The sequence below is a fragment of the Clavelina lepadiformis genome, chromosome 7 (assembly GCF_947623445.1).
Source record: "Clavelina lepadiformis chromosome 7, kaClaLepa1.1, whole genome shotgun sequence".
NCBI lineage: Eukaryota > Metazoa > Chordata > Ascidiacea > Aplousobranchia > Clavelinidae > Clavelina > Clavelina lepadiformis.
In genome coordinates, this window is record NC_135246.1 from 11,684,242 (window position 1) to 11,792,452 (window position 108,211).

Genomic DNA, 108,211 nt, shown 5'->3' on the forward strand with positions numbered 1-108,211 from the left:
AGAGAGTCGTGTGGCAAACAATTAGGCCGCACAATTATCTCAAACCCAAAATTTGTTTAGAACAGTATAATTTGGTTTGTTGGAACCTTTTACTATTACCTCACGTTTTCGTGTGTGTCCTTGTAAACTTGGTGGAAGCTTCATTACTGTAGTTCAGTTTTTATTAGAAAGTATTAAAATAAAGACGCATTTATAACCTTGGGCTTGTGCTATCGGTTTGTGTATATCGCACCTTTGCCATAGAAGTTTAAGCGGTTATCTTATAATTATTTCATTGTTGGAAAGGACATTTCGCCTCTCGAAAAGTCTGAACATTCAGTTATGTATAGTTATCATTCAATATAACTTGTGCGCCACATACAGTAGGCCAGGCATGCACAACTCAAAACAGTACACGGGCCGTTTTAGCTAAAAAAAAATTTTCGCGGGCCGCGTGCTAACGTTGTTGTAACTAACGTGTAGCCTACTTTATATAATGTGACCGATTAACCGTTGAATAAGAGATATCGTTGAGAAGATGGTTACTGTCAAGAGACGGTTGCCTCTCGCACTACAGTATCTAGTTGTTTTTAACGCTTAGCGGCGGTAAAGCATCGGATTCGTTGATTATCTAACTGTAACCGTGGAGAAAATGCCTGAATGAGCGAAATCACGGAATATCTCGTGGGCCGCATGCGGCCCGCGGGCCGTATGTTGTGCATGCCTGCAGTAGGCTATATATATATCCTTCCCTTAAGCAGAGATGGAAAGACTCGAATCTTTCCATCTTTACATTTCTGAGTCTAACTCGAGTCAGGTTTTTGGAAAAACTTGACTTGTGTTTTGGTGCTTAAAAGACTATAGACTTGATTCATGTTAACATGGAAATCTCGGTTGATATGATTCGAGCCACAAACCAAATTATGTCAAATCATTATGGAATCGTTTTTTATATTTTTGAGATAATTTATTCAAAATCTACTATGCAACACATTATATTGAAGGTGCAAAAGCAATTGGCTGCAAACACAGTTGGCTCAGCAATTTGTTTATGTTTGTCTAATCAAGCGTGTTTAACCTTTGTCCTACTGCATGGGTACAATTGTAACCTTTCCAATTTTAGATTAAGGCAGTCTTTTTTCTAGAAACCTGAGGGACCTGAGATTTCCTGACATCTCTACATCTTTGTGTTAGATTATGCAGAGTAAATTTCGGCAAAAAATCTTTACACGTTACCGAGATAGAGGATCGAGTTGTTTTTACACCCTTAAGAGGCGGCATGGGTACAATTGTACCCTTACACATTTTGTATCGAAATGACGCCGGAATACATAACACAAAGACAATTTTTCGAATGTTGAGTGAAAAAGATTACAGAAATGATTTATTTGGTACAGAAATATGAAAGAAAACTTAATCGAGGTGGTTTTAGTCCGTTTCACAAGTAATGCACTTTGTTTTTGTTACTGAGTGTTCGTCGCAAACAGGCTGAACGCAAACCACGCAGCTTTTCCTGGTCTTTCGTCGTTTTCGTTTCTGGTGACTGCCACATAGCAATTTCCAACAATCGTTGTAGCTCCATTACTTCCATGGGGTTCTTTGGAGTTAGTTGCTGGAGTTAGTTCGCCTTCTGGCGGTGTCGCAGTGTGCCGTTCTAAAACCATTTCCACTGCAGCTCGAAGGAAACGGTTTCTCATCACCATCCGGTTGGCGGAGCGAGCTTCCCCTGAAGGCATACATAGCTGTTTCGCAAGATCTTTCAGAAACTCTCTCCGTTGGTCCTTTTCTAGAACTCTTGGTTGTGATCCCTGTAGATGATAAACGACGCTAAGCCAGTGAAGTCGATCATAAAAACGCCAATGGCCAACGCAATGTCCGTCGTTTACACTTCACTCACCCAGCATTTTGTCCATCGTGTCCAACCCACCTTTGGTTTTGACATAAGACTTGATTATCTAGGGTTTGCTTGATTGCGTCGCTTCGTCTTCTCCAGTCATGTGCATGGATGATAGAAGAGCACAACCGATTTTTTTTTCTTTGGCACATATGAACAGACTCTTGCATCTTGATGGTAGACGAAATTGGTCGAGTAAACAGCCCTTTTCTTGGCAGGCTGCATGTTGCTAGGCAAAAGCCTTTTGTTTTTTCTGACTGTTCCAACTAAAGTCATGTCCCATGTGATCATTACATAGCTAGCTGTGCCTGTAAAGAAAGTATCGGTGGTGACATTTCTTCCAGAGCCTTTATACAAACAAGCCAGGTTCGGAACTGCTCGCTCACCAATATTTACTTGTCTGGGACCATCTACTATTTCTACTGGTTTACCAGTATAAATCTGACCATGTAGCGGGTGGGAGTTTGATGCATCATGAGCCCAGAAATCCTTGATGCCATATTTAGCCGGTTTTGATGGTATATAATTATATACTGTGTAAATTTAGTATGTCCTCGATATGGAAACAATTGTTCATCTATGGTGATGCATTCATGTGGTTTGTAGGCTCTCTCCAAATTTTTATTCAGCATGAGCCAAATATCTCGTATTGGTGCAGCTTTATCTTTTTACACATGCTCTGCACAGGTATTTTCGTTGTCAAATCTAATAAATCTGAGCATCATCTTGAAGCGATCTCGAAACATAGCTGCACGTACAAGAGGCAAAGCCTCTACTTTCCACATATCTTCCAGATTATCTTTGTTATTTCTGCGTACACCAGCAACAATAAGGATGCCAATAAATGCTAAAGAATCTATGCTAAATTTCGAATCGGTGAAATGCCATGCAATATCAGCGGAAATTTATGGGAGTTGAGGACAGGGGCATAATGAGCTGTTTTTCTGAGTATAATCGAGGTCACAAAGATAACATATCATATAGCGTTGTCCGGTGTCTACGTGGCCTAACAACCCGTGTGATACTTCTGTAGAGCACAGTATTTAAACATTCGGACCATTAAATACGGCACACCGTACAAAAAGTATAACTAATTTGGGAATTTCAATATAAAATGTATGTGGGTACAATTGTACCCATGCCGCCTTTTAGCGGTGTATAATTATGCAGTAGGACAAAGGTTAAATCTCTTTGATCAGACCTAAAATGTCGTGGTTTGATTTAAAAAAAATCAAGTTTGTAAAACTGTGGTGTAACTGTAAATGTTGCAAAACCATTTTAAAAATTGGCGTATGAATCGTGCAACGGCAATCACAGAAAAATCCGTTTGAATGCCGGCTTTGACGTTTGGCTTGTTGTTTCCTGATTGGAATCTATCAAATTACGTTTGAAAAACTTCCAATCAAAGTATGAAAAGAAAACATAATTTGCAAAGTTGCGATACAGTTTAACACTTTGCCATTTCTGCGGCGTTGGCGTTCCATGTGAGGGTAAATCAGCTCAATCAACATACTCTTATTACGGTCAAAATGTGACTAGTGCTATCGCTATGCGCAGTCGCGTCTTTTATCCATATGCCGACTCTACCGCACAGACTCAGACCGCTGATGTTAATATGGGCATGTCCATGTGGTTTGTGGTGGGCGGTGTAATCATTTGAGTATGGTACAAAGTCCACATTCCAGACAGCGATGTTAAGTTTGTACTGAAACCTTTTTTTTTTGATGTTCTGTTTTAAGAAGGTTAGTGTAGTATTAAGAATGTATAAAATATCTGATGTCAGGTTATTACCGGTGCAGTAAATGAATGAGTGTAAAAGTGTGAACTGTTAAACAGGCTTTAACCTGTGCCTGTATACCTTAGTAAGTCTTTCACTTTGGCAATAATTCAGCAGTTATAGCCTAGCCTAAGACGAAATGAACGCTAGTCTTGAAAGATAAGGTTTATGAATGTAATCATTTGCATTTAAAATAGAGCTGCCTGGAACTGCTGATCCACTTTAGTAGGTTAAAAGATTGGTCTAGAGTGGAAGCAACAAGTTAAACAGATAATGAATGAAATAAGCAAAGAAAAACTGAAACTTATTGATGGTCAGTTTGATGATGTCATGGAGCATATTGGATGGTGCGGGGCCTTCACTCTTCGTCTGTATGCAGTAATGTTTGTGATTATTATTTGGGGCGCCATGAATATTGCTAGTGCAGTCTTTCTTGTTGCTGATGTTCCACATCAGTGTGCAATTGCTGATGATCTAAAAGTTTATGTTGAAGAGGTGTGTAAAAGTATAACGTCAAAACAAGACATTAGTATAAACTTGTATTCCTTTATACTTTTGAATTTTATGCACTGTTTCTGGCAAGACTGTATTGTTAATTCTTAACAGTATAGAAAAGTGCTATATATGTGTATAAAATCATGAATTAAGTAAATTTATAAGTTCATACTATATGCTTAAAGAGGTTTTTGATTGTTATTTTGACAGTCAATTTAATTAGTCCCATGTTTTAATATGAGTTGTCGGGTCTAGTGCAGAAGTGCACAACTGCGTGATGCATTTATACACTAGATCCCCACAACCTGAATTGTGACGTCATTTGGTTCTTCACATCTGTACTAGGCCGTAGTTGTCATCTACTGTAAACTTAGGATCAAATATTTGTGTGTATTGTCAGTGCTAACCTTTACCTGATTGGATTGATTGCATTTCACTGGGCTCCCATTACACTGAACTTTTTCCACTCGAACTGGCTGTCGTCATATAAATTATAGTGCATAAAGTCATGTGTCGAAAATCTAAGATCAAGTAACAACTTACGTTTTCCAAAAGGGTACAAGGAATATTTCGTGCAGCAAAGTGTTTTTCACTGAAAAAGGTTGCCGCAAACCAAACAAGGTTGGGAACTACTGATATACAGAAATCCAATTGAACCTGCACTTTCTAACACCGGCACTGAATAGTGGCGCCTGATATAGGGTTGTGCCATAAAGAAAATTATTTGCGTTCATGCGAATATCTTCTTGTCAATCCACAATCTATTGATGATAAACGATAAATGTTTATCAATATGTTGCCCAATTTTCTCTATGACATGGATACATTTGCTAACAATTTGTATTGTTTCAAAATATAGATTTACTTGTGGTTAATGTTGTATAAGGGTTTATCATTTTTAGTTGGTCAATTTGTGTTCGCCTGAATCTTTTACTTGGGATATTTGACAAACCTACTTGAATTAGGGTTAAAATCAACCCATTTCTAGTGCCTGGTAGTGCTGCAGTAGTACCATATGGCCCTCAAAACTGTTTTGTACATATAGAACTTTTATAATTATGATTGTTTCATGATTGTATTGCAAATTGATGTCTTGTCCATACGAAGATTAAATGGTTAAATGCTTGGAATCAGGATGGACTAGATATAACACATTCATTATACATTAGAATATACACATAACATTTCATTAAGGTAGAGCGAAAACCCTGTATGTAAATGAAACATAAGCTGCATTTTTGTATTTAAATTAAGATTGGTATAATATTTAATACACATTTATGTTATTTAGCTATTAAATTGTTGATTTCTGGTATATATTCATTCTTTAGACTTGCGATTTTAATTGGACCAGTAATCAAGCAAGCTTAACTGGACCAGTGGAGGATGACAAACTGTCTGTGTGTTTAAGGTTGGTTTTACAGCTGACAACTATCACCTATCTTCATGTATGTGTAGTTATGATTTGTTGCTGCATTTGATATGTTTCTGATTATTGTATAAACCTACAAGTAGAGATGGTTATACTATAAATTAATTAACTATTGATGGATGTTTTTTTCTAGATATACAAAATCCTCCTTGTTTAACGTTAGTTGTACATATTGGGAGAGTGGCAATGTTACTGGAGACAACCTCACTGAAGAATCTTGCACAAAATGGTCTTATGATAATTCTATGTTTACCTCAACACTTGTTACTGACTTGAATCTTGTCTGTGAGAAGAAATGGATGACAAAACTGCCACAACTGTTGCTCATGTTTGGAGTGTTACTTGGTGCTTTGCTCTGTGGTATAGGATCAGACAGGTATATAGCTTACTTCATCAGTTTTTATCCAAGAAACCCTGCATTGTATGTGTGCATGGAGCAGCAATTTGCTAGCACGTACTAATGGTAGTTAGGGATCTGCCAAGTGTAAAGAGCTGTGGATTTATGAAATTATGAATGCCATAGCACATTTTGATATTTGTTAACCTTAAGCAGAATATAATCTGAACCTGCCAGCTCTATCCAGTTCAACTTGTCAAAGTATCTGACAAGCAAGTGAATCATACTTAAATTTTTTACCTTGAGTAAAAGAAATCAACCTGTTTTTTTCTGCTTAGATACACAAATCTACTAGAAATTCTTGCCCTTATCTTTACGGTTGTTTACGAGATACAAACGAAAACATTAGCATTTTGCAGTTTGTTTCTTATTTCTTGTAAAGATTTTGCCTAAATTTGCTTGCAAGATTTGGATTTGTGTTCGATTCAGCACATTCCTATTTGCAGCATGCAGTCATTGGAATATTCTTATCATACAGCTTTATTTAGATGGGGTAGAAGAACTTGCTTCTCTATGTCATTGATCATTCTCACAGTATTTGCACTCCTCACTTCATTTGTGAAAATATTTTGGATTTTCCTGTTAATCCGAATGATGGTTGGAGTAGGTGCTATTGGCCTTTGTGTAAGCGGCGTTGTTTATGGTAAAGAAATTAGTTGATTCTAAGGACAGCGTGATTGAAATAACACCAGCATATGTAGTTGTCAAGATGTTTGCTAATAATGAGAAATAATAACCTTTGTGGATCTGAATAAAAATAGCTGTGGACCATTGATTGTGATAATCATATAATACAATAAACAATAACAAACAATCCTTTCAATTTGTTACTCATGTCATGTGTATGTTAATTGATGTCACTATAAGTTCGTTTTTTTCCGTTTACGCAAAAACAATTTATTTATGAATGTTTTTTATTTTCAGCAACTGAGATTACCAGTGTTCGTCATCGCGTATTGGTGAATCAGATGTTACAAAGCTCATTTTCCATTGCTTTTATGTTTCTTGCTCTGTTTGCATACTTAGAAAGACGTTGGTTTTACCTCAATTTGATTCTCTCCATCCCTATTATTGCTTTTGTACCTTTTTATATGTGGTATGCAATCCCACAACATTTGTGTACACTTGGGGTTTCCATGATACCGTTAGATATAGCACAGTGATAGGTGTGTTAGGTGTGCTAGTACACAGTATCAAACATACATTGTTTATAGGTTTTCGGATGAGTCTCCACGTTGGCTACTTTCAAAAGGCAAATCACAGGCTGCTCTAAGAAGCCTGAACCGAATGGCAACTGTCAATAAAACGAATTTATCAGAATTTTTTGATCAGTTTAAGGATAATGAAGTTCTTGGTCAGGTATTTAATCAAGAATTTATCAGATTCTAGTAATGCTTGGTTGCCTGGTGATAACTTTGTGTACATAATAGTTTGTGGGAATGATGTTTCAAATGGGACAATTTGTTTATTTATAGTATGTAAGCAATTTAAAACTGTTGTCTGCATTGTGTTGCAGGAAAATTTAACCATCCAAGAATCAGATAAAAGCAAAGCAACAAGGGTACCTTCTTCCACATTGGACATATTTCGAAACCCAACTTTGCGTGTTATGTCCATGATATTATTCTACAATTGGTTTGCGGTGACATGCATTTATTACGGTCTTACTCTTAACACTGGCTCATTGAACGGCAATCCTTTTCTTAATTTTTTCCTCATTGCACTGGTGGAAATTCCGGCAAACTTGGGCGCGGTTGCTGTAATCAAAGCCTGGGGGAGGAGGCCAACCATTTGCATCTGCAACGTCATTGCTGGAATTTGTCTGTTGTGTATGATGTTCACACCAAACAGTATGTTGCTTCAATTGTGAAAGTAAAAGTTTATGAAGTGTGTATACTGCATTGAATAATGTTGCCCTAAATTTTCATCTGTCCGTTTCTGTTTCAAGGTGAACCAACCATCAACGTAATGTTGGTTTTAATCGGAAAATTTGGAACCACAGCCTCGTTTAGTTGCATCTACTTGTACACAGCAGAACTTTATCCAACCCCGCTCAGGTAACGATTTGCAAGAATATACTAACATAGCAACATCTTGAGAAATATTATGATTATGCACCGGCCGTTTAATGCATATAATTTGCGTTCGGAAAACGATAAAAGAAGAAATAGGGTTTAAGTCGATAGAATCAAACCTTAATATTCCAACTGTCGTTTGTGCGATAACTTAAGATCATCCTGCGACCAAAAACTTCTGCACAGATTTTGTTAAGTGAAATGTCAGCTGAACTGGAATGAAAGAATTAGTTCATCAATAAAAACAACGTCTTTCACCTGCCTTGCGTTTCTTGCTTGAAGTCTAGTATACAGTATAATAACTACGTTTTTTGTTCTGCAGAGGAAATGGTGTCGGAATATGCAGCGGATGGGCCCGCATTGGTGGTATGGTATCACTGTTGATAATAATGCTCGGTGATATCAGCCAAAATTTACCCTTTATTGTGTTCGGTTTCATCGCCGCTCTTGCAGGTAATTTGTCATCTGCCGACTTGATCTGCCAATAAATGCAGCATTGCGGTTACGTTCACTCACGTCAACGCATATTAAGTAATAGAGATTTTGCAGGTGTTTCAATACTTCTACTACCAGAAACAAAGGGCCTTCCTTTGCCTGATACTACGCACGATACCGAGCAAATGTACAAGCATAGAAGCATCACCTTAGCGAAGCAGTTCGTCCCGGAGTCGTTACGCAAAAGTTGCTCGTGACACTTTGATGGTGGCTTAAGACTGGTAGGATTGTCATCATCTGCTATAAAACACCTCAATCGTGGTTTTGCCGTCCTTGTCTTATGTTGCATGTAGAAATATGTTTTGCTCTTGAAATATTTTTTGCTAACTTCCGTCCCATTTAGCTTTGTTTTGCTTTTTGTTGAGGTTGTTGGACTTGTCTGGTTCACCCTAAAAATTTATGGTGTGTATGTTACATTAAGAATAACTTTTTATATTTGTATCTGGTATGTGCAGTCTGCATTCAATCTGTCATGCAAAATTACAACATGCATGGTTGTTGATTAGACTTGTTTGATAATTAAGTATCAGTGCTCTAAACGTTTATCACCATTGGGCGGAAGTAGATTAAGATTTTTGTGTTATCAGTTGATTGCTACTGATTCTTTAACCACTGGTTGCTTGTGGTTTGTTTTCCGCTGCAGAATCTTGCAAGAACATAGAAACTTTGGTTTACTTTCATTTATTAACACAGCTGTTATATTAAAAATTTTATGCACATATTTGCAACTTTTTTATGTTATTAAAAATAACATGTTTCTTTCCGGCGGAGACATGTCATGTTAGTTAATTGGTAAATCCTCTGTACCGCGAATTAAAGTTCTTCCTTTTTCTTAGTTTAAACCGGATGAAGCAAAGTCTCCTTGAATACTGTGAAAACTTTCTTAATATGTGTTTGTGTAAGAATAAAATGATCAGTTGGTATAGTGTTCAATGAATTAAAAAACATGCGATATGACATGGTTTGTGGTAATTCCAAATTATCTGATGATGATTATTATATATATACCAAGCCGTGTTTAAGTTGAGCAAAAACTTTCCTCAGTGTGAAGATAAAGATAATAATTGCGCAAGCTCTGCACGATGCACAACGCTGGTGTTGAGAACAAGGCAGCAAAAACATATAACCAAGTAACTACTTGTTGACTCGTTAAACGGGTGGTTAGAGTCCTGGATTTGCAATAATGCGGGTCGTGTTTAATAGGCTACGCAGTAGCGCTACCGTTTTTAAGTCCTTGGGCAAGGTATGAGTAATGCCTCTTGCTATTTCTTTTTCTTTAGTCTATTTAGCATTGCTTACATAATCTAGTTCAGCAGCTATACACAGATTAGCACACTCCTTTTGAACGTTGACTGCCGAATCTTTCTTTGCTTTCTATTGTTAGTTTTCATTCAATCGGGATGCACAAAATCTCGATTGGGACGAAAACATTTGTGTCCACAAGCTGGCACAGCATTTTTACTATCATCGGTCAAATCTAGCTTGTTCGTCGTATCCGGGCTTCCTCATTGCTGGGACATGCATTGGATTGTGCTTGTATATTTGATGGATGTTGTCAGTTTTCTTCAAATGCTTACCAGTGTCTTCGGTTTCAGCTGGTTCATGAAAATCAAGCAATTCCTCAAGCTCTTTGCTGAACTCTAGTTGGTGTCTTGCTGCACTTAAATGGTCTAAAAAGGCTTAAATTAAATGTTCTTTCCACGAACAAGCAAAATGTGAATTGTGAATTTGTTTAAGAATCGCACCATACCTGACTGAAGCAATGATTCCAGTGTGAGTTGTACAATTGATTCTTGATTGGATTTGGTGACATCTTTTTTGTACAAAGTAAAGCACATTTGTCAGATTTGTGTGAAAAACAGACAAAAGCTAAAAAAAATCCAGAAACCTTACTGTGTCAATGTCCAAATTAACTCTACTTGATGATGGCGTTGAAGTACTTGTCTGTCTGTGACATGATAAAAATTTCAGGCATAACTTTGAAAACATTCACGGAACGATATTGCAAAAATATTGCATAAAAATGTCAAATACACTGGAAATCTCCTCATATTATTTTTTTTCATTCACCTCCAAAAGAACTGGTAACATTACTAGTGCTTCGTATTTTAGGACTTGTAGCAGTTAGATCACCTCCCATAGAACCTCCTGTAACTATGTGACTGTTTGCATTGGGTTTCAACGCTGGACCAAATGGTTTGCAAAAGAGGGAAACGGGTCGTTTTCTTTTTTTGGGTTCTTTTACCCAATATCGAAACTTAGCTTTTGTAGTTGTCTATGCAATGCGAAATATATCAATATATTCATTAACTGTAATCACTATTATTGCTGCCCCATGTAGAAAAAATAACAGGACTACCCTGATTTAGATTAACAATTTCTTGGTATTAACGCTTGAAACTGGTATGACAAAAAACTAATTGCTATCTTATTAGGTATTCTTTTTAAAAAGGCGTTACATAAAAAGTGTAAAAAACAAACAAGTAACCACACCTTGGTATTTTCTTCTCATTTGCTTTACGACAGCTTGATAATTGACTGGCCAAACATGACAAAAATTTATGCAAGATGTCAGTCAGCAATGACAAAATAGTAGTAAATTATAGTAGACGTACTTACTCCTTTTAATTTTCCCATTTCTTGACATGTTGGTCAAGTTTCCATTTGCAGTAAACATACAGGCAAATTCTTGTGCTATAGATATTTTTGTCTAACAGTAACAACAATAAAATTTAACCTGCAAGCAGTGAGGGGTTAAGTAAAAGTATGTACATAGTCATTTGAAAGTGACATCACTACCAAGTCAGTTAGATATTATAGTGTAATTTGAATCAGTTGGGAAGCCCATATCTGAAATTAAAGCTAAAAAGAATACATTCTAATGTATATATAAACATACTGCATATGATTGCACAAAAGTTGAGAATACCTGGTCTTAAGAGCCGTCTCAGTCAAACAATTTATGATACTATGCCATGATTCATAACTTACAATACAGTATTGCAGATTATACTTTGCACAATTGAAGCCTTTGGGCGTTGCTGCCTTTTCCCTCTCATTGTTTGCTAATGGAAATTTATTTAATTTTATCACACTGCAATCAGCAGCATTTTATTTTTCGTTCCTTAACCACAGACAATACAAAACGCAAACAATAGAAAAAATTGTGAGTTCTCAGTAACATATGCCACCTGACCATTTATGTTAATGCCACTTTTGCTGTACCATATTTTTGTTTAAAGAATCAATATCACTGCAAGTACGTTATGCAGCCCATTGTCAAAAAAGGCGGTTAGATTAAAAGGGGTATGAAAAAAATTATATTAATTATTTAGGGTTTAACTGAAGCTAGATTAAAACTGCTGGAAGGAAGATTTAGATTGATACCAGTATTTTATGGAACTGTGGAATAATATTCAAGCTAGCTTAACAAGGAACTGCAAATAATAGTTTCGAACGCATTATCTGTTCCTGCAAACTAGTGACAGCCTTTTGGTAGGCAAAATGCAGAAACTGTGGGCTATGTTTTCAAGAAGTATTGTCTACATGTGAAACATTCGGTTGCAGCAAGCATAGTCTTTATAAATCTTGTTTGTGTAGCTGCCATGCATTCCACAATGGGTAACTGGCAGTCGGTGAGAGAGACGTCGCCCAAATTGCAAAGTTAGGCACGGAAGAAGCCAATATTGTTTTTCATAAACGTTAATGACGCACTTTGAACTTGACAGCATAAGGTGCATGTTCGTACTTAATGATAGGGACAGAAGCTGCAAACTCAATTACTCAGCAGTCCGGAACGCTTACTATCACTAGCTGACAATCATCATGATAGATGCAATATTTAATATTCTACTGAAGTGTGTTTCAAAGTAACTTATAGGCCTAGTTGCAAACATTTTAGTGTGTCGGTGCAGTACCGAAATACTGGTAGCCTGTACTAAATGTCTGCCTTCGTGGGTTTGGTGGCCATGCTAACCTACCATCTTATAGCACAATTGCATTATTGGTATCTTGCATGTTTTAAGCTCTTGGGCTTTGCCCCTTTTTCTTGCTCATTAACTGTTTGTGAGCATGTGTTTTTGTTGTGCTACGTCTACAATGGTTAGCATTGTAGCTTACGCTCCGCACAGTTAATGGCGAAAGATAAACAATACAATAATACAATAAAAAAAACGCCAAAAAAATTTCTATTTGGCACCATGGGTTAAACCTGGATAAACGCAATTACGTAACGTAGCTTGTTATTTTGTTTTATGCATTATCCATCTTTAGGTGTAAGGAATTAAAAATATTTTCAGTTATGTTCGAAGATTGTTTTAGGCGCCATAACAATGCGAAAATGGCACAGGACTTTCCCGCTTGGATGTAAAATTTGGACGTAAACTGCAGCTGACTTGTTTGAAACATGGCATCTGGCGTGTGCCACTTTTGCAGAATCCCCTGTTTGGAAAACTTTTTTCTTTTCACTTTTGTATGTTCATTTTATTTCCATCTTAGTGATGACTCTGATGAGTGACAAGAAATTGTGCTGACGTAGTTGGCCACAAACATATTTGCAGCGATGATATAATTAATTACAATACCGCAACTAAGACAGGAAAATGTGGCAAGGCCTACAAGGCGAAAACGTGAGCTATAAATTTTAGTGCCAGCACGTCGAAAGTACGAACCTATAGACAAATACTGTAAATACATGAATTCTGGTTGAATTCTCTAAGGAAAAGCAATAGGCTAGTAAAATCTAAAATGTACCATATTTCACTTTGAGCAGTGTAGGCTATATGTGTATTCCGGTCATTGTAAAACAGTAAAATGAAGGGGGACACGAATAACATAAAAAAGGATTCAGAGCATTAAAACCTATGACCGTTAGGAAAAGTGTCTCACATGAGTCATGAACAGTACCTCTAAAGCGGCAGTGACAAAGATAAACCATAACAATCTTTATTTTATGTGTTCATAATACAGTGTGACAATCAAAAATGCCTATTGCCTAGCCTATGTTTAATTTCTTTGCTCCATTATGATTACACATTATATTCTTTTTGTCCAAAATTTTTTCTTGTTTTCTAGCCATCATCCCAGCTGTTTTTACCAAAATTATGTTAAACCTAAAGTCTGAACTCTTGAAAAAAGAGCAAGAATTTAAGCAGCAGAAATCTGGAGTAGATGACAAAAAAGGTATGTATGTACTGTTATTAAGTGGGCTGTCACTATTTCATCTGAAAAACTTGCATGTTCAAAGCTAGCCTATATTTTATGGTTTCTTACTAATTTGACTTAAATTTACAACATGTTAAATTAAAGTAAATCTTCCGTCCAATCTAATGTAGTTAACCCGAAATAGCTTAAATTGAACTTATGCATACCAGTTCTCCTAACCTCCCACTGTGGGCTGTGTGACCAACTTACAGTGAAATGGTCATTTTGTTAAGTGTTGTACATTTTAATTTCTTATAATGTTATTCTATCTGATTCACGGTGATAATAATAGAAATATGGTTATTTACATAAATATTCGATTCTATTGAATCAAGCTTGCAGCAATCTCTGGTTGTTAGATTACGTGTCCTTCTCTGCCAACACTAATTGCAGACAAACTGTAGTACAAAATCTCAAACTAAAACGTTTATGCCGACTAGTGAAACACATTCTTTGACATCCAGCCAGCATGCTTGCCTAGCTCGCACATTGCAACCTGCAGATGAATTAGTTATAATAGCTGTATTTTCAAGATTCCAAGCTAGGCTTTTCTTAAGTACATTTCGACTTGAAATATAACATATATATACTTATTGTAATGATTGTCTTGTATCTATTTATATTATTTCTTCTGTTTTTCCATGCAAAGGTTTGAGAAAACCTTTATCATGGATGAAGAAACAGTCCGAGAAAAAGGTTAAGGTTAAAGAAGAAAAAAAGAGGCCTACTGATCTTACTGATATTGAAAATGAGAAGTATAACAAAGTGCAGTAAGTTGATTTCATCAATCTGTTTGTGATCAACTACTGGGCTCTGAAACAATAGAAAATGTTTTTATAGTGAAGTCTTATGCATAGAGACCTGTATTTTTTTAGAGCAATTTTAGAAGCAAAGTCTAAGATGTATAACAAAATGACCTCTGGTGACATAATTCCTGATAGTGAGGAGTCGGAGGTAGGTTTGCGATTCTTTGTCAGAGGAGTGAAATTTTTTCATTTGACTATTTATGATGCAGATGTTCCTGGTGGATTTTGAACAGAAATCAATTGAAGCATGGCGGGAAAAAAGAGAGAAAGGTACAGCTTTTACAGTTTAAGTACTTTTACAACATTTTGCATACCGGTAACACAACAATGGTATATCAAGCGAATGATTAACAACACAAAAAAGTTTGTATTTCACTTAAAATCTGAAATCGTTTAAGATGTTGGAAAAATTTATGGATGAGTATTGTTTTGATCAGTTAGGGTTTTTAGATTTGTTTCAAAAATTTGTTCAGGAGAAAGCATCAATCCTGATGTTAATGTGAAGACAAATGCAAAGCAATTCGTAAAAGATGCCAAGGACGAATGGTAAGAGTAACTCAGTCTGCTTGATTTTATTTTCTCATGAGTTTGATTATTCTTCTGTCCATTTAAGGGTTGAATACATTGATAGTCTTGGCAGAACACGCACTTGCTTAAAAACAGATCTACCCAGGCTTGAAAGGATCGACGAAAAGTTGAGTGGGGACCAACCAAAGGTATGTTATTTACTCTTACACTGCCAATTTTTACAAGAACTTTTTAAACAAAGCGCACCATTTCTTTAGCAAAGAACTTTGATGTCTGATGACATGAGAAGGGAAGAAGAGAGGTTGAAATGGGAAGATGAAGTTCTGAATGAGCAGGAGGAAGTCCACTATGAAAACTTACGTTTCAGAGGTAAATTGTCCTCAAAAATTACAAGGTACGATGACAATGAAACATTCTCATCTGTGTTACTTTCATTTATTTTCAGAGAACAGAGAGCTGGGTGTTGGTTACTTTGCATTTTCTGGAAAGACTGAGGAGAGGGAAGAACAACTAAAGAGGCTGGATCAACTAAGGATGGAAACCGAGAAGCAAAAGCAAGCAAATGAAGCTAAGAAAGAAAAAGAAAAGGTGACATCATCATATCTGGTTCAATTCATTACCTATGATTAACTTTCCCATCAATGAAATATTTTGTGATCAATTCAAGTTCACATAAATGTGAATATTTTTGTAGAAAATGCTTGCAACAAGATTAGAAAAAGTTAGACAGAAGAGAGTCAAACAGCTGCAAAAGCAAGGTAAAGAAGTTCCAAGTTCATTGCTACAACCAATTGAAGTTGAACCAGAAAAGGAAAAAGAAGTGGTAAGAAATCAGCTACAGTACACCACGCAAATTGCTGGTGTCAAGTCTTATGTCACTGAAGTACCTAATGCTTTGTTACAGAAGTTTCAAAATGTACCTACCCATTGGCTAATATAATCTTTGCTATCAATCAGTAAAGCCTACCATCTTTATAAATCACTTACCCAATCTTGAACAATGGTGTAGGCGTAGGAAATAGCTTAGCTGATACTAGTACGACTATTTAAACCAAGTATAAGTAACGGACTACCTATAGTAAAAAGTCTCATGCAAACAAGGTTGTCAAAGAAGTAGCAAAATCTGATGACGAAGAAGTTAAAACTTCTGCTGGAAGTAATGCAAGCAAGATGAGAGACTGGGATGCCGGAAAAGGTGACTTGGTTTTCATCATGCTATTGGTATCCACTTTCGTTTTTGACTAATTCATTTAAACAGAGTGGCAACCTGCACAACCCATGAAAGTGCCAAAAAGCTGGAAAGATCCTCACGATGAACGCCTAGATGAATTCGCCCCTCCATCTTTTTATTTCAATGGGAGTGGTCCAAAAAGAAGCAAGAAAGATGCCTCCTATAACTCCAGTGAAGATCCAGACCTACCTCCCAAACAACAGCAAATCGAAATCCCTCCAAACATTTCAACCTCAAGCAAATCCCTAACCAATAATGAAAGAATTGATGATTTAATAAGCACAATTAGAAGGACTACTAGCGATCAACCTGCCATAGATAAAAAGATATCCGCTGACAAGACAATACAATCTTCAAGTAAGAAAAGCGAAGAAGAACTGCAACCTTTTGTGCCTTCAAGCAAGCCAATTACGATGAAACTGAAACCAAAACCTAGCACAATTTTACAAACAAACTCGATATTGAATGAATGAGTGTTCACCTAGTAATATTTTTTTTACAAAACGGTGATAATCAAATCATTTGCAATGATAATATACTTTATTATAGTTAAAATGGAAAGTGCACAAGAAAATAGAAATGTTGATATTGTAATTTGGAAACGAAATGAAAACTTAAAGTGAGAAGTAAAAACACATTACACTTTTTGTATTAATCATATTTTAGGCGATCTAAAACCTTTGCAATGTCGAGATGTTCCAAGTTAATTGGTTTGTGCTGTAAGAAAAAATATAAAAAGATTTACCACCTCAAAACTAGATGACCAGAAAAAAGAATACCCACCTTTGATTTACTTTTACGTGATTTTTTATGCCGTTTCTCCTTAAACAACTCAGTCTTGTCTGTTACTTTAACAGAAGTACCGGTAGGTGAAGCCACATTCTGTATAAAAGTTATGGTCGATCATATCATATGTTGCATTAAAAGACACAGTTTAGCAAATATTGTTTAAAATTATCTTACATACTAAACACAGCAGGTAAATACATCGTACCTCTAATTTATTATGACTTGAATTGCGATGATATTCACTCTTCCTATGTTGATCTGGACTTAATTTGATGGATTTTTCACGAAAGTCAGTTGGTTCAAAAACCGATTTTTTATATTCTGCCAATGAAGCATCATGAGTGATTTCTGTAGCAGGCATGGCGTCTCCACTTTGAGATAATTCAACCAAAGACTCTGCTACCAGCGTTAATGTGTTAGGACTGTCTTTGTACACAAGTACTGGAGATGGACTCTTTAAATGAAGAGGCGAACCACCTAGTTCTGATTCAGGTATTGGTATTCTAGTTAAGCTAATGCGACGTTTTTCTTGATTTTCATGTTTCTTTGAAGAAGATTTTGACTTGGTGCCATTCTTTTTATCAGATTTGTCTTTTTTGATTTTCTTTTTGTGCTTACGTTTCTTTTTTTTGGGAGTGTCATTGACACTTTCAAACTCCGTTGTATCATTTGTGGTGGTATGGTTTAATTTAGTTTTTGTGTAGTCAGATGAAGCAGTCTCTTCTGTTGACAATGTTTGCGTTGTATCTTGTTTGGGCCTAGGTTTTACAAATTCATCTTGCGTTGATGGAGATGACAACATTGTCATATTATTTGGTGATTTGAACTTCACAGATTCTGTTGTTGCCGGAGAAAATTTTACATCACTTAATTCTTCATTATCTTTTGTTGATCGTTTCAGTTTCTTACTTTTTTGTTTGTTTGTCTTGCCATGTTTCTTTGATTTTGTATCAGGTTCAATCCCATGGAGTTTGTTTAACATCGCAGTTATATCGCCCTCTGTAAGTTTTTTAACTTTATCTGTGTAGGGGGATGTTTCCTCATTGGCTGCTTTTCTCTTTCGACTCACTGGTTGTGGAGAAACAACAGATGAAACTCTTTCCTCGTCAGATGTTAAGATCTGCAAACTGAATTCCTCCAAACTGTCTTCATGCAGTGCATCTTGCTTGGCACGACCTGGCTTGCCGTTGATGTCATCTTTCTTCTGTGTGAGACCTTCAACTTTTATAGCTGTAGTTGAGGTTTTGAATGGTGATGATGCAACTGCATTTGTTGATTGAACAAATGCTTCCAAATTGTCCATACTTGAAATTGGCAAAGTCTCTTCAGATATGATCTTTGATATCTCAGATACGATATTTTCTGGTGCTTGACTTGTGTAATTCTGTAAGGATGTTATAGGGGTACTGCTGTAGACTGAGGGCAATGATGGATGGCTTGAAGAAATTCCAACCGGTGATAATGGTGTAGCAGGGCATATTTTAACACTCAGCCGCTGTGGCAGGGAAGTAGTCAAAAGAGTGTTTTGACAAGATACAACAAATGTGGAAGGTTGCGGTGAATTAATTACATTCATTGCTGGCCTAGCCACTGACAAAGGTACTGTAGCACCAGATAACAGGGGGATCCTAAAGCTTAAAGGACAAATAAAAACAATTTTAAATTTAGTGCAGTGCAAATTCTAAACTCAGTGCAAAAAAATGGGCAATTTTGCTATTTGCTACAATATTAGTGTTGGCATCCACCAAATTTAAGAAAATTGTCAAATACCTTTCTAATTGCGTTGGTTGTGCCTTAACTTGTCTTAATATGCTACCTGATTGAAAGAAAACAACAAGATTATATGGAAATGTTGGTTTATAGATAACAAAAAGAAATACATGATCATGATGCTCACCGCCAGCTACTTGTTGCTCAAACCGAAGAGGTTGTGCACAGAAACTGTGAATACCAGATCCAGATGTACCACTTGTTCCAGGTTTAGGCAATAGTTTCCTGTATCTTGGTTTCCTTATTTTTTTTGTAACATTGGGAGTATGAAAGTTAAGGTTTCTGCAAACAGCTTCTGTCCTTTGATCAAAATTCTCATCTGTGGAAAGATCGGTCTTATTTAGCCATTCCCTTAAAGTCTGGGTAACAACAGGAGTAGTATCAGGTACAGTATGACCAGAATCAATTGCTTCGTTTGATTCAAAAACTGAAAAGAGTCCTGCAGAAGGAGATATTGTCTTAAATTGTAGCTTTGGTGATGTTGCAGGATCAACCTGTTTCATATCGTCAACAAGCTGGGCAGCATCCACCATCTGTGTTAGTGAAGTTTCATTGAGCAATGATGTCAGACTATCACCCGTCACAGTTTTATTGCACAAGTCTGTAAATATTTGCGGGTCTACTGACTTTCCATTACTAAGGCCAGATTCGGAGGCTGTAATTTTACTGGTGGTTTGAATACATGTTGATAAACGATTGTCAGTTGACACAGAGTTACTTGAAGAAGTGCAAGATATAAATGATGCAGATGTAGTTGTGGTAACAGAGGCAGAAGTTACAGAAGGCATTAGTAAAAGATTGTTAGCACACTGACCGAATTGTTGGTTTGTTTTAGCTTTTACAACTAGCGGATTATGCTTTTCACGTGCTGCTTTGGCTTGCTGAACAAGTTGCTCGAGAATGCTATCCATTTCCACAGGTTGATTTTCTGGAACAACTAATATATCACTTTTTGAAACACTGTACAAACTCGGTAGTGGTTTACTTGGAACACTAGATATAGTCTGCACTTTTATCGTACTCGCAGAATTACATATTGCCTTGCCTCCATCCACACTGGGTGTAGTACATACGGGAACTACTTCAAGAAGCTCATTCATGTCATTTAAGCAAGTGGATGCAGCCATTTTAACAGATGATCCCTTATCACAAGAACGGTTTGCAGAGGACGATGACATGGGAGCAACACTAGTTTTAGCTTTGCAACGTCTTGCCAGGATTGCAGGAAGTTCATCATCATCAAAGCCGGGGGGAGCACTGTTAGTAACGCTGGTTAGTTCCAACAGATTCTCTGATTGCGATTCAAGCAAGTCATTTTCAACCTTTGTCACAGATGGACCAACCAACAAGTCGTCAAGCCCCGCACATGATCCTGGCTTTTCTAAATCACAGGTTTCAGCAGAATGGCTTAAAAGATGACTACTACTAGGAAGTGGCGACTTCAGATCTTCCAGTAGCTGGAGTTCTTTGCCATTGACATCACAGTCTCCATCCTCACTTATCAAACGCAGGCCATACCGCACAGTTAACTTGCGTGGACTACAATTCACTTTCCTAGGGAAGGTTGGTTGAAGACTAACAGCCGACAAGACATCAGCAGGTGAAGTACCAGCAGAGGTATTTGAAGAGCTTGGACTATTTTTCACTGAAGTAGCTGTGTTTGACACAATACTTTCTTTTATAACAACACTGCAGGGTTTTGTTTTAGTCATTTTATTTTTCGGTAGTGTCTTCACGGAAGATTTTTTTTTGCTCTTCTGACTTTTCATCTTTATCTTCGGAGTTTTGCTCTTAGATCTTAAAGGTTTATCTTTTAACATTCTTGTTTGGCTACGTGTAAATTTGGCAGGACTGCCTTGCAATTCCATCATTGACCGAGTTTTTATTGGTGTGTTTTCTTCCATGGCCATATCATTGTCTGCAGTTTCTGTCTTATCAGTAACTTGTGGATTATCGATTTTCTTTTGTTCAACAGCCTTGCTCAGACCCAGTACATCTACTCTGATGCTAGACTCGTTGGCGTTTTTTCTTTGTTTATCACCATTGTTGCATATTGATGTTTCAATTAGATAATTGCCAGTATCATTTGCTATGTTTTGCAGTTCAGATGGTGGCAATATGCCATTAATTGCAGCAAGAGTTTCAGCATTGTAAGCATTGTGTTCTTGTTCTTGAATGTTATCATAATCTGTTGAAAAATGTTCATTTTGTGAATCACTTTCGGGGAAGTGTGAAGTAGGCTGCTGACCACAGTTATCTGGCAAAGGCTCTGAACCAGAAGCAGATAAAATTTCATTCACAGCGGCCAAAGTTTCAGTTTCAGACGGTTTAATTCTTGTATGCTTTCCGGACAGTTCGTTTGTTGTGTTTTCAGTCTGTTGTGATTGTGTAACCACTTCATTAAATTCTTCATGATCCTTATGTGAAGCGGGAGACATTGGCATTTGAGATGGAGCAGTTTCAATCAAATCTGGTCTCTGCTCATTTGTTGCAATTTCTTGTGGCGTTGGAACAGCAACAGCTGAAAAAGTGTCGTCGCAATGAAGCATGTGATCACCTTTTTCTTCATCAAGCTGTAAGCTCAAATTAGGTTTATCGTTTTCCAAAGTAGCCCTTTGACCAACTGCATTGATTTCATTGTCCACAGCTTCCTCTACAGTAACCACGGAATCCGGTTCAAAGTTCTTTGATGATTCTGTCACCTGATCGCTTGCAGTATCTACAAGAAGGACAAGGTCTCCATTGCCGCTCTCCACTGCCTCTATTTCAGTTGATGATTTTATCTGGTTCTTGCCATCTGATAAAATGACATGCATTGGATTGTGCTTGTATATTTGATGGATGTTGTCAGTTTTCTTCAAATGCTTACCAGTGTCTTCGGTTTCAGCTGGTTCATGAAAATCAAGCAATTCCTCAAGCTCTTTGCCAAACTCTAGTTGCTGTCTTGTTGCACTTAAATGGTCTGAAAAGGCTTAAATTAAATGTTCTTTCCACGAACAAGCAAAATGTTAATTGTGAATGTGTTTAAGAATCGCACCATACCTGACTGAAGCAATGATTCCAGTGTAAGTTGTACAATTGATTCTTGATTGGATTTGGTGACATCCTTTTTGTACAAAGTAAAGCACATTTGTCAGATTTGTGTGAAAAACAGACAAAAGCTAAAAAATATCCAGAAACCTTACCGTGTCAATGTCCAAATTAACTCTACTTGATGATGGCGTTGAAGAACTTGTCTGTCTGTGACATGATATAAACTTCAGGCATAACTTTGAAAACATTCACGGAACGACTCACAACATTTCAAAAGATGATTTACAGTTTACATATTCCAATGAATAACTTACTCGTTTTGTGCACACTTTTTCATCTGGGATATAATTGTTGCACCAACTACAGCCATTGTATCAGAGTTGTGAATGTTTTGTAGCAACAACCCTGAGGCCTGGAAGGTAACACACGATTTTAACCAAAACAAAATCTTATCCAAAAATATAACCAAGATAATCAAAGAATATTTTGAGTAAAACTTTACAAAAATACGACAACGCTTAGCTTACATCATGACCCAGAACTTCAGTATCCCTGTCTTTCCTTTCCAGATCATTCAACCGTTTCGGTTTTTTCTTTTTCTTCTTTTGATGCTCTGAAGTTTTTTGCAAGTCTATAAATTGAAAAGGAAATTATTCCTTATAATGAAGCTTTTGCAGACGATATTACAGCACTAACAACCTGGTGATTTTTCCTGTGGGTGTATTGGTAGGGTAGTTAAGTTTACAGCTGGGCTGTTAATATTAGCAGATGTTCCAGCTTCTGATGTTGGCGCTGAAGATTATCGTGGAAAAAAATTTACAAAAAATTACCATCAATAAATCACTAGTTTTTTTGAGTTCCATAAGCATATTGGTACTTGATACCAACCAACAATCAGTCGAGGAACAGTAGTTTGCTTATTGAATATCATGTCGGTAGGTGCAGCTTCTTTAACAACAGAACCATCTACAGAAATAAAAACATTGAAAGCATTTCTTTGATGTAAAATGCTTCCATCATAACATAGAAAACTGTAATCAAAGGCGAGGCGAGATCAAATCTTACATTCTGTTCACATTTTGCTAATAAAAATCACTAAACAAACCTTTTGAAAGAACACTGCCACAGATCTGACACTGCAATTTACTTATGTGGTTTCTATCCAAGATTGAGGCAACCTGGTACGACCTAAAAACATTGTGTTCCATAAACAATTTGTTAGTCTGTTTATGTTTTAAAAAATGCACTGATACCAAACACTGTAACATTTCAAATAAGCCTGATGCTATAAGAAAACAGAAATTTACTACACAAAGTACAAACAAGTAAGTTCAAGTCAAAAGTCATGTGCATTTTAAATCAAACTGACTTGATGGCAGCCAAAGCATCGTCCAGTTTTGCCCACATTTGCAAAAATTTCTGATTTCTTCCCCTTGCCTTGTGCTTCAAACGTAAATACTGCGCTTCAGCATCTTTCATGACATAATATTCATTGAGAATAATCCGCAAAGATTTTCCAAAGACGGTCATTGGTGAAAACTCAGTTACACCTGAAGGAAAAAAAATCAGTTCAAATTTCATTCCAAACAAAACAGCCATTAAAATTATGATGAAAAATTTGAAAACATGTTTTATTTCTAATTTTGTTTCATTATAAATATTATTTTACCTTGTTCAAACATTTCATCACATAATCCTCTTAAGTGTGAACTTTCATTGACAAATGACTGATAGGTAAGAGGACAGCTTTCTTCAGCAAGATAACCTACAAAATCTTTTTCCCTTTAAGGTGTACCACAAAATTGTTTAACATAAAACTGCATAAAATATTGCGGTTACTTACCAAGCACCAATCTTGCCACGTCTGAATGAAGCAGCATATTCGAATATTATCAAGTAAAATAGACATTAATTATAAAAAATTGTCTGGGAATGTATAAGTATGATTTGTAACAAGTTGATAAAGAAAATAATGATGTTACACATATAATAAGTAATGGTATGAAATGGCAGTGTAAAATATAAAGTTAAATAATTATAACAAAATGGGTATTTGACAACAATAAGAGGCAAAAACTTTTAAAAAAATCAGTAAAGTAAACACAATCTTCATCATTCACACACTAAAAAAACTATCATTTATATCATAAGTCAAAAAGCAGTCAGTAAACAACTTTAAAGCAGAATGGCACAAATCGATGTCTTAAATTCAAAAACTGTACAATGACTGTAGTCTGGAATACATAGAAACAACATAATGTGGTAAGTATAGTAGTAGTACGTGCAAATTTATAATGTAAGACATATTTGAAAATTATTCAGTCTTTTCATGAATCTCCTCTGGTTTTGCAAAGAGCAAAATAAACATTGTTATGCAGATGGAAATTCCACCTAAAATCATGTACAATGGGTCATTCTTTGTGAAATGTGTATAGACAGACAAAACTCCCACCGAAAGCAGCAACCAACAGGGTAGTTGAAACTGTTTAAACAGAATTAGAAGGGCACCTGAAAGTCAAAGTAAATTGTTACAATAAAAGATATTATGGTTACACAGATTAATAATAAAAAAGCATAACACTGGTATTATCTCAACAATAAACATGCAAACATTTTTTACCGAATTATGTATTGGCAAAAACAACAGGTACATAATCATAGTAATGTTATCATCCGTAACGCGGCATAAATACAAAAGCAAAAGAGAATGCAAATCAAGAATTTTTTTACAGCAAATATCTTTTATGCTTAAAACAGCGAAGCAGCAACCTGAAATTAAAACCATGTAGCCAATAGTTTGTCGAAGATCATCATCAGTAACTTCCACACCTTTAGGTTTCCAAGGAATATTTTCAGCAGCATCTCCATCTCTGTATATCTAAATACAAAAGAAAATCTAACACACATCGCCATCAAAAATGTGATTAGATTAATAAAATATACAAGTCTTAACTACGCTATGGCTAACTCTGGTTACTTTTCACTAACAATATGGCAAATTGCCCAACAAATGGCCCTTGTTGGTCTAACCTCTCTGCTTAACATAGGTCAGACAAGCAAAGTAAAACTCTCACTTTACAAGCCAAGACTTTTAACGTCTTGGGATATTGTTACAATGCTAGTCAAATTTGAATTTCTTTGCAGTCAAAGATTCAGCTTGAAACTTTACAATTGTTTCTAAAAACTTGATTGTTAAGGAACTAATAATTTTTAGTCAGTTTGCTTTTTTGCATGCTATAGTCACTCTTGTTGTTTAGTTTAATGTAAGATGTAGAGAAAACTGGTAAAATGTGGCTTAATGTTTGGCATGAATACAAACAATATATCAATAAAATATACAAATTATGAGAGTGCCAAGAATTAAGATAAAGCAAACAACAAAACATATAACCAAACCGTCCACTGGGCACCATTGAGAACGGCAATTCAGTACCTTCCTGCCAAAATTTTTATGGGTAGGCATGTATGTGCGGATGTGATTTCCAAACAAACAAAAAAGTGAGAGACATGTGCTAAAACAAATTAACTTTATTTCAGAAAAAAAATGTTCATAAGAGTCCCAAACAAATATTTTCATTTTTTCGATAGTAATTAGTGGTCACTCAAATATTGCGCAAAAAGTGTGTCGCAAAAAATTGCAAATTTGCCGCCAATGACATGTTTGATGGTAGTTATGATGTCACAATGTAACACCTTTGGGCACAACAAAAGTTCTTGAATAAAGTGTGAGTAAGATGTCTCGACGAGTATTGGCAACAAGAACCAGGTATAGTTTATGTGTACTTAAGTGCACAACAGAATAAATATTTTGCACTTAGTTAGACTGAAGTTAACTCGCATTTAATATATATAAGCCGCTATTTAAGATAAACGCTAGGTGTAAATGGTATTGCCTCACTGAGTTCAGTCTTGGCTGTATGCAATAGCTTAGCACAATGCTGGTATTCGCCATAAAACAAAACTTTCAGCATGTCACCTATAATGTTTCTATGCCGAACTATCTATCAAAAAATTCTTTGTTCGATATACTTCTAGTTACTGAAAAACTTTTCTTTGGCTTAGTATTAGCACTTGGCCTTAATTGTAAAGGTTGTAAGCACGCTTAGATAAAAAACACTACCAAGATCAAACATTCTACAAAGATTCTTTTCTATTCGTTAAATGCCATAATTATGATCATCATAACACCTACTCAACAGAAATACCTTAACAAATTTCTTATGCATGTCAGGGAAAGCCCTTTTCCCAACATAATCCGTTGTCATACATCCATATAATACAAAAGAAAGTCCAGCTAAGCAACGAATAGTCAGGTACAGGTTTCTATTCATACTTGTATTTAATATTTAGTTATAACCTGTTTAAACTCACCTAAACGATACCTATATACATGATGAAGAGGAAATTTTAAAATCGTAAAAATGCAATGGTATTGACATTATTGCAAATAAAAATAATTAACCAAAAAATACAATGTCCTAGATTTGTTGTTCCACAGTTCCCAGATCATAATCAACTGAACAAAGTAAAGAAAAAGTGTCAAGCATTATATATGCAAAAAATGAAAAAAGTAGGATTAAAAAATTTATTGCAAATTAAAACATTGAACATAATTGCAGCAAAGTTTGGAAAGGTATAATTAAGATTAAAAACAAAACAAACATATGAGTTAACATATTGTACTATGGCATGTAATGAAAAAATAAGCAGCTTCAAATCAAAAATTTTAAACATAGATACAAGTGACTGAAAACTATGCATTTGCACTCTCTTAAATTCTCCATCTTTTTCATCAACTACTAACAACAATATTCAATATAGAAAAGATTACAAGAGAACTTACATGAGGTAAAAAGTAAAGCAAATAGCAAGTAATTTGGAGTAAAAATAATATAGCCATAACAATAAAACATAGACATATTTACACCAAACGTTTTGTTTCAATCTTAGACATAAACAAATCGTGTGTCGTAAAAATTAGAAAACAGCAAGTAAACGCATATATTTCAGTATTGGCAACGAAATATATGTTGTACTTAATCTGTCTTTTCGTGAATTTTTGGCTTTGCAAAGAGCAGAAAAATCATGACTAAGCAGATAGTGAGTCCACCACATATCATATAAAGGGGATCATTCTTTGTGACATGACAATAGACAGAAAGCAATCCCACAATAAGCATTACAACACAGGGTGGTTGAAATTGATCCGTCAAAATCAAAAGCATGCCTGAAAGTGAAACAACAAACAAAGTTGTGGTATAACAATGTATAACATATTTCACAATAAAATACAGCGAACTATGAGAAATCCATAAATATGATATTATATACATATATACAACACAAACAAGTCCCAATCATTCAAAAGCTCTCAACAGGGAAGGAAAATTGTAAACTCATGAACATAGATAGAAAACATAGTTCAAACTTCTAACCAATATCACTGACATTGGATGGAAACATTAAAATATCAACAACAAAAACCAAAAACCAGTGGATTTTTTAAATGTACTTTATCATAGTTAAGTGCAAACAAATACAAACCACCTGAAATCAAAGAAATGTAACCAAAAACTTGTCGAAGCTGATCATCATTTACTTGAATATTCATTGATTTCCATTTTATAGTTTCAGCATAACCACCATCTTTGTACATCTAAATAATAGGTAATATTTAGTTGAATGAATGTAATCAAAAGTATATATTTAGTTGTACTATGATGAGCTTAATGTAGCCAAGTAGAAGTTCTTCCAACAAAGTTTACAAGTGGTAAGAACGTGTTGGGGTGAATGCAAATCCGAATGTGCACAACTATTGACTATTTTAAACAAATGCAAACGTAGCATGGAGATTAGGTTCAATTCTTTAATATTTTGATGTAGTTTTGTTAAAAGCAACAATAAAAGTCAAAAGTGGTCAAGTTTTGGTTTGTGTCATAGATGTTATCTTAACAATATCAGAATCGTTCTGAAAAGTTTTCAGTGGTTTCGTGTTAAGGAAAAACAAGCTGATGTCTGTCATTCATCAATATTATATATATTAAGATTAAGCACGGTTCCCTTAATTAGAATAAATAACTTTGATAGAGTAACACGACTAAACCAAACCAACATGAAGAAATTTGCAACCACATACTTGAACAAAAATGTTATGCATCTTTGGGAAAATCCTTTCTCCAGCAAAATCTGTGGCCATACATCCATACAACACAAATGAAAGCCCAGCTAAGGAACGGAACACCAAGTACAATGTTCTATTCATGTTTTGCATATATGCTATGTAGATGTTCCTGTCCAAAATTACAACATTCTAATCTATGCAGGAGCTGTGAAAGTAAAAAGTGTTGTACACAAACACTGACAGACTGAACTTTTACATGCTCACTCCGATTTGTACTTAAACAATCTAGACAAAGTCAGTTATTTGCTGGTCTGTATTTCATGCTATGGTACGACATTTCTTATACTCGGACTGAGGAAAGTCTTTGCACGACTTAAACCTGGTGATGATATTAAGATATTATTCTTGTACATTTTTAGACATTGGGCTTAACTACTTTTCCTGCTCATTGTTTGCTAGTGGAATTGTTATTTCGTTATAGGCTAGACCTATTATAATGATGAGCAAATTAATTTTTCGTTCCCCCTCAGACAATGACGAAAAATTAGCAATGCAATGTAGGATACAATCAAGGATACCAATACCAAAGCCTGGACAGGCAGATAGGCTACACTTAAATCTATATACATACAAACATTAAACATTAAATTAGTAGGAAACCCGATTATAACCAAATTAAACAAACAATGAAATGCACTTTCTATTTCGGGCTTGCGCGCCCAAAAACAACAATGATTTCATTTGTTGGCAAAAGTTTGATATCTATGTTTCTGCCTTCTAGCACAGCGCATATTAATTATCAGATCGTACCAGTACTGATTTTTAATCAAGAATTTAAAACATTTGGCAACAGTTTACTTTGTGCATTTATAACTTGATTTATATTTAGTTTAGTATTGATAAAAAGTATATATTTTCATACTTTTACACAAACGAAAAAGGTTGTATAGTTTTAGGAAATTACAAACCAATAAAAGTTGTATTCACTTAAAGTTAGCTCGTAAATCCAGATATTGGTTTATCACTTTATCCTAATATGGTGATTAAAACTGATAAGTTGATCAAGTCTTTTATACTCTTGACCAACCCATTCATAGAGAAAGATGTATTAAAACGCTTGGTAAACTGAAGCATGAAAGAATGCGAGCGGTATACTTAAAACATATGTTACAATTACAATATGAAATCATTGTTACCGCATTCATTAAACATGTTCTAAATTCTAAAAACCTTGCATTGTAAATCCCAAAAAGACCTAAATACTATACTCAGCATTTTAATGCGATCAGAAATGCCGAAAGTATGTTTTGAGATGTCTTGCCGTAAAACTACACTGGGGAAAGCCCATTAATGAAAGGATTTTTTTTCTAGATGCTAAACATCCAACTAACATTCGTCTGCTTGACTGTTTCTTTGTTTGTCGTTTTACCTGTTTACGGCTGTAAAATGTGGAGTAAAGTTACTAAATGGAGCTTTTATCCTACCTTGGTTTACAATTTATTTATGGAAAAAGTATCAAGCAGACAGTGGTACAATAGAATAGACGACACAGTTATACTCGGAGCTCTACCATTTCGATCGATGAGTGAAAATCTGGTTCAAGATGAACGCGTGAAAGGAATTGTGTCCTTAAATGAAGATTACGAACTAGATAAATTTGTAAACAGCAAAGAAGAATGGTATGCATTGGGAGTTACCCAATTACGTCTTCCAACGGTGGACTTAATTGCAGCACCTTCTCAGGTGAAGTATATACATATATATATATATACAGTAGGATTGCAGTAGCCTATGCACCCAGTTGCATGTCAGTTTACTACCTTTGTCATACTCTTGAGCAATGAACGAATCTTGCTTCTATTCACTGGTCTTGGTGAACAGTTCCTAATTTAAGTAATATAACAAAAAGCAAACTGGTAACCGGCCATAGTGGAAAGTGTGACACCTGCACACACGAGATTCACCAACATGCAACATGCATAATTGCTTGTGGAATTATGTCACAATAGGAAAAGATGGTGCATTAATGAGGTATGCCTCACATGAAAGTTAGGTGCGTGATGTGCCTTGAGCGAAAAGTTTGGAAGCCACTGCCCTAGGTGGAAAAAATGCAATAATGATTTGTTTAGTATTAATTTAACATGGAAAAGTCTTAGCATTCATTGCTTCACAGCATTAAACATCCCCATTTAACTACAAAGTTTTAGGTTCTAAAACAATGATATTTGTTTAAAAAACCTTGAAAATCTGAAAAACAGATTAGACATTAGTTCATAATCTATTATTGTGACTTGTCAGTAAATTAGCCATTTACCTACACAGCATGTTACCATGTTTATTTAGATTTTCATACAAACATAATAGGCCACTATTTGAACACAGTAAAGAATGCATGAAGTATCAATAGTGGATGTATTGATCAGTGACTGGATGTATTAACTATTTTTATTTTATGGAGAATGAATGGGAAAATTTGGATGGAATAAGTTGGTTTGTTGTATTAATGATGGATGCATTACCTAATTCCACTGTGTAGGCCTAAACCCATAAAAAGTTTGATAGGCTATTTGAACTGAAACTTGTAAGATTAGCAGAAAATGTTCTGGAAAGCTCAATCGGGCTGTGATTGCAATGTATGGTATGTTTATAAACTAACCATATTTGCTTATTGATTAAATAATTTTAATAACTGGTCACTAACTTAATTTAAATGATTTAGTAATTGCATTGTGTGAAACTATAGATACTTGCTATAACCTGTGAAGCGCTGACATTAAAATACAGAATCTAGTGCAAAAGTACACAATCATGTGATACATTTCTATACTAGACCACAGCTACCCAAAGTGTGACATTATTTGGTTGTGCATTTCTGTACTAGACCTGAAATTCATCTAAGCTGTTCAATGCAATTGTTTATTTATTATTATGCAATTTTCACTGGGGTGTTTTTTATGATGAAAAAAGACCAATTTAAAGTGTGGTGTGGATTTTATAATGGAACACCGTGAACGTTTGGAAACCGTTTATGTGCACTGTAAAGCTGGTAGAACCAGAGGACCAACCCTGGTGGCCTGTTACTTAATGGTGGTAAGTGTTATTATGCACAGTAACGTTCAGAAACTAACCGTAAAAGGACACCGTTGATCATTGTGATCCAACTTGCTTGCTTTGTACAGGCATACAACTGGACACCTGAAAAGGCGATTGGAGACATAATAAACAAACGGCCTCATGTTTGGCTTCGACAGGCTCAGATTGATTCAATCAAGTGTTTTTATAAAGAGAACCTAGAACCAAATATTCCGCGGAATCCTGGAACGTTTGTATAAGGAGATTAGTGCAAATGTGTTTTTTATTGTAATATGTTTCACCTGGTGGTAAATAAACAAAAATTCCAATAACTCAACTTACACTACTTCCCACTCAATTATCTGTTTTGAATTCTGCTGCTACTTGCATTTTTTATCGCTAGTCCAATAAGCGTGCACTACACTGTTTGACAACTTCAAATTTCACTGTGTTGTAGCTCATTTATGTTAAGTATCCTATATTAGCTTTGCACACTTGCTGATACTCTTAATTCATTTCGCAAAGCAATCTAGCATCAGTTTTTATTGAACAGGCTAGCTAAACATGAAATATCAAAACTATGGCAGTGACAAAAACATTTGCATTTTTTTGTGGTCGTAGTTGATGGATCGTTATTCCCTTGTCTCAGTAGACATAAGTTTGAACCATGGCCGTTGATGCTCGTTCAGCCACTTCAAAGTAATCCTCCATTTTTGCTGAAACAAGCTGGTGCAACTACAGAAAAATAAATATAATTACAATTAGACAAAGGACGGATATTCTGCCATTATTTGATCTGAAGTAAGAAGTACCTGGTTGTATTTTTCTTGGGATCTCATCCCATTAAGTACATACAGCAATTGTTCAATTTCGTTGTACGGAAGCCACACTTGCTTGCCAGTGGTGAGCAGAGTACTCTGTAAAATAAATCTCTTTTTCATCACTGTTCCTTGCTTCATTGTGTTTGTTTAGCGATAGTGATTAAACATAGCAAGTTATCACTAGGGCCAGAAAAAGTCATTAAAGTCAATTTTTTTGGTGGTACAGAAAGTTGTCAATCCGACAAAAGTGAAAAACTACATCGTTATGGGGTCTATTTATAAAGTCATTTCTGTTTTAGGTCATGAAATATGACTTTTTGTTTGTACTTAAAATGCAAAAATTGAATCGTAGTACTTTTATAGATGCAATTCAAACAGCTCCTGTACACATTAAAATTTGATAATTTAATTATGAAGATTAGCTTAAATTCGATGTTCTAAAAATAAAGTTATATATTGTTATATATTTCAAAGTCATATTTCTCAATTATTAAGTCATAAAAAATGGCCCTAGTTATCACAATATTGTCAAGCATTCTGTGCAACTTACTGTGATATTGAAATACTCTGATCCAATACCCATGACTGCATCAACATATTCCAAACATAGGCTGGTGGCTTTTTCCAAGTAATCGTAGCATATTAACTGGCGAATTAGCTCAGGACAGTTCAGTCTCTAATCATGTACAATGAAAGTTAATTTACTATGATCATAAAATCACGAAGGTACTGTGGGTTGCAACAGTTAGCGCATGTATCAGATTTTCCAAAAAACTTCTTTAATAAATAATGTAAATGCAGTATATGATAAACACCTATCAGTCATCATACTACATAATTCGATTGGTGCACTAACCTTATAGTCATTAACAAACCAAGCAGGTAATGTGCAGTTATAACTGAGAAGTGTGGTAAGTACAGTTCTGTAACAGCCACTGTTTTTGCCATATTTTCCCAGGAATTCTTTTAAATATCTCCATGCAACATCCGATTCGCTTGAATGGCCATCATCCAAGGTGGTTCTGTCTTGCTTGCTCAACCATGATGATACTTGTGAATCATTAGCACAATAAGATGAACGAACACATCTGATAAATGAAATGTGTATTAACCAAACAGATTAACCGGACTACGGAATGTGAAATCGTGTCCTTATAGCTGTATTTACACCTGAATCAGTTATGCCTCGTCATAAAAAGACAAATTAAATCATTTACATGTGGCGTGCGTGAAGTTGAGTCGACTTGTAGTCAATTGCACTCCCTGCTCAAATTTTACAGACAAAGTTGGGTTTTTGTTTTGTGATGGATGCGCTGTTGCCTGCTGTATTTTCTGTTTCATTAAATACCACAATGGATACCTAGGTTGAGGAAGACCTAATGATGGCTAATACAGATATTCGTATATCAGTGTTCAAGTTAGTTTTTGTGTTTGCTAGCTGCACAATATTTACACAGCACAAATGAGTCAATACAGTAGCCTGTTAACTGTACATGTACTGTATTGGTCAACATTGCTTAGTTGAGTAATAAATTGGTTAAGCTAAGCAAGGTTTGTTTTACCTCAATTGTATGTATTGTTGCTCTTTATACGCCACTGAGTACATCGAATTCATTTAGAAACAAGGCAGACATCTCAGTAGAAATGGTTAATTTATGAAAATAACTTTAATTGTGGCCAAACAGTTTAAATAAACTGAATTGGAAAAAGAAAAACAGGGTTACAAAAAAATTAAATAGACCACTTCAAAAGTAATAGCGTTGAGCTTATATTCAGTTTTCTATATTTGTACCACTTTTACCAAATAAAATTATTGTGGCATTAGTCATTTCAAGTCCCCTTCAGCTGTGTTTAGGTCATTTTTGTATATAATTTTTCCCAGTCATCCTGAAACCTTAATCTTGAGAAATAAAACTGTAGAAAAATGAATAAGTTTTAAGTAGATAATACAAAAAAATCTACTTTCTTCCACTAGCGGTTTATGAAGTTCTAATAAAACAAGCAGCAGAAATTTTGCTTGAATATGAAAAAATTGAGCAAAACTAAACATCAGCTCCAAGATGGTGAGCATGTCTTTTTCATTTGCATTTTAACTATCGGCCACTGGCACCAGTGTAGAATTTTTTATAAATGACTTTAAACGATCTAAGCTAACTGAACGATCATGGATAAGATAAATCGGCACGTAAGCAGATGTTCACTGCCCAACAATGAGTATCAAGCAAATGACAGTATTATTGTATTTATGTTTAATTAGTACCTTATGGTGTTAATTTTGTTATGTTTGAGAACTATTTGCAACATTTAGACGCTTTATTAAAATTAGTTCCAGGTGCCATTGACGTTATCCATACATCAACAAGTTAATTTCACATCGTTTTAAGCAAGTGTGCCAAGTTGAGTTTATTTCAGGCGTAAATACAGCATATTTGTGACATGTGTTAATGTACTTGAATTTAAAACTGTAAAAATTACCTTGTGGCCAAAGATTGGAATATGCTTGTAAGAGAAATGTTAAATTCTGTTCCTATGGTAAATGCATCTTCATACAAGCCAGCATGGGTTAACCATGTTATAGTTTCTGAGGCAGACATAGATGCACCACTAGCAGCTTCATCCTGCACAGAAGAAAAAACAACTATATACTGAACAGGCTGTGACTACAGGAAACTGTTCATATTGCCATACTACAGGTATTTACTACACAGCGTGTTCTCAAGAAACAGCCTTTTGAAGTGTAATGGTCATAAATACAAAATAAATTATTTATAAAATAAAATTTTCACTGTATATATTTGTTTATCTATCATGAATATATCTTTTATCAATAAACTTCTAAATACACTCGTTCTCTTGGAATAATGTGCAATAAAACAAGAATGCAATTCAATACAATGTCAACATTTTTTACAACATTAATTGAAATACTTTAAATTTACAAAACATTTTCCCACTTTAGTTTCAGCTGAGATTTTCAGTCTTGCTTCCACCAATAAAATTTCCTTTTGAATGTCAGCAATTTCACAAACCACCAGTTTTTGTTTACCTGAAGTTGTAATACTAATTAAGCACTAAATCGTTGAAAAGAGCACATTAATCACTTAAAGTAAACCCACCTGAGTTTTGTTCTACCCCTGTTCCATCATGATTGCGCTTTGGTGATTCACTGTCTCTCACCTGTGAAAAGTGTTACATCCAATAAAATAAAGTAATACTTTATTAAACATTCATAGGTACAGCAGGCATGTTTGCAAGCAAGTCAGGATGGGTATTATAAAATTGCAAATATGTTAAGCACAAAAGCTTTTATTTACTACTAAACTCTATTATATACCAACTCCTACTGGTAGTTTAAATTTTTTTCCAATAATAATAAAATTTTAACCAAACAACGAAATACAAAAACAGTTTTATTTATACTGTATCAAGTAAGTATTTTCTTAAAACAGGTAACATAGCTCAGCAATCGCGTGAATCCTTACAGGGGCAACCTCTTGGGTTATTGCAGGATGTACAATCCAGCGATTATCAGAATCCACTAAATGCAAGCATGTCACAGCTGAGATCAGACAAACATGTTTTCGATTTAGAGCATTGTAACGTCCCTGCTCTGTTCCAATTCTCCATGCTTGCTCATACATCGTGCTTGCAGCTGAAACAAAATATCTTTTAGGCATCTAAACCACACCATAGACGATAATGACTGACTATGTATGGACTATGGTTTATATTTAATTATCCAAAAATAAATAAAATTTTATCTTTATGCGTATAACCTCTTCTATAGTTTCTTCTGTAGACATGAAAAGCATACAGCAGATCATAATATTTGTGGGTTGTGTTAAAAAGGTCACTGCAACGAGCTCGGTGCTCCAAAATGTTCACAAGCTGGAAATACAAAAGTATCATGAAATTAAGACAAAAATGCACAGAATTCAAATGAAAACTGAATTTTTTTGAGACAACAAAATACAAACATGTTGACAATGGGTTGGACAACATGCTTACAAATTTGAATATTTAAGAACGTATTAAAATGATTAAAAAATTACATCCTCATGAAGATCATCATAGGGATATTCAACAAGTGTCTTGTATTCTTTTCGTTCACACAATGTGACCACCAAAGCACGTAGACAATCCTGAAGTGTAAATTGACAAATGGTCATGCGTTATGGCAAACATCAAGGTGGGAGTAAAACAAACAAGTGTGTAGTTAAAAGACAATTTGGAATCAGTCCAAACCTTTCTCAGCTCAGGGTCTGGATTCCATAAAATAGCTTTGTAAGCATCAACATGGCGATGCAATGCAAGAGAATGCCGAAATACACTAGATGCAAAAATTGCCTGCAACAATCACATTACTTCAATCTTAACATAGATTAACAATTACACGAATCCAAATACGCATGAAACACATTGCAGTAGCAAGCACAACTTTATAGTATGTGAAACTGACCAAAATCAGCAAAAGTGCCGTAACTTGAAACAGAAAGTTAACTAAACATAGAGAAAATATCCAAATGGCCTGCTCTGGAAAATCATAAGTCATAGCATCACTACATATTTACCAAGCGAGAGTCATCTTGGTTGACTTTACTAATAGCATGGGTTGCCACAGTAATAACTTGCTCATGCATGTCAAGGCCTTCGAATATTTGCAAGATCTGAAGAGATACCAAGGAAATATAATCCACAAAGCAACATTTTACGATACGAAAACTGGAAAGTTGCAAAGCAACAGACTTTACCTTTATGTAATATTGAATTTCTATTAGATCTGTGTCATGGTCTTCATCTGTTTGTAGCAACCTACTTAAATGTACTTCCTCGCTGTTTATTTTCCCACCACCGTGCAGAAAAGTCTTTACTGCCTGTATTGCACAATAGAAGGCTCATTGTTGAAGCTCATTGGGAAGTATCATTACTTTGATGAATTGCACAGTAGTAATTATACTATAAAGTAGTAAGGTAAGCAGAAACCCTCCTTCAAAATAACTGACAATGCAAAAGTGAACTACTAAAACGCCACCTGATCAAAGTTTCCATTGTGAAGATGGCAATGTGCAAGCAAGTATGAGGTGTATGCAGGACAGTAATCACACCATGTATTTAATTCCTGTTCAATGTAATGTTTTAACCTTGAAAATTGAACTTTTGAAAGAAGGAATTCCAATAATGACATGGTGGGTCCAAGCGGCCACCTAAAAGTGCACGAAGGTGTTCTTAAAATAACATTTTTCTCCTAAAGAGAATGGTTCTAACTTGCAATGAATCAAAGACACAAAGTTTCTTACAGGAGTTGTACAATGGTCGCAGCTGCAGTTGGCATCATTTCAATATTGAGGGCTCCTGGTTTGTTTAGTAATTCCATCATCAATTTTCCACCTTTGTTTCTCAGATAATAGTCAATAAGTAGGGATGGTAAAACATCTGTAGTTGGTTCATCATGCATTGAAAGCATATGAAGAGTGCTTTCCCTATAATATTAAGGTTACACGTTAAAAGGTTTACGTGTTGACTAAACTTAAAGACTTATGTTCATTTAATCAAATTTTCAGCAAAAAAACAGAAACACAATAATAGGAAAAGAGTTGATTACACATGTCTTTTACCTTATGCTTACACCATAAGAAATTCACACAGGTTTTTAGACAACCTAATTTAAACCCAAAGGATATTTCACAAAAAAGGCAAATATCCAAGTAACTTACAATGAATTTTGAGAAATAGTTTCCGGTTCTGTAGTTATGATCCACTTAATTGCACGGTACGCTTGCACATATATTGCCACTCTGGTTGGAACCTAAAACAAAAACAGCAGAAAATTCATTTCGCTTCAAATAATAAAAGCTGATTCAATCATATAGCTTCAAAGAATGTATTAAAAAATTAAAGTCTATCTGAATGTTGCATGAACCAGGTTTAGCCATCAAAAGGAGGTACAACCTAGTAGTCCAGTTTATCAGCAAATGACTAAGTTGACTACACTAAGTGTACTTACTGTATCTTGCAATTCATCAAACAAAATAGATGTGACAAGAAGCAACATAGAAAGTTGAAGGCGATCATTAACATATCTTTGTATTACCCGACATAAGATTTCTATGCCACAATCACCATTTATGTCAGCACTTTCTTCCCCAACTACACAAAAAACTGATGAATTAGCAGAGCGAATTTTACTAGAACTCAAACAGAACATATTAAGTTGTCTAATATATAAACACAATTAGATTATTCTTGTCTTCACCAATTTCATTGTTGATCACGCCTGGCTCAAGACAAGCAAGTAACATTCGCACAGATGACATCATATCTCCGATATTTGCTAAATTTTCTTCCAATGCAAAATGATCAGATCGCTCACTTTAAAAAAATGTTTAGTTCAGGGTTAAAATTATTACGATAAGTTAACAAATAAAAGTTATTAAGAGCAAAGACCCATCTAAAAGAAAAATGCATCTTCAAATAAATAAAGTCACTTTCAAATAAAAATTTCATTTCCTGTAGCAACATTTACATTTGATACAACTAATCTGGCCCGAAAGGTTTTTTACAAAGATCAATATCCTGAAATTGCAAATCACCTTAAAGCTTCTTTAATAGTGTCCAATGATTCCTTAACAGCATTTACAGGACTCTTGTGATAAGCTAGTGTTTGTAAAAGATAGTCAATAAATTCTTGCCCAAGAATATTGGCAAGCAAAGAAAGACAATTTACAAGTTTCCCAAGATCTTCTAAGTTTTCATCTAAAAATGCAATTAAAATTTTTAGCTTTATTGCATGCCATTGATTTGTTGAAACACAAAATGACGACCATGCTCCACATTCACAAGCCACATTTGTAAGCATAGGGCTGTATAGGTGTTATGCCATATATTTAGGGGATTTGCACTACACTGTAGTACATGCTGTATAATAAAATTGATAATATATGTAAAATACCAGTACCAGGTATTATACCATTTTCTATCATGGTAGTCCTAAATGCTTAAATAGCATACTTAAATACTGTAGAATACGCATCAAACCATCATGAGTATGCATATGAGTTTGGCACATGGTCGTAAATGCTGTTGCTAAGAATACAAGTAGATTATTACAATTAACATGCTACCTTCGGGTAGAGAAGAACTACACACGGTGGGATTTGCACCCCGGCACACTGCTTCCAAGCTGGATACTGGCACCAAATAGGAAATATGTTCCTGTACAATAATTTTATCTACATTACAATGCTACACTACAGACATTCTCACTTACAAATATGATAGTTAAGGAAACAAATTAAGAATGCAAATTAAGAATTAAGCATACTAATTAGGGATGTGCCGTGAAAACGATTATTCGGGTTCGTGCGAATTCGAATATCTTAAAGGTGAACCAGAATGCATCCCGAATTTATTCGTGTCGGCACCAAATGATAAAATTCTATCAAAAAGTTGCCAAATCTTGCTTGTATCGTGACGCAATTACAAAAAATTAATGACTAAATGGCGATTTGAAAAGCAAAATCCTTAAGTAAATGATTTCCGGTAAGGAATGTTGACTCTAGTTTAGCTTAGCCAGGAAAAGAGATCATTATTTCATACTGAAGTCGATAAATTTGTAAGTAGTATAGTATCCGTGTTCGCCCGAGTCTCCCACAGAGGCATCTATTTGGGTTTGGGTTCGTGTTGGCCCATCCCTAATACTGATGACAATAACAGAATATACCATTACCACAAAACATTTTAAATGATCTGAATAAGTTCACATATCTTTATTTATTTATGTCATTTCATTGTTGGTCTTATTCTAGTATTTATGATTTTGTTACTGTATAATGTCCTTACTTTGTTGAATTTATTCATTAATTCAGAATTAATATGGGCGCCCTGCACCCAACAAATTGTATATGTTTTAACTGATGTTGTTACCCACATGAAATATTTCATTCTAGTAGAAAGTAAAACATAGAAACTGGGTATGAGATTTTTCAAATTGGGTACTCATGACTTCATAGGAGAAACTTTAAGTGATTTAAAAGTACATTTACTTTTTTGACAACACAGATATTTCCAGAAGAAGAGGTTGTCAAGCCCAATGGTTTGCAAACGTGCTGCTGATACTGGACACAGCTTTGGTAAAAAGATTGCCACGCTCCTAGTTCCACTTCAGCTCTTTGTGTTTCACTTGCACTTTCATCTTCAGGTAAAAGTGCTTCAACCTGAAAGTCAAAAAACACTCTTCATAAACAACTCACTATCTATTTTTAATTCCATGAATTTGAGACTATCCTTGTTGAATTCGGCTTGATTCCTTACCTCATTGTTGATTGCTTTTATTGTGTTATCGCGTAGTAACTTCCAAGTCGTATTCCTGTGGCTGACAACTGATCTCTGTTGAATGGAGAGTGCTTTGGCAATGCTTACGTGACTGAAGTTCCCCGATACAAACAATTGTTTTACAAAATACTCCTGTACTGACTGCTCTTCTGGGACTATAACCTATACAGAAGAAAATATAGAATGGTATAAATAGCTCATACACATAAATATAATCATCAGAATTTAGACGAAAGAATAATGGCTACAAACATGACACTTACAGAAGTTTTCTTTCCCAGAAAAAATCAGTCGAGTCACGCAAATACCATTATGGCAAATCAGTTGTTACGCCAATTAAAAATGCAATAAATCTAGAAAAACAAACATATTTATTGCTGATACCTCTTGTGGTGGAGCCTGACTGAGTGCAACATCATGCCATATCATTTTGTTGATGTCACAAACTGCAAGTGATGTTTCATCAGCTGTGTCCGTCCAGAGAGCCCACAGTTTTCCAGAAGGTGACACTTGGTAATCAATCAAACGTAAAGCTAATTCTGTTTCACTGCAGCAATAGATTGTTGATATGTGGTGTAGGCTGTTGTTTTCTGAATTAAACTGCGGATGCACAATGTGTTATAGCAGGTTAGATTTTAGACCTAGTCTTGCATTTATTCCAAATATGGTATTATGGTTGAATCAACCACGTCTAGTACTGATTACTAAAATTTGTGTTTTGAGTTAAGTTATTACATTATTTCAAAAAAATAACAAGTAAATTTTTATTGTCTATCTATCTCAAAAACGTTGACTAAAACTTAGACAGTTTGCTCATGTTCATAAAATTTCTATTAACAGCATTTTTCATGAGAGTAACAACAATAAACAAGTGAAGAAATACGTCACTGGCACCAATTAGTAAAATTTCTTATAGCTTTCGCATACATCAAAATTTAGAAATACAGAATCTTCCCCAATTGACAAATAAATGGAAATGAGGAGATTGTCGTTGTCAGCGTTTTTCACCGATCTGATCTTGTGATTCTGAGCTGTTTTTTTTTTGAAATAAATAAAACAAAAGCTTCTAAATCTCGAGACATACCTCCGTTTCTGTTGATTTGTTGATATGTACAGAAAAGACTGTATACATTTACTAGAACAAAATTACATAATTAGCAAACAAAAGGTACCCTGCTCCTTTTCCTGAAAATCATCCTGGAAATATTCAGCAAGATTAAACTGTGCCACATATTCCTGGGTCTACAGAAAAATAAATCAAGAAAATATACAACACAATTCAAAGTAAGTTTACATGCTTATGAGAATAAACTTGTGGCTTAACTTACATATACCTGTTGTGTATATATACAACAAATAGGCAATTTATTTTTCAGAAAAATACCTGACAAGACATAACACGAAGTTTACAATCGTTGCATGCTACAACTGCAGAGGGATTCTTGGAGTTAACCATTGCAAGACCAAATGGTGTTTCATCTGCTCCACTACTTGCCCATGGATTAATTCCAGACCAAATACGAGATATACGAGAGGACTGGTTTAATTTTACCAAGCTTGATTGGCCTGAAAATTACCGTACACTAGACTTTTAGCAAATAGAGAACAACTACAGCCTACAATCATACTTGCTGAAGATAACACAACATTACATGTTGTATACCAATAGTGGGTAGTGGTTGATAAACCACAATATACTGCAAGTACATACAGGAAGATAATAAAAAGTAGACCGATCTATACATTCAAACTAAAAATTAAAAATACAGTTTAGGAATTATAGGTCCACAAACTTTATGACAATATTGCAGCTTTAAGGCGATAAAAAAGAGACAGCACAGAAAATGACAACAAGAAAACTGACAGTAACCTTAAAAAGTGGATTAAAATGGATTGTGGTTATTAGTTATTACTCAATACATATTTGCTATTAGTATTAATGGCCTGACTTTTCTCTAGGTATGAGTTAATGGAGATCACACAAATAAATGAAACGTTGAAAAGAAACATTGAAACCATTTTCCAGAACTGCCATTTTCCAGACTCATTTTCTAGCTTCGCCATATTGTTTATTATTATCTTCCAGTACTACCATTTTCCATGTTCAAGTAGCCATTTAAAATGAGCCATTTCAGGCAAATTGTGAATTACACACATATGAAACTTACTTGAAAATTTTTTTCAAATTAACCAAAGTAACTGCTGTAATGTTTTACTCGTGATTACACATAACTGCTTTTACCTTTTAAGGGCATTTTAACAACAGCAATTGAAGCGGAGTTTTGCCCAAAAACAAACACAGCACCACCACTTTGCCGACCACATTTCAGTATTCCTGCTGTAAAGCAAGTAACTTGCTCCAGTTGGGTAAAATAAAAGTTGTTGCTTGAAGCAGAAAATGTGGACTCTGTCAGCCCACTGAGAACAGAGAGACCCTGCAAAAAATAAGCAGAGGAAAACGTAAAAGCTATGTTATTATGTCAAGTGAAATGGTTTAGAATTTATACTTTTTAGCATTAATTATACTATACATAATAGGCAAGGAATAGGTGATCAAGCAAAAATTAGGTCTGAACCTCGCCTCGTGCATCTACAGAAGGGATGTCAAACCTGCGGCCCACTAGTCATTTTCACTCCAAATACTTTGATGACTGATATTGTTAAAGTAGTTAATTTCATCAATTTTTCTTGAAAATTAATAGGTTCTGCGGCCCATTGAATTATTGCAAGTGGCAATGCGGCCCACTATAATAAAAGGTTGGACATCCCTGATCTACAGCTACGAACAAATAGCAGCAAAGTTTCTTCCAGCGCCTCAACTCAAGGAGACACATAACCTTAACCAATACGATAAAACAGCAAACCTTGACCAACACGTTAACCAACAGCAAACTCTAACCAATACATTAAAACGTCTGCACTCGAAATCAACAAAATTGATCTGTTTATCTGTACCTTATTTCTGTTTTGGCCGCCACCCAGGACAATTCTGTGAGCACCATGTGTTGTAGCAAACAAAATGAATATATGATTATTTGTGCAAGACACAACAACACCTAAAACAAACAAGAACTTACTTACAAATAGGCTAGGATATTATAAGGATATTATATAATTATGTTTTTATACTAACAGCTTCCAGGTGACAACGTTTACACTTTAATCGCCAGAATAATTCTTCAATTATTCCAAATAAATATAAATACAACTGGTATATACAGCATAATTTCTAACAGCAATAGGCCTACAGTAGCACATAAATGTAAGTAAAAACAATGTTTGTAAATAATATTTTTCTGAATTTAAAATTATAATACTACGCTTTATGCTTCAACTATTTTTGAATAGAAATAGGTGTATTAACCCTTTGCGGTCAACGGGCGAGTATAGCTAGCCTTTACAAAATGGCCGTTTCAGTCGTAAAGCGAGTATAGGTTGCCTTTTACTAACATCGCACTTGGCCCACTCGTAAGGCGACCGTTATTTGCCAATTGCGAAATTCCGGCGAATGAACATAGTTGCTATGCCAATTTGTGGTTATTACCTCTCTTGGAGGGTCAAAAGTTTATGTGACGTAAATGCAGTTGCGGATGGCTAGTCAAGCAAATCTGGTTGTTAGAAAACAGAGCTGTACTGAAAGTGAAGGTGATAATGGGCCATTATAAGGTTAGGAAACTGAATAAAATAGATACAAGGTGTGCCTTAGTTAGCATTGGCATACTGTACTGCTTTCGCGAACATAGAGTGCACTTGTTCAGGCAGAAAATGGTCAAAGTGGCTATAGCCTAACTCGATATAGGCTACTCACTGACTCGTGTTTGTTTTCGTTTTGGGTTCAAACTTTTCAGATTATATGCAATTTACCTAGAGTGAATATGATTAGGCACATTTTGACATAGGAGGAAATGCTGGATTTGTAGTCAGGAAGTTTCTTCAAGTAGTCAGGAAACAGATTCTGATAAAGAGGAAAAGATGGAATTTGAACCTGATTCAGTAGAAGATTCGGATGAAAGTTTTGATGAATTGCAAAGTTCTGATGAGGAAGATATGGACGTTAGTAATATAACTGACGGTGCTGAAAATGATGCTGATATCAGTTTTTCCAGTACAACTGGTAGTGTTTGGATAAATTAAGCCTCGACTGACAGTGACTTTTAGACATTTACTTTCAATGTCAGCAATTCTGGCATCAGGCTTCCTACCAGCGGACAGTATGAAGACGAGATTAGTTTTTTTCAGTTGTTCTTTTTTGATGATATTATCAAGGAAGTTGTTCAGGAAACAAACAGGTATGCAAAGAAAAAAATCTAAACAGCTTCACCACTGACTAAACGTTCGATTTGGAAAACTTGAAAAGATACAACACTGGAGGAAATGAAAGCATTTCTAGGAGTTGTGATAAATATGGGTATGAATGATAGATGTGAGATGAAAAGGTATTTTTCAAAAAAATGGATAGACAGAATGCCGTTTTTCGTGGATTTTTCTAGATTTATTGGATGCTACAAATACAGAAACCAGTTGACCAAGGATTTCACAGGGACAAAGTCCAAAACTTGGTGGACCATATATATTTTGTGCCAGATGAACACATTTGTGTGCATGAAAGCACAATTGGATTCAAGGGCAGGGTGTTATGGACATGTTACAACCCCAACATATGCAATATGCAAATAATATGTATATATATGAATAATATCAATATGAATATACAAAATTGAGCGATTTTAAAAACGACTAGCCAGCGCAGTTAGGGAAATTTTTATACAAACGCAAAGGGTTAAGAACATATATCATAGGCCTATGCTTAATTATTCACCTGGTAGAACTTTAGAATTTTGAAATACAATGCTAAAATGATTGTGTAATAAATCAGCATTCAAAGAATATTCAAATAGTTCAAGAGTATTTCCATGGGTTTTCCTATAATAGTAATTAAAACTCAATCAATTAGAAAACATTTTTTTTTTAAATACAAAGAGCATATAAACACCATTATCATATTATTAATAAGCTATTTAGATGGCATCGTGGGCCAAAGGACAAACCAAAATATGGTGGATGTTTCATCGCCATCTTTCGTTATTTCTTCACCACCACCAAAGTCTGGGTAGGAGCAACTTTCAGCAAACTTTGGATCTGCCTGGCCTAAACGAATACAGAAGTAAGCAATATTGTCGGTTAAGCTTCGTTATACAATTAAACATAAAATTTAGGGAGTTTTCATATCTTAAATTTACAAATAAATGCTTAAACAATTTTTAATTATACGATATCAAGGTTAATCCACATTTTCGTTACTTTGTACTTCGCTATATACCTTCATTTATAATGATTTCTTGGCATCTTCTAAGTTCAGAACTGATCTCATTCAAATACACAGGAACTTCCAAACGTAACAACTGAGGAATTATTTTATTAGGCATTTCAAATTTAGACTCTCGTTTCTACAGTTTTAAATTTTACTTTTTAGCCTACAATATCATTTCCTTAACTTCACAAGTCAGTATGCGTACTCGTAGCCTTCAGTGTAAAATAAGCAATAGCCTACCACATTTTGCCTTCCAGCCAAGTTGAGTGCTGAGGTGGGGATGTCCCTACATAAAATCCTTGATTTCAGAACAAGGATTTTTGTGCGATCATAGAGACTACATTAACCACGGTGAGACAAACAACATTAACCAACATTAACAGTGCGGCCAACAGTCGAAACAAATTTTGTTTCTGAACAATTACCATCAATACACATCAATCAACGTTAATGTAATGCAAAATAAGTTAACAGCGTTGAAAACAACCCATCTCCGGATTAGGTTTTTCAATTTGTTTTTTCAGTGTTACACCGGTTGGATTTGCACTGGATGCTTACATTTAATCCAACCTGGCTTCAGGTTTAACAAACTTGCACCATATTTTTTATAAATAGGTGTATAAAAACAGTATGTAGACTATGCTTGTAGAAAACCGTTCGCTCGAGGCGCATTCTAGTTGATTTTCGTTATTACGAGTAGCAGCACTACTATAGCTCAGAAGATGTTAATGATAGAGTTGGAAAGAGTGTTTCTCAGTTTAGGATTTTTTACATTTAAAAGTAGGGATGACGGTTCCAGATCGATTCGACCCAGGCCGGGTGGACGACCCAAGGTACGTCTGCGAGGTAAATAGCCCTTAGTTTTTGTTGCCCGCGAATTGAATTGACCACTCACCAGACATGACAATTTGTTATTTTATAAGCTAATGGTAACATTCAAATACACTAATTCAAAACTTTTCGTTGAAATTGTTTTGCGTCGCAAGTGTCAATGCCTTGAACGGTTTGACTCCAGTTCTTGATGTTGCTCAGCATACTTAAGTGAAGCGCTCGGTTTTGGGTTCAAAAACATTAACATACCTTGCTTTGATTGCTTCAAAACCATCGTTTTTGTAAAAAGAAAATCAGAAAAATGTAAAAAGAAAAAAAAAACTTAACATATTACGTAGGTTATGGTTTCGTTTCAGTTTTTCAAAACTTTATCATCAAAGCGTCTTATACTCCCAATTTCGGGCCCCTATTCACCAAGCCTTACTCATACCTGCTGTTCTGACAGCACTTCTGTAATTCATTTTAGGTTCTTTTAACAGAAAATGAATTTATTTACGTTTCATCTTTTGCCTTCTGGCTTCATATAGTAAAACATTTGTTTGCGTAAGTACGCTAGAATGGTCTTCTGTCAATGCTGTCGATACATTAATCCCGCATGACTTGCTATCTTTCCCTCTAGCCTTTACTGCCAAATAAAAAACATCTACATCTACTTTGCCGACAATAACAATATTTGGTTGGCAAAAGTCAACTTGATCATATGGTTCTGATGGTATGACGGTATTCGACAAAACATCCTCTTCCATATCCGCAGGTAAGGTTCCTTTACTGCTCTCCCTTTCCAGCATGTTAATAAAACTGCGAAAACAAATTATGCAAATTTAAACAACTTTGTATGAGTGTCAGATGAATACAGTAGTTCACAATCCTTTAATGTAAGCAGGGAAATTATGGATTTAGTTTAGTCCAAGTCTAATGAATGCATGTTTGTTAGGTTTAGTTGTTCTTGTAGTACACTAGTACTCATGCAAACCTTTGACGTTGCATGTATAGTTATATACTCTTTTTGCATCCTAAATGATTGCTTGAAGCAACCAAAGCTCTTGTATGTTAACTTACTTTTCACTTTTGCTGTGATCTGCAATTTCATCTTTTGGTGAAAAATCCGCAAGTTTTATTTCATTGCTATTTGGTGAAGGAAAATAGACATGTTGGCTCCCTACCAGTTTTTCCAACTTATTCCATGAAATGTTTGAAATGATTGGTATTTTAAAATGTGCCCCGAAGGCTGCATTGAGTACTTCCGTTCCCCATATGTCAATATTATTTTCCAACAAATAAACCTGCAATCCCATAAACAATTTCAGGTGTGCAAGTATTGTATTTACCAACAAAACTATATAATTTACTTGTCACAATTCACCATTACCTGTTTGCAGCCTGTATTAGCAGCAGCTTGTAGTACTTTTCCCATTTCTTCACTTTCTGAGATGCTGTTGCACACCAAAGTAAGAGGAATCATGCTAAATTCTCTCTTCCTTTCTGCAGCACTTCTCCTAAACACAAACCATTATAGAATGGTAATGCCTGTAAATGTTATATTGGGTTGCATGTAGCCTACAACTTACAAAAGCAATTTACCTAAAAGTGTAAGCATTATTTAGTGAATAACATGAATGAAATCTTGTTCTAATCTATATACAGCAAAATTACTTAAAAAATAAAGATTACAATATGCAATGAATATCTGGGCACATTCATAACTTACAAGACACATAAACGATAGGCGCATAAAAAGAGAAACAAGGTACAACACATATAAAGTTCCCATTAAAGTTTTTTACTTGCCTATCAACAATTTTTTGCCGTACTTTTGCATCTTGCTTACACGCAAGTGCAAAAACTCCATCACATACTTTCCCTGGAAAATCTTTTAGCAAGCGATCAGGATAGTGTGTGAGATGAGTCTTGCGTAGAATATCAAATGGCAGAGCCTACAGGAGAATGACAGCGACTCATTATAACCAGATCTGCTTTGGTTAAATTCGGAATAGTTGTTTTGAGTTTTGACATACCTCAAGTTTCTGTAATCTATTAAAATAAATGCTTGATACTGGGCACCCTGCTTTGATTGCTTCAGATATCAGTGCAGTACCGTTCAGTAAACATATGTTAAGATTGTCCCTGTATGAAGAGGTTCTCACACCATAGATGATTTTGTTAAATACATTTCCAGGAATGTTACTTAGTTTTTTATATTTTAGTTTCGAAAAATCATCTGGAATGATTTCTTTGAATGACACCTTAGGTTTTGGTAATGCAACAGGTTTTGCAAGTTTGATCCGTTTTGGTTTCTTTAACTGTTGTTGATATTCTTCACTGGTAAACATGTCATAACTTTTACGATACATAATGTTTTTCTTCAGTCTAACCGGTGTTCTTGGAAGACCAAAGAAAACAAATAACAGTTTAGAAGTACTCCAATATGTCATACTTAATAAAATCGCATTCCCTTCAAAACAAAATTATACTTTATTAAGTCCTACCTTCATTAAGTATTTACTCAACAATATGTTACCACAACATAAATTTCACAAATTATATATATTCCAATATCACATTACAGCTGCTGTCTATAACTGGGGTCAAAAAACAAAACGGATGATTATTTTGATCCGACCACTAATTAATTAACTGAAAACATATATCAGATTAATATGGGTTCATTTATTTTATACCGTTAAGACTGACTTTTGAAGTTGAGTGATACTAACAAGTCAGCACTCTCTGAAACTTACTGATTCAAAACAACAGGCTTATGAAAACTAAATTCATCTGTTATCTACAAGTTAAATAGTCTAGTTAAAAAAGACAAACAAATAAAGAATAAAGGGACAAATACAGATATAGAAAAATGTGTTTATAAATAGCTTGGTGAAAATGGTTCAAAAACAAAACAAGAAAGTGGGAACGATGAAAGGCTTTAATCAAATTCTTCAATAACGGCAATATAACTAATCAGCTCATTCCGAACTGTTATATGATTTTCCCAGAAAGGACTAGAACATGTATTAATAACAGCAAAGCTTAACAATTCATGAACATGCTAATATAGCAAGGATATAAATGTGGTGGCAAGAAATTGCATCCAAAGCCTGTTTACTTCATAATTTACAAAATACACAAAATTCACAATTTCATGATAAAGAAAAATTAGGACGTGTGTTTCTCCAATCTGCTGATAAACTGAAGCAAAAACGACATCAAAACAACACTTGTGCTACCTACAAATACAGTAGCTAGCTATGGCCCTACACAACATACATGCAGCCCTACTAATAAAACTGTTGAAAAGTTTTACCTAATCATACTTGAAATAAACAATTAACCATAGGACCAGCACCTTCAGGACCTAGCTCTCACAATAGTGTCTGTAAAGTGAAGATTAAAAGGGAGAGTTTTCTGTAAAGTTTCTTTGCATTTCGACATCGCCTTCACGACAAGCATTTTACTAGATAGTTTGTAGTCAATATTAGGTACCCTGTCGCCTATGTAAGTCATGAGCAAAAGCTTAGCACCACTTGAAATTTATCACCAGCACTATCGCCTTCTGCTCTTTGAAATACATTCAAGTAATGTTCAAAAATCATAACTCTTCCAAGTTATTCATAAGATATCTTTCTACGAAAACAATACTTTTCTCTCTTTCAATTCTCGCTTCAATTCCACTCTTTCTTTGCTGAGGTCGTAGTATCAAGCCCGCAAATATTGTTGCTGCAAAATAAAGTAATAATTGTTTTCGTTGAGGGAAAAAGTTCAAATTAAAGATATTTGATAGTATTTGAGATATTTGATTTGTTCAATGGACTGCTTTTTAGCTTACCTATGAGGTGAACGCTAAGCCCATTTTTATCTTCGTATTTTGGCAACTCTTGAAGAAAGGCAATTAAATAGTTGAAGACGTTACGGTGATGAACAGGCATTGTCTTTAACAACTGTGGAAAAATTTAAATTGTACAGTTTAAGTTAAGTTAGTTAGTTTAAGTTAAGCAACTCAAAGTTAAACATACCGATCAAATTACTTCCGTGTTGTACTAAGTTTCAAGTTACTTCAAGTTGATAAAATAGGCAGCAAATAAATTTGAAATCATGACTTGGTTATAATAAATGCATTTTAATAAATTTGAAAAATTAAATAAAAATATGTGGTTTTCTCATAAAATGTAGATCTTTATTAATTAAAAATTAAATTTGCTCGATCAAAAAGTAGTTATAGCATTAATTGTAGCACCATTAATGTTGAACTGTTAACGCCATTTCGGCCTAGCACCTCCAACCTTGCTTGGGTTATTATGAAATAGTGTACTTCTATTGGGGTAACCCTATACTTGTCTAACTGGATGTAGCTGCTTTAATTGTTCGTATTGCACTTGTTTTTTTTGAGACTTGCATGTATTTTTACTTGACCTTTTAACTGTGGGGTCATAACACAATATGGTAAATAGCTTTTAGTTCAAGGGCATTAAATTATATTGCAATATCGATCGATCAATATTGCAAAATAACATTTGACGTTTCTGATCTATAACAACCCATTAACAATTCAAATTAAGCATATTTGTAATTGCTACAATAAATAATTTTTGACTAAATCCAGGATAACTGGTGTTACTTATGCCCTGAAGACTCATAAAAACGTTTTAAGTTAACTAAAATTTCGAGTTATCTTATAGTTGTTTACATGCATTTTAGTGGGAGATTCACCAAGACCAGTGTTAGTTACTTGAAGTTATCTGAAATTGCAAAAAAACTGAATTCGAGTTGACATGCTTTCACTGTGTGTACAGTAGATCGCATATAATTCGGATGTCAAGACCAATGATATTTATCCCTTATGAGCTATGCAATATCTGCTATATACGGATATAACCTTAGGCACACCATACACCTTCCTTACACCTTTATGTGTACATCTCACACTCCTGAATTACATAAAGTCATATTCCAGTATAAAAAAACATACGGTATTTCATTCTCTGTTCTTGCCAGCAGAATTTTATAAAATCAGACAACTTTAGATTGATTTAGTGTCCGATGATGTTTTTATCTGCTGGAGATATGTAGTAGATAGCTTAATTAAATTCCTCCGCTATGTCACACCTGTTCATTGAATGAATATTTTCAATAAACTTTAAAATTTTCAACTTTTCTGGGTGAGTTTTGCTTTCTCTTGCCAAACTGATTACTGATTAACACTGTATTGTAGTACACAATCTAACACCAGTGAAAAATTGAATCAAGTGTGGAGAAAAAAATTCAGGCTATAATTTCCTCTATGACAATACATGGGGCTATTACTGATTACAATTACATTCACACTGCGCAAGAGAAATCATAGTTGCAGATCTGTGCCAGGCATACATGTCATGTACAAACGAAAAACTGCAAGCTACGATGTTGAAAACCACTGCAAAACACCATCACTTGCATTCAGTGAATTGTGCTTTGTTGTATGTCAAAGAGACTGAAACATTTATTTGTTATAATTGGTGTCGGATCTGTTATACACCAGGTTCGGTGCAATAAAAAGAATAGGAAACCATCCGAACCATTTTTCCTTCAATCTTTGCAGCTATCCATCATATTCAAGGTCTACTGTACAGTATAACTATTATTACAAATGTAAAGTAAAAGCTAAATTACAATGGAAGACCTTGAAGGGATCTTGGCAAAACTTTTTAGATACTCGTCACCGTATTTTCTTGAATAGAAACCGCGGCTACTATTTTTTATTTTTGTACGTTTCGTGTGGCTTCTATTTTTATTACATGAACGTTTTTGTCTTCTAATTCTTCTATGCAAGGGCGGCTTCTATTGTTATTTCAAATCAAATTGTGCAGTTTCTATTCGAGGGCGGTTTCTATTCAAGAAAATACGGTATGTGGTGTATCTTTTTAGCCTTAAAACACACAGATAAGCATCTCATTTGCCACACTAAAATTTAGTGGATTTCTCATCAGTACTTAAAGAATAAAATACTTATGCAGTGAATCATCTTACCATCATATGAAATCACAGTATTTTAATGAACTAGAATACTAGATAAACATGGAAAAATTTTTTTCTAGAGCAGTCATTCAGAACACTTGACAAGTACAACATCACCGAGCAAATTTATACAAAATGGAAAATGGCAATGTACATACTGTACTTCGCCTGTACTTTTCAAAAACTTACTTCTTTACTGTGCTGTAAATTGCTGTGGACGTCCAAGCATTGTTGATAATAACAAAATGGTATAACAGGTTCTGGCAGAGCTTCAAGAAAAACAAGTAAAGCTTCTGCTGATGAATGGCTTGAACCAGGGAGTGAATTTAATCCTTTGGTTACAGGTACTTGCGAGTCAAGACACTTCTGGATTTCTTGCAGCTCATGATGCAAGCCAGGTTGTTGAAATAGATCAGGCTAATGCAATGCAAGTTTCAGGCAAATCTTAGTTTTGGGAGGTATATCACCACACACTTGGGTTTAGTAAAACAATAATAATTCAAGTTAATAATTAATGCAGTATGTAGGATTTCTTAAATTTCCCAGCTTACAAGTCAAACACCTCACAAAGTCATACATCAAACAGTTTTTACCACTTCACTTTCACATTCATCTAATGCCTCTTAAAAAGTGTAGTGCAATCATTGATTATATTACTTGGCTACGTGCGTGATGATAGAGGTAATCCAAAATCCACCACAATTCTTTTGGCACTTGCAAAGTGTGTTCATCAGAAGATTCTGAATCAATTGCATCTTGGACTGATATTTTGCTCTTTACATAAAAAAAAAAAAATTTGAACTTTGTGTGTAACAAAACAAACTACTAAGACACTAACCCATTTTAATAGCAATTTTTGATCAACTTGTTGAATAGGATCCTTCATTCTGCATAAAGCTTCTAAAGAACTTCCAAAGCAACTTGCAATGTATTTACCATTTAAGGTTATGAAGAAATCTTTGCCTAATATTAAAAACACAACTGGTTTATGCATTGGGCTGTTCTCAAATGCAATAATAATTGGAAGTTGTCATACCGCCAACAAGGTGCAGTATTAAAATATCTTCAAGTTTCTCGGAGCCTATATTCAATGACGACGCTGTGATTCTGTTCACGTATACTTCAAATTCAATTGCCAACTTCTCATCTAGAAAGCGAAAATGACACGTTATTATACATATAATTGTTTACTTAAATAATTAAAGAAAGTTCAAATGAGCATGTATATCTCACCAGGCATGACAAATCCCTTAGGCTTCGATATGGTCAGCCATGGCTTACAATAGGTGTTATCACCAAATTTTCCGATAAATTCAAAGTGACAGGGAACTTGACCAGTGTTATGAAGTTCGACAGATTGCAGCACAGCTTGTTGAAACATTACATCACCAAATTCAACCTAGGACACATATTATTTGAATACACAATAGTTCATATTATGACCAAATTACATGCATTGAACAAAGCTACTGGTCTGAATTTAATTACAGTATGAGAACTAAGCGTCATGCTAGGTAGGTAATCATTTTCCATCTTGTCCAGTCTACGAATCTCCTCCTCATACACCACACGGTACTTCTCTTTGTTGATGACTTTTACCTGATTGACGGAGTATGTTAGCAACATGACAGGATAGTGAAATAGTTTAGTTAAAGATATGCGAAATAGTTTTAAACTCTAAACTCACATCCATCCCAAATGAAGCACTGACAGGCTTATGGTCACTAATCTTTAATGCCCCGTGTGATCTGTATTCCTTAAGTGTCATAGTTTTTGGGACTTTCTTAGCTGAAACAAATAAATTATATAAAATTTGCTATATATGAGCACAATGATGCAAATCGTATATTTATGCAAATAGGAGCAACAACAAGAGACAACCAGATTAATTAATTATTAATTAACCAAAATTATCAAATACTCAAAGTGCATCGTTACTCCACGAACAGCTGCATACAATTTTTAATGGTGCTGCGGCTCAATACAGCTGTCTCTTTCCATAACACTCTATCACACCAAGCAGGTGCTCGGCATTTTTCACTTGTATCCCAAACATCTGTGCCAGGATTGTACTTATATGTGGGACGAAATTTTATTTCCCCTTCTTCGAAATTTTTAAATACATTGCCTTCACGAAGTTGACAAAGGAGCTATTAATTAAGGACAATGTTAAATGACGCACAGGTTACAATATCATTATACAATGGAGAGAAATGGAGCAAGCAGTAATAATCAGATTAAATGTTGCAACAAACCTGATCATTCTCCTTTAATAGTTTATAATTGCCAACATCAATACACTCTTTCACCATGTCTGGTAGCATTTTTTCTATTCGATAATTTAGATCGCCCAGCCATACAACAACACTACAACAGAAAACACAAAATATAGGAATAAACTGGGAACAGCGAACAAGAATGTATCCACAAAAAAAACAAATTTATACTCGTGTTGAAATATGGTACGGGGAGACTGTCCGTAAGCATCAGAAAACCTCATCCGAGCACAAATGTCTGCGTAATCTTGATTTCTTCTCTGCACTTCCTCTGCGTGAGCTGCAAGATGTGAGTTCACAACACAAATACTAGAACTGTGGATGTTAAATCGTACCCCAACACCACCCTTGTTGCCCTGCAAAAAGATGCTCGTAATTGTAATAAATGGATTACTGAAATTTCTAACATCCCACATTGTAAAGGGTGGTATATAATCCAACAATGAATAAGGTGTATACAATAATTAGCCTGTATGGAAGTAAATTGCTTGAGCCTTCAGCATATGTGGTAAACAATCTTGGTAGAAAATATGAATAAAGTACAAGAAACTAAACTTGTACATTTTCGTATTTTTTTATTTTACAAATAATGCAAAACTTTAAAAAAAAGGTGCTACCATTTTGCCTAGCAGGCCTGTTCCAACGTGATGTGACATAACTTCCGTTATATGATTTTGATGTCTCTTCATTGCAAATACAAGCAACATCATTCCAACTAAACGCACCAATTTAACCTACAAAAATCATAAACATGAGGTCACACTAACAAGAACTATATTAAAAGTCCATTCAAGCTGAAACTAACATTTTGAAAAATATTTACACGAAAAAATCACTGTACATACATGATGATATACAGCAGGGGTTCCCAACCGGTGGTGCGCGTATCACTAGTGGTACGCGGGAGCTTTTCAGGTGGTACGCGAGCAGCTCTCCGTTGCATGCGATATACAGTATAGTAGTATAACAATTTAATTTTGAGTTGCTAAAATATGCGAGCAACACTTTTATTTCTTTCCGTACTAAATTCTCTGCACTCAGTAAGCTACTTTTGTCGATTTTGCTCCCTGCTGTCATTGTTATTAATACAATGCTGCTGTGCAAATATTGGATCAAATTAGTTGTTTTGAAAATAGTGGTACGTGTTGACAATCCGTGGTGGCTAAGTGGTACGAGAACATAAAAAGGTTGGGAACCCCTGATATACAGTATGCAGTGGCAGAGCCAAGATTCGATGCTTGAGGATACAGTTACATCCCGCTAGCTAATTACGGGGAATTCTCATTTTTGCACTAAAGCAGTTGAAACAAAGCATATATATTTCATTTTTCGAGGCCATTTACCGTTCATACGACGTATAGTTATGAACCCTATTTACATGGCATCTTTAATCGATTTTACCTCTCATTTCGAAAATTAAAAAAAGGAAAGCGAATTTAAATGTGTGCCTCACATCAACTCCACTTGTATAAAGGACGTACTGTAGGATAACATGCTTAGAAACGGATTGAGATATATTATTCGATAACTGAGTTGCTTTCTAAAAAGATGGAATAAATATTGGGAATGCATGCATAGGCCTTAATACCAACTTAAGGTAGCACAGACGAAATCGGTTAATTGCATACCGTTTAAAGCCTTAAATGCCTTAAATGCCTATATCATTTTATTGCATACAAATCTGATGAAGTCCTGAATCGATTCCAATATAACATTAAGTAAAAATGTTGGTTAATCACTTAAAGGAATAAATCAGATTATGGTATGAGGTTTCTGTCTCGGTTGCTGCTTTTGTTCGACTAACTGCATATTTTTATGAGCAAAATGTTCCAACGATAAACATTTGTAAGTTTTGTGCTTCGTGACGCAATAACTAAGTTTGCTGGTTTTCTTTCTGCGGAATAACAGAAAAAATAATTGGTGTCATCAGCATAACTGCATATGTTTGTCATATCACATTTGTTTTTATTTTGTCTGTTTTACTTCGCTTTTAATGACGTTATTATTTGGCACCATTGCAAATCTTTATGCTGCACAGTGTGGTCAAATAAGTTTGGTAAATTTCTGCACATGCTACAACTGTCAGTATGTACAAAATAAAATTCTTATTTTAAAATTTTCAAGATAATAACAACACGTACAAAAACTGGAAGCAAACAAACAAGTGCAACTTCCACAAATTGCATACATACGTTGTAGGCCTATTGCCTGTTAAAAAGTAGTCTAAAACTTTATGGCTAAAAATAACAAACAGAACAAATATCAATAGGATTATTAACCAACTGTATATGTACTACACTATATTTTAAATATATGTGTATACAATGTACATTATAGGCTATATATCAACTGTTAAAAATCACTATTTATATATTGTCGATAACTTCAACAATGTTACACATATCCAAAAACAAAGTGGTTTTCATTAATTATTAAGTAAAATATAAGCTATACCAGTAGTTCTTAAATTGGGTTTGGTAGAGATCATGACATACAAGCTGTGTCGCTGTGCACACAATATAGGCAATTTTCTTTATCTTTAATGAAGGGGTCGGTGTTTCGGTGAATGTATGCACACAACTTACAAGCTTCAGCACCTCCAATAAATCTAAAAACCACTGAGCTATTCAAATTTTACTAAATTACCAAATAGTATTCTGCTTTAGGATGCAGAGATACTTCGGCGATTTTCCGCCATTCATCTTCCCTGGATGACTCCGCAAAGACAAAAGCTTCTTTACTCAGATCTAATTCCTGAAACCTAGGAGAGTGGTCACATAGATAAAGTGCATAATATACAAGTATAAGTCAACCATAAAAACAGATTTAAAGCCTTACCCAATAACATAAATGTCAGGGGGATCTTTGTCATAGGCTGTCCACTCAATCAATGAATCAGGTGGATACTGACCATTAACGTTCCAAGTACCAGCAAATAGTCTAAGTCAAACATAGTTATTGACTTTTATACTAACAAGATACGCTAGACATGTTTTTTTTTAAAAACACTAATTCATTATATATCATATCATAAATATAATATGCAGATGAGTAATGGTACTAGGGTTGGGATCCAAAGAAATCCAGGAATTTTAAGCGTTTTTTATTAAAACCCAAACCCAGGATTTCAAGAATGTATCTATGAATGTCAAGGCAGTGGGATTTTGCTCAGTTTTTTGGTTTGTTTTTATTTTAGAGTAGTTTCATAAGGCCAAACGCATGCCTTGGAAATAACGGCTTGTCAGAATAATTCTACAGCACTGTGCAAGCCTGGCCGTTTGGAGTGGGCAATCGCCGGCATCTAACTGTATTCTTTGAGGCAAAAGTTCAAGAGATCTTTGCCAGTGGTGAGCAATAACTCTTAGTATGGAGCAATTATCATTGAGTAAATCACATTTTGTAATAAAATCATGAAGTTTCTTGAAAAAGACTCTCAATGACAAAGAGCCAAGGAAGGTGAACATGTTTAACAGAAATCAGCATGAAATAATGCAGTATTCTGAAATCATGTCATGATACAGTGGTGACTTTTTCTTGTTACTTTCCTTATAATTAAAAGCAGTCGAGTGCTTTGTCCGGACGAAAAGTGCAAGGCTATGCACTTTTCTGTTACAGGCGAAAAGTGAGTGGAATTATGTATGATCACTGATATTGTATATAGTACTAACTTTTTGAAATTACTGTATATACTCGAGTATAGGTTGAGATTTTTGCAATTGATTTTCACCCCAAAAAGCAGGGTTCGACCTATACCTGGGACAAGCCAGAGTAAAACCTCCAAGTCCAGCTGACAGCACAGTGGCTGACGCATACATGAATTTGAACCGTCAATTTATTGCGCTTACTGGCCACTTCGTATAAATAACTTCACAACAACTCGCATGCCTGTCGCTTGCACGAAATGAATATCACGTGACGAGTATGACTTGCGTCACGCGAATTCTTTGTAGGCTTGTCTTAAAGATGTGCTGCTGAAGTTTGAAGTTATGCAATTGCTACGCAAGTACTGGCAAGGTAGGCTAAAAAGTTCATCATGAAGACAGGTTTGAAGTGAAGATCAAGTGCGGGGGATTGTGAACCACCAAATGGTGGTGCCAGGAATAAGCTAGTCGACTTTTACACGACAGAATAAAAATAGCTCCGATTTTCAGGGTCGACCTATACTCGAGTATATATGGTACCATAAATTGTTCAAACACGATTAGACCAGGCATAACTCACATCATGCCAAATAATATGAACATTTCAGGTTGGGATTAAAATAGTTCACGCAAGGGTTTGAGGATTGGGTTTATGCACAACTTAAAAGTTTATGATTTTAATCTTTCCTGCCAACTTTCAGCGCTCGCTGTTTCTTTGTTAGGTACAAAGTATAGATGGGACATTCTATCATCTTATCTGAAGTAACCCTTAGTTCATTCACCAATTAATAGAGCACACAACACCGACATTGAGCAACCACTCGCCTGAGTCCGACGAAGATTTACTTTTCACGGAAAAGCCTACAATGTTAGTATTTTCCAACTGAAATCAGGTCTCAATGTCAACACTTTTGATGCGCTCCGACTTTGCGTTAATATTACAAGAAGTAAATGAATGAATGCCGTTTATACTCTTTCCGATTTTGTAAATCCCGAGAATTCCCAGGATTTTGAAGTAAAACTCCCTTAAAATACCATTCGCGGGATATTTTAATTTGGTCCCAAAATCCCAAACTTAACTGGTACCTAAAAGGTTTCCGGGATGTATAATCATCCTGTCTTTTAGTCATAAAGAGCTGCATCAGTTCTTCTCTCTGACCAAGCAGCTTGCTTGTTACGGCATTTTGACCTGTTGCTCCCTCAAATGAAGCAAAATCCATACGGTCTGCTTGAGATAATCCAGTTGATAAGCTTTAGGAAAGAAAACAGATCTAATAAAATAGTGGAGTCTGCAACACACTGACACAGTATAGTAGTTTACCATTTTGCCCTAGATTCACATACACTTATTCAAACACGTAAACGTTGCCTTAAAACCGTACCTTTGTGTTCGAGATAGTTTAGCACTAGAATCATCGGGAACATAACTAACAAACGATGAAGATTGTGACTTCATTTCTTGTGCACTCGATGAAGAAGAGCTAACAAACAAGACTAATTAAGAATACATAAACAGTTAAAAGATACTGTACTAGCAGTTACATGTTACTTGCAACACAATATTTTATAACCTTTTTATGATCGTAGGATGCATGTCAGCGGCCTCGCCATCATTCACATAGCTAACAAATGAGGGCCTATTTCTCTCCAGAGTAAATAGTGATGGTACACCACTTTCATTCAATGTTTGTTTGGCATTTATTTCAGTGTCATGTTTGTCAAGCTGTAAACTGATAAGATCGCTAGTTAGACCAGCTCCACCAGATGTGGTGCTTGATCTAGTCTTTACATTAGATGCATGATTTGGGGGAGGTGGTGGTGGCCTCGAAGGTCTTCTGACTACTGGCTGTTGTTTTTCATTTAATGCTGGTGTTACGGAAGATGAAGTCAGAGGGTCAAATTCTGAAAGGTTAATCTGACTGTCACTGAGTTCAATTAAGTTGACAGAGTCAGAGCTTGTTGTCTTGGTATCCATTGTTTCATTAGTCAATTGCATTTGCTAGAAAATATTTTCTACAGCTATCTCAGTCGTAAATGACTGCAACAAGTGTTTCATTTTCATTGATCACTTGGCTGCATATATTCAAAATCATAATTTAAGTGCTTAACTATTCAAATGTGTTAAATAAAACGGCCTTAATCCAACATTAACATTAAAGTGCAGCAAACCAATTTTTAACATACAGTATATATCTCAAAGGCGTATTTGCCAATGTTCAAACTAAAAAGTATTGCTTTCAAAATTCTTGGTTTGTTTTACAACCAAACCTGCCCATTTTGTACATTATAATGCTGGGTCATTCCATACTATATCAACCAACCTTGAACACCCTTACCTCCCAGATATTTTTGCTTTGTATATATATGTTACACACAGGGCTTCCATACCACCCTTATTTTTCTAAGATTTGTCCTTTTTTAAGATATCGTGTTTTGGAAAATTGCTTTGTCCTTATTTCTTATAGGGTAGAAGAATTAAAAAAAAAATCAGTGTTCTATGTCAACTGAGTTTAAAATAGGGCTATAAATTCAGGCATTTCTGCCAATGGAGGGAGCCCTTTTTTCTTTTTATACTTGTACCAACTACAGCTTCCATAAACAATGCTAAAAATTGGCAGAATTCAATTCTTGGAACTTACTTTTTTTATATTCGTATAATATTCAATTTAAAAAGAACCTTGCTGCACCTTGAAATTGCACCTAAACAGTTCACTAGGTTTTAACAAGTTTACAAAACACATTACAAACAACCAAAAAAGAATTGGGAAACGTAGAGGAAATGTTCACTAACATAAAAAAAACTGGTATTAACAAGCAAAATACAGTATAATATGCAAAGTAGTATAATTTGTTGCACAACAAATGGGTTGTTTAGTAAAACTGCACCAAAGAAACTTTAACTTTATCCCAGGGACCGGAACCCCATTTCTATTGCCAGTAGAGGGCACTATATTGAGGCCCGAGTGCACTAACAGATGAACAGCAAGAATCTGATTTTTCCTTCTGGCCTTTTGTAAACTCCGAGATAAATAACCCGGCCTATTGTTTATTTTGTGGAGGAACGAATGATTGAACCATGCTACTTAAAACTCTAATTTGCTATTGCAATGCTTTACCAAAAATTTCGTGTACCATAAACTACATGTAGTAGACTTATATCAAACCCACTGCTGATGTTTTATCTTTGTTATGATTATGAATTATTTACAGCTTTAAAACCAGTCGTGAGCAAATGAACCCGTCCAAGCGAACCTGTATAGCCTAGTTTGGGGCCTTCCCTTAGTAACAGTTCGTGCCCACCGTGCTCATGAGTTTGGCCATAGAAACAAGATCTTGATCCCTGAGATTGAAGCCCTGAAAGCGAAAAAGTCTTCAGGGCTTTGTCGCTTTTTCCCATTGGTTGATTGTTTGTGAGCATAGATTTTTTTTGACCAGTCTACAGCGAGTTAGCACCATTCTTTTCGCTAACCACAGTCCACAATCACTGGCGAAAAACAAACGATAGGCTACACCGCTATACACCCTGAACGAGTAGTCACAGAAATAAAATGATTGAACTCGTTGCCAACAATTTCATCGTCTTTAAGGTCACTGGGTATATAGGCATAGCCAGAGGTGGGTAGTCGGTACTTTGAAAGTACTGTCGGTACCGGTACCTGGCAAAAAATGTTCCGAAGGTTCCGGTATTCAGTACTATTTTAAAAAAGTAATTCGGTACTTTGTCGGTACAATGTTTGCCGCTATTATGCCCTGGGTAAAGGTTATTCCAGGTCAAAACATATGTGACGTTAATCGCTAGCAATTGTACTTGACATTTCTAGATTAAAAAAGATAAACAGATGCTAAATAGCATGGGTTAAATAGCATGTATTTTTGAAAACATGCTTATTAAAATTTTGAAATTATCACGTGAAAAGGACCGAGTACAGAGACTGAAATTTCTTGAAATAAGTAATTCGGTACAGAGATTCAGCACTTTTTTTTTCAGAAGCACTGACGGTATAGTGGGTATACCGGCATCGGTACTGCCCACCTATGGGTATAGCCAATTTTATATAGGATACTCCGCTACTGTCTACTCTATGTCTGCGCAGAACAGCGTAGCAAAACAAACATCTTTGCCCTTCCGCTAATAAAGAAAGCGGGGTCACCCCGCAACCAGGATATATTTGTATATACTAGGCTTGTATATAGCCTACTGGGGCAGCTGAACTAGATGGTCGTGATGTGTTTTCCCTACCCCACACAAATCAATTATGTTAAAGTTATAATAGGATACTCTGCTTGCTGCTCGACGACAGACTGCTATTGATGACCCAATACCAAAACTGTTGTTTAGTTTTTCCCCAAAGCGAGCGGATGGTGGGGATTTTTTCCTAGGAAAAGTGAACATTGATTTTTAGAAAAGAATACAGTTAATTGTTGATTGTGTGGGTGAGAATAGGTAATTTATGTTCACGTCTTCAACACCCTTGATATGAACAAACAGTAACCTGTCCAAATATTTTTTTTATTTCTCCAGCTGTGTCTTGTATTTTGATGTTATTATGCCTGGTAGTAACAATAATATTTTTAAGCAAGTTGTCCAGTTTTCAGCATCAACCAATAGCAGCTCTAGTTCTACTCGAGAAAATCACAGTCTGCTTTTTATTACGTCACCAGCTTCATGATCAATAATTTTATTTTTCGTCACAAGCGCGGTGGATACAAAAATCAAGCCAGTAGTTACTAACACGCGCCAATAAACAAGAAAAAGTGACAAAGCCGGAAAGATTTAAAACGTTCTCAAAACTAATTACGTTAATAATCGCTGGTAACAACTAGCACGGCCACTAAACCCATAATTGGTCAATTCCATGAAAGATAAAATGAAAAAAAAACGAAATAAAGCAAACGAGTAGGTGATATGTTCAAGCAACAGATGAATAAAAATTGCTTCAATGCTGCAAATCAGCATCAAACTGTCCATTTTCAGCAGCAGCCAATAGCAGGGTTCTACTCGAGCAATTATAGTCTAGTGAAGTCTCGTGTTACACATCACGAACAGCAGCCTGTCAATTACTGAGCAGTAAAGAACACGGAATGCTGTTTGAAAACAGCAGGCTGCTGTACAACAATAACGCCCATTTTTCTGATTACAACCCTTTCTCTGCAAATCACTCATCACAACCACATGACGTCACCAATTACTGGATTCTACTCAAAAACAGCAGGCTGCAATGGTAATTTCTCCACAAAAGTTTAGCATGTGCTCAGTTAAAATTGCTTTTAACTAATTTGAAAAAATGTTTGTTTGATGATGCTAGCAGCTATACCAAAGTGGTTTTTGGTTGCGTTGTAGGCGGCCCTTTTTAATTGAATTTTTTCATTGTATTAGAATAATTAGTTCGCAATAAATAATTAGAATAAACACATTTCCCATCTGATATTTTCCATAACAGACGAAACGTTGTGTTTATTTATGTAACCCTACTTGTTTTGCATTTTTTCGGTGGGATCATAATAAAGTTTGACAAATTTGTATTAAACCTGTTACCAATTCAAACGTTTTGATCTAAACCAAGTCAAACATAATATTCAATGCGTCCCATCTTAGAGTAACCATAACATTATCAATAAACCGTTCCTAAACGACAAAATGCAAACAACTTATATTTCAAATAGCTATGAACAGTGACGTATTTAAGATTACGGTGAGAGGGGTCAAAGTTGTTTAATGTGGCAACTACTGTAGAAGATGCTACGTAAAGTGTCCCACACAGACTGGGCATTTTAGTTTGAATATTTGGTAATTTCATAATTTGCATGAAAGCGTCAACGCAAACTTTAAAAAAATTTGTAAAAATTATGTAAACGCTTCGAACCAACCGAAAGTATGCTATCAATAATCACGAACACGATTCAATTTAACAGCTCTTTGTCTAGCAATTACGGTTTGAAGTGTCGGAATGTATTGATATACTGTATTATAAGATTTATTAACTCACCCTATCATTATGAATTTCAATTGAACGGTCGCAATGTGCTGATTATGTAAAAACACCGATAAAAAAAGATAAAATGGTAATTACCACAAAAATCGTTTCCTCTCTAAACTTTTTACCCCACCAAGGCACTAAAGTTTTTTATGCAACATAACTTGAAAAAAATAAAACAAACGATTTCTTTGTAGTGTTCCTATGATGAAACTCGCTTTTACCCTTATCTGCATAGGCTACAACTTTTTATGCAAATTTGCTCTATCCCTCATTTTCTTTACATATGATGTAAGATAATCTTTTGATAAATTATCCAAGTTCTATTATGATTCCATGTTCCGAAACCATTACATGAAAGCTGCGTTGCCAAATTAAAGGGGTATTGGGCTTCATCTGTTACCATAGTTTCACTAAATGACGATAAAGACATCCGATTCAACCATTAAATGATAACAACAAAAATACACTTTAATTATGTAAACATTTGTTATAGCAACTAGATTAAACCCTTCAAAATTGAGTAAACTATCTCGTTATTTATTTACAAAACATAGGCCTACTCGTTTTAGAATGTTGACCTTTCGGCGGTAATCTTTGGATTAACGGTTTCTTTAGAAAGCACTGTAGCCGCGTATTTTACTTCAGAGGGTATACTTCTTTACTAGTTTAAGAAACCTTGCAGGTTACCATTCTTTAGATCTGAAAACACAAATTTAATTGATGTTTCTCCAAAATTTTGCAGTAATTAAAAATTCAATTCGTGTACAGTATATGAATTTCAAGTCCGCCAGCAAATGGCGGACAGCCTCCAGGCTATTGTTCGCTATCTCATCTATAACTCATTAACGTAATGTCGTAATGTGATTAGTGGAGAATGGTCTTAAGCTTTGTTTTACGTCCTCCGGCATATATCTGTTATTCTATACCAATATGCGATGATAAACAGCTTTCACAAGACAAGTTTGTAAAAATTCTATTCTGCAAAATATGCGCAGCACATTAGCGTAACATTTTTTCACACTGCAGCCGAACCAAAGGTTGCACGTAGCATTCAAATAGAAATGGAATGATTGACAAAAATGAGCTTTAGAGTCTTCAGACGTCAGTAAAGTTCATCTGTGTTCAGCTTCATATTCATCACACATCGCATTGGAACACAATACGCCGTATGCTATTACGCATGCAGATTGGAAATCGTCACAAGTTTCGCTTGATGAGTGCAACCTAATATCTTCGGGAATCCCTTGGTAACTGAATGGCGATGTCCATAAAATCGCCAATCTCAAAATGATGTGAGGCAAGCGTTACTGTATCATTTGGCCCCTTGCTTCCACCGACCGTTTGTCCTACCTCTCGCATCCTAGTAAAAACGAAAAAGATTTAATGAAAACTATCCCGCGGCATGCACTGATTATTATTTATCATTGCACAAACTAAAAACGTCCTGTTAATTTGCTATGCACGAACCCAGGATGTTTCATTTTTTCACCATTTTGGAATTTAAAAAAGCTTGGGGTCTCCCTAGGCGGTATTTTGGGCACAATGAAAGAATCTCAACTTTTTTTTGATTTATGACGTCATTTTGAGGTTGCACCCCCTTGTTGAAGTTTCAGTGGAGGTGCATTGTTCTAATTTGGCGATATCTTGGTAACCGATTGAGCTAGGGCCATTATCAAGGTGTCAAAAGATGCAGAATGGCTGGTTTCCTATAACCACTCAATACATTTTAGTTGCATTTTCGCTCTAGAAAAAAAGTTATTTGAGAAAAACCAAAGTTTTGACATATTTTGTATGTTGGGAACTACATTGTGATTTGCATACAAAATATGTCAAAACTTAGGTTTTTCTCAAATAACTTTTTTTCTAGAGCGAAAATGCAACTAAAATGTATTGAGTGGTTATAGGAAACCAGCCATTCTGCATCTTTTGACACGTTAATAATGGCCCTAGCTCAATCGGTTACCAAGATATCGCCAAATAAGAACAATGCACCTCCACTGAAACTTCAACAAGGGGGTGCAACCTCAAAATGACGTCATAAAACAAAAAGAAGTTTAGATTCTTTCATTGTGCCCAAAATACCGCCTAGGGAGACCCCAAGCTTTTTTAAATTCCAAAATGGTGAAAAAATGAAACATCCTAACTCGAACACATATGTTGGAATGCACGAATTTCTAATTTCCTATGACAAAGTCACGTATTAAAGTGTGCAGTGAAATTTGATAAATCATTAAGTTCTTCAAACAATAATCCAATGTACTCAAAGAAAGTTACCATTATTGTATTGCAATATACCTTAAGACTTAAGCATTAGCACATGAAAATAAGTATAAATATAGACAGGAACGCGCGCACAATACTATCACAGTCATCTTGTCGTAAATAAAAGTAGTGTAGTAGCGGAAGCACACGGCAACTATCCCATTTCTCTCAAGTTAAATGCAAACAAACCACAACTAGAGTTGAAAATATGGTAGATTACCTGAATCGCCCAGTGCGATCTTGGAAGACAACAGCAAACTTAAAAACCGTTCCTTTCTTCCTTGCATCTGGGCGGACTTCTTTCACCAGACTGGTTAGTTCTTTTAAAGAAGCGTCCATCCTATAGAACACGTCGTCAAAAATACATTGTAAGCATTCACAGATATGAAAATGTGTATCCAACTATCCATGTGTCCAGCGAAATAATGAAACTGATCTGCACTCTTTCAGATAGGCTTTTAAATGAACAGCTTTAACGAAATCATATGAAACTACAACTGCTAACTGACCATGTGTAAATTTGAAGTTCATTGCTTGGCACTGATGTTTTGGAGAAGTCATCTGGTCGATGATGTCGTCCATCATCAGAGACAAACACTCGTAAAAGCAATGGACAGGTCTTTTCCCGGTCCACTGGCTTTGCTGGTTCTTGAGCAGGAGCATCCTGAGCAACGCTCCGAAGCCGTTCTTCAATTGCACCACTTTGAGGCATTTCAGATATTGTTTGTCAAATTAACTATTTGTTCTATCAACCTAAACGAAAAATGAAACCTTTGACAGTTAAGGCATTTAAACAAGGTATACACAATTAATTGTATAAACAAAATGTACAGGCTTTTTGAAATTCTTCCGATAATAACAGTGTGTTCAACCTGAATACATAACATTTGAGCATGGCAAGCACGCTATTACTTTGTTGCAATAGTCAAAGAGCAAATGTTATGACCTCTACAGTACAAACACAGCTGTGTCTCTGAAGTAGATATTACACAGAAATCTGCCAATAATCTTGCGTTCAGTGTGGTGAGAAATATTGTTAATTTGTAATTAGCAAATAGTCTAGATATCTTTATAGCTACAAACTGATGTTATGTTAACATGCTATAAACTTTCAAACATTTTGCAGTTTATTGAGTAAGTGCACCATCTTTTATGGAAAAATATTAAATTAAACATGGTTTCGTGATGGTAAAGCAAAAATACAGTAAATCAAACATGGTTATTTCGAAAATGTAAATGACTAAGGAAAACTATCGAAAGTGGGGTCTATAAAAGCTTAGTTCAACATACTTAGCATAAACAAAAACCTTTGAATCTTTCATGATTTACATAGGCTATCAATGCTAATAAGTTATGAAACAGAAAAGTGATAAAGTCAGGCATATACGCTTAACAGGAAACTTTCAGTCTGAGGATAATACCATTTAAGTAAACAACAACAACAACATTAAGATCATGTCAATCCTGCCATAACTTGCAAATACAGCTATCTGTGCTATACTCATGGCAATGTTGGTTACAAACATAGAGATAAACAAGCTGTCACCATGAAAATATAAACTGGCAACAAAAAACACTCCGTCATTCTTTCAACCTTACAAACCTAAGTTTGAACAATAAATGTTTCATATCCGAAGTTTGCTTTTAAAACGATGACAAAATTTTTAACAACATAATATGAAAGCAAATGTAAAAGTATAAAGTAATCTAAATTAATCAAAATGTTGAGTTGTGATTCTTGAAATAATTTTTTTTTAGGCTATAAACAAATTTGAGAAAACTTCAGATACAATATACCATACAGCAAAGCATTCAAATAAACACAAAACAGCATTCCATAAACAGTAAAATTTGATACATTTTCATAAAATGGTGCCCAATGTTTTGGTTCAGTTGCAGTTGCTTAAGAGATACATTTATTGTGCAAGGGTAAAAGCTCCTAAATAAACAACCAACTCTTTGCGTACCACAAAAACTACATCATATCAAAGAAAATATGTTTACTTGGAAGCACAATTGAAAGGCCAACTGTTACACAAATAACACAAAATTAAAAAACTTTGTTCTTTAGGACAGATGAGTATTAAAGGATAACACAAAGAAGATGACATAAGAATACATGGTGCAAGCCTTGTTTACATCACCTCACATGGCCCCATGTTATGAATTTCTTTTTCAGAATAGGACAAGAAATCCCATAGATAGTAGTTGTAGACCAATGAAAAGGTTTGACACACAAAACTACATTAAAAATTACGCAAGTTCTTCCACTAAACCAAACTTTTTCTTAAATCCCTAAAATAGTGCAAAGATGTAGCAACACAACATAAAACATTTTGTTAAGAAAGGCTTTATAGATTTTGAATAACAACATAACGATCAACTTTAAATAACCATGGAATATTACTGGGAATCAACTACTTGAAACAAGAACTTCAGTTTCATCACTGATGTCCATCAGTAATTCACATACATAAAATCACTACTGGTAATTAAGCATAACTGAAAAGAAACATGTGATTACAACTGTTCAAAATTGTACAAATGAAACTTTAAATTACATCAATGCATAAAGAATCCTATTGGTAATCTGTAATAAGATCTGGTGAAAATTTGAAGTTTGTTATTTCTGCAAAGGCAAGACGTTTCCACTCCTCAATTGGAAGGTCAGCATCTTCATAAGACTTATCATAGAGAGCAGCAATTGGTTCATCTTCAGGATCATGAAATTTTTCAAGATAGGGATGCTGCAAAGCCTGTGCAGCGGTGAGACGGCAGTCTGTGTCTAGGACAAGCATCTTCTCTAGCAGATCCACAGCCTTTGGATTGGCACCAACAAACACATTGATGAAATCTTTTTTAGGTATAATGGGCAAGGTTTTGATAAAATTCCGAGCAGACTGAGAAATAATTTTCTCAAGAAGATCATCTCTTGGAGTACCACACAGATTCATGATTGACTTCAGCTGATCAATGTGATCGGATCCAGGAAAAAGCGTTTGCCCAGTGAGAAGCTCTGCCATAATACATCCAACAGACCAAATATCAACGGTCTGATTGTAATGCATCCAATTCAACATAATCTCTGGTGCACGATACCATCTGGTAGCAACATAACCAGTCATCTGATCATCTGTGAGGCGAGCCAAGCCGAAGTCAAGGATTTTCAACTCGCAATCTTCATTTACAGCAATGTTGCTAGGCTTCAGATCACGGTGAATAATACCAGCAGAGTGAATGTACTTCAGGCCCCGAAGAACTTGGTAGACTAGAAACTGTACGTGGTCATCTGTTAGTTTCTGAGACTTGATAATTTGGTTCAAATCAGCTCCCATCAAATGAGTGACAAGATACATGTCATGGAAGTTGTCAATAGAAGTACTTGGAGTGAAAACATCAAGTAGGCCTATTACATTTTCATGATGCATGTGTTTTAACAAACGTAGTTCACGGTAAGTGCGTTTTGCATGTGTCACCGACTGAAATGGGCGAGCAAGCTTTTTAACAGCCATACGAATCTTCAACTCTGTATTGTGTGCAGAACATACAGAACCATAAGCACCACAACCTATTGGAGTAAGATCAGTGTATTTAGAAGGCACATCCCAATCTGTTTTGTTTAGTTCATAATGATTAAATACAACTGCGACTTGGCTGCCTTCATCCACATCCATTTCACTATTTTTGCTATACAATACCGGAAATTTCTTAGAAATCTATTCTAAGACACCTGTGTGCAAAAAAATGTAACAATCTTAAATACATTGCTGTACCGTTTAGTCATTGTTGTCTCAACAAAACACAACTTCCACGAGACTTCAGCTTTGAATCAGAATTGCTTTCATCCTGGACTTACACACATTGTTAGCAACATGGCATAGTGGTTAGGGTATCGACAGTAATGACCTGGTTCAATTATCGGTACTCAGTGACGGTAAATTTGTTCAGCATTATAATGACCTTGGCCCCTTTAGCAAAATGTTTGTGAAACTTGCTCCTGTTGAGTTGTCCCAATGAGTGGTGATTGGTGAACAATACCAAACTGAGGCGAGACCACAAAAAACACTAAAAACCAAAAAATGTGCTTTAATTGGATATTGCACAAAGACAAGCTCAGTAATCAGCCCGACTGGAAAGTAAGGCAGTTTTTGACAAGAAATCGAACATGTAGAAATTTTGGTGTGATGGTGTGCACTGAAACCTCAATTCTTTGTTTATTGATTATAAAGTGGCATTGAAAAACCCAACTTTTTGTTTATTTATCATACCTCGACGTGAAGATAAAGAAGTCGATAAACCTCGTGCGTGCCGATGGTTTCGAACGTGCTAAACTGCCGAAGGCTTGGTAACCAAATTAGTCTGTGCATACTCTGTTCTTTCGGGATTAGAGAAAGCTTCAACATGTTATTAATTTTTTAACTGCTAGGCGAATTTACAGCGCAGCTAACCAAAGGAAGTAAATCTAAATAATTGATTGTGATATTTAACTTTGATGAGTATCTCCCATTTGGTTAAATTTTGCTATATATATACACATAATATATTTTTTAATTTTGAAGGTTTGCCGAACTTTCGCAATAAAACATAAATTTTAGATAACATTTTCTCTGTTCTTTTAATGATATGAATGTGATTTATGTCATTGGTTCTTTAATGTGCTATAACGGGTGGCATTGCAATTTTCCTTCCACGCAGTCAAATGACAAAAAATAAGCGATATTATACCATACACTCAGACGAGCTAGCTTAATACCTCATTTGGAAAAACAATAAATAAGCAACAGACGCAGATACAGCCAGGATTTTGGGTGGAGACAAGCATCTTGACATTGCACTCACCTGCCACCAGCTAACTACGCTGAAAAAATGAGTAACTAAATCTAACCCAATCCTCAGAAGCATAGGCGCCGAAGTTTACAAAATGTAGGGCGGAAAAGATAATGGGTTCATATGTTTGGGAATTCCCCGTGTCAAGGATTGTTGTAAAAACACAAAATAAGATAAAATATACTTCTAATCAACGTTATTTGCGACAACAGCCATGCTACAAGTTTTTGCTTTTTATAAAAATTCTAGACTTGTTGGTTATGCTAACCTAACACTTATAGCTCAATTGTATTTATCGTCCGTGATTTTCTGCACCTCTTCTAGTTTTGCTCTCCCTATTCTCTTTAAACTCTTCGCATGCGTCGTCCGAAGGTTATTTTTGGTTATTATGTTTGTCTGTACAGACGTAACACCAGAGATGGGAAAACTCTTCCAACAAAAGCATATCAGTCGAATCCGGTTAATTGCATAGTCAATTTGCCAAGCCTTTTTTATGCGATTAAACGAATTATGCGTTTATGCAAAAGTGCAAATTCCACTTATTTTCTTACTTGACGTGCGACGCTGGTCACGTGTAAAGACGTCAACACGCAAAACACTAACGTTTATTGTGTATAGCGATTATTCATTCATTCAAGCACGCAAAAGATGAAAACATGCTTTCTTGCATTTGTGTTTTTAAGCGAACAAATGTGGCCATGTCCGCCCCTTCAAACTGTAGTCGTTGGCGAATTGTATGAAGTACATGCAGAACTTCTTTATTTTTTGGTGTTGTCACAACGATTGCGTCAGCAGAGCTTTCTTTATTGTTGTCGTCTTTTTCAACTTGTTTGTTTCGTAAAACTTCTTCACATATTACGGCATAATCTTAACGCAACGCTTAAATGAAACTAAAACAGTGCGAATGTTAATGTGTGCGTATTGACAGCCAGGTGTTAATGCTTAAATTGAGCATTGTTGGTTTGATTGTTTCATAACAAAGCGCACTACAAGTCACAAAGTTTACGCATTGCGTGTGCGCTCCCAGAGCGCGTTGTTTTCAATTTTATCTTTTAAAAACTTTTCAATAATCGAATAAATTACCTTCATTTTTATTCAATTAAGCGGATTATGCAATAAACCGTTATGCGATAAACCGAAGTATTGTCTTTACAAATGATAGACTACGCCAGACATGTGCAACCAGTGGCCCGCGGGCCGCACTGCGGCCCGCCAGGTTGTTCCGTCCGGTCCGCGTGATGCTCAGCAAAATGTTAGAACTTCATACTAGCCATCACTATTTCATGCAGTTTACATCAAAGCAATGGAAATTTTCGTACAACATTTGAAAAGTCAACTTAGAGTTGCTTGTAGTTCTGTGAAAGCAAATATTCCAAAAGTTTGCAAAGATGTGCAACAGCAAAAATCACATTAATCTGTGATTAAATACGCTTGACTGAATTTAGTTTCCTCATCTTCCATCGACAATTATTCACAGTTTTTCAATAAATTGTCGCACAAGTGTGTCGTGGACTGCATTAAATCTATTTTTTAACTACATAAACTGCATAGGAAAGTCGTTTTACGATACTAATTTTTTCTGAAAAAATCATGTGGCCCGCGTTGTCATTCAAAATTTTGTATTTGGCCCTCCAGTGAAAAAGGTTGCACATGCCTGGACTACGCCTACGGTTTGGGACTTACGCCCTTTCTGCGATAAAGCGAATTATGTGATTATCCAGAATGCAATTAACCGGATTTGACTGTATAACCTTTTGAACATAAAATCGCTATTATTTGTTAGAAAAATCCAGGGCGGAAAAATCCACCCTGTCCACCCAAGTTCGGCGCCCGTGCTCAGAAGAGTAGGGGAGCTTTGCTTTAGACCAGTGTTTTTCAATCTTTTTCATACCACGACCCATTTTAACAACCCAATATAACTAACGACCCCTTTCCAAAAATTTTCATTCAGGCATATGCAATACATTTGTGTATGCGCAATAGCACAAAAAAATATAATTAAAAATAACATAAATTATGATACCACTCTGTTGAAAAAAATACTCATTTATTGAATTGGCATTCTCGTAAAAGTGGTTGGTATTTAATTGTCGTCTTCGCGACCCCCAGAGAAAAGGCAAACTATCCCCGGAGGTTGAAAACCACTGCTTTAGACATATATTTCTTCACATCAAATTGTCAGTGACGTCTTGATTTTCCGAAATATAACCTACAGGTTGCAAAAATAGGGATTCTATAAGAGTAATATAATCCCTTGACGTAAAAACAACAGGTTGTGCCATAGCAATATTTTCGCTTATTGGTTATATACCTCAGCAAAGTTAGACCGATGCATAAAAAGTGATTAAAAAGAAACTTTAGCATAAGATAGCTCCCAAAATTTAAAAATATTAGTTAGCGAAGGAACTGAAGCATAATTTTGCAAAAAGAGAGCTATCTAACTTCTACGATTTGTAAAATGTTTAAATTTAAAGATTTGTGCAGGGATCTGATTTTTGCCTATACAGCTACACAGGGAATTTTGCTGTTTTGAGGTCGGTGCATTTGCTTTGATAGGAATGATGGAAATTTTGCATGTGCCACTTGACAGTTGGGCGAGTTGGCATGTTTAAAAAAGAAAAGTTGCTAATCTTGCTTATAAAATTTCATATAAAAAAGCGGGTACTTTCGCATACTGGCTACTAGGGTCTAGTATACAAGTGCAAAATCATGGGATGCCTTTGTATACTAGACTCCAGCTACTCAAATGGTGACGAACTGGTTGTGCACTTGTATACTAGACCCAAAATCTGGTACTCCAATACAGACTTAATACGTGTATCTGAAACAAAGCTAAAAACAGGACGCTGAATAGTAATGTAGAATTAAAAACCCGTAAGGGTATTATTCTTCTCTCGAATTCTTAACCCTTAAAGAACTCATATTCTAATGCCGATGGAGTATCCATATATATATATAAAAGTCTTGACTATCAACTACGAGGTAACTTGCAGTTTGAAATCCTAGGATGTGAAAACCTATATATTGAAATTACACTTAATGAAAAAGTGTTATCATAGGAGTGGTTTATAGACACCACTTGCATAACTATGGGGAATTCAATGATAAGTTCTCAAATTGCTTACTTCAAATAGGACAATAAAACAAAAAGTTTGCTACATGTTAAGATATTTTAATATCGACTTATCAAAAATCAACAATAACTGACAAACTGGAAAATACTAAAACTTAGTACAAACTTCTGGGGCTACTAATCTGCTACATTGATTAACCATATTTATACAAACAATCAAAATCAGGATAGATACTACTCGGGAATTATATAACATGACTTATCAAAGCATTCTCTTATTTATATTGCAATAAAAAAACACAATATACGGCCAATCTTAGATAAACCAACAGTGCGACTAATAACTAAAAGCTCTGTGAAGCTCTTTATCACTGAATTAAGTAATATCTATCAAAATTTACACGATGACAATGAGACATTAGATAGCGCAGAAGGATTCCTAAAAAAATTACAAAACTATTTTGAGAAATGCTTCCCTCGAAAAACCGTCAGTTGAAGGCATGCGAAGCTAAATCACAAAAACCATGGCTTATTAAGGGTATGCTTATTTTAATCTAACAGAAAAATAAACTGTGTAATAAATACACAAGGACAAAAAACAGCTTCACTTTAACACGTATATAAAAAATATCGAAATTGCTGACCAAACTTAAAGAACTATCCAAGCACATGCAATATAAAAATCAATTTAAGGAAGCTCACAATGATACAAGCATGACTTGGAAAGTCATTAACGAATTTTTGAACAAATGTAATCAAACAAATATTTTACCAAATACACTTGAAATAAGCAGTGTGACTACTGATCCAATTGAAATTTCAAACTTTCTAAATGAACACTTTGTAAGCATTGGCCACAGAATAGCTTATGAATTTAAAGACACTGAAAAAAACCATGACTGTACTCACTATGTTAAAAAGATTTATTTGAAAAAATTGGACTTCATTGAAACAGGTAAGTGGGAAATTGAGTACCAAATAAGTCAATTAAAAAGCAACAAATCACCAGGATATGATGATATACCGGCCAAGATACTAAAAGATTACAAATATCTAATCTTTCAACCACTAGCACATACTTTTAACCAAGCCATAAACACCGGTATCTACCCACCAGAAATTAAAATAGCCAAGGTGATCCCTGTGTACAAAAAAAGAACCAAAAATGATCCTAATAACTATCGACCAATTAGTCTTTTAAGTCAATTAAGTATAAAGTATTTGAAATTATTTTATACCATAGACTTATATACTTTATTAATAATAACAAAATTCTGCACTATAATCAATTTAGATTTCGAAAGCTTTATTCCACTGTATTAGCAGTAACAGATATCAATGAATATGCAAACCAACAAATAGAGATTAATGGATACATGTGTATGGTGTTTCTTGACCTTAAGAAAGGTTTTGATACAGTACCTCATAGGCAATTAATTATGAAATTAAATTGCTATGACATCTGTGGCAAAGCTAACGAATTGATAAAATCACATTTGACATGTAGACAACAATATTAATGATATTTTTCAAGTGTGCTGATTATTTATCAGAGCAAAGGCACACCTCAATAGGTGCGCCACAACGGGCAGTATTGGGTTACTGCTTTTTCTGCTGTATATAAATGATCTACCCAACAGCACATCTCTTGGAACAAGACTATCTGCTGATGATACAGTATTATATAGGCTAATTCATTCAACACTTTTTTCATGATAACAACACCTAAAAACTGAAAAAAGTAAACCTGGACATAAATGGCAAGAAAAAAGTAAGGGCTACCAAATATATATCTAGGCACAATACTAGATGAACAATTTAAATTGAATTATCATGTTGAAGAGCTTTGCAAAAAATTGTCAAGAATCTGTGTTATCCATCAATTACAGACAGGCTTCATGCATAACTATTAAACAAACCTTTTTCCCCAAATATGACTATTTCAGCGAAATCCAAACAGTACATAAATACAATACTAGATCAGCACTAAATATGGTACTAAATTGTAATGATCACATCACAATAACTTTCACTCCCAATATATATATATAGGCTACCATGATGTTAACTAATCAAATTAAAAACATCAATTTTTAAATCGCAAACCACAAAAAAGCAACGCGCCCTCGGCTACAACAAAACAGATGAAACCAGCAAAGCAATGTACAGCAGATGTATTTACCGGCACCTTGTTGTACTCATGGACAAAACTGTGTCTGCAACTCTGCATGGTGATTGGTGTCCAGTGTTGGACCAATGTATTATAATTGGTTGGACCAGAATCTATATAAACAAAATTAGCAAAATGACTGGCGGATTGAGGTATAATTTTTTTGAAGAACTATGTTAAAAATTAGCGGTTAGTCGTTACTTTGGTTAACCAAATAAGAGGATCAACATTAGCGTTTTTCAACGCGTAGTTAATTTGTGTAAGCCACGCGGGTCGTCGTACAGTTGATCGTAATATCGTTTAATTTTTAACGAATTTTGTGGTTTGGGTCCAGTTAGATTTTTTGGCCATGCTAACTTATCACCTTATAGCTGTATTAGCTGTATTAGCTGTATTAGCTGTATTAGCACCGTATTTTTTGCTTCTCATAGAAACTAAGTTAACGCTAACATAATGTTAACGTTAATTAATTATTAGTTTAAACACAATTGTTATTAGTACTCTTTGCATTAACGTTAATGTAATATCTATGGTATATGACTTTATTGTATTTCCTTCCGTTGTACTTCCTAACCGGTACTTCCCCACTTTTGTACTTGGAGTATTTGGAGAGTTTGGAGTACGGTAGTATCTTGGAGTATCAAGAGAGTACTTGGAGAGTTTTTGTACGGTAGGCCAACCCTTCCTCATGCTTCTGCATATTTGTGTCGCATGTTTTCGCTCGAGTACTCCATTATTTCTTTTACATCTGCAGAACTTTCTTACTTCTGTGTTATTTTACTTTCGTTTTCCGTACTTCATCACATTCGTACTTTCGTAGATTACTGTGGAGTGTCGACCATATTAACTGCATGGTCAATCAGTCACTGGTCAGGCTTATGTCTCGCTTGCCCCTGCCTCTTTAAGAAGGCATCATAAACGCAAAGTCTACGCACCTTATTAGAGTTTATACTCGACCATTGGTAGTCACTACCGAGGTGTGAGTCGGCCGAATCTCTTTGGATATTATTAAGCGGCAGGCGAGCCCAATCGCTACAGCAAAATCTCTTAAGCCCAATCTCTATAGCCAAGTGCTGAGAGAGTGTTTGAAACCTATGTAAATTAAGTCTACGTAACTATACCTGTCCTGGAAAATAGCCATGCCTTTGACCTGTGTCAAAGTCGTGAGTTAACCCAGTTCATGGTAGAGAATTAGTCAATTGATGGTTGTTTTATACTTATTATAAAGCATTGACTAGTTATTTACCTGGTTTCAATTCAAGGAACTATATTCTGAACTATAACTGTATAAGAAGACAAGCAATGTGTACAAGATAATGGATCGGTTTGTGTGGGTAACTGGCGGAATACAATTCAATGAAGCAATTTTTTACACTAAAAATGCAGTGAGGATTTATGATGGTGATGATAAGGTACGTTTTATACACTACTAATAGACATACTTAATACTAGATTAATATGGTATGGTGGAATGGTATCACAATTTTTATCTTTGGACTGAAGAAGGTTTTTGTGCGATTTAAACTTGGTGATGAATCCTTATTGCTGGATCACGTCCGTAACATGTTCTTGTAATAGATACCAAATTTGAATGTGCTACCATATTTATCATAAATTTGCTCAATTTAAAACAATATTTTGTGTGCACGGTAGGAATACCAGGTGTGGCCAAACCTGCTTCAAGTTCGAGTCACATACCAAACCAAAGTTTTTAAGAGCCAAAAATTAAACAATTACCCGCTGTATGTTTACTCCTAAACGCTGAAGTTTATAATCGTAGCCTAAAATAAGTTTTTTTTCGCTGGGCAGCAAAGCAGATTATTATGGCGAGGTTAAGCTAGACAGTTGAATGTGAGAATAAAAAATTTAGACATGCACATTGATGATTCTCATTCAGGCAGGTGCCACACTTGGGCTGGTAGCTATCACGTGCATATCCTGAGTGATTGAAAACTATTAAATTTATGCTTGTTGCAGATAATCTTTTTTGATACTTCACAAAAGCCTCTGATGTAAACTGTCGTGTTTTTAATTTGGGTGGATGTGTGTCACTACCAATCAAGTAATGCACTCAGTAGATCATGCAAGCACTAGAATCAAAGATTGCCTGAAATAAAACTAACAGTCAGAATCAAACAAAACAAATTTAAAGTCCAGGTGTATCTTAACTGCAAAAATAGGAAAATAATCTAAAACAGTTTCTTTATAAGTTCAAAGAGCCACATGTAAAGGCCCAAAGTGCCCGGTTTGGTCAACCCTGCCATAGTGGAAAGCATGGCGACTGTACACCGAGACTGTGCTTGCTACTTCCGCACGTCAACTTGTCTCCTTACACAATGTCTCCTCTTTTAGAGGTTGCACATTTACAAAAACAGACCCCAACGAGTACAGCCAAGCAGACTGCAAAATGTATGTGGTGCACCATTTTACACCCAATGCATCCCGATTTTAACCATCCTGCTCTCGGCCACATCGATTTTGGCCATCCTGCACCCTCGAGGTATTGTCAAAAAGTGATATGCTAGCCAATCCGGCATTTATTCCCGTTTATACTAAGCAAGCACTAATTTGGACATGAATCTAAATTCTAAATATTATCTGCTAATTAAATTATTAATTATTTTTGATTTTCTCACATATCATACACTTCTACAGACAAGTTTGGATTGCATTCTTTTATTCTGCATGAAGTAAGAAACATTTGCACAACGTTATTTTCTGATTGTGTAATTATAAAGATTAGGGAATGGTTGCAACAATTTCTAGAATTATGTATTTTAAGTGAAAATCAGGTTGCTTTATAGAGTATTGCCATTCATCCTTGAGGGGAGAAGTTTAAGACTAGTTTCCTTGCTCATCAGGTACTTTGATTCACTTATTACAGAGAGCAAAGTGTAGATTAGAGTTTGTTTTCGATTTGCACAAGCATCAAAATATGAATCTTTTTCAATTTTGTTTGGCACATCCCTGGCTTAATCACTGTCTGCCACTGAGAGCTGAGTTTGCTATGTGCATGCAAAGCTTGACTATTTTAGGTTGAATTAATGTGCCTGTTGCATTAAAGGGTACCTCTAATTGAATAGAATTTTTGGATAGGACTACAATTCAGATTTTCCAAAATATATTGATAAATAAGCAAAATATATAGTTACATATATTGGGCGTGCTACTAACTGAACGTTTTGGACACTAAGCAGACATAGACCTATAGCATAATGCGTTGTAATTTTATCTGCTACAGACATCTTATGATGACGGTACGGTTAAAGTTACAACCCATAGGATAATTTGGACTGATGCCAAATATCAAATTGCTTTGCCAATGGAACTTGTTGTATATTCAGAAAAGCATTCTGGAGGTTTTGGGAAAAGGTGAAATTTTTGGAGAAATTGTTGAAACCTAACCTACTATCACAATAGTTTAATCTGATGGGACATGTTCTCGTAAACTGTACCGTGAAAGTTTATTCAAAGCTGAAATTAGATTTATTAAATAACTTTGAGTTATTGTATTCAAAGTTGATTTAATTGACCTTACTTTTGACTTTAGATGTGCTATCTGTATTGCTTACTTTTTATCATGGTGTGGTACAGTATATCTCTTTTTATGATCTTTTACCATGACTGTAGCCCGAAAGTATCAGTTCATTTACAAGCTCCTCCCGTCAACAAAGTTCCGGGTCCTGTTTCAAGGAGTCAAAATAGTTTTATCAAGTTTTCTTTCAAGGATGGAGGTGAATCTGAGTTCCACAATCAACTGCAAGCTGCAATTCAGGTTAGTCCAAAGATAGTCATCTGATTTGCCCCAATACACATAAAAACTGTAACTCTTATGCAGGGCAGGACCCAAGTATGAAATTGAATGCTTTGATTACCATCGGTTTAGTTGAGTACAGTTCCAATAAAACCTGTTACGATGATTTTAAATCGTTTTTTAGATTTTTGTGGTCTTGCTCAAATTTTGAACTGTTAATCGAAACCACCAAACAGGAACAAGCTGTGTTAATGCCCTGCCCAAGGCCAGGGAGACTGCAAAGATAGAGTTGCGCCATTAAGGATTCTATTAAGGCTTGGAAAATTTAATCGGTTAATAGCCGCTTCAATCAATTAATTACTCAATAGCCACCTAGCGACTAAAAATTTGTTAGCCATTAGCCAAAAACAAACATAAAGGAAAGAATTTGGAGCAAAATTTTTGGTAATCTATCGACTCTTGGAAATGTGTGCTCTGTTAACCATTTTTATGCTTGAATAGCTTGTTTCCCTGATAAACTTTGTAATGTAGCTACTCGAGCATGACATATGTTGCTAAAGCAACACTTTTCATCGTGATTCTTGAGAATAAATAGTAGTTTTGTCTGCAATTAACAACGTGACTTGACAAATAATAAGATAGTTAACAGCTAATGCCATTCAGCTAACCACCATTGAAGATTGTCTAAATTCCCAGCCCTAAATTGTATACTGCTCTCAACATTGCTGAGTCAGATGGTCTAACGGCAACACTACTGGCCTGGTGTGTTTTCTAATTTTGATTTAGCAGAGTGTGGTGATGTCTATTTTTCTCCAACTTGTTGGAGCCATTTAAGAACAGCCAAAATGCCCCAGGGCCTGCAGGCATTACTTTGCCGAGGTCGGGGTAGTTGAGAGCAATTTTGAGTACTGATATGTATGCTTTTCTAGAAACAAGGATGGGTCCAGCAAAGCATTTCTTCTAGTTCCAGCTCACTTAAATCAGCTCCAATGGTATGTTTAATTCATTTTAATTTTACAGCCATATTATGTTTTGATGTATACTGGAATAACAAAAAAATAACATTGCAAATTTTAGTCACCATTTGTTAAACAAATATTTTCCTTACATTAAATCTTGAAGCCTTTCAATTACATGTCACAGATTAGTTTTTGTGTAGTAGTTTGCATTGTATGTTATAGCATATGGTTGTTGCTTTTATAGGTTATTATTTTTAGTAATACATACTGTCATGTTCCTGTTTTTGATGCCAAATGGCTATGACTATTTCTATTATTAACATGCATAACATCACTTCCTAGGGCACTAGAACAAGGGCAGCTGGTATTGTTGGAATTGAAAGAAAAATTGAAGAAAAACAAAAGAAAACCGACCAAAATATCTCAGTGGTATACATTAATTATTATTAAACCTTTCTGTTTTACACAAATAGGATGTAGTACTGCTAAATAAATTTGGTATTAGTAGTTGTCTTCCTTCAATATAGGCATTTCAAGACTTAACGAAATTAATGGAAAAAGCTAAGGAAATGGTTGCATTGTCGTCCAACATTGCTACAAAAATAAAAGATAAGAAAGGAGATATCACAGATGATGAAGTTAGTGCTAGTACTAGTTAATTAGTTAGTTAGTACTTAATTAGTTTGTTTTAATTATTCGAATTACAAATTTGGTTTAATCAATTTGGCCTATTTTTCAGGTTTTATCTAACATTAGCTACGAATTTCCTATAGTGTATATCTCATGTAGTTTATAGACAAGTGTAAACCATTGTTAAACTACAGAATATAAAAACAATTGTCGATTGTTACAACATCTTTTATGAAGTTTTCATCGACATTTTCATAATTTTGCAGACTGTTAAGTTTAAATCTTATCTACTAAGTCTTGGAATACCAAACCCTGTTACAAAAGAAACCCATGGTTCAGGAACACATTACCACATGCAGCTTGCTCATGAAGTTTGTAAATCACTTGATAAAGCTGTTGGAGAATGTGGCGGCATGATGTTGTTGTCAGATGCGTATTGCAGGATAAACCGGGCAAGAGGAATGGAGGTAAGTATTTCATTGGATTATAGAATTTTACCAGTCAATATTTTTGTCGTTAAATTTTCAGTTTTTAAAGCTTGTTTGTGTACTGCTACATGTTAAAGTACACCACGGTAATGTTACTGCAGATGTTCCTTACAAAATAACGTAATGTGCATGAGTAAATCTTTAACCCAACAATAAATGGAACAATGCTAAATTCTGTAAAAAGTAAAATCAGGAAGCTAGGCTGCTAGATGAAAACTTTATTTTATTTAAACGTGTTAAACTGTGTCAATTTGGTTTGTTAATCATTTTCTTAGCTTTTATCACCAGAGGATTTGCTTAATGCATGCAAGATGCTTGACAATCTAAATCTTTCTTTGAAATTGCGGACTTTCGCAACTGGAGTAGCAGTTTTACAGCTGCAATCTCACAGTGATGATCTCATTATAGAACAGACTACGCAACTAGTACGACATTTTTGGTTTTTAAAGTTATAAAGATGCCTATATGTAACTTAATAGTAATTAATATAAGTTTTAGGTTTAATGGCAGTACATATACGAGCATGCACCCTGTCAAAAAGGTGTAATCAATATTTTAATGGTGTAAAGTTCTTGTGACAATTAGGAAAATTGTAAAACAAAGTAAAAACATATTTTCAAAATCCAACAGTCACATACAAATTCTCATTAAAATTACGACAAACTTGCAGGTGGAAGAAAGCACTTCTCTAAGCGCTCAGGAACTGGCTAATCTTGTTAACATATCGGTTCTGCTTGCCAAGGAAAGGCTTCTTTTAACCGAATCTGTGGGTGGAGTTTGTCGTGATGACTCAGACGAAGGACTGCGATTTTTTCCAAACCTCTTTTTGACAAAAGTGGTTTAAATAAATCATATCGTAATCATGCCCTTACCATTTAGAAGGGGAACACTGCTTTTATTGATCTGTTTTCGTATGTCTCACTCTGAACTTTCGATGACGATCGTCAGGCATTCATGGTCTGGGACTCAAGTCAGCAGCAAACCTTTTATTATTTTTTCAATCTGAATGCTGAAAATCTACCGCAATGGTAATACGTACGATTGTGAATTATTCAGAACTGACGAGACCTTGGCACCGTTACCTAGTTTAGGTCGTGTTTGTTTTATGAAGGTTTAGTAGGCTGCTTTGCACTGTGCTGTATTTGATGTAAATCGCGGAGGCAGAGCTCTTCTTGACTACAATAAATAATATTTAATCAGAAAACTTTTCTATCGATCTTGAATTAAACAAAGTAACTAGAACTTTTATTTACGATTTTAAGAAAAATCTATATTTGCAATAAAACGGACAATCACGATAGAAAAATCTGAGGAAGAGGCATTAAATAATAAAAAGGAAAAAATAGAGCTACGTGGTTTGAAGATAAGGCGAGTTCTCGAAATTTTGGACATAAGTGCGCGTCTTGTCGTCGTGAACACATTTCATGTTCAGGTTTGCAGAATTTGCCGCGTCGCCCGCTTTCTTGGGGTCGTAAGTCCTGGTATTATACGAGGCATATCGGCAGGAAGATGGAGACGTAGTGAGTGATCTGCTGCTTTCCAAGTTTCCTCCGTCATCAAGAGAGTATCTCGGATCGCTCCTGACGTAAGGAGGAGGATAAATGAGTCTTTTGCCTAACTTGTATTCTTCCACCGGGGCGTCACAAGCCAGGTTATAAGAAGGCTCGTAAAGCTGTTGCTTAAAATTCCAAGAGCCTGCAAAAATCATCAAACCATTAACTTTTAACGCCAACATTGAAATTTAAAATCAGCATTGATCATTTTTTACCTGACGTTTGGTTATGCATGAAATAACGATTCTCGCGGTCGTAAGGTCTTTCCAAGCCGTGGTGATGGTGATGATGATAGTGATAAAGGACGTGATACCTTCTCGGCAAGTGCTGTTCTTTTAGATGATCACTACCGCCAGGTGACGCGCTTGGATAAGTAGAGTCAAGAGAATGTTGCATTTTAAACAAAGAGGAAGACGTGTCCGAAGAAAAACCGGTATCTAAGGATTCGGATTCTTGAATTCGCGGAGAGGGTTTTTGTGGCTTAAACCATTGCAACTTAGGAACGGTCTCATTTGTGTTTCTATGTCCGTTTAATTTTGATGACGTGTTGATTTCTGAACCGGTATCTTCGAGATTTGCCGATCTTCGGTTTCTTAACCTTTCACAGTAGCTTTTAGCTTCACGTCTGTTGTTCAATTGTCCCTTGCCCAGTTTTGCCTTTCTTTTTTTATTTTTGGAAGAGTTGTTTGTCTTTACGAATTGAAATGCTTTTGATGGTTCGGTTTGTACACACGACATCACAGCATTTTGACACTCCACATCGCTACAAAAATAAAGGTAATTTTTTATCTACTTTTAAATGCCAAATTGCATTGATCAGTTTCAAACGTACCGACCTTAACACGTAGTTAACACTGACAATACAGTGGGGCCTTGAAGACCGGGTGTTGTGCACGATGGTGACGTGACTTTGTATCCATACCCAACCACCGTTTCTGGTCAGAAATCGATAATATTTTGTAATTACCTGGCCTTTACTTAAGACTGAAAAATAAAAATAAAATTTCCATGTAAAATGTTTAAGATATAAGATGGTTAGTTAACTATAGGTTTCTGCGGTAAGTAGGCCTATTTTGCCGGAATAAGCAGAAAATTATCTTGGTTTATCACGTCCTATATCCTAAAATCAATACAAAAATTACATCCAAAGGACCAAATGATGCAAAAAATTGGCCTATGTTGAAACTCAGCATTGCTTGCTGTTGCTCTTAGAAATAATCTTCCTTACGTTTGTGATGCGCTTCTCTTAGGCTGATGACATCGTCGGTATAGACATAGTGGTAAAGGGTTTTCTCGACAAGGTCTTGTGGTTCGTAGCCTAGTAGGTCGGAAACCCTGGCAGAAAAAAAACTACTATTTAAGGCTAGAGTTTAAAGTTTAAACATATTTTAAAATGCTTTCTTCTAGCAGCTTAATGAAATGTCTTTTATAAATGCAGTGATTTCCTTAGCAATAAGAAAAGCAATCAAAGAAAACGTTTATACCAACTTTTGGTCAAGAAAAATTAGTTTAAGATCCAAGCTTGCTCTGAACATAAACATATTCGAGCTTAATTTCACTTCGGTCATCGAGTTGGTCGGAAGAGATCGGCCATAAGCGAGGACCCCCACGTTGTGGTAACCACCTCGACTCGAACCGTCGAATTGATCAAACACAAAATATCGGACCTTGATGTAACCAGTACAGTGGATAACCTGCAGAAAGGTTCATGTAAAGTTAGGTTCATTTTTATTTGGTATGAATCATTTAATATTTTTGAAAAATTTAAATATACATAATCTCTGGGAAAATTAGAATATCTTTTGTTAACGTTTTGTCTGATATTGCGTAAGGTTTTCTTTTAAAGAAAAAGAAAATAATAACGTTAAGATAAAATTGCAAACGAAGTCCAACCATATAGTATGTCGTTACCATCGTGATAAATGACGACAATTGTTGCATAACTTTTTGGTCATAATTTACCTTGTACCCACCGCTGGTGAGGCCAGCATTTCGTTTAGCCAACACACATTTCATTCTGACGAAGAATGACCTTGGTGCTTCGTATTCTGGATAAATTTGAGGGCACGACGAATTCTTTGAAAAGTAACTTTTTAGAATTTTTCTAGGTTATTGTTATAGTGCCTATTTTTGTTTCGTTGAAGTGCCAATGCCAATATATAGGCTACTTCATCCGTCTTCAACACATTGTAAGACTATAAACTTTATAAATTTTACAAAATCGTTTGCAACCAGCAGTGAAAAAACTATTTGATTCGCTTACTTGGCAAGGTGCTGGTGGCGCCGTTAGAACGGCTTTCATTTCATCGTGATCATTTATATGTAAATATTCGTAAATGCTGTTCCCAGTCAATTCTATCTGAGATGAAAAATTTTCTTTATTAGCTTTCAGCAAAGAATTCTTAGGTATCGCTTTTTATAAATAGAAGTTTTTATTACCGCTGCAATGTTATTGCGCTTGTCAATATGTCAATATTAATACATCTTGACATGTTTTAAAAAGAGTGAATGCCGAACGCTAATACGTGAGCGTCATCAACTAAATATGCTTGAAATTGCAAAATGACGTAAATTTTTTCACTATAGAAATGCATCATACAAGAGCAACACCAATCAAACCTCTTTAGCAAACATGATTGGTTTTCGGCGTAGACAAACCCTATTCTAGTTATGAATATTATCAATTGTTTGCTCAGGATTAATCTTATTCAAAAGTGTTTAAAAAACGTGCTAAGATTGGAGCTTGAATAAAAAATCAATATTTCAGTGTCAAAAAGCTCCTATATAGAAATAAAGAAAATGTGCTATTACTGATTTTAGTATTCCTAAATCTTTGCATTGCCCTGTTGTTACCTTCAAAAGATAACAAGTCTTAGGAAACACTCTTGAACAAGTTTTGGATATTACAGTTAAGATTGTTGGTGTTTACCTGTGAAAGACCTAGATGTGCTGAGGCGGTCTCAGACATGTACATTATCTTTCCGTCCGCACCGAGCACGAACAAAAAACCGTCCAGACTCTGCATGAGATGAGAAGCGACAAAAGGTGGCGACCGAGTTGCTCCTCCGTTGTAGTGCCTCTTGCCACCCCAGCCATAGTTATTGGGATGATTGTAAACTGGAGGACCTGTAGCAAAACAGAAATACTTAATCCATGATGTTTTTTATTAAACGGAAAGGAATTGTAATACGTAGCTCTACGATTCTCTGTATGATATCAAAAATACCTTTAAATACAAACCCATTTTACGTAACGTTAAACTATTTTCACGCTCTCATTTACATAGGGCTATAAACAAGAGCATTCTGACCACGAATTCTCGGTAATGATTATGTCACAGCTCCCCATGGCAGGTCGACAAAGAAAGGTGTTTAATGAAATTTTCTGATTCACACGCAGCCGCTGTTATGTCATTGTTTGGCTTGAAAGGGGATTTTAATCCCAGTTTCATGGCATCTCGCCACTCATTTCATTTTCTTCAAAGCGACTAGATCAAAAGTATGACGCCGTATATGGTCACATCAGTGATTAATTAAAACGATAAAATAGATCAAAAAACCACACCAAACACTTTTTGTTTATTGCATTAAAGTTTAGGCGTTATTGTTAATCGTCACCACAATGAAACTATCTTCGTTTGCTGCACCGCAAGCCAGTTATTAACGCGGAAAAACCAAGGAAAGACTATGTACTACAAACCAATAAAAACGTTTTGCGTCCACGCTTATGATTGGTGATAAAGCTGATTTAATTACGCCGCTTATACTTCCGCTAGCGACAGGCTAAAGAAAATTTATTCCAGTTTTGCTTGCATCCTTATTCCTCATGTTTGAACAAAATGGCGAAATCAGCTTCGTGCATCGTCACTAAATTTACACAGGTGTGCGAAAGACCGCCTTTGTGACATCACAATGACTAATGACGAAACAATGGAAACAAAGAGCGCAATAAAATTTAAAGTTACCTTTCCTTTCATCGAGCAATTAGGCGTGAAAAATTGCTATATGAACAATTTTTCGTTCTATTTGCCAGTGAGAATGGCCGAAAAATATGATGTGATAGACTTTTGATGAGCACCTGCCTTCAAATTTTTAACATCTTCGGCAATTACGTGTTCTTGAACAAATGGCTTTACGTGATGAACGCATTCCGTCTATTCACTTCGATTCAAATAGCAACGGACAAGCAGCTTAACATTCGATTCAATGGTGAATTTACATGAAATATCTGCAGGAACGTGGTGGAATATATGTGTATTCAGAGTTGTAATTCGTATAATCTAATCCTAACATTTTCCTTATCTAAAATACTGTAGTGTAAATGATTTTTATAACGGTAAGATAACCATTTTAGAAATAAATCTTTAGAACTTTTTGCTTTCTCGGCAATATTCCGATGTAGCCTAAACAGCGATTATTATCAATAAAAGTCTGGTTCGTAATACTTTCACAGTATAACGTCTGATATAATATTTTATAATATCGGACATGTCAACATATGATAAATTGTTTTCATCAAAACCATTTAGTACTTGAAATCGTATGCGTATGAGTAGACAGCTCCTATAACAATGAATGTATAACCTTTCCTTGTGGTTAACTAGGCCAGCTTTTTACAGTTTTAAGATTAAGGTACTTTAAATTATATTTACAGTCTCATTTAGTGTATTAGCTTTGTGGCGCATGTCACTTTTAACCAGCCAGTCGCGCCCAGCGGAACAGCTGTACACTTGACAGGGCAAACACAACACCCGGGTTGTACCAAGAAAATCTCTTACGTCTACAAATTTTGTAATTTTCGTTTCGTAAACCAAGGTTTTGAATCTTTAGCCTTTATTATGATAACTTCCCTCCGATAAAGTAAAACATGACTGCCAATGTATAACATTGTGATGTTTGCCGATAAGCATTTTGGTCATTCAAAATTTGTTTCGTGTAAACGTGCCAGTACAAAAATTTCATCATAAATATTTGTTCCACCCTTAAAAAGCAGCATAAAGCGTCCCACCTCAAAACTTATTTGGTGTGAGGCTATACTGCCATATTATAGAGCACATTCCTTCACTTGTTCGACATGTTCGTTTGCTTAGTATCGGGTCAAATACGACGATATGCCCTGACAAAAGAAATTTTAGATCCGGCAAATTGCCTTTTTACCCCGGTATCAGTGAAGCTTGAGCTCTCAGGAAAATGGACACCGCTATGTCAATAAAACGATATCGATACACGCAACGTACAGTGCATCACCCCAGAAAATCGCACACTTATGTATAATTCTGATATAATTTTACTTTACTATGTTTAGGCTTCTTAAGCCACCAAAACAGCTTGGTTATTGACATACTATTCTAAACAGGTTTAGGCAACAGGACTTACCTTTAGATACAAACATGATTTTCATTGTCTGTGACTAAGAATAATATCTTGTGGGGCTCTGCTTGCTATTGTTAGACAATGATTCGTAACATAATATACTCCATGTGCTGGCCCATTAAAACCACAACGTTAGTTGGTAGATGGAAATATTTCCGTTTGGTTTTCATAAAATCTTTTAGCGGTTCACCGGCTACCCTTATTTGTTTTGACTCGGGTCAGAAAAGAAAAGAGTTGCATTTCTACTTCACTCCTTGCTTCATTACCTCTTAACGCTGCAAAAACATGTCTCGCATGGGATGCCGGGGATAATTAGTCAGTCTATAGGTATTGCATTAAGTTTTATATAATTATATTCTGCCAATTTGAAAACAATTAGTTAGAAAGGCAATGACGTTTCGTTTACTATCACATAAAATATCTGATGGGAATTTTTTTATGATGAGTTGCTGAAACATATGTTTCACTTTTTATATACAAAGAACTTTAGCCTATATTCAAATATCTTTTAATTGTGATCAGTTATAAAAAAATGACTATTTCGGCCAGGGGCGGAAAAAAATTTTTCTGGTGGACGGTCACATTCAAGTTCCCAGAGAATCAGTTAAGCTGTAACTAGAAGTACGTAGGGCATAGAAAACATATTAGAAAGCTTGTTTATTTACACTGTGGTGGGCTATAATGGCTATTCAACGAGACGGTGTATCATGAGCTAATGAAACGATATTTGATTGCATCAGCATCGTTGAGTCAAGAATTAACTGGTCCTCCCTTAACTGGTAAAAAGCGATCAAAACTAGCAATTAAAACAATAATCTTTGTAAACAAAGGAAGGGTTAAAAGGCCATTCAAACCTCTTCAAAAGGCCATACTTTCCCCACCCCTGATTTAGGCTATTTATAGCGGGGCGTAATGTGAAAGTAAGAAAAATATTAATCCCATAACGCATAGTTTATTTATAAAATCATATCTACAGCTTATACATGAAGGAACTGGTGGCACGTCATTAAAAATTACGTACAATGTTTATCATTCATAAATCACTTAAATTTATTCAGCCAACCGATCAAGTGTATATAGGTATGGAAGAGAACGCATGGTTTACAAAAAAACAAATTTTGGAAGGATCCGTAAAGTCCTATAAAACTATCACAATCTTGAGCACCGATGTTTACACAGAAGGTTCGGTTTTTGAGAAAGCTGATTCATTTAATCAAGAAAGCCAAGGGAGAACTATAGCGGAAAAACATACAAAACTTTCTGTCCTATTAGACGTTTTACAGAAATAGAAGCTGACCTTCACAATAGGATCCGTTATTGTCAACGCTTATTCATTTATCATCCAAAATTTCAAAAACTTCTAGCTTCTCCGCGTTATGTGCTACGGGTATATGCGAAACAATGTATAGATTAACACTGTTTCGTGGGATGTTCCAAATTAACCTTTGCCCATTTTAAGCTAAAGACTTAAATTTTACCAAAACTTGATTAATACATATCTACAAAAAAATTCCATAAACCTTCAGGTAATATGTGTCTCATTTTGAGATAGCTTGCAGTAAGCCTGATGATTGAGGCTTTGTCCAACTGAGTCGAGATGGCAGTGGGAAGAGGGAGCATCCTTGCGAGCTCGGAAAATTCCGAATTTTCTTTTTCTCGTCGACTTCTGGCGGCAGTTTTGGATTTTTCCTTCATTTTTTCTTCACTAAAATAAAACATTGTTTGTGAAAAACTTAGAAATTGGTTATTAGACCTTACTATATATAGAATGATACAAAAAGATGGAGTTTGCTGTACAAGATTGGGTTGATTTTGAGGCACAGTTTTATTGTCATAGCTTGCCTCGTATCGTTTTTAAGAGGCCAGCACTAAATGTTTTAAATATGCATGCTTAGTTCATAACTCCAAAATATTGAAATTATAATTACGTGTTGAACTATTTTTCTATACAAAATATAACAATGTAAAATGGTAGGCTACGGTATATCTCAAAAAATTTATTCCGGAAAAAGACAAACTGACCACACATGATAGACATCATGACTTAAACGAGATAAGTTTTAAAGAGTTTAATAATAAACAACGTATGCAAGTATAAAAACGCGGACATGCATGCAACGTTTTTAACAAACTATATAAAAATTAAATAGTGACATGATAATAAAAAAATAAATATCACAGACTTACTTATGTTGCGGAAGAGCTAAGCAACCTCTTCTCTGTTCCGTCATACTTTGAGGTTTAGTTGTCATTTTTCCTTATTTAATTTTGTCATACTTATATACATCCATAGTCACAGTTTCTCTAAACACAAGGTAAACAATAAGACATCCGCACGTGGCATATGTTTCATGATGACCTTGCATTTACTGGTTCAATAGGAAAGTGTTAGTCACAATCGAATGACAAAGCTGCCGGCTTCACACTGGGCCGGGTGTCTGTCGTCGGGATCCTTTTTGTCACAATAACCAGATCATTTCACACCCAGTGAGAACCAAGGAGAACAAATATTGCTTTTACAAAACGGATTTATTATATTAATCCTTTCTAAAAAGAAGGATAATATTAATAATAAATCTTCTTACAAATTCACGGTTTTGTAGACTTAACCTTTCAACAAAAGAGATATTAAAAGGGTTCATTTGTTTTTAAGCAATAAAGAAAAAGAATAAAGAAATTATGTGAGCTGGGTTATCTATCAGCTTTTATCTAAATTATCAGAATTAAAATCTTTTTTAAATATTCAAAAAATAATTTAAATTGTTGGAAACAATAAATTGATAAAAAAAACTGTGCTTATAAAATAGATATTTTTGCCTAGCAGCTTGCTTGCCTGAAATTGAAACAAAAGAGCAAAATTCTACTTGACATCCGCCATCTGCAATTTTTTAATTTTTTCTAATATCCAACAAACCGCCAGGCTGCGCCAGACACATACTGGAATGCTGCGTAGCACCTGCCGCTTCATGTACATGGTAATATTTCGTGAATAAATGGATAAAAAAGAATCAATAGATTAATATGACCCGCCTAACCGACCAGTGTCGATCTCAGCATGCATCGAAGCTCAAGCACGCACTGTCAATTTGTACAAATGGTAATCGAACAATGCTAAGATTATCATTGGTCAAAGCACTTGTCCACTGTTCACACAGTCAGCAATCCTGGTGGCTGAGATGGAATTTTTCTGTCTGTACCATAAAAGAATGAATGTTTATCGATCAGGAGCGTACAACATGCAGTTAATATTTATCTTCGGCTATCAGTTTTAACTGCACTGCAACGTGGATTTCCTGAAATCTTTAAAGAAAAAATTGTACACTTGGACGCGTCATTTACTTTGGTCCCTGAGAATTGCATTCACGCGTAATTACAGCTATGCAAAATATATCTCATTTAAATCGAAACACTTTACCTAGATAACAAACAATATTTAGTTACATAAAACAATTTCACGTGAACCAGTTAATAAGAATTATACAATTAACACTAACCAAATTATGCACTTGGCTGCAATAATACAATCACTATTTACATTCGTACACGACGGTAACACTCCTGCTAATAATTTCATCTCTATATACTTTTAGTGCAAGATTTAAAACAAAAATAGAACGGAATAATTGGGATATGCCATATCAAAAGAAATAAAAAGTTAATAAGCAATTAATGTTTAAGGTTTCAAATCAGTTTTTATAAACGCTTTTAGTAACATTTAAATTTCCTAGGACCGCTTAGCACATTTGCAAGCGGCAATTCTAAGCTGTTTGTTCTACTTGAATTTTGAAATCTGTTCTGTTAAATCTTCTTTACACCTTTCTCTATTTTTAGCAACCACCTAGTTAGCTGGTAATATCAAACCGGTAGTAGGTACGAAGAATCAAAATGGCTGCCATATGTCCAGAACGTAGGTCTTCTTTATTACGCCATTAAAACGGGATGGTATGTGTTAGTATGACAAGATTCTGTGTTAGACGTGCAAACTGTAAAATGATATATTTTTGGTAAATAAAAGCCTGCTTGTAATTAAATAATAATAATAATAAAATTAAGTCTGTTTACTTTCAATGTTAAAGAACTTTATGATAAAACTGGAAAAGTAGTTTGCTGAAAGCTGGTAACATCTCACTTTTGCCACTACACACGTTACAACGACTAATACTGTGCTTCATTGACCCCAAATGCACGACTCGATCCATATCATGTTAAGTAGCAAAGTCATTAGCCTTTGCGTTAGCCTCGTTGGTTGCGCAGACGTTGCTTTTAATAAGCCATGCCGCTTTAACTTGTTGTTCCTTTCATAAAGCAAAATTTGTTTCTGACTTTTTGTTCTCATATTGAAGATTTAAAATGCACTGAATTTAATGTCAAACGTACATTTTTGTTACAGTAAATTACTTATGTTAAATTGCCCATTGCAATGCAAAATGTTGGTAGAAAATGACTGTGGATAAGAACCTCGGCAGCAATGAAATTGATACATGTCTGATGACATACATAGAGTACTACGAATTCGCAAATCACGGCTACGCTAGTATACAATTACACTCCTAAATGGTTATGCTTGTTGTTTATTCATCCGATATAAATAAAGGATTTACCACTCCTTTTCTAAATTTGCACAACTGAAGACATGATAGATTTACAGTTACAATTTGGAAGAAATGCTATTACCCGCCTATTAGTCTAGTATGACATTATAAAGGCATAGATTTTGCTCTCAACGTAATGTGGCAAAAAGCTGACTTTAAGTGTTCTGTATATGCATAGATGGAATGCAAAACCTGTCACATAGTGATAGGGTCACAGCCTTCTGCCTAAAACTGAGTAAGCTGCAGCTGACTGTAGCCAGGGGAAAATAAATAGAATACAGACCACACAGATACTCCTATTTCTCTAAAGTCCGATTGATAATGAAAAGGGTGGCTTTCAGTTTCCCCTCTGAGTAACTGGAAGAGTTTACATTATTTGCTTCAAAGCCAAACCTATTTATCACCCGTTAACGCGCGACTTACATTGGCTGCCAGAATAGACGATCTTTGAAGCGCAATGTTTGCATTTCGAAAGAGCGTATCGTATGGTCAATAACGGTCAGCATTCTGACGATGGTGCGAAAGAACTTTCAATTTGAGCGGAACCAGAAAAATTATCCACCAAAATTTTTTATGAACGTCTGGCTTCAGGCAAATGCTTATGTATGCAGTAAAGGCCAGCGCCTATAGGGTGTACCGCACTTTATTTGCCTTTTTTCTTTCTTTCAGTTATATATCAACCTTCTCAATACCAATCCAATATCCATCATGCATTACGGACAGTTCATTCACTACAAAGTTCTTGCTCAGTAAAACATTTCACATACAGCTAACTTATGAAACCACCGCCACGTTCGGTTAAAATAAAACTAACCTGCAATATTGACCCACTGCACCTAAGACGTACACAACTACAGTTAATAAGAACAGTAGTACTACTGCCAGCAGTCAATGGTAGATTAAATTCGTCTACGTTTTTCAATGGGTTAGACTTAAGGAGAACGCTTGCTCTCACGTGTGAGGATCAATGGTAGAAAATGTTTCGCAAAATTTGAAAAGAAAGCGACTGAATTCACACCTCCGATGAACGAACGCTGTCTGTTTGTTGTTGGATTTAACGGTAAGTGCTTGGGACCCCTATTTATACCCAAGCCCGCATTTGGGATAAAAATTTTTAAGCGTAGGTGGGAAGGAAAAAGTAATATATTTCAACATCATTTATTACTCAAGGGTATAGAAAAGCTTGTTTTTTAGGGATTTAAGAATTAGAATAATTTCAAATTTCATGAAAAATTCTAAACTAGAATTTTATGAGCTATATGATTGATAAAAATATTCTATTGTCATAAAGAACTTTATAAGATATTACTGTATAAGTGTAGTGTTGGAATTAAATATTAAAGTAGCCTAGGCTATAGAATAAATAGCTAGCTATCACCTCTTTGGATTGTTAATGTTATTATTTGCTTGAAATTTTATAGGCAATACAACGTGAAGTCCAACAAACATGAAAAAATATGCATTAAGAAAATGAAAACCATACCAAAAAAACTTTATCCCATCTACAAACATTCTGTGTAAACTTCTAAGGATAAATCACAAAAAACGAATGAACCTGAAACGACGGCCAAAACTAAATGGAAAAAATCCTTAAGGCTGGTAACAGGTGTCTTTCAGTACTCAACAAATAAGTTTAATGGAACCCGGTAAACTCAGATTAGACGTAAATAAGGCATGACTTTGTAAAATGATGTCTCAGAAGTTGTGAAAAAATGAAAAACTTTAAGTGATTACATAGGTATAGTCTAAGTTTATATGTATGTTTTTGGATTAATACTCCAATGTTTGAGCAGGCTACCGCGTTTTTTCAAAATAAAATCTTTATTGACTTTCCTTCCAACTTCTGTGGGCTATGTGGATTGTCACCAGCCAACGATGGACACGTTTTATTGCGACATACTATTTAATCAAACTAATTCTTGCAACACCCGCTTCATTCTACAAATGTGAATTCTGATTTGTTTTTAACCAACAACAATACGCGAACGGACCTTTTGATGATGTCGTTATAGAATGTCTTTGTTAGGTTATGAAGCATAATGCTGCTTTCCTATTTGTCAAGGGATTATTCGTTAATCCCTATAGCAGTGTATGTCTGGTAGCTTTTCACCAAAAATGCGGGTAGGTTGCGTTTTTAATCACGCCAAATGTTTGCCTTACTAAAAATCTATGTGGCGATGACATGCAAATCGTAATGCTTTGAACATATAATGACTTGTCTTTAGAAAAACATTTAATGTAGGTACTTTTTTCCGATATCACCCCGTTGACATTTACTCTATTGACATTAGGTTTGCGAAAAAAGAGAACGAGAAGGACGGATTTTGCAATTAAAACACGACGATGGTTTGAATGTTCGGACATATCCGAGGCTTGGCAATTTTAATCTGAAATAACAATTGAGTGTGGTCATGTTTGCGCACCTGATGTTTGTACTGACAGTTTGCTTACCTACTTATAACGCTGCGGCCAGGTGTGGGTTAAGTAGCTTAACTGATAACTTCGAGAAACAAGTTGTGGATTAAAGAACTTTCAAACGTTCGTTTTCGCTTGTATTTGATCCTTGTTCTTTCGTTGTTACAAAGTCCCTTAAGTGCTGTCACTGGATTTTGTATTATGTTCTACTTTCGTAACACGGTGACCCCAGAACGAATCCTGGTAGCACACGACATATAGGGAAGGTGCGATAACATTTTCCTCGGTACCACAAATGGAAGTGTTGATGGAACGCAATGAGCAAAATGCTTATGCCATACATCATTTTGATGCGTTGATACGCCCTATCTTTGGTCTCATGCAAATATAATTCGAATTTTCATTCAGGCATGCAATCTTTCAACGATTCGGGAAAAAATGTATCAAAGACCATTAAATGAACCGCGGCCGCATCTAAAAAGTCCAGTTTGGAAACATCAGTCAACACAAGGCTGCTGGGTGGGCAAAGGTAAAAGGCGAACGAACGACCAAAAGCATGGCCTTCGCAAGCTGCGATATACGAAAATAGCACAACATAGAACTGTAACAATCTTCGTTGGAAACACGTGCCTTACAATAATGGTCTCAATACAGTGGCTTTTATTCGAAAAATAGTCGTTGCACAAACGTTACCGTAAAAAACAATAGTAAGTCGAAACGTTATTGCCTATACAATGCAAAAACTTGGGGCATAGTACAGTATGACCAAGGCGAAACAAACACATTGAAGTAAATCTAAGCAAATTGAACAGACTCAATTCCAAGTATAATTGAAGATAGATTATTACAGATGCAAAGATGCTGCTTTTGGCAGAATTAATTTTGTTTACAAATGCAAATAGATGCTTCGAAATTTTCACATTGCAAAACTCTTTGCATAAAAGAATTGAATGTCTTGCAGTAGGCTACGTTGTCACATATGCTAAACAAATAACTTTTTTATGACCACAAACTCGAATCGTAACTCAATTCAAGCTATTTACCTTTTAAGACTCTAGTCAAGTAGAGTCGTTTCAAACGATGACTCGAGTCAAGTCATTTTTATACTTTCTTAAAAAGGGATTCAAAGCCTTGTGACTCCAAAATGACTCGAGTCCAGTCACTGACTCGAGCCATTACGACTCTGCACAAGACTACAAAATCATATTGCAATTATTCTCTATTTTTGTAATCCATTAACGGCAAATGCAGAGTTCCTCTTTGTGGAAAAAATGCTTTTTCAGCAAAAACTAATACTTAAGTTAAATACTGACGAATGATATAATCGTGATGATATCCAAAACTAAATTTATCTTCACGAAGTGTAAGCTGTAATATAGCCAATACACTAAGATAGTATTGCATAATTTATTAAAATAGTTTAATACGTACATTGCCAAAGTATTAATCGGAACGTGTACAGAATCGCTCATATAGCATCACTATATTGTTAAAAAAACAATTGCAGGAGATTTCGTCACACTTGGATCAAACAGATGGCTTGAGTACCGCAACATTAACAATCAGACAAATTAAAAATCATAATTTACTGCTAACTAAATCATCCGTGTTCCAATAACATGTTCATTAGCCGCAGTATTGTTTTGGCTTAGGTGGGCGACCGGGCATTGTTGTAGGGCTTAACCTGCTATTGTGTGTACCCCTCATATCGTCATAAGCTTCATCGATGATTGCTCCCTGGACACCATTCGCTACCTGAACAATGACAAAAGCAATCCTATATTAACTTGTCAAAAGACCTTGCCTTGCCTTGCAAATTGAGACAAAGGCAAAGATTAACCCGGCTCGAAAGCCTTACAAAGTACAATACTACTTAACTGTACATACATTAACAGGAGTCGTTGGGAAATCGTATTCAACATGTTCAGTTTTGTATGACGCGGTTGACATTTCCCATTGTCTCATAGCGTATTCGCCAGACGTGAACGGTCCAGTGGTCGGACGCGGTGTGTCGTATAAAGGTTCAGCGACAAATCCAGATTTAGTCGAAAGAGAAGAATTTGTATCATTATCAACGGGACTTAATACTGTTGGTCGATCGTACTCTCTAATTTCCGATTCTACGGGATATTGACCGACGCTGAAGCTCCGTGGAACATCATACATCGATTCTGTTGAAAAACGTTGGGCTTGGACGGGGAAATCCCTGTCCGGTTTGTCGCAGTCCATATTTGGTAGTGAAGTTGCCAATTCGGCATTTCCCTTTCTCCCTTTTCTTGGCGCTGGAATAGGAGGCGCGCTGAAAGGTGATTTCTCTCCCACTGAAAGCACATCACTTTTTTTTCTAGATATGTCTTCAGCAGATGCGTATAACTCTGTGTGTTCATCTCTTAGAGGAATTTCCATTGATGCAGAACCCGCTGTGAAAAATAGAAATATTTAACTTAAAAAAGTTTAAAAACGATATACAATGATATATTTAAGCCACTTTGAAACAATACTTTTCTAACACCAAGCGTAAGACAAGAATATCTAAAAATAATTAACAAAACAGATGTCAATGCTGTGTTAAGCTAAATTGCAACGCACGTGTTCTAGACGACAAATCCAAGTCATCCGCACTAGAGCGCTCGAGATCTATACTTCCGCCATCGGAGAGCTCCCCTGCTTCGCATTTCTCAAACGTGAAACGGTTTTGGTTCGTTTGGGCTTTGACAACTTTGGCGTACCGAACTGGTTGCCGTTCAGGAACCTCGGGAATAGAAACGGTCTCCTTTGGTGGCTAGCAATAAACACAAATATTTCCAACTAATTGTGCGCGGTGCAACGCCTAACTCTGTGTGCCATGTAATGTGTACCGACCTCAAACGGCGATGGTGAAGTGAGAGAGATTGTGGAACAACATTTGGATAAATCCTGCAATTCCGTAACATCGCGTTCCGAAAGCTAAAGTGAGTCGTATAGTGTATGTAAAAAACTGCATTTTTCAAACAGGCCTCAAATTTTAATACTATTCATTATTATCTAATATTATTATTTAATACGATCGTCAATTTGCCTGAAGGTGATCCAATATAGACGTAAAAATAATGAAGTGATTATTGTATCGGAAAATGTCGTTGTTGAAAATAAAGAATTATGCAAATATGCAAGGATAAAAGACATCTAAAACTAAGATCTTTTTTGTAATAGTTAGGTTTAAGTTTGAGTTGTAGGTTGGTATACGATAATATTTAACAAGACAAATATGGTTAACAAGCCAAATCGATTTATAGGGCAAATTTGCCCATAAAATGAACGTTGCATCTTGTAGTAACCCAAAATGTTAGGCTAGTTAAGGTAAAAATACCAGTTCAACGCATGGAAGCTTCTGCAGTCCCTTAAAGTCACTTCGTCTGGGAAAAGGGTCGATTCCTTGGTCGTCCCCGTCCTGGGTGGACTGCACTTCACGGAGCAGGATAGCGCTCCGGGATGCGGGGAGTTCGTGCAAAACTCCGGTCGATTTCAAACCTTCATCGGTTTTTCGGAGACTTTCAACAATGACAGTCAATTCTATTCATAAAAAGTACATAGATTAAGGCCGTCGCCAAAAGCGAAAGTTTGCGTTCTAATTGAGTACGTGACTGCTGCAGTATATAGTATACCCACAAAAACAATATCATTTCGTGCGCGTGCAACAAAATTGTACAACAACAAATAATATTGTTTTTAAGTAGGCTACATTGTATGACATCTGCACGAGGTGAACATACAAATACAAGATAACGCTAGTTCGTAAACTGGAATGTAATTATGTGAAGCTCGCTAGCGTCAGCCATACGCCCAGCGTTGATCGTTCGGAAAAGTGCGAAAATTAGTTGTGTAAATTGTCAAATTATTGTTATAACTTTAAAGCAGTGGTTTTTAAACTAGATTCGATCGAACCCCTAGGATTTGATGAATCAGTATCTGGTGTTCGATGTACATCAGGATACACTTTGTTTTGTATAATGTATAATTTTGAATATTCAGGAAGAGCTCAGTGAATGCGTGTATGAAATTTGCTGGGCTCAATCCAGTAAGTTTTAGAACCACTGCCTCTAAGGACATGCAACGAAAATGTCACTGTTTAATTTACGTCTGAGGAGCACTGCGTCTGAACTGCGACAACCAATATATTTGCATTACTTTTAGAATAACTATTTAAGTCTCACCATTTATTTTGCCCTTCACAACTACGGTTTCCTTCTGGGCTAGTGGATCAAACCCCAGACTCAAATCGGATCCAACCACTTTCACACAAATAGGAAATATCTTCTTAAAGAGGTCCTGTGAAGTCATAATACCCGAACATGATTGTTGTTCAACTCGCTCAAACCTCCCCGGAAGGTTAACAGGATAAGTAACGGAGTGCTGCGGTCCACTGGCCTGGCTTGACACTGTGCAATGGACGACCTGCAATGCAAAATAGAGTTGCTAACACGGCAAAACTTGCCCTTTGTTTTAATACTTGTCCTTTGGTAATTGCATCATCACGTCTTCACAATAAGAATACGGCTTCTGTTATGGTAACTATACAATATTCATCATTAGCTAAATTTTTTTCAACTTGCTAGCAAACCTTGACGTCTTTGTCTTTGATTTTTATGACGGAACTTTTCGAGAATTGCACGAACTGACCCTCGTAGCAAGGATCCAGTATTTTTTCCACCGGATATGACGTACACCTCGTGATGTACGTCATTCCGTCGCCTGTAGGGACATCCCCGGCGCAGTCAAATATCAAAGGCAACCTGATAATTATACAAAGCACACTGTGAAAGTTTGCTAGCGCAACTTCACTTGATTCGATATTTCGGACAGCTTAAAGAAAGTTTACTATTACCGAAAAATGGCTTATTAAAATGCATGTAAATAACTAATTATAACTTGAAGTTCTTTAACTATGAAAATAACCCCAATCCTCAAACTGTTTTAGTGGTCTCCAGGGCAAAACTCGGCCTACCAACCGTTATGTAAAAATTTGGCAAAAAATGATTGAAACGTATAAAACCAAGATAACATGGTAAGCTAGTTTTAAAAGCCAAGCCAAAGGTGCTAAGCTTAAATGGAGGTAACAATTGGACGTTGCGGGTGCCACATTTAATGCCATTAGCATCATCACATAAGTCAGCTTTTAGAAGAAATTAAATTCAATATTTTTATCAAAAAAGATCTACAAGAAAAACGTGCCGTTATTGATTGCTAGAAATACATTTTGCATATAACCCAATCATGTTTTTTGGCTCTTTGCCGCCGGTTTTACCAATTTCAATTAATTTGATTAATTTCAGTTAATTCGGGTATTTGTGAACATTCGCAATTTAACTTTTATATGGACACGATAGGATACGAAAATGCAGACGCTGTAGTACCATGGTTATGCAAATTCTTTCAGAAAACAAACAAGTTTCCATGAATTGCAGAAAACGGTAAAACCCTCCCGATAACGTCATGCAAATAAATAACCCATTGTGTATTACTGTGCAAAGCTAATGTATTTTTTACAGGCGGAATAAACAGCTTAAAATAGTTGCCTTTTGCTGATGCCTTGAAACACTACGTATTCTTACAAACCTTTCGAAGTTGCCATTGTAATGCGCTGAAACCAGGAAACGTTTTGAGTCTTGTGACGTCATTATCAACTTACGAACGCGGCGAGTTCGATGAAGGGCGACCCAAGTTCCGTGAGAAAGAGAACCCTGCAGATAAAAGCAACATTCACTCAGATTTCTGATCATGTTCATGGAAGTATGTGGAACATTGACTAAACGGACAAACTTGTACATGTGTCAATAAAATTAGTTGGTTACTAAGCACTAAACACATTTTTGTGATGAGAGGTTTTGTAATATTACTTGTCTTCAGCTTGCATTTAATATTTGAAAGTTTCTTAGTTAGTAAAACGCTTACTAACATGCATCGGGGTGTACAAGATTGCGATCTTGATTTATCCTAATGTGCCAAGTCTGCAAACAGCATTTAAAATGCTAGCCAAGGCACGACATCGGCCTGTGACGTCAGTTAATCTCAAACGTAAACAACTTATAAACCAGCAACAACCCTCAAACAAACATTTGCCTGGAAAGCGGTGTAGTGAAAAGTATATAGTAAACTGCGCAATCATTTGCAACGCACACAACGCGAGAATCATCAAACTAAACTCTCAATACCAGCACTGAAAACAATTATCTACCGCACAAGACTAGCCAAATATGAGATAGAGAAGCAACCTGTTGCCTCGAACACGTGCCAGCTCCACTTCCTATAACCCCAACAATCGCATGACCCCTCGATTTTGCTCCTAACAGTGAGAGTATGTCGAGTTGGCTCAGTGGAAGAGCGGAGGGGTCTGAGGAAGAGCGGCTGGATCTTGGACTGAGGTCCATCAAGCTTCCGGCATTGGATGAGAAAAGAGGACCATCTTCTGGCGTCTTTACTTCCATGACCTGCGTGGAAAGATGCGGATGACTTTTTACGATAGTATCTCGCTCCTTGAAATATATGACATCGCCATATATACTGGCGCCACTATACGAACTAAAAGTTGTTTAAAGTAGACGTAACACCTTTTGGTAAGTGGCTATACTTTGTGGTAAAAAGCTCCAGCATATGTATACCTTTATTTTCAAATCCCCCGGTAAATAATACTCATTTCGATTTGGGTCACTCGTGTTAGACACGATGACAATATGTATCGGTTCAAAGACTAGTTCTCTGCAGCGCCATTCTTTTGGTAACATCCAGTCATCATCGGTCTTGAATTCCTTTTCGGTTTTCTTTTCGCTTCAAAATAAGGCCAGCAGAGGAATAGAACTTAGGTAAATATTCACAATATATGCAAGACGTGTGGTGTTGACAATACGCTAATACAAAATGAGAAAATGACTTACTCCAATTGTTTTTCCCTAGACTTAAAAAGTCCTCGTAACGCATCAAACCGCTTTCTCTTCATGTTTTCGGTACCAGATGCAGTCAAACTGTCTTTGTTCTCACCACATACTTTAATCCTTAAAGACATATAGAAAGAGATGGAAATATAATACAATGCGCATTGAAAAGAAATGTTAGAATATGCCACAAACAGTAATGTGAGGGACTTGTGGTAAAACAAGCTGACTTCAAATCAAAAAAGAGTTGTTTGAAAATAGGCCTAAATACCGGAAAAGAGTTTTTCAATAATAACTTATTTGGTGTTTAATAAGCAGTCAATGCCAAAAAATGTATCGCAAATTCGGCCCTAGTATTTGTCATTATAACATTCATGTCTTCACCCAGTTATCGGCAACGAACTAGGCTAAGGACAAGACAGCACAGGTGGGCAGTCGGTACTTTGAATGTACTGTCGGTAACGGTACCGGTACTTGGCAAAAAATGTACCGACGGTTCCGGTATTCGGTACTATTTCAAAAAAGTAGTTCGGTACTTTGTCGGTAATCGGTACCGGTACTATTTGTGCAAAAGATGTTGCTGTAAATGCAATATTTGCCGCTATTATACCCCCGGAAAGGTTACTCTAGGTCATAACATATGTAACGTTAATCGCTTGCAATTTTACTTGACATTTCTAGATTAAAAAAGAGCAACAGATGTTAAAATTGGTATTAAGGATCAATTAACATTTATTTTTGAAAACATATTTGTTAAAATTTTGAAATATTCATGTGAAGAGTACCGAGTATCGGGGCCGACAGAAATTTCTTGAAAAAAGTAATTCGGTACTTTTTTTCAAAAGTACCGACGTTACCGGTATCGGTACTGAAAAAGTACTGCGGTACAGTAATTCGGTATTATAGTACCGCGGTACTGCCCACTATGCAAGACAGCCATCAGAAAATGCTCTGGTAGATCTTTTTCGTTGTAATACTCACTTCAGTGGACGAAGTTCAGGTTTCCAATAATGGTTCAGTTCCGAAATAGAATAGGTTAGAAATGTCTCTTCTTTGGGAGTGATCTTATCTGTATAGTGGAATTAACCAATAATTCACGAACCACCTGGTAAGTGAGGGTCAAGTCCCAAAACAAGTTGATCTTATATGAAAAAACACTATTAACTGAACATTCTGGTAAAACATTTTTGAAAAATAATTAATTTGTGGTTAGGTAATTATAAGCAAAAGAAAATCGCGAAAAGTCTCAGTTTTTAGCCTTCCTTGTGACGTAGATGAATGTTCTTGTAATGTCATAGATTGGTCAAGTTGTTTAACAACATGCTGCTGCTGTTGCTTTCCGGTAGCCAACTGAAGTTGGAAGTGGAGGTCATAGGAGTTTAGCCTACGTCCAATTAGGCGTCATGAGAAGAAATTGGCAACGTGAAGCATTATAATTGAACAAATTATACGATTGTTTTAAACATAAAACATCCGGTAGGCCAACCATTTGCGTCCGTGAAGTTAACGGTATCCTTTGGACCGCATAGGCTACCCATCAAATCGGTACCGTACTGGTTACGGTCGTTGAGCTACAGGCTGTCACCTATCAAGCTATTGACAGTTAATCTACATAGCTGTAACAGATACATACGTGATATGCAGCAGATATTGCTAAATTTATGAATTTGCGAATGTTGTGTATGATTACCTATGACATTACGTCACATTTAAGGCCAGTTTAGCGATTTTCTTTTGCTTATAATTACCTCACCAAGAATTATTTTTCAAAACTATTTTACCAGGATATTCAGTGAGTAGTGTTCTTTCATATTAGATCAACTTGTTTTTTGAACTTGCCCCTCACTTTAAATAAAAATTTACGACTAAAGTATTATTTTCGACTACGATTAACATCATTTTCAATGCAGATAACGCAAACAAACCTTGCAAAGTCCAATTTTGTTTCCATTGCACAAACTCTGTTCGCATCGTAGATGGAAGCAGAATGAGTTGGTTTGTCTTCAAGACTCTCACTTGAAGCGATTCGGATGAACCGGTAACATCTTGAACCTATGTCATTACCAAGTAAATCACATTGTATAGGTCACCGGATTAAAACCCTGAATTCCTAATTATCACTACTATAGTGATATCGACAAAATATCACACTCAAAAACATTGCAACATTATGCAAAATTATACTAAAACGTTGATACAGCCACTCATAACGTCTACTACGCTACAAACTCTTCGTTCTATATTTGCTACCGTGCTGCAAGAGTGTTACTAAAAATGAATGGGTATGTACCACTCCCATAATTTGCATGAGGTCCAATGCTTGGATATCAACCGAGTTCACAGTGAAACTCTCCTTGGAAAAAAGGACATCGTAGACAGCAGGATAAACATTCAAAATTTCTTGCACGTTCTGGAAGACATGCTCCCAGTCAAAATGCGGACAGACGCGAAATTTGTCGCGAAAGTTAATAGGTATCTCTACACTCTCACAAGCACCTGCAAATTACATCATATTCATGTTGGGTATGATAAACTTACTTATTGGTCGATACAAAACTGAAGTATACTTTCTACTTTTAAGGCAATTATTGAACAAAACACGATTAAAAAAACGATGAACAGCTACTGTTGATTAACAAAGAGAAAGGGTTTATGTCTATATCGTGTTGACTTAAGCAGGTTGTAAAGAAATTTGGCAATCGATCGGCATTAAAAATGAGATTAATCTTTTGAAGTACGTAAAACGGCCACTAAAATTTACTTTTGTTTTCGTCATTGTGGTTGTTATAATCGTCAGAAGTCGCTAAACTTAAACGGACTTGTTTAACGTCAACATCTCGGAGCACCAGTTGGTCCCCAACGCGGGCATCTTCGCGATCAACAAGTTGTTCCACTGCGCAAACACGAACGATAAGATGATCCTTCCAGCTATCACGTCTCTCCACCTAAAATAAACCAGAACGTGAGACGTTCCTGATCCAAATCTGCCTAGAAAGCAAAGTCATTAAATTCTGAGCAAAGCTTTTCCGCAAAAAAGGCGTAGAAGTATGAACTTTGTTCGCCAGCTTCGAAACATTTCATAGTAGTATTTTCGCGCATAACTTTTAATTTTCGTTGGACTCATTTTAGCAAAGTTTTTGTAAGAAACTGTAGGTGGCCTCTTTCCGAAAATGTATAAAACTCTAGTGTCGAGTCAATTGATGGCTAAGAAACATTTTTCGTTTGTTATTAGCGCAAAGGGTTGTTTATTGTGCTGGTTTCAAATGCGACATATGGAAATTTGTGACCACATTTAAAACTTTGCGATAAACTTGAATTCCCCTGTTTTATTAACTGAAAACGGCTAATTTGGCCTTTGCTCCGTGACCATTGCTCTAGAACAAGTTTATATTCTTACGAAAAGAAACCCTATTTTGTACCAAATTGCTGCAATTAGCAAAATGAAACCTTGTTTGTGTTTTATATAAACAATTGAGCGTATTTCGGAACACATGTTTAAACAATACAAACGTATGGTTCACACACACACAGTATCATATAGACTTTTAATCTATACCTAGTCTAAGGCTAAGCGTTCAAATCTATACTTGTCAGTCAGAAGCCTATTTAAAAAATATTTAAAATAGGGGTAGGCTATATCTATTCCATTTTTAAAACCGACTTGAAAGATTTCCAAAAGAAATATACCCCAGAAACTTAGTCAAAAACTAACATAAGACACAGGGTAAGCAAATTCTACCAATAGCCAACATCGCTCTACTGTGCATAACAAGGTCATACTGTGCATAGAGTTGTTTGAAACTATTGTTTATCGCCTCTAGAAAACAATGGATTTCTAATTTTGTACAACAACAAGAGCAATTTTAGAGAGTACAAAGGTTAGCAGCAAAATATAGGAACGAAATGGCACCAGATTTACAACAGCAACAATCTTTGGTCAAGCTACATATTTTCCGGTATTACCACAATCCACAATATGTACAGGAACTTACCACATCACGCCAGTCTTTTGCCTCAACGCACTCACTACTTGTTGTTTTCATGTTATGACGTAGTCCTTAAGTTGCAACCCATTCGGTTGCTTCCTTTTCCTTCTAACTAAAATCCACTCTTGTAGCCAAATGTTTTCCAAAAATTACACTAGCGGAGATAGATGTACAGTACAGCATATACTGTTGTTATTGAAAAGTGATCTGTATATTTTCAATTAATAGTCTATGTTCAGTAAAATTATTGACAGAGAACTGAAACATAAAACCAAAAATTAATCAAATAAAAGCTTTTATTGCGATCCTAATAGAGTAAATTATATTTCAACAAAAGTCAACATCATGATTAGAGTAATACGAACACCCTTGTACGTCGTTTTTTTTAGCAGGAGTACTACAATTGCTGACGGCATAACTGGCTTTAACAAACACCTTGAACAAATGTTTGTTTTGTTTCTGGTCTTACACTTCGTTCACTACAAAACACAACAGCGGCGATTTTGGCAACAACTGGTGGCTACGTATTCAACTACAAAATAACAACCTAAGTGTATTCAAATACAAAATAATAACCTTTCATTATTCCTATTCGCTTTTGTTGGTATCTCCACCAATGCTTTACATTGGCGATAAAGTGAACCAGAATTTCCTACAGGCTATAAATTAAAACCCTTAAGTGTAACGCGCATTTGCTCGCTCATCCATTTCGTGCTAGTCAGGCCAATAAATTAACTCCTTTCTTTTCAGTGTTTACTGAGTCTGAGTAGTATTGTGAAACTAATGTTTGTTTGGCTTAAACAACATACGTGTTTCTGTTCGGCATTTAACTGCAGACAATTCAGACCTAACATTTTTCAACTTACGTTTTTCAACAACTTAGGTCAAAACACTGTACTGCTGAATAACTAAGTCTGCTTTTTACTGCCTACTCTTGCAATAGTTTGTC

At 35.5% G+C, this 108,211-nt stretch overlaps 14 protein-coding genes across 18 annotated transcripts; 4 read left to right on the top strand and 10 right to left on the bottom strand.

The window, feature by feature from the left end:
- Positions 1–3,573: 3,573 nt before the first annotated feature.
- Positions 3,574–9,312, top strand: LOC143465442 (organic cation transporter protein-like). The gene is made up of 10 exons (XM_076963733.1): positions 3,574–4,145; positions 5,477–5,556; positions 5,711–5,953; positions 6,463–6,617; positions 6,899–7,070; positions 7,189–7,333; positions 7,491–7,824; positions 7,923–8,031; positions 8,372–8,502; positions 8,599–9,312. Exons 1-10 carry the CDS (start codon positions 3,924–3,926, stop codon positions 8,739–8,741), a joined length of 1,734 nt encoding a protein of 577 aa, XP_076819848.1. The 5' UTR covers positions 3,574–3,923; the 3' UTR covers positions 8,742–9,312.
- LOC143465445 (uncharacterized) lies at positions 8,821–11,333 on the bottom strand. Of its 3 annotated transcripts, XM_076963737.1 has the most exons (6): positions 11,164–11,300; positions 10,615–10,819; positions 10,438–10,492; positions 10,295–10,357; positions 10,122–10,214; positions 8,821–8,933 (listed from the first exon to the last, which is right to left on the bottom strand). In XM_076963737.1, exons 1-5 carry the CDS (start codon positions 11,179–11,181, stop codon positions 10,166–10,168), a joined length of 390 nt encoding a protein of 129 aa, XP_076819852.1. In that variant the 5' UTR covers positions 11,182–11,300; the 3' UTR covers positions 8,821–8,933; positions 10,122–10,165. The 3 variants fall into 3 exon arrangements, with proteins under 3 accessions (XP_076819852.1, XP_076819851.1, XP_076819853.1); XM_076963736.1 differs by lacking the exon at positions 8,821–8,933 and having other exon boundaries at positions 10,028–10,214; XM_076963738.1 differs by lacking the exons at positions 8,821–8,933; positions 10,438–10,492 and having other exon boundaries at positions 10,075–10,214; positions 10,295–10,413; positions 11,164–11,333.
- A 2,244-nt stretch (positions 11,334–13,577) lies between these two features.
- On the top strand, positions 13,578–16,971 carry LOC143465443 (coiled-coil domain-containing protein 174-like). The gene is made up of 11 exons (XM_076963734.1): positions 13,578–13,725; positions 14,396–14,516; positions 14,622–14,700; positions 14,762–14,822; positions 15,026–15,098; positions 15,166–15,268; positions 15,338–15,449; positions 15,526–15,668; positions 15,775–15,903; positions 16,182–16,275; positions 16,339–16,971. The coding sequence occupies exons 1-11, from the start codon at positions 13,647–13,649 to the stop codon at positions 16,782–16,784; spliced, it is 1,440 nt and encodes a 479-aa protein (XP_076819849.1). The 5' UTR covers positions 13,578–13,646; the 3' UTR covers positions 16,785–16,971.
- On the bottom strand, positions 16,892–26,249 carry LOC143465440 (uncharacterized). The gene is made up of 18 exons (XM_076963731.1): positions 26,109–26,249; positions 24,673–24,781; positions 23,747–24,411; positions 23,573–23,668; positions 23,273–23,453; positions 23,009–23,091; positions 22,792–22,869; positions 22,603–22,695; positions 22,431–22,534; positions 22,218–22,315; positions 22,056–22,110; positions 21,913–21,976; positions 21,740–21,832; positions 18,998–21,667; positions 18,871–18,916; positions 17,306–18,734; positions 17,095–17,193; positions 16,892–17,028 (listed from the first exon to the last, which is right to left on the bottom strand). Exons 3-18 carry the CDS (start codon positions 23,781–23,783, stop codon positions 16,963–16,965), a joined length of 5,292 nt encoding a protein of 1,763 aa, XP_076819846.1. The 5' UTR covers positions 23,784–24,411; positions 24,673–24,781; positions 26,109–26,249; the 3' UTR covers positions 16,892–16,962.
- Positions 26,250–26,285: 36 nt separating this feature from the next.
- LOC143465444 (uncharacterized) lies at positions 26,286–28,281 on the bottom strand. Its single transcript, XM_076963735.1, has 3 exons — positions 28,040–28,281; positions 27,451–27,559; positions 26,286–27,130 (listed from the first exon to the last, which is right to left on the bottom strand). The coding sequence occupies exons 1-3, from the start codon at positions 28,172–28,174 to the stop codon at positions 26,940–26,942; spliced, it is 435 nt and encodes a 144-aa protein (XP_076819850.1). The 5' UTR covers positions 28,175–28,281; the 3' UTR covers positions 26,286–26,939.
- A 1,122-nt stretch (positions 28,282–29,403) lies between these two features.
- On the top strand, positions 29,404–32,042 carry LOC143464946 (phosphatidylglycerophosphatase and protein-tyrosine phosphatase 1-like). The gene is made up of 3 exons (XM_076963013.1): positions 29,404–29,767; positions 30,992–31,114; positions 31,204–32,042. Exons 1-3 carry the CDS (start codon positions 29,471–29,473, stop codon positions 31,354–31,356), a joined length of 573 nt encoding a protein of 190 aa, XP_076819128.1. The 5' UTR covers positions 29,404–29,470; the 3' UTR covers positions 31,357–32,042.
- Positions 31,622–45,820, bottom strand: LOC143464942 (nuclear pore complex protein Nup160-like). The gene is made up of 31 exons (XM_076963007.1): positions 45,569–45,820; positions 45,297–45,396; positions 45,068–45,171; positions 43,204–43,304; positions 42,491–42,683; positions 41,633–41,814; positions 41,421–41,490; positions 41,176–41,279; positions 40,633–40,848; positions 40,228–40,410; positions 39,960–40,130; positions 39,039–39,129; positions 38,508–38,670; positions 38,171–38,286; positions 37,922–38,064; positions 37,632–37,723; positions 37,215–37,397; positions 36,950–37,121; positions 36,669–36,791; positions 36,489–36,584; positions 36,163–36,264; positions 35,970–36,059; positions 35,694–35,805; positions 35,400–35,569; positions 35,034–35,094; positions 34,872–34,963; positions 34,393–34,535; positions 32,774–33,005; positions 32,468–32,593; positions 31,909–32,013; positions 31,622–31,831 (listed from the first exon to the last, which is right to left on the bottom strand). The coding sequence occupies exons 1-31, from the start codon at positions 45,672–45,674 to the stop codon at positions 31,742–31,744; spliced, it is 4,032 nt and encodes a 1,343-aa protein (XP_076819122.1). The 5' UTR covers positions 45,675–45,820; the 3' UTR covers positions 31,622–31,741.
- Positions 45,821–45,923: 103 nt separating this feature from the next.
- On the bottom strand, positions 45,924–48,822 carry LOC143464944 (rRNA methyltransferase 3, mitochondrial-like). Its single transcript, XM_076963010.1, has 5 exons — positions 48,406–48,822; positions 48,179–48,324; positions 47,760–47,886; positions 47,450–47,673; positions 45,924–47,188 (listed from the first exon to the last, which is right to left on the bottom strand). The coding sequence occupies exons 1-5, from the start codon at positions 48,820–48,822 to the stop codon at positions 46,879–46,881; spliced, it is 1,224 nt and encodes a 407-aa protein (XP_076819125.1). The 3' UTR covers positions 45,924–46,878.
- A 20-nt stretch (positions 48,823–48,842) lies between these two features.
- On the bottom strand, positions 48,843–60,389 carry LOC143464943 (inositol polyphosphate 5-phosphatase OCRL-like). 2 transcript variants are annotated; one of them, XM_076963008.1, is made up of 18 exons: positions 59,867–60,389; positions 59,678–59,776; positions 59,382–59,546; positions 57,493–57,594; positions 57,301–57,415; positions 55,272–55,388; positions 54,826–55,010; positions 54,634–54,745; positions 54,336–54,528; positions 54,066–54,166; positions 53,867–53,977; positions 53,612–53,777; positions 53,415–53,525; positions 53,217–53,341; positions 53,036–53,152; positions 52,568–52,795; positions 50,214–50,325; positions 48,843–50,104 (listed from the first exon to the last, which is right to left on the bottom strand). In XM_076963008.1, exons 1-18 carry the CDS (start codon positions 60,289–60,291, stop codon positions 49,977–49,979), a joined length of 2,712 nt encoding a protein of 903 aa, XP_076819123.1. In that variant the 5' UTR covers positions 60,292–60,389; the 3' UTR covers positions 48,843–49,976. The 2 variants fall into 2 exon arrangements, with proteins under 2 accessions (XP_076819123.1, XP_076819124.1); XM_076963009.1 differs by lacking the exon at positions 59,867–60,389 and having other exon boundaries at positions 59,382–59,566; positions 59,678–59,759.
- A 4,841-nt stretch (positions 60,390–65,230) lies between these two features.
- Positions 65,231–67,314, bottom strand: LOC143464947 (histone deacetylase complex subunit SAP18-like). The gene is made up of 3 exons (XM_076963014.1): positions 67,045–67,314; positions 66,756–66,875; positions 65,231–65,633 (listed from the first exon to the last, which is right to left on the bottom strand). The coding sequence occupies exons 1-3, from the start codon at positions 67,245–67,247 to the stop codon at positions 65,498–65,500; spliced, it is 459 nt and encodes a 152-aa protein (XP_076819129.1). The 5' UTR covers positions 67,248–67,314; the 3' UTR covers positions 65,231–65,497.
- Positions 67,315–67,363: 49 nt separating this feature from the next.
- On the bottom strand, positions 67,364–71,454 carry LOC143464945 (mitogen-activated protein kinase 14-like). The gene has a single exon (XM_076963012.1). It carries the CDS (start codon positions 70,207–70,209, stop codon positions 69,115–69,117), a length of 1,095 nt encoding a protein of 364 aa, XP_076819127.1. The 5' UTR covers positions 70,210–71,454; the 3' UTR covers positions 67,364–69,114.
- Positions 71,455–77,807: 6,353 nt separating this feature from the next.
- LOC143465643 (vacuolar protein-sorting-associated protein 36-like) lies at positions 77,808–83,783 on the top strand. Its single transcript, XM_076964045.1, has 9 exons — positions 77,808–78,017; positions 79,847–79,977; positions 80,236–80,380; positions 81,289–81,351; positions 81,661–81,747; positions 81,846–81,956; positions 82,215–82,415; positions 82,712–82,861; positions 83,107–83,783. The coding sequence occupies exons 1-9, from the start codon at positions 77,922–77,924 to the stop codon at positions 83,278–83,280; spliced, it is 1,158 nt and encodes a 385-aa protein (XP_076820160.1). The 5' UTR covers positions 77,808–77,921; the 3' UTR covers positions 83,281–83,783.
- On the bottom strand, positions 83,660–91,666 carry LOC143465642 (single-minded homolog 2-like). 2 transcript variants are annotated; one of them, XM_076964043.1, is made up of 10 exons: positions 91,549–91,666; positions 90,882–91,066; positions 86,919–87,115; positions 86,253–86,348; positions 85,952–86,065; positions 85,478–85,683; positions 85,218–85,324; positions 84,826–84,973; positions 84,205–84,752; positions 83,660–84,131 (listed from the first exon to the last, which is right to left on the bottom strand). In XM_076964043.1, exons 1-10 carry the CDS (start codon positions 91,611–91,613, stop codon positions 83,785–83,787), a joined length of 2,013 nt encoding a protein of 670 aa, XP_076820158.1. In that variant the 5' UTR covers positions 91,614–91,666; the 3' UTR covers positions 83,660–83,784. The 2 variants fall into 2 exon arrangements, with proteins under 2 accessions (XP_076820158.1, XP_076820159.1); XM_076964044.1 differs by lacking the exons at positions 90,882–91,066; positions 91,549–91,666 and adding an exon at positions 87,300–89,752.
- A 5,345-nt stretch (positions 91,667–97,011) lies between these two features.
- On the bottom strand, positions 97,012–107,516 carry LOC143465601 (uncharacterized). The gene is made up of 16 exons (XM_076963984.1): positions 107,269–107,516; positions 106,038–106,221; positions 105,567–105,772; positions 105,202–105,328; positions 104,258–104,345; positions 103,280–103,396; positions 103,007–103,172; positions 102,620–102,835; positions 101,964–102,088; positions 100,969–101,140; positions 100,562–100,802; positions 99,718–99,920; positions 99,231–99,314; positions 98,958–99,150; positions 98,256–98,788; positions 97,012–98,123 (listed from the first exon to the last, which is right to left on the bottom strand). The coding sequence occupies exons 1-16, from the start codon at positions 107,317–107,319 to the stop codon at positions 97,995–97,997; spliced, it is 2,835 nt and encodes a 944-aa protein (XP_076820099.1). The 5' UTR covers positions 107,320–107,516; the 3' UTR covers positions 97,012–97,994.
- Between the last annotated feature and the right edge of the window lie 695 nt (positions 107,517–108,211).

Bases quoted from the DNA above. Each gene is read 5' to 3' on its own strand.
- LOC143465442 (XM_076963733.1), top strand. From the start codon at position 3,924: ATGAATGAAATAAGCAAAGAAAAACTGAAACTTATTGATGGTCAGTTT. The intron at 4,146-5,476 runs GTGTGTAAAAGT...TTCATTCTTTAG, and splicing joins TAAAAGTTTATGTTGAAGAG to ACTTGCGATTTTAATTGGAC. The intron at 7,825-7,922 runs GTATGTTGCTTC...TTCTGTTTCAAG, and splicing joins TATGATGTTCACACCAAACA to GTGAACCAACCATCAACGTA.
- LOC143465445 (XM_076963737.1), bottom strand. The intron at 10,358-10,437 runs GTAAGGTTTCTG...TGTACAAAAAAG, and splicing joins TTAATTTGGACATTGACACA to ATGTCACCAAATCCAATCAA. The intron at 10,215-10,294 runs GTATGGTGCGAT...AAGCCTTTTTAG, and splicing joins GGAATCATTGCTTCAGTCAG to ACCATTTAAGTGCAGCAAGA.
- LOC143465443 (XM_076963734.1), top strand. From the start codon at position 13,647: ATGTTAAACCTAAAGTCTGAACTCTTGAAAAAAGAGCAAGAATTTAAG. The intron at 14,517-14,621 runs GTAAGTTGATTT...GTATTTTTTTAG, and splicing joins GAGAAGTATAACAAAGTGCA to AGCAATTTTAGAAGCAAAGT. The intron at 15,099-15,165 runs GTAAGAGTAACT...TGTCCATTTAAG, and splicing joins AAAGATGCCAAGGACGAATG to GGTTGAATACATTGATAGTC.
- LOC143465440 (XM_076963731.1), bottom strand. From the start codon at position 23,783: ATGCTGCTTCATTCAGACGTGGCAAGATTGGTGCTTG. The intron at 23,092-23,272 runs GTCAGTTTGATT...CAATGTTTTTAG, and splicing joins GATGCTTTGGCTGCCATCAA to GTCGTACCAGGTTGCCTCAA. The intron at 18,917-18,997 runs GTGAGCATCATG...TCTTTCAATCAG, and splicing joins TGAGCAACAAGTAGCTGGCG to GTAGCATATTAAGACAAGTT.
- LOC143465444 (XM_076963735.1), bottom strand. From the start codon at position 28,174: ATGCAAAACATGAATAGAACATTGTACTTGGTGTTCCGTTCCTTAGCT. The intron at 27,560-28,039 runs GTATGTGGTTGC...CCTATTATTTAG, and splicing joins TGCATAACATTTTTGTTCAA to ATGTACAAAGATGGTGGTTA. The intron at 27,131-27,450 runs GTGGTTTGTATT...TTTCACTTTCAG, and splicing joins TTACATTTCTTTGATTTCAG to GCATGCTTTTGATTTTGACG.
- LOC143464946 (XM_076963013.1), top strand. From the start codon at position 29,471: ATGTGGAGTAAAGTTACTAAATGGAGCTTTTATCCTACCTTGGTTTAC. The intron at 29,768-30,991 runs GTGAAGTATATA...TGATGAAAAAAG, and splicing joins TAATTGCAGCACCTTCTCAG to ACCAATTTAAAGTGTGGTGT. The intron at 31,115-31,203 runs GTAAGTGTTATT...TGCTTTGTACAG, and splicing joins TGGCCTGTTACTTAATGGTG to GCATACAACTGGACACCTGA.
- LOC143464942 (XM_076963007.1), bottom strand. From the start codon at position 45,674: ATGCCTAATAAAATAATTCCTCAGTTGTTACGTTTGGAAGTTCCTGTG. The intron at 42,684-43,203 runs GTACAGATAAAC...TATTTTTTGCAG, and splicing joins GCGGCCAAAACAGAAATAAG to GGTCTCTCTGTTCTCAGTGG. The intron at 31,832-31,908 runs GTACTTCTTACT...ATTTTTCTGTAG, and splicing joins CCCAAGAAAAATACAACCAG to TTGCACCAGCTTGTTTCAGC.
- LOC143464944 (XM_076963010.1), bottom strand. From the start codon at position 48,822: ATGACATATTGGAGTACTTCTAAACTGTTATTTGTTTTCTTTGGTCTT. The intron at 47,887-48,178 runs GCAAGTAAAAAA...GTTTGTGTTTAG, and splicing joins CGGCAAAAAATTGTTGATAG to GAGAAGTGCTGCAGAAAGGA. The intron at 47,674-47,759 runs GTAATGGTGAAT...ATGGGATTGCAG, and splicing joins CTAATACAGGCTGCAAACAG to GTTTATTTGTTGGAAAATAA.
- LOC143464943 (XM_076963008.1), bottom strand. From the start codon at position 60,291: ATGCAATTGACTAATGAAACAATGGATACCAAGACAACAAGCTCTGAC. The intron at 55,011-55,271 runs GTAGCACCTTTT...ATCTTTTTGCAG, and splicing joins CAGGCCTGCTAGGCAAAATG to GGCAACAAGGGTGGTGTTGG. The intron at 54,167-54,335 runs GTATGCAGCTGT...TATTTGTTTCAG, and splicing joins CCGCAGCACCATTAAAAATT to CTAAGAAAGTCCCAAAAACT.
- LOC143464947 (XM_076963014.1), bottom strand. From the start codon at position 67,247: ATGCCTCAAAGTGGTGCAATTGAAGAACGGCTTCGGAGCGTTGCTCAG. The intron at 66,876-67,044 runs GTCAGTTAGCAG...CGTGTTCTATAG, and splicing joins GAACTTCAAATTTACACATG to GATGGACGCTTCTTTAAAAG. The intron at 65,634-66,755 runs GTAATCTACCAT...CGTTTTTACTAG, and splicing joins GATCGCACTGGGCGATTCAG to GATGCGAGAGGTAGGACAAA.
- LOC143464945 (XM_076963012.1), bottom strand. From the start codon at position 70,209: ATGGATGTGGATGAAGGCAGCCAAGTCGCAGTTGTATTTAATCATTAT.
- LOC143465643 (XM_076964045.1), top strand. From the start codon at position 77,922: ATGGATCGGTTTGTGTGGGTAACTGGCGGAATACAATTCAATGAAGCA. The intron at 82,416-82,711 runs GTAAGTATTTCA...TCATTTTCTTAG, and splicing joins ACCGGGCAAGAGGAATGGAG to CTTTTATCACCAGAGGATTT. The intron at 82,862-83,106 runs GTACGACATTTT...ACAAACTTGCAG, and splicing joins TAGAACAGACTACGCAACTA to GTGGAAGAAAGCACTTCTCT.
- LOC143465642 (XM_076964043.1), bottom strand. From the start codon at position 91,613: ATGACAACTAAACCTCAAAGTATGACGGAACAGAGAAGAGGTTGCTTA. The intron at 91,067-91,548 runs GTAAGTCTGTGA...GTTTTATTTTAG, and splicing joins TTAGCTCTTCCGCAACATAA to TGAAGAAAAAATGAAGGAAA. The intron at 87,116-90,881 runs GTTTATGGAATT...GTTTTGCTACAG, and splicing joins GAGACACATATTACCTGAAG to GTCCTCCAGTTTACAATCAT.
- LOC143465601 (XM_076963984.1), bottom strand. From the start codon at position 107,319: ATGAAAACAACAAGTAGTGAGTGCGTTGAGGCAAAAGACTGGCGTGAT. The intron at 104,346-105,201 runs GTTTGTTTGCGT...TCCACTATACAG, and splicing joins ACAAAATTGGACTTTGCAAG to ATAAGATCACTCCCAAAGAA. The intron at 99,151-99,230 runs GTCGGTACACAT...GTTTATTGCTAG, and splicing joins CTTCACCATCGCCGTTTGAG to CCACCAAAGGAGACCGTTTC.